Here is a 144,179-nt window from a genome sequence, read left to right as displayed (position 1 = left end):
TTTAATAAAAAAAGAGGAAGAGACAGCAATCTGTAAGTAAATTCTGTTCTTTTTTTTTATTTAAAACAAGTGAGTGGGTATTTCTTAGTAAAAATGTCCAGAGGCTATTTAGTAAGAGTTCAAACCAGAAATTGTGTTAGAATCCTTCTGTTTTGAAGAGGACACAACAAGAAAGTTAGGAAAGACAGGAAATAAAACTGGAGTTTGGCTGTCATCCTCTGATTTCAACTCTCTCCCCCTTCTACCCCCCCAAGTTTTCATCTTCCAAAACTACAGATTTAATTAGAAAAAGAGGGGGGGAAATTCTCGGCCTTTCAGCTCCACAAAACATGCAGACAAATAAATTAAAAAGTGGGAGAAGTGGAACTAACCCAATAATCCGTGAAAACCTAATTTCCCTCACAAGCGTTGCTGACGCAAGTGTGTCCCCTCTCCTTTCCCGTTCTCCAGTTCAGGGGCAGTGATTGGAGAAATTGGCTAACAAGATCAGAAAATTTAATTACCGTTCTGCCTCCCCTTCCCAAGAAATTGGATGTCACACTTCCTTGTAGCAGGCTTTAAGATGTGCTGTAGCTGATTTTCACGGGACTTGATCCCTACTCTCTCCCCCCAACCCCTCCCCCCAGCCAAAAAAAAATCCATCCAGTGCTGCTAAGCCTTCAGCACACAGACTGAGTCTTGGGGTGGAATCCACTGAAATCAGTGTCACAGCTCCCTTTGACTTCAGTGGGGCCAGGATTTCACTCCTGGTGCCTTTGGTTTGCCAGAGAGTGGAGATGAAAGATATAAGCCTTTCTACCGGGTCTCTTTGCTGCTTGATCCCTAGTTTGAACCGGGGTGAGCTGGAGCTGTCAAATTGGCTTTGCGGATCATTTTCATTAGTGTATTAAGGCTTCAAACAAGATCAGGTCCCAGTTGTGCTAGGCACTGTAAACACACTTGGTAAAAAGACAGTCTCTCGCCTGGAGATCTTACAGTCTAAGCAGAGAAGACAGACACCAGATGGGAGAAGAAACAGACACTTGCCCAAGGTCACACTGTAGGTTAGCGGCAGAGCCAAGAATGGGTCTCAGTTTAGTGCCCTAGCCACTAGATTATGCTGTCACTCCACAGGGAAAGACATTGGTCACAGAAATGGAAAGAGCCAACAATCCCTGGGGATATAGCCCAGCCCATTCCTGTAGGGTATGTCTACACTACAATTAGACACCCGTGGCTGGCCCATGCCAATTGACTCAGACTCAGGCTAAGTGGCTGTTTAATTGCAGTGTAGATGTTCAGGCTAGGGCTGGAGCCCAGGCTCTAGGACACTGCGCGGTGGGAGGGTCCCAGTGCTCAGGCTGTGGCCTGAGCCCCGACAACTACCCGCAATTAAACAGCTCCTTAATCTGAGCCCCATGAGCCCGAGTCAGCTGGCACAGGCCAGCTGGGAATGTCTAATTATAGTGTAGACACACCCTTATTCTTAGAAATCTTTAATGTACAGTACAGTTCCCAAAGGGCTGCCTGCTCTCACACTAAGGACTTGTCTGCGCTGCAGATTTGTCCCAGTACAACCAGCGGTGGCCACTCACTGGTGTAGCTAGACCAGGGCATAACCTTAGTACAGTCAGGGGAGTTGCTAGAAACAGAGGCTATGGCTACACTAGAGAGCTTAAAACGGTGCAGCTGCATCACTGTAAGATTTCTATTGTAGCCGCTCTAAGACGATGGGAGAGAGCAATCCCATCGATTTAATTAATCCCCCTCCCAACGAGCGGCGGCAGCTATGTTGGCAAGAGAAGCTCTCCCGTCAACATAGCGCTGTGCACACCGGCGCTTAGGTCAGTGTACTTACGTCACTCGGGGGGGGTGGCATCATCACACCCCTTTGCGACTTAATTTATACTGCCATATGTGGTACTGTAGACGTAGCCAGAGATTTTCATTGTCGTGGCTTATCCTGGGTTGTCTGCAGCACTTAGTTGTACTTGTCCAAATAGCACCTTTACCTTTCCAGGTTTATACAAGGGGTTTGCCCCAGTGTGGCTAGGCCACCAGCTGGAATCAGGGCAAATTCCAGCCCAGAGAGGCCAAAACTTTTGCCTCCCCATTTCGAGGCACAGATAGGTAGGCCCTGGCTGAGACCCAGTGGACGTGGAAGAGCACAGGGTGGTACTGCCTGTGGTAGCGATGCCCACAGTCAGATGCACATTATCAGGGCCGCCCTGGGGGGGGGCAAGTGGGGCAATTTGCCCCAGGCCCCGGGCCCAGCAAGGGCCCCCCAAGAATATAGTATTCTATAGTATTGCAACTTTTTTTTTATGGAAGGGGCCCCTGAAATTGCTTTGCCCCAGGCCCCCTGAATCCTCTGGGCGGCCCTGCACATTATGCATGGCGCATACAGTTGGCAGGGATGCAGCTCGGGTGTGGGGAGTCCAGGGCTGCCTAGGGTGTATGTGTGTGGAGAAAGGGGCAGTTTGCCCCTCCCTTTGAGAGGGCCCCAAGATGAGTGTTATTTGGGGGTTGCAGCACCACTCATTGACCTTTGAGTTTTTTAATTGTCCATTTTGCCGCTAAGTGTGAGATTAAAAACGTGTCCGTGTAGATGCCCTGCTAAGGTAAAGTGAGAGTGCTTCAGTGGTGCATCCCCTGTGAAAAATTTCTGGGGGCACCCTTGGTCTGTGGATTGGTGGGCATTTAGGGGGGAAGCCAGCGCAGGAGAGGCTGCATGATTTGTTTTGTAAAGTCTCATCATCTTAAGGATGATGTAATTAACAAAAGTAGAGGCTACATAACACTAGCCTGTTCTCTCCAGCGTAGGGGTCCCCCCAGTGATCTGAGCTTTGCTCCTGGTTTGTGATGTCATGAGAATCCCATGGCAGAACAGCAGTCTCGCTAGACACAGCTGCTCCATTTATTATTCCATTAGTATTCCCCTCCTGTACCATTCCCTGCTAACTGTAAGCTTCACTTAGAATGCAGAGCAAGCAGCATATCAGATAAAGAATAATGATTTATTGAACATATTGGTAAACAGCATAGATAAGATAGAAATGCACTTTGAAAACTCAGCAGCGTTTATAAGAACACATTCTGAACCATTGGCAATCCGCCTTTGGCATTCAGCTTTTTTATACAACAAATATGAATGCATCTTTTGCACTAGCACAAACACCCATCTTGGCAGATACCTATAAACAGGCACACACACCCCTGCACAAGAAGACACCTAAACATACATTCATTCAGGAGCGTGTTTATGTGTATATTTGGAGTTGCCTGCAGACAGATATACATGAGTTTGTGCTTATACAGCAGATTCATTCATATTAGATGTTTAAATGCTGCGTGTGTAGATTAAAAGTGGTTTGCAGTGCACACCCATAACAATGACTGCTGATGGGGATACTCACATACACTGAAACATGCATGTGATCACATGTGAACATCCACGCACATTTAAACTCCTACACACAAAAATCTGCATGTCACAAACCCATGCATTTAGAAACCTGTGGGTCAGATTCTCAGCTGCTGTAAATTAAATTAGCTCCATTGAAACTATTCTGATTTACACGAGCTGGGGAGTTGACTCATATGTGAGTTAACATATATATTATTCAATTAAATTGCTGTTGAGACCAAAATATGTTGTATAGCGAACCAGATTTGCACCATAGGATGTAGCATAAACTTTCCTAATTCCAGCACTAAACTCTCTCTTACTCTCAATAGGAGGAAGATGAAAAATCTGATGATTATGCAGAACTAGGAGAGGAAATGAAGATGCGAGACCACTGAATTCTGACTCAACTAATGGAGGGTCCTTGTTATAAACACTACCATTGCGCACGAATAGGAGGTCCTTCCTTTGAAACAGGTAATTGCATCTGTGCATTCCCTCTCAAAACCGGCCTCTTTCTTGTCAAATACAAACTCTAATGCTCATGTGCCAGGGACATGGTCACCTGTCCCATGTGTGCCATTGGCTGAGCATGCCACATGCCAGTTTGATTTACAGGCAATGTAGAAGTCGCTCTCACTGGAGATCAAGAATTTTGTCATTACATTAAGAAATGTCTTATTGTGTCACCCACCACCGATGCCTTGAACACCCACTTGTCTGCTCCCCCACAAATGTCGACATCCTCTTCCATGCTGCCCTTATGCATGGAACACCTTCCATGAATTGATCCATAAGTCTGCTATGCTTCTCCTTCAAATCCCTCCTCAAACCCAACTCCGCAATGATGCCTCCAAAAAAACCAGCCGGCCACGGATAAGTACATGGCATGTCAGGTAACACCGCTGTGTGCATTCACTAATCAATGGGACCACCTTTTCTTCTTCCTCCTCTTCCCCCTGTTATCCCACTCCCATGTTGCTCTTTGTTTCAAACAGTATCACAGATTCTGTGTCTACCTTTGCTGATGTTAAGGGCCCAGCACCTGATCCAGACTGTGGAATTGAAGCTCTATTGTGATGAAGATAATAATTTCCCTTCCTGCTTTTCCTTCTCTCTCTGGCCATGGTGCAAACTGCTGATCGTGCAACATAAATTGCATCCCCTCAAAGTTATGTCTGAATGATGGGACTTATTTCCTTCTGCTTTGCACCAATGCAATTCGTTCATTGATCTTCAGTCACTGAAGACAATGAGGTTGCTATAGTGTAAGATCATCCCTAATGAATCCAGGTACCCAACACTTGAACTATGCATTTATGGGTACTAAGAAGATCTAGGTGAGTATTTTAGTGCTTGCCTTGCAGCTCTGTCTATTTTGATACCAATTCACAGAGTTAGTGGGAAGTAGCTAGTGGGAGGTTTTTTTAGTTAACATGTAGGAGTCTTCAAACAAATCCAAGAATAACAGCGGCAACTGTGCTTAGACAGCGGAGATTGGTAGCGCTGAATATCCCAGACCCACTGTACATCTTTATTCCAGGCATCTAGGAGCTTCACAGCATTATTACTGATCTGGTGCAGCCAGGGTAATTGTGGGTGACCGTGTGTACCACCGTCAGTCCATGGCTGGGCAGTGGCCCTCCTCACCTCAGATTTGATCTTCAGAACTCAATATGCGGGGACTTTGTCTCCAAGGCAAACCACATAACCAACAAGGGCCAGCTGGCCCTTCATACAAGGGAATAAAGAGTGTCAAGTTTTTAGCTCCTTCTCCCTGGAGGCATTTTAGGGTTTTAGATTTAATCTAAGCAGATTCTTAGCATTTTGTGGGCCATACAGCATGGTCCTTTCAACTTAATCTCATAATACCTTACTTTGCCTCCTCCATCCATCTATAAATAAAACAATATTTATTTCACTTATTCCATATAACAAGTGGTTATTTTGGCATAATCTTTCTCCCAGGCTCTCTGAGAATATTGGAAAATCATCTCTACCCTGACCTCTTTGTGTGGAGCACCTCACAGCCCTCCTAGCCATTTGAGTCTCACCCATGACTGAATTCAGGCTGCCCTTATATCTCCCCCAGCAGGTCTGGTTCCTGCATGTGGGGTGCAGTGGAGGGGTAAGCAGTAAAGGACATTGTAAAGGGACATCTTTCCTATGGAACATTCACACTGGTGTGTGGGGAAATGAGTTAATGGACTTGGATGGCTGCCGAAGTTATTTATCATTCCATAGATAGATTGTTGCTGTGTTTTCCCAAGCTAATGCTATGTTCCCTTTTCCCCAAATACAGTTTTCCTTATTTCATACACAGACATGGTGCTTGAGAGTTGAGGAGTATTGTCTATTAAGGGATCCCAGAAAAAATGTTTCAGTGACCCCAGAAATTCTGGGTGGGAGTTTGTATTGGTGGGATTTGGTTAATTTTAAGAGGGGCCCCTTAGACATTTGAATCCGGCCCTTGTTACTGCTGACAACGCCTGGCAGAAGGGTTACACAGTCACAGGTCAGGCTGAACCCAGAATGCCCTTAAAGGGCTAGCTGCCCCCGGGACACTACAGAAGGTTGGAGAAGGTTGTCCCCAGATTTCCCTTCTTGTCTAGCTGCCCTGATAACTGATAATCTCAATGATTTTCCTTTGCTTCCTGGTGCAGAATGCATTGAGTTAAACTGCAAGAGCAGTGACTAGAACAGTGATCCTGACTGCCAGACTTATATCTGAAAGATTAAGGCACAATCTAATGAGCTCATTAATTTCATTTCATTAACCAAACAGCACTGTGGAGAACTGCAAATATTTAAAGAAGCCCAGCAGGTCAGAAATGCATTTAATTAGTATTGTCACGTGATGCTGAGATTGAAAAAAAATAATCCTTTGCTATCAACGAATGCCCATGGTGATGTCTCCTTTGTTGTTAATGTGTTTTCCTAGGAGCAATTTGAGTGAAACTCAGATCTATTTTAGGTACTTCTCTGGCCTGAACCAGCATAATATCTGAGACCCTCACAATCTTTAATAGATTTATCCTCATAACACATAGGGAAGTACTGCTTGCCCCAATCTCTAGGTGGGGAACCAAGGCGCAGAGAGGCTAATTGACTTGCCCAAGGCCCCCCAGGAAGTTTGTGGTGGAGCAAGGAACTGATCCTGGCTCTTTTGAGTTTGCCCTAACCAGTGGCCCATCCTTCTTCTCTTAGGATTCGGACTCCTGGACTGAGACTCTGATGGTGCTCTGTTAGTAAAGTGAGGCTGCACTGTCCAGTGCTGGAATGGGTAGATTGAAAAACATGCCTGAGTTTTAGTGACTGTTTTATTTTCTGTACAGAAATATTAATCATTTATATTGTGATAGTGCCTGCATGGCCCCAATCCGGAATCAGGGCCCCCTGTACACACACAAATAAAAGATGCCCCCCCAAGAGTTTATACTGTAATGATGGGGGGAGTGCATGGTCCCGGTGAGGTCTGAGTAGTGCTATAAGCCGTGATCACAGCCCACCAGCTGCCCGGCCATTCGGAAGGGTTGTGTGGGCATCATGGCAGAAGTAGGTTTTAAGGAGCAAGAGAAAATCCCCAACCATTTGAAGCAGAGAGGGACCCTCAGCTCAGCGGCCTGAATGCGCAAAAGGGGTTAGACATTGTGCGACTCAGCATCACTGCAATTCACTGAGTGAGGCGCCTAAGCTCCTGTACAATGGGGAGAGAGAGATGCCTTCAAATGCACTGCACACAGCCAGCACGCTAGGCAGGGGGCAGCCTAAGCTAGCCAGTGGGATAGGCACCTATCTCTGCTAGTGAATCTCAGCTGTGAACCCTCTCTTGGCCTTAGGCTGTCTAGAATTGCTGTGTGGCTGCTGCCCCAAGCAAAAAAAAAAAAAGCCGCTCGGACTGCCGCCCGAACTGCCGAAGCCACCCGAAGAATGGACAGAATGCCGCCCCTTAGCATGTGGCGCCCCAGGCACGTGCTTCCTCCGCTGGTGCCGGGAGCCAGCACTGGTGGGAAGCAGGCAATCTTTGAGGTTGCATGGAGCAGCCAATCAGGGCCCAGCCAGCTAGTATAAGAAGAGTTGCAGGGCCAGAGCAGAGTTCAGTTCCTTGCTAGAGTTGGAGGAATGTGGATGGTATGCCTGGCTTGTCAAAGGAACTACAGGACCTCGGACAGAGCAGTGCTGGCAGAGGCCCAGGGGAAGGTGAAGGTGCTCCAGACTGGGATTCAACCAGGCTCAGACCGTTGGGAAGTGGCCCAGGGAATTGTAGCAGTGCCATAGCTTAGTTAAAGGGACATGGTTGATGGCTGCTATCTATAGTGTCCCTGGGCATGGGCCCGGAGTAGAGGATGGGCCTGGGTACCCCCCAGCCATTGGGAAAGTGGTCTGGACTCTGGAACACCCCATAAGGAGCCTTGAACTCTTTTAGGGTATGTCTACACTACAGGATTAATCCGAATTTAGATAATTCGAATTTGGGAAACAGGTTGTATAAATTCGATTGTGCGCGGCCACACTAAGCACATTAATTCGGTTTTTAACCACATTAATTCGGTGGTGTGCGGCCACACTGCCCCATTACTTTAACCACAGTAATTCGGTCGTGTGCGGCCACATTAACCCTAATTCGAATTAACAAAATCGATTTAGGCGCTACTCCGCTCGTCGAGGTGGAGTACAGAAATCGATTTTAAGTGCCCTTTAATTCGAATTAACTGGCTCTGTAGTGTGGACGGGTGAAGGGTTAATTCGGATTAACGCAGCTAAATCCGAATTAAAGTCGTAGTGTAGACCAGGCCTTAGTGGCCCAACTGGAGAGTTGGGGGCCAGAAAGGCCCAGAGAGGCAAAGAGTCTCCAGGGAGGGAGCCCTGGGGGACATGGCCCCACACAAGGGCTGGGATTGCTTGAAGAGCAGGACAATTTGAGAGAGCCCATAAGGGGCTGAGAGAAAGGCCAACCGAGGGGTACTGGGATAGACCCCCCCGTTGGACTGTTTCCCTGGAAGGGTGTTTTTATTTCATGTACAGACTGTGTTTGACTTGGCCGGACGACTGAATCACCAAAGACCCACCACAGACTGAGAGAGAGAGTGTGCTGGCACATGCTTTGAGATGGGGGCACTCATGAGAGGTGAGTGGACCCCTTTACAAGTTGCTATGGATGAGGGGGATTTTTCTAGCACTGGGGTTTGGTGTGGCCCATTATAGAGGCAGGGGGTCAGCCACACAGTTCAGAACTGGATCCAGATCTGAATTTCCCCCAAGCCTAAGGGATTTGGGAGTTGAGGTTTTGGTTTGCGTTAGTGTCTAGTTGTGAATTTATTTTAATAAGACTGTATTTTCTGCAGTGGGTCATAGCCTCCTTTGTTGAGGGAATGTGATGATTCGGGAGGCAGTGATCATTCATAGCTGTGTAGTGATGTCTGCTTTGTGCTATCCTAGGAAAACTGTCTTTTGGTTTTCTTGTTGTCCCAGCAGACTACAGTTCATAGTGGAAATCAAGTACTATCGCTACCCAGAATACACTCAAATAGATGGTTTTCCTCACTGTCATTTCTGTGGCTTCAGGATCCAGAAGCATCCTGGGTAAACTCTTTAAGGGGCTGAGTTGGATTGTGTGTTCTGGAAATGCCCCTCTTGTGGTGTTTCCAAGCGTGTGCTAGGGTGCCTCCCTGCTGAGACATTCCTTGTCCTGCAGAAGGTTACCACTCATCCAGGGACCAGACTCAGAGTTAGGGTATGTCTACACTACGAGAGTAGTTCGATTTTAGTTAAATCGAATATGTGCAATCGATATTAGAAAGTCGAACGTGTGTGTCTACACTAAGGACAGTAATTCGACTTTGTCAGTCCACACTACCAGGGAAAGCGTCGACATTGGAAGCAGTGCACTGTGGGCAGCTATCCCACAGTTCCCGCAGTCCCCGCTGCCCAGTGGAATTCTGGGTCGAGCCCCCAATGGCTTCTGGGTAAAAAATTGTGGCGAGGGTGCTTTTGGGTAACTGTCGTCATCCGTCAGTCACTACCGCCCTGCCTCCCTCCCTGAAAGCGCCGGCGGGAAATCAGTTCGCGCACTTTTTGATCAGTGACAGCGCGGACGCCACAGCACTGCGATCATGGATCCCGCTGCGACCATCGCTGCAGTTGTGGCCGTTCTCAACGCCTCGCACCTTATCATACACCTTTCCCAGAGGCAGATGCAGAGAAATCAGGCGAGGAGGCTACGGCAGCGGAGTGAGGGCCTGAAGTCGGAGAGTAGCACAGAGCTGTCAGAAACCACGACACCCAGCGCCGAGGACATCACGTTTGCAATGGGGCATGTGGATTTTGTTGAACGGCGATTCTGGGCCCGGGAAACAAGCACGGACTGGTGGGACCGCATAGTGCTTCAGGTCTGGGATGAATCCCAGTGGCTGCGAAACTTTCGCATGCGGAAGGGGACTTTCCTGGAACTTTGTGAGTTGCTGTCCCCTGCCCTGAAGCGCAAGGACACCCGCATGCGAGCAGCCCTGACTGTCCAGAAGCGAGTGGCCATAGCCCTCTGGAAGCTTGCAACGCCGGACAGCTACCGGTCAGTCGCGAACCACTTTGGCGTGGGCAAATCTACCGTGGGGGTTGTTGTCATGCAAGTAGCCAAGGCAATCGTCAAGGTACTGCTGTCAAAGGTAGTGACCCTGGGAAACGCGCAGGCCATCATAGATGGCTTCGCTGCGATGGGATTCCCAAACTGCGGTGGGGCTATAGATGGGACTCACATCCCTATCCTGGGACCGGGCCACCAGGCCAGCCAGTACATCAATAGAAAGGGGTACTTTTCAATGGTGCTGCAAGCACTGGTGGACCATCGGGGACGGTTTACAAACATCTACGTCGGATGGCCGGGCAAGGTTCATGACGCTCGCGTGTTCAGGAACTCTGGTCTGTTTAGACGGCTGCAGGAAGGTATTTACTTCCCGGACCACAAGATAACTGTTGGGGATGTGGAGATGCCTACAGTGATCCTCGGGGACCCAGCCTACCCGCTAATGCCCTGGCTCATGAAGCCCTATACTGGCGCCCTGGACACAGAAAAAGAACTGTTCAACTACCGGCTGAGCAAGTGCAGAATGGTAGTGGAGTGTGCTTTTGGCCGTCTCAAGGGGAGATGGAGAAGCTTACTCACTCGCTGTGATCTCAGCGAAACCAATATCCCCATCGTTATTGCAGCTTGCTGTGTGCTCCACAATCTGTGTGAGAGCAAGGGGGAGACCTTTATGGCGGGGTGGGAGGTTGAGGCAAATAGCCTGGCTGCTGATTACGCCCAGCCAGACAGCCGGGCGATTAGAAGAGCCCAGCGGGACGCGCTGTGCATCCGGGAGGCTTTGAAAGCCAGTTTCAAGGCTGAGCAGGGTACCCATTGACTTTTAAGTTTGTGGACACAGAAGCTGAACTTGCCCCCGTTTCTTTACCCAGTTGCCGTCGACTATCCTCTCCAATTACATACCCCCTTCACCCCCTTCCCAAAAAATAAAATCTGTTCTGTTTTGTTCATGGACACCGTTGTCTTTATTACTGTTTTCACGGGAATGTTTTAAACCTGGGACGCAGACTGTGGCGGGGAGCGGGTTTAGGGTTGTGATGCAAATGATGCTTCTAAACTCCAGGAATGACAGGCTCCGCGATGGTGGACTGGTTGTTTCAACGGAGCCTGCCAGCCCTCCTGGCCGGGACTGCGTGTATGTGTCGGCTATGTGACTGTCTTGCAGGGGGAGGAGGGTTACAGATCCCCTGCTGCGCGGCTCTGTGATCCAGGGTAAGGACCGCTGCATAAGATCTGTAACTGCCCTCCCCCGCCACCAAGTCACAGAGCAACACCACCGCCCCCACCACACAGAACATGAAAACCACCTCCCAGACTGACCAGGATAACTAGTCACTGCACTGTATATGTGCCCTGCTGCTGCACCTGCCCCCTGCTAAAGGTGACTGTCCTGTCCAATGACCAAGGCCCTTCCCCCCCCTCCAGACAGACTCCCCTCCAAAAGAAGAGGATGGAAACAGAAATGAACAGAAACGTATTCTTTATTAACAACCGCACATGGAACGGGGGGGTGAAACTTGGACGGGGTCTTGTGTGAGGCGGGTAGGAAAGGACTTTTCAAATTTTGGGGAATGAGAGCCTTCTAGTGGTAGAGCAGTCCGCAGGGGTGGAGTGAAATTTTTCCCGGCCCCTTCCACCCCTCCGTGTTTGGACTTTGGGTGAGGGGGGTATGGGACTTGGTGGCGGGGCAGGGCAGTTACAGAGAGACTGCAGCGGGGCTCTCTCCTCCTGCCTCCGGTCCTGCAGAACATCCACAAGGCGGCGGAGCGTGTCCGTTTGCTCCCTCATTAGTCCAAGCAGCGTTTGAGTAGCCTGCCTGTCCTCCTGTCGCCACCTCTCCTCCCGTTCAATGTTTGCCCGGTGCATTTGGGACAAGTTCTCCCTCCACTGTGTCTGCTGGGCTGCCTGTGCTCGGGAGCATTCCATTAGTTCAGCAAACATGTCTTCCCGTGTCCTCTTCTTCCTCCTCCTAATGTGCGCTAGCCTCTGGGCAGATGTGGCTGTGGGAATTGGAAAAAGGGAGTGAATTCCTGAGACAGAGCAATGTATCTGTGAACAGAGAACATAGTCTTTCTCTGTGAACAAGACCATGCAGAGCACCTATCACACGCGCACTGAGGACAAGGTCGAATTTTCGGCCCTCGCCTACAGTGCCTGCGGTCTTGCTGTGGCGAGCTGAGGAGCAGGGCAGGACACCGGACTTTGTCTAGATGGCAAACATGGTAAGCCGTAGACTTGTGGCCGCTTAAAACTTTAAGAGTGGCACTGGCCTCCTTTCACATAGAAAGCAATGCGAGTCTCTGCTGGCAGCAATCCTGCAAGCATGAACTCTGGCCCTGTCCCAGCCCCTCGCGGCTGTAAACCGCGTGGCTGTAAACCGGCGGTTGCAGTTCTGTAAAGGGACGGGCAAGCAGTCCCAATACTAACTTTCCCCTACCTAATTCACAGCAGGGAGTCATGCCTGACATCACCCTCCTGAAGGTCTCCGAGAGCCAGAAGGAGAAGATGCTCCGGGACAGCCTGCAGAAACCGGGGCCATTTGCTGCACTGCTGTGCAAGGCCATGATCCCGGAGTACCTGCTGGCGTTGTGGCAGGGAAACGTGTCCTACCACGGGGGGCCTAATAAGCTGTCCCTGCCCAGGAACCTGCTGATGAGGCTTGAAAAACACCTGCAGGAGGTGTATGAGGAGTTCTCCCCGGAGGATGTCGCCTCGATCCCCGGTTACATTGACCAGTTCTTGGCTTAGGTGCCCTTGGAGGGACAAATGACTGCAGGGTTTTGGGCACTATAATCATGAAGCGGACATTGTGAGATTTTTTTAAAATGGTTCGGACTATATATTGAGGCGCCCAAAGACGGAGTAATCATGATACACTTTGCACTGATTCCCCTTTTGTTTGACTTTCCTGTTTACATGTTTTTAAGCACTTTACCCACTGTTAATATTTTCAATCTTCCTGTTTTGTTGCAAATAAATGTTTACATGTTTTAAAGCACTTTAGCTACTGTTAATATTTTAAATATGCCAGTTATGTTGTAAATAAATGTTTGGATATTTAAAACACTTACTGCTTGATCCTTCCCCTGAATCTGTGTCTGGGGTAACGGCTGGGGAGGGTTGGTAGGGGATCTCTGTCAGGGTGATGAAGAGCTCCTGGCTGTCGGGCAAATCAGCGTTGTAAGCGCTGTCTACTGCCTCGTCCTCCTCATCTCCTTCCTCCTCTTCCCCGTCCGCTGAGGAACCGGCCGCGGACAATATCCCATCCTCAGAGTCCACGGTCAGGGGTGGGGTAGTGGTGGCGGCCGCACCTAGGATGGAATGCAGTGCCTCGTAGAAACGGGATGTGTGAGGCTGGGATCCGGAGCGTCCGTTTGCCTCTTTGGTCTTCTGGTAGCCTTGTCTCAGCTCCTTGATTTTCACGCGGCACTGCGTTGCATCCCGGCTGTAGCCTCTCTCTGCCATGGCTTTAGAGATCTTCTCATAGATCTTTGCATTCCGTCTTTTGGAGCGCAGCTCGGAAAGCACGGACTCATCTCCCCACACAGCGATGAGATCCAAGACTTCCCGATCCGTCCATGCTGGGGCCCTCTTTCTATTGGATTGCACGGCCATCTCTGCTGGAGAGCTCTGCATCGTTGCCACTGCTGCCACTGCTGCTGAGCTCGCCACGGTGTCCAAACAGAAACTGCGCTTCAAACTGCCCAGACAGGAAAAGGAATTCAAATTTTCCCGGGGTGTGGCTGGTCAGAGCATCCGAGCTCGGACTGCTGTCCAGAGCGTCAACAGAGTGGTGCACTGTGGGATAGCTCCCGGAGCTATTACCGTCGATTTCCATCCACACCTAGCCTAATTCGATATGGCCATTTCGAATTTAGCGCTACTCCTCTCGTTGTGGAGGATTACAGAAATCGATTTAAGGAGGGCTCTATGTCGAACTAAATGGCTTCGTGGTGTGGACGGGTGCAGGGTTAATTCGATATAACGGCGCTAAATTCGACATAAAAGCCTAGTGTAGACCAGGCCTTAGAAAACAGCTGAGATTACTAGTGGAAACCAGGCCTTTCAACAGACACGCACATCTGAAACTATTGTGATCAAGGCATCCTAGGAAATATAAAACAAAGTCCACTGTTACGTTAGCGGGTAATTTGGCAGAGTGCTGGAAAGTTGTTCTGGCCTGACCTGAACTGCCAATATGGCTTTGTTTAAATCAGTGGGTCAGCTACTTCAAAGAGCGGAGCAGTCAGGTGTGAACAGCTATTAGCCAAGAGTCAGAGAGGGAGGGAGATGGATGGGAGATGAGGGTTGCTGAAAAAGTCCTTGAGAGGCCATGGGCACCTCAAGAAACTCCCTCTCTCCACAGTCTCCCTCTATAGTGCTTTAGGAAAACAAAACTTACATATAAGCTGGCCTGAAGCCCAGTCTCTGCAGCAGGGCAGGCGATTCAAGGATGTCTGTTCTTTAAGCACCTAATTTAATTGCAGATTTGCTTTACTTAGTGTAATAACCACTAAAGAGTACTGCGGACAGGAAAGCAGCACGGACCATTAATGCACTATTGATAAGGTGGTGAGTTCAAAGGGACCGAGGCCCTCTGTAATGACCAGGCAAATACCTGACAGCTGCGGGAGTGGGAGGGAGTGAATGCACTGCTATTAATTGCATTGGCCTTTGGAAGTGTCGTGGAAAAAGTCACCCATGCATTGATTTTAGTTCACAGACTCAAGCCTGAGGCCAGTTTATTGCAATACATACCAATGCGTTGGGGTAGCAGTCCGAAAACTACCACACCCAGCACAGCACAGCGCACAGGTTGCTTTTATTCTTACAAACCGCAAGCATAGTACAAATTATACGTCATTTGCGAGAAATAAGAGTTGGGGTCTGTCCCCTTTTACCGATACCTTCCTTATCAATTTACGAGAATTGGGTGCATATTGGGTGGACGGTTTCTTGGTGGTTTCCGATATGGGCAGTACTTGGCACCAGTTGGGGTGTTTTCTCGGCAGAGTGCATATTATTTTTCCGGGGGTTTACCGTTATAGGGCATGGGGGGTTATTACAGGACGCCCAAAGAAGATATATGATTGGCTAGCTTTGCAGTTAGCTGGAATTACAGGAGAAGTTGGCCTTTGCTAGAAGCAATTTCTTCATGTAAGCGGTTATTATGTTTCATAAACAAGCGGTTATTATGTTACTGCGGCCTTCCGCATTGCGCTCCCCCCCCTCCTCTGGTCATAACCCTTGACCGAATTTGGCAGGGAATTGTACAGCTTAGTCTTGTTCAGGCCTTGGCCTGTGCTGGCTTTTGTAAGGGTCAGTATATCGAGCCTCTGTCAGAAGGCCTGTGTTCAGGCCTTCTGCGTTACTTTGACTGACATAAGGGAGGCCACCCAGTCCTATTTCCCCACAGAAGGGACTAGCTGAAAGGCCAAGCATCCATTCTGAAAAGCTAGTGAATTAATATTTGGGTGACACCTTTCAGCAGAACTGTCTGGCCCTTCCATGTGGAGGCACAAGGGGGATAAGAGTGGACGAAAGGGAGAGAATGAGGGAAGAAACGTGGAAGAGGGTCCTACTTCAATTTGCCTTTCGTTGTCAGCTTTGTATCCAACAGCCCAGCCCTGGGTGTTGTCATCAACAGATTGTGCAATGAGGCTGTGTAGGATTCCTTGAGTTAGTCCTACACTGCTGACCGTTAAACATGCCGGATTGTGTGACTGAGGGCTGGGTTCTGTCCTGCTCAGTCAGGTGGAGCAGCGCATTACTCTGCACGGAAATCCATTGGTTTCAGTGAGACTTCTCTTGGCGAAGGGGTCTACGCTATGGGAGAAAAGGAGGGCTCAGTCTGGCTTTGAATTGGTTCAGCTGGAGCTGATGGATGCCAGCACAGCCCTGGAAGTGCTGAAAGGGTCATTAGAGGGAACACGCAAAGTTGTGGCATGCAATGTCAGGGTGTGGTGGCCCCAGCTGAATTCTAGCAGGCAGGGAGCTGGCTCCTTGCTTTGATATCCCCTAAATGAGGGAGGAGCAATAAAGAGAACGCAGGCAAATCAGGGAATGTATAACAGCCACTCTCTGGTAGCTGGGGCGGGGGGAGTGGAACTCCACGCCTCCTCCCCCACCCCTTGGCTGGAGGAGGAATGCATGTTAGTCTGTGCTTCTGTTGATGTAAATATCTGCTGTTTGTTTGGTTACAATGTGTGCCTGCATTTTGTTCACGTTTCTCAGACAGCGAGGAAGATTTTTTAAAGGGGATCATTAGGGTCAGGTCCTCACCTGGCGCCACCTTATTGTCAGTGGCATGCGGTGATTCACACGAGGATCTGGCCCGTAGAATCCGAAAGACTTTTTCAACAGATTGTAACAACTTCCTGGCTGGTCCTTTTAAAGTATCCCTCCTGCTGCTGACAGATGGGCAGGAGACACAAGCTGTGGGTGTCAAACACTTCCAGCTGGGATAATGTCTCTGCATGGCTGAGCCTGGCCTCTTGCTACCTACCCACGATTCATAACAATTGGGGTATTCACTTGGCCTGCTTCACAGAGCGCAAACCCCATTGCTCTACAGGTAGGAGACACTCCATAGTGGGAGCCTTGCTGAGATTTCCTGCCCCATTGGACCTGCCATGGAAGGTGTGGGATCCTGCCCCATGTAGTTTTAAAACTCTTTTCTGAGCCATAGCACAGGTTGGCCCCTGGGAGCGTTTCCTTTCGCTCACTCGCTGCCTTAGGATGAAAGGTCTTGGTTCAAGTCTGTGTTGTGGAAGAACCCAGCTGGGCTGTGCATTCATTGGTGGATTCTGCCAGCTGTGTGATGTGAACATCTGCCAGATGTTTAGGCAGGTCAGAGACATCCCTACATATGTCTTCTTCTGCCCAACCCTTGATCATATCCAAACAATCAGTTTTAACAGTCCCCTTGGTTGGGAGGCTCCCTCCTGTCCTCAGCAGAAGGGACTTGATGATATTGGTCTCTTACATCACTGGCTACCGTGATCCTGTATGTGCAGAGCAAACTGAGGGTGGTGAGGGAGTGCACTGGTTTCTCCACCCAGTCATTCAGAATGACCATGCTCAGATAGCCTGGGGAGATGTGTTCAGATGTCACATTGCTCCACCTGTGAAAATGAACCTGGTTGCATGTCTGTGGATGAAATCACAGGGACTTTAATTGAGGTGGTTAGGGAGAAAGCTGTGCTTTTAGCTGCTTCTTCAGAGTGACACTGCCTGGGGGATCACGGTCACTTTTCCAGGTTTCACAGATTAAAGTAGCACCTCCTCACAGCTTTCTGTCTCCCTAAAAAGCCAGTTCACACCAGGGATGTGAGATATTAATCAGTGACCTGGAAGTGCTTGTGATGGTACTTGTGGAAGGTGCAGGAGAGGGCTGGAGCCTGAAAAAAAAAACTTTCAAATTCCAGTGCAGCCCTTTATGATTTAGTTTCTTTGCTTCAAGAGAAAAGTACCAGTGCTAAAAGGCACATGAGGCCAGAGTGCCCCCCAAGCTGCAATTATCCCACCTAATCCCCATTAGCACACACCAGCTAGCTAGAGTGAGTGTTCCAGTAGACTCAAGGGGAAGCACTTTCCAGGTGATGGGTGACCTTGCTAATGACATTGTCTGTCTCACTCACTGAAATTCAGAACTGTTCCAACACCTCTGCCCCATCCCCCTTTGTTGCTACAGCTACTGGCATGTGGGTCTGCACAAATCGTTTTGCGCATGAAAGTGAAACAGATGGCTTTGACCTTTCCACCAGTGTTGGAGGGTGTGGCAAGGAGGGTGGTAAAAATGAAATCTTTGGGGGATAATTTGAAAGGAAGTTTTGCCAGCAAAAAAGTCTCACAACAGGATAGAAATGACAAAGACAAATTGGTGGATTTCAACAAAATTCAGAGTAACAAAATTACATTTTTCGTCTGGGGTGGATCTGTTCCACGTCTCGTGAACCAAAAAGCCAAGATTCTCTCACAGCTCCACTAGCAGCCCTTTCTGCTGTTGGAATTGATGGCTTGGGGTCTCAAGATACTTCAAGCCTCAGTAACTACGTTCCCTTAATTGAGGTATTACAGATACCATGGATTTTCTTAGTACGTCCTTTACTTTTCATTGTTTTCCATGGTTCAGTGGCTGCCTCCCTGGATGAACTTGGAGTTCTACCCAAAAGGTAAACAGAAATCCTTTCTTAAAAACTAAAGTGAGGCTAAATATAAATCTGTCAGAATCAGGGTCTCTCCAGCAGCAGTGAAGAAGAACAATTGATTGCTGGGCTGCTTGTCTGAAAAGCTGAGCAAAGGTGGAATATTCTCAACGTGTTTTTTAAGATTAGAACTGTCAGCAATGCAATCCCATGTCCATCTTATAACTGGAGCCATGTCCAAGTCCCATTGACCTCAGTGGGGTACAGGATTTCACCCCAGAAGAATAAGATGCACATACAAACCTACTAAAAGTATGGGCCAAGATTGTCAAAGAGTGACTAGTGAGTTTGGTTACTCATCTTAGACACTTTAAAAGCACCCGGTTTTCAGGAAGTGCTGAATACCCTCTTCTCCTCCCCTTTCAAAACTCTACTCTCAAGTTAGGCTCCCAAGCCTTGTGACACTCAAAATCACTTTAAAAAATCTTGACTTTGGCGAAATCCCAAAAATCTAACTCTCCACCTCAGATCTTTGTTCTGCACAACTCTTCTCACATCCAAACCATAGCATCGAATCCAGAAAAGACGGTGCTCATTTTTGCAGCATTTCCCACTCTAACTGCTGTAAATGCTTTGCCATGGTTCTCTCTCTTATTCTTCAGTGACCTCTGTCTACGGTGTTAATGACTAAGCTGCTATTCTTGGGTGTTAGATCTGCGCAGACCCATTTTGTATGGGGCTCTTTCACTGGGAGGAGTGCATTAAGTGGTCCCTTTTTGGAAACACTCCCACTCCCAGGGAAGAGTCTCTTGCCCTGACTCCAACTGGCATTGGATCGGGCCCTCTATAGTCAAGTGGCTGCAGCTCATTTGTGAGACCTAGATATCCTGGTTACATCTGAAACTTGTCTCTGCAATATGGACACTGATTCCCTTTTTAAGGCTTAGAATAGAGAACAGAGCTGGCCAGAATATGGAGAGCTTTTCCACAGAAAAGTTCACTTTTCGATGAAAAATGAAACTATTTTTTTGGTCAAACTTCAAAAAATTTCAACTAAATAAAAAAAGGTCAAGTTGGAAATGCTGCTGTCCTGCCTCATGAAGTTGTAGTGCAGCTGTCTCATGCCCCTTTCTTCTCTAGAGGTTGGGCTCCTTGTCCCTTGATGTACCATGCTCTCCCCTCTTGCTGAGTCGCTGCAGTTCATTGTGCGAGTCCCCAGCCACAGTGCATCATGGGAGATGCCTGGCTGGCAGATGAGGGCATAAGGCACCCAAACAATTCCCACAATGGAAATTTTTCATCCAGCACTGGTAGAGAACAAACAATTTGATTTGTTCTGTGAAGCTGAAAGAACCTGGTCTTGTTGAAGGGTGATTATTGTCACCAACTGAAGTAGTGTTCCGTTGATGGTTCCTGTGCCACCCAGACCTGACTTAATCCAGATGGTGCTGTCACCAATGAAAGATGTTGAATTTCTTGGCAACTGGAAGCTAAGCAGAATTGTTAGTTCCAGTCGCACTCCATGCCCTGATCTCTCCTGGGGTGGAGGGAGTGTCAGCTACCTCTGTGGCATGCTTCTGCTAGCCCATGGAGGCCCCTCTGGAGTCCAGGGGCTGTACTGAGGTTACGGGATGAGACATGGAGGGGCAGGGGGAATAGAGGGCAGGAGTGAGAGAGACAGGGGAAGACACACATAGTTCCTCCTCCAGCCCCCTGGTAGGGTTGGCAACTAATCACATAAACCCAAACACTCCTGCCTCGCCCCTTCTCTGAGACCCCACTCTGCTCACTCCATTCCCCCTTCCTCCGTTGCTCGCTCTTCCCCCACCCTCACTCACTTTCAGAAGGCGGGGGAAGGGGGTTGGGGTGCAGGAGGGAATGTGGGCTCAGAGAGGGCTCAGGGCTGGGCAGGGGGATGGGGTGCAGGAGAGGGTGTGGACTCTGGGAGGGGGCTCAGGGCTGGGGCAGGGGATTGGGGTGCAGGAGGGGGTGTGGACTCTGGGAGGGGGATCAGGGCTGGGGCAGGGGGTTGGGGTGCAGGAGGGAGTGCAGGGTGCAGGCTCTGGGAGGGAGTTTGGGTGCAGGAAGGGGCTTAGGGCTGGAGCACGGGGTTGGGGCCAATGGGAGCTGTGGAGTTAGTGCTGGGGGCGGAGGCAGCGCGCAGAGCCCCCCCTGCTCCCTCCCCTCAGGGGCCTCAGGGACATGCCGGCCGCTTCCGGGAGTGGCGCGGAGCCAGGGCAGCCACAGAGCCTGCCTTAGCCCTGCTGTGCTGCCAGACTTTTAGCGGCTTAAAATCTCCCGGTTTGGCTTCAGTAGCTTCCGGGAGATAAGAGTCCGATTCCAGGAGACTCCTGGCCAAACTAGGAGGGTTTCAACCCTACAAGATCCCCTGGATAAAATAATCCCCTTTGGCACTGGGGGGGTCTTTGGTAGGGCATTTCCAAGTATGAGAGGGACCAGCCAGGGGCCAGAGCAAGTGCTGAGGCACAAAGCTCCAAAGGTTGCTCGGTGGGCCCCACAGTCTCTTCTAGGGTGGGGTGGTAAGCCCTGTCTCTGTTGGATCAATAGAGGAGTTACACCATGACAATTCTTTCCGGTTTTAGTACAAAGTGGAGGGGTCGGGGATGGGGGGTGACCTTGTCCTTTGCTTTCACTCAGCAGAATAAGAGGGTACAATCTAGAGATGTCGGACATTCACCAACCCCATTTGAAGCAGACATACCACTCAAATGAATTTGCTGTTTTGTGATATGCATAGCAAAGCCAGTGCATTGCAGTAGAGATTTCAGTCCCCTGTGCCACAATGAGGGCTGTTCAAAAATTTTCCCTTGTAACTGTTGATGGAAGATTGGGAGGTTGACTAATAAAAAATTTACACAAAAAGAGATTCCCCCCCCCTCAAAAATAGAATCCCTGAAAACCAAAATATTTAATTTGAAAACCAAAGTATTTTGATTTGTATATCCTTCTGCAGTGCATTGTGGGAGCTAGAGTTCTGTTGCCTCATGTCCTTGTTCCCCTTTATGGAAGCCGGGTCTATAGGAGCATGAGGCACCCAACTACAACTCGCATGAGGCCCTGTGGCAGCATTTTAGAATCTAAATATTACAGGTTTCACCCACAATATTTTGTTGTTTGAATTTTCCCTGAAAACTGGAATTTCCCACGCAAAATTCAGACACAAGGATTCTCTCCCCTCCTCCCCTTCATTGGGGTGGGGGGGAGTCCTGTTTTCTGACCCACTCTAGTTACAGCTACCATAGCAAACTCTGTCTTTTAAGCCCTTTTAGGCAGTATGCTAACAAACAGTATCCACGCAAACTGAGAATGTGTCCTGTGTATAATAAAAAGTGTTAGGCCATCTTAATAGAGGTGTTGCTATTGCTTCATCTCTCCTTAATACTTTGCACTTAAACAAGGCCTCCAGGCAAAGTTTCCATATTCAGAAGGCAACAGCTTTATCGGGAATGGAGGCATTTTGGGGAAATGTCAACATGAATATTACAGCAGCTTTGCTCTTTGTATCGTCCCCTAAATTGTCAGAGAAATTGTTGGAGATAATGTGCAATTAATCTGTATCTAAAGTTTGTGAAATAATTTAGAGTTGTTTCCAGAGAGATCCTCCTAGGCACTACAGTTCCAAACTGTTTATTCTCTCCTTTCTCTGCTGCACTTTAAAATTGCATCTACATTTTATTTGACTGTTATTCTGGGGGAAAATACTGGCTGATGATTTAGAGGAGGTCATTCTCTCTGTTCCCTTTTGAAATGGCAGATAACACAGGGATGCATGAGACATGCTGTGTACTGGCAGTGGGCACACAGGAGGCTGGAGTTGCTACTCTGCAGTGGTACGGAGGTAGAAGCTATAGGCACCAAAGGGTAAGCCTGGGACCTTCAGATGCCTAAGGGGATTAGGCCCTCACTCCCATTGAATTAAGTGGCATCTGGGTGCCTAACTCCCTTGGGCTATGTTAAAAATCCCAGCCCCTGACTTGAAGAGAGCAGGTACTGTCACAGGAGCATAACATAATGCCTGCCCTGACCATTTCTCTTCACAAATAATATTGGGCCAATTCCCCAGCTGGTATAAATTGGCCCTGCTCTGCTGACTTCCACCAGTGGGAGTTGTGTGAATGCCTCATGCCCTCATCTGCCAGCTAGGCATCTCCTGGGCCACGCTGAGTGCAAACCCTGGGTCAGCTTCTCACCACGTCACAATATGTGTAAAATCAATGATTATAGAGTAAGGTGAGTGGGAAGAGCAAGGCCTGGAGGGAGTTATCTCCTGACACAACATGTGAATTGAGTCCATTGTCTCTCTGCCTCATCAAGTGTACAATTTTAGAGAGGCTTTTTCCAGCTATCTTAGGCCAGCACGGCATGTGTCAAGGTGACCCTCTTCACAGATCCCTGCTTATTAGAGAGCTCCTTTGGTCTCTGCTGGTACCTCCTTGGCAGAAGTCTCTGCTCTCCTCTTCCTGCACTGGATGGGGAGGCAAGGAGAGCAGTCTTTAAGGAGAGGATGTAGCTTGTATGAAACACTACTCAAAGAGCCTGCTGCCCTTTTTATAGGGACTGGCCTGTCCTCTTTTGCATTTGTGACTGACCCCACTTGGGTCCCCAGCAGGGTTTGAACCCATGAGACCTGTAGAGCTAAATCCATGAATTTCTAATGTTTGTGCTAAAGAGCTAAGTCCCTTAGCTGGCAGCTGTAGCAAACTCATGTCCCTTGTATGGGGAGCAGAAACTCAAGGGGAACAGAGACCCACATTCCTCCAGCATGGGTTACATCAGTGCCTATTGTGGTGTGGGCACTAATAATTAATAAATCATACCTAGTCCTTATCTAGCACTTTTCATCCATAGATCCCAAAGCACTTTACACAGAAGGTTGGTACCATTATCCCCATGTTACAGATGGGAAAACTGAGACATGGAGTGGTGATGTGACTTGCCCAAGGTCTCCCTACAGCAATACAAATAATAATGACTAATCTGTCCATCTCTCTAACCATCTCCATGCCAACCCCCCTGCCTCTTGTTGTGGGGGAGATGGAACTCCTTATTACAATATAAATAGGCTTGGAAGGATCAGATTTTTACTGATAAATGTCAATTTCACTGTGCACCGAAACCTACGAAATTTTTTTTCCATCACAGCTGATTGTGATGGATTGCCAGCAGATCGAGGAACATGATCGTTCCCCTTTATTCGACATTGGTGAGGCCTCATCTGGAATACTGTGTTCAGTTTTGGGCCCCACACTACAAGAAGGATGTGGAAAAATTGGAAAGAGTCCAGCGGAGGGCAACAAAAATGATTAGGGGGCTGGAGCACATGACTTATGAGGAGAGGCTGAGGGAACTGGGATTGTTTAGTCTCCAGAAGAGAAGAATGAGGGGGGATTTGATAGCTGCTTTCAACTACCTGAGGGGGGGTTCCAAAGAGGATGGAGCTCGGCTGTTCTCAGTGGTGGCAGATGACAGAACAAGGAGCAATGGTCTCAAGTTGCAGTGGGGGAGGTCTAGGTTGGATATTAGGAAAAACTTTTTCACTAGGAGGGTGGTGAAGCACTGTAATGCGTTACCTAGGGAGGTGGTGGAGTCTCCTTCTTTGGAGGTTTTTAAGGCCCGGCTTGACAAAGCCCTGGCTGGGATGATTTAGTTGGGAATTGGTCCTGCTTTGAGCAGGGGGTTGGACTATATGACCTCCTGAGGTCCCTTCCAACCCTGATATCTATGATTCTATGATTGAAATTTCCAGCTAGGCAAAAAATGCTGTTCGAGAACTTACTGGAGTTTGATTTAAGTTTTACTTTCTCAACATCACATCACAATACACACTTGGTTTTTTAACAGTTATCAAACGTTAACTTTTAAAATCTGAAAATCTACTGTTGTTAAATAATTATTGTCTGACCCACCCATAAATTCCTGCACATGTGAAAATGTAAATCAATATCATTTTTTAAGCATTTTATTTTGTCTGTCCAAATTGCTAATAATAATAATAAAACTCTAATTCTGCCAAGCCTAAATATAAATCACAAAGGGATGAGTGAAATGGGTCTGTTTGTGGCAGAGGGCAACAGAACTCCCAAGTCCCAGAGTAAATTGGGTCCTAGCCTGCAGCTGTCAGTGCATAGGGAACGCCAAAGGGAACTGCCATTGTGCTGTCCTAGGCAACAGATGTGAGAACATATACATTTTCTCTGTCAATGCATATCTCTTTTGGGCACTCGTTCTTTACAGCACAGAGACCTGGCTTCTCCTGCCACTTCTATTCTTGTAAGGGATGTCTTCATTTAGCAATACATAATATTTTTCATTCTATTTATTATTTATTCACTCTTTAATATTTAAACGTGTTAAATCTTTAAATCAAAAGGTTTGTAAGGATGGGCTCTAGTGTCCCAGAGTTAGCATCAATAAAACACAACATAGCCACAGGCTGTGAGGTGAGCGTGCACAAGAGTCAGTGGGTTAACCCCTTCATTGCTGCAGGGGCAGGCCTGGGCCCCGGCGTATTCTCGAATGAATGAAGCGTTAGGGCCCTGTTCTAGCAAGTCCCTACTGGCGAGGCAGCTGAAAGGGAAAGCACAAAGTGCTGAATACCTGGCAGGGAGATCAGGATGTGGTTAAGTGAAGTAAGTTTAAATGTGAGAGACGAGTTTATAGTGAATCTGGCTACTGTATATTAGGGTTTAGTTCAGTTTAGCAATAATATATCTGCCCGAGGTAGGGTTGCCAGGTGTTCAGCTTTGGACCGGAACGCCAGGTCAAAAAGGGACCCTGGTGGCTCTGTTCAGCACCGCTGACCAGGCCATTAAAAGTCCGGTCAGTGGCGCAGTGGGGCCAAGGCAGGGTCCCTGCCTGCTGTGGCTCTGCGTGGCTCCCAGAAGCAGTGACATGTCCCCCCTCCAGTTCCAACACATAGGGGCAGCTAGGGGGCTCCGCACGCTGCCTCTGTCCCAAGCACCGCCCCTGCAGCTCCCGTTGGCTGGGAAATGCAACCAATGGGAGCTGTGGGAGCGGCGCCTGCACATGGGGCCACCTGGCCATGCCTCCATGTAGGAGCTGGAGGGAGGGACATGCAGCTGTTTCCAGGAGTTGCTTCAGGTAAGTGCTGTTCAGAGCCTGCACCCCTCAGCCCCAGCCCAGAGCCCCCTTCTGCACCCCAAATCCCTCATCCCTGGCCCCAGCCCAGAACCCACAACCCCAGCCCAGAGCCCATACCTCCTCCCACACCCCAACCCCCTCCCTCAGCCCAGAGCCCTCTCCCATACTCCAAACCCCTCGGCTCCACCCCTGAGCCTGGAGCCCCCTCCCTCACCCTGAACGCCTCATTTCTGGCCTCACCCCTTAGCCCTCACCCCCTCCCGCACCCCAACCCCCTGAGCCAGCCCGGTGAAAATGAGTGAGTGAGGGTGGGGAGAGAGAGTGACGGGGGAGGGGGGGAAAGGGTGTTTGGTTTTGTGTGAGTAGAAAGTTGGCAACCCTAGCCCGAGGTCATACTGGTGGTGCAGTGCTAGGCAACCCCAAAGCAACCTAGAAGATGTATGCTTGGCTGTCGGGCCAGGTGCTCACCCTCCAGCATGTGAATGCATCCCACTCACTGGGCCCTTGTCTTCCTCAGCCAACCAGGAGAGCAGGCCTCACCTCTTCACCGGAGTAAGGCCTTCCTGACTCTGAGGTCCAGGGTAGAACACAGCCCCTGTTCTGCAGACACTGCCCCCTGCCAACAACTGGGAGGTGAAGCGAAGGGGATGGTGGACCCTTGGCTCTCCCCTCTGCAGCACTTGCTAGCAGGAGCAGCTGGCCAGGTGGTGTTGGGGAGAGAGCGAGGTGAGCATGGTTAAACTGTAAACTTTCAAAGGCTGTAGTAATTTAGTTCCCTCAGGGAAGGCATTGGGACTCAGAGGGGCGTCTCTGAGGCACAGGGGCTACCCAGGGTTACTCCTGGGTTGGTGCAGCTGCTCCGGGCTGCACCTAAGGGTGCAATCCAGCCCTTAAGCAGCAGCATGAGTGGTTGTAATAAACAGTCTCAAATGTGCTGGGGGAAATGAAGGCTTCTGGTCAGAGGATCCCTGGCCAGAAGAGCCCAGCATTGTCAACCTCCTGCAATTTTATTGCGAGTCTTGCAAACTTTGGTGTTTTCTTAGAGTCACGGGAATCAGCTGTCATTTCTTTTTTAAATGTACATTTCTAGCCCTCCTGGATGCATGGAAATGCTGGAAGACGTGACCCACGAAGATGCAAAAGACAGAAGGCTAATAAAAAGCTTCCCATATGCATTATTTTTAAAATATCATCATTTTAAAACCAATTTCTTGACTTTTTTGGGATGGTTCACTCATGATTTCCGACTGCCTGGGGTCAGCAATACAGAACATCTGTCCTCAGTTTTTCATGACTTGTGCAGGCTGCTTCTGTGTCCCCCAAAGGCCGGGACTGAATGTATTTCTCAATGGAGTTGATCTGAATCTTTGCTAGTGGTTTGTTTTAATTGTGCTCTTTTAGTTTTAATTGTGCTCTTTCTAGTATTTTAGGTATTCTCCATTTAAAATACACCCATGCTAACCCAGCACATATGAGGGGAGGGATTGTACAGTGGTTAGAGCACTAGTTGGCAGTCCAGGTTTAATTCACTGATCCATTACAGGGTTTCTGTGTGACCATGGACAATCATTTAGGGTGGAACTGAGGTATAATTTCCTGCTTGGGTAGATGTACATGCATTAGGTGTGATCAAGGCAGAATGTTAAAAATAGCTGTGTAGCTGGGGGCAGCAGGAGGGGCAGCTGCCCCAAGTGTGAACCTAGAGTTTCGGATGGGATTGTACGTGGGGCAGTCAGCCCATCCCACTGCTTGCATTGCTGTCACTACACGGCTATACTTAGTGCACCAGCTCAATCAGAGCTAGCGTGGGTATATCTACTTGATCTGGAGATTACATCTTCAGCTCCCCAGTGTAGTCTCTCTGTGCTTCAGTTTCCCATCTGTAAATTAGGGATAATAGGACTGCAATGTTTCATGGGGAGGAATTCGTAGATTCATCGATTTTGTGAGGCTCATTGCATTAAAGGCTATGAAGTGCTCTGATACTGCAGTGACTCATATATGTGTCGTCAGATGTTTGGCTGCGCGTGTGTGAGTGGTGTTCTCTCTGCGTGCTGTACTGACTCTGGCCAGATTGCCCCTACAGCAGGCGCTGATCAAACTGGCCAATAAATCCACAGACCTGGTTTTCAGTGAAGGAACTCAGTCAAGTTTATTTTTGACGAAGCCCAGTACTAACGCCCTGGCTCAATGGTTACAGGTACACTAATACATGTATGTTCATGACAATACATGACTGGCTCCATTACTAGTGGGACTTTCCACTATCCTCTCGGCCAGACCCTGACCCCTCCCTTAGAGATACCTCTTTATACCCCAATACAAACAAGTTACATATTATCCCTCTGACGTGGTTAGGTGCCACCCTCTGATATGGCTAGCTACCATGAGGGTTGCCAATTTTGATTGGATGTATTCTTGGAGATTTCATCACATGACATAATCTTTAATTAAAAATTAATCTTTTATTCCTGGAGACTCCAGGCCAATCCTGGCGGGTTGGCAACCCCAGTTACCACCCATCACCTTTTGCATGTTGGTTCGATCAAAATGTCTTTGCTTTATGTCAGCAAACTTTGACCACTACTTTAGCCCAGGCCTCAGACCTGGCCTCTGATACAAGGACTTATGTTTCAGGCCATCTTCCTACCATAATATGTCCTGTAGACAGTATGTCAGGCCATTCCAGTTTGGGAGACTGTGCATCCTGGATATGGAGGATCCATTTCTTTGGAGTGTGCGAGGGTGGGTGGGAGTTGGTGAGTCTGGAATTGCTGCTTGAACTCAGGAAAAGGCCTTCTACCAAAAATACAAAGGCTCTGCTTTTCCTGCTGCCTTTTTTCCCATTTAAAATAATTAAATTAGAGGTTATGGGGGGAAAAGAGCTAATGAGGGGGAATGTCAGACAGCCCTCCCTGGGCGGGCTCTTTGCTACCGTTCTCTCTGCACACAATGCATCTTGAAAAATCACCCTTTTTTGTTTTATTTATGAATAAATAATTGCCTTTGTGGAGAATCAATCAATTAGCTCTCACTGAGCTGACACTTTAAGTGAGCTTGTTACTTTCCCTTTATCCAGCTCTGATTGATGCTTGGCAGAGTTTGCAACTACAGTCTGCACTTCCCTCCCCACCCCACCATTCTTCTCCTTAGCTCCTGGCTATAGTCTTTATTTTCGTTTAATTCTCTCCCCTGAGCCAGGGTCCAGGCCTCACATGTAAAGGATGTTTGTAAGCATCAGCCAGGGGCTGGACAGTAATTCCGTGGGGTGGAGAGCAGATAAAATCCACTTTTAGGGCCATGAAAAATATTTGCAACATTATTTGGAACCCTTGCTATGTGAGATTGTCATATTTTATTTCACATGAATGAACACAATCCCATTTTGAGCAAAAAAAACCCATGGCATTTTGTTGGTTCTGGCTCAAAACCGGAACTGTTTGTAAGTGAGAAGGGGAACCCACTTCGTTCTGAAGTGAAAGTATACATTTTTTGCAAATTTCAGACTTCCAGATTTCATGTGGATGACGTTCCCATTTGAATTTTTAGGAGTGCTGATGCAAAACAGTTGGGCCACTTTGCCAAAAAGGTGACACAGCTTGACACAGCTGATCTGTAAAATGATCCAGAGGGGAACTGTAAATATGTGGGTTTGAACATTTTGTTATCACTGGAACACCACCACCTTCCTTCCTTCCTTCCTTCTTTATGAACTCAAAGGTTTGGTATATACTGGAAAAGATATCCTTTGCAACTATGCCAACTAAGGGGGTAATTTCTTACTAATGTTATATATATCGCAGTATACCTTATTTCATTTCCCAAACCAGAGGAAGCTGCCTCAAAGACCTTCCAGTGTACATTTGGGCATGTTAACACTAGAAAGTTTGGTTGCTTTAACTATACCAGTACAATTGTGTCTACACTATGGTTTTTTACTAGTTAAAGCAACCACATTTTCTAGTATTGACAATTCCAAAGGTAGACTGGTAGGTCTTTGAGGTAGAACGTTGAGGTCTTGGTATGTCTTGTGCCTAGTGTGATGGAGCCTTGGTCCTGAGTGGGACATTTAGATCCTGCTGTAAATATAATTAATTAATAATGTTCAGTGAGGTTTATCCAGCTCAACCCCAGTGGGAAGTTTGCGGAAACCAGTCTATTTAACATCCTGCTCTTCCAAAAAGTGTCAGTGGATTTTTAACAACAAGGGGTCAGAACCTCGGTTCTACATCTCAGCTGGAAGCTGGCACCCCCAGCAACATCATGTCTGCATGTGCCGTGAATCATAGCATTTAAGATCAGAAGAGACCACCAGATCATCTGGTCTGACCTCCTCTATCTCACAGGCCACTCATACCAGCATCTGCATACTAAACCCAACAACTGAAATGAAACCAAAATATTACAGCCCCTAGGGGACTAGACTGTTATGTGCCAAGACGGAGACTAGGCGGGACTGAGGCTAACAAGTGCCGAAGGCTCACATAATGGCAGGCAAATGATTAAATGAGAGAGACCTTGATAGTCCTGGCAAATGACCTGCACTTAGATGCTGCAGAGAAAGGCGCCCCACTCCCCAAGGTCCCTGCGAGTCTGACCTGGGGAAAAATTCCTTCCTGACCCCACATGTAACCATTAGTTAGACCCTGAGCATGTCAGCAAGAACCAGCCAGCAAAGCACCTCAGAGATAGAGAGAGAGAGAGAGAAAGAAACGCTCAGTGCCATGTCAGAGCCCTGCCTCATCCCATCCTATGTCCCGTCTTTAGCTGTGACCATCCCAGATGCTTTAGAAGAAGGAGATAAAAAACCCCACCCCAGAATACATTGTGTGGGGGGAATGCCTTCCTGATCCCTTGCAGGACCCACCCAGGAAAAAGAGAGAAGGTTAGCCAATAGTCTGGTGGTTAGGCCACTCCTCTGAGTCATAGGCAACCTGGGTTCAAGTCCTTATTCCAAATTATTACCCACTGGGTAATTGGCTTTTCTTGTTTTGACCATAAATTCTATCCTGACTTGAGAACCCTGGATTGACCTACAAGAAAACATAAAATCGTCACTGATAAAATTTGCAGATGACACAACAATTGAGATAAAAAGTAATGAGGAGGACAGCTCATTGATACAGAGCGATCTGGATTGCTTGGTAAGCTAGGCAAAAGCAAACAATATGTCTTCTAATATAGCTAAATTTAAATGTGTACATCTAGGAACAAAGAATGTAGGACATACTTATGAGTGGAGAACTTTATCCTGGGAAGCAGTGGCTCTTAAAAAGATTTGGAAGTCATAGTGGATAATCAGTCAAATATGAGCTCCCTGTGTGACGCTGTGGCCTAAAGGGCTAATGTGATCCTGGGATGCATAAATGGGAATCTCGAGTAGGAGTAGAGAGGCTATTTTACCTCTGTATTTGGCACTGGTGCGACCGCTGCTGGAATAGTGTGTCTAGTTCTGATGTCAACAATTGAAGAAGGATGTTGGTAAATTGGAGAGGGCTCAGAGAAGAGCCCTGAGAATGGTTAAAGGATTAGGAAACCTGCCTTATAGTGATAGACTCAAGGAGCTCAATCTATTTAGTGACACAAAGAGAAGGTTAAGGGATCCCAGTCTATAAGTACTGTGATAGACCCAGGCCAGTTGGGTACAGCAAAGTAGTCCTACTGGTTTCCAGGAGGGGAGGATCCACAGGTCCGGGATACCAAATAATCGCGGGGGACAACTAGTGAGATCACAGGGTTAAACGAAGGGAACCTGATGGGGACACTGAGCAGAGAACCCCGGACAGTGCTCACTGCTCCTCGAAGGTGTCAAGGGATCCAGTGGATGCTGCCCAGCGGACTGAGGAGTGGAAATAGGCCCCACAGTTGCAGGAAACTCCGTCAGCCAACATCCTCTCCCTGGTTTTGTAGATGGCCATTTTGGCCAGGGCTAGGAGGAGGGTGACAAGGAGGTCCCGTGACTTTGTGGGGCCACGGATGGGAAGTGCGTAGATGAACAGGTGAGGGGAAAAGTGCAACCAAAAACATAATATGTCCAAGAGGAGCCAGAATAGGGGCTGCAACCTGGTGCACTACAGGTATATATGCATCAGGCTCTCCCTCACGCTGCAAAAGGGGAGAGTGAACCAGGCCAAGTACACACCCGTGCTCACAGCTCCGTGAAGGATCCCCTAGTTGACATCCCCGGTGGGCCTTGGGACCAGGGTGGAATATAGGCTGGCCTACTGGGGATCCTCACCCTCCAGAGGTGGCAGAAGGTCCCGCCACTTTGTGTCAGGGTGGGATGTGAGGGTGAGGACATGAAGGGTGTGGAGCATGAACATGTACAAATGTTTTCGTGGCGCAGTCTGGAACCAGACCAGCTGCAATTCGTGCAGCCGGCTCACGGTAAAAGGGTGGGGTGGCCTGGTAGGTCCACGGGGCAGGGGCCCGATGAAAAGATCAGGAGGGCCTGGGGTGGAGGGTGGATGGGGTGTGTCCTCTCGCAGGACCCAGTTGAGGAAGACCCAAGCAGTGGGCGGTAAAGCGGCTCTCACCTCCTGAAGTACGCGCTGGGGAGTACAAGGGCTGGAGAGCCCCATGCGCAGAGCGAGTGTCAGGGGATACAGCCAGTCTCCCCGGTCGTAGTCCAGGAGGTCTCTGACTCTGGTGACTTCTGCCAGGACCAACCTCTGGTGCACCGAGGGGGACTCCGCCACCTGCACACGGAGCTGGGGGTTGTGTAGCAGGGGCTCCGCGAGGAGATCCGCCCCCTTGGTGGTCACCACAGACCTGGTGGCCGAAACCAGTTTCCAGGTCCGGAGGAGGTCCTGGTAGAAGACCGGCAGCCTGGAGAGGTCTCACAGAAGATGGAGATAAAGGAGCTGCCAGTCGTATCGGAGCCATTCCGAGGCAGCGGAGGAAGGTGTGCACCAGTACGCTCCATGCGGACTACCTGCACCATAAAGGAGCCTCTGCAGGGCCTGGAGGCGGAAGACTTGGACCTGAGTGCGCAGGCACTTCAGGCCCTGTCCTCCCTCCTCCAGGGGTAGGTAGAGGACCCCTGCAGAGACCCAGTGCAGTCCTGGCCAAAAGGACTCCAGAACCGACTTCCGGAGGTTGACCAGGAAATCCGGAGCTGGGACCAGGGTGTTGAGCCGGTGCCAGAGCATGGACAGGACTACCTGATTGAGCACCAGTGCCCTCCCTCAGAGGGAGAGGCACCGGAGTAGTCCTGTCCATCTCCGGAGCCGCTCTACCACCCTGTCCTCTAAACCTTGTCAGTTCTCCGGCGGAGACGGATGCGTGGCAGAAAGGTAAATGCCAAGATAGAGCAGCGGACCTGCGCTCCACTGGATGGCCTGAAGCGCGGGTGGGAGGGAGCTCGCCTGCCACCTGTCCCTGTCCACCAGGCCAGAGCTCTTGACCCAGTTGACCTGGGCGGAGGAGGCCGCCGAGTAGATGGCCTGGCAAGCCTCCACCCGCACCAAGTCGCCCAGGTCATGGACCATGAGGAGCACGTCGTCAGCATGCGCCGACAGGACCAGCCACAGCTCCGGTTCCTGCAGCACCAACCCCATCAGCCTGCGGTGGAGGAGACAGAGGAAGTGCTCAATCACCAGAGCGTACAGCTGGCCCGAGAGGGGGCACCCCAGCCTTATTCCCCACCTGAAGCTGACCGGCTCGGTTAGGGTCCAGTTGAGCCTGACCAGACACTCCATGGAGGCGTACAGCACCTGGAGAAAACCCACAAACTGGGGTCCGAAGCCGAACGCTCGCAGAGTGCCCAGGAGATACCCGTGGTCCATCCTGCCAAACGCCTTCTCCAGGTCCAGGGACAGAAGGGCGAATGACAGACCATCCCTACACCCGAGCTCCAAGAGATCCCGGATCAAATAGAGATTCTCAAAGATGGTACGGCCTGGGACGGTGTAGGTTTGGTCGGGGTGGACCACGTCCGCCAGCACGGACCCCAGCTGTAGCGAGATGGCCTTTGCTACAACTTTATAGTCCATGCTGAGGAGCAAGACGGGCCACCAATTCCGAAGGTCGTAGGGGTCTCCTTTCTTCAAAAGCAAGGCGAGCACTGCTCGCCTGCATGACAGAGGGAGGATCCTGCTCCCCAAGGACTCGGCCCAGATGGTGACCAGGTCCGGGTTGAGGATGTCCCAGAACACCCGGTAGAATGCCACGGTCAGCCTGACCATGCCCAGAAATTTATTGGTGGGCATGCGGTGGAGGGCTTCCGAAAACTCGGCCAGAGTGAGAGGCAGCTCTAGCCGGTCTCTGTCACCCTTGCTGACCCTCGGGAGTCCGTCCCAGAGCACTTTGCAAGCGTCAGGGTTGGTCGGATCTGGGGAGAAAAGGCCTGCTTAGAAGTCCCTGGCCCTCCCGCATATCTCCACCGGATCCGTGAGGGAGGTACCGTCCTCTGCCAGGACGAAGGTGACGTGCTTCTTGGCCCCCCTCTTTTTCTCCAGGGTGTAGAAGAAGCGGGAGCCATGATCCATCTCCCGAAGGAGGTGGATGCAGGATCGAACAAAGGCACCCCGGGCCCGATGGTCCTCGAGGACCCGGAGCTCCTCCTGCTTCTCCCGGCATGCTCCACAGAGGGATGGATCCTTGGTGCTGGCAGCCAGACGCCTCTCCAGCTCTAAGACCTCCCGTTCCAACTGCTCTATCGTTGCATCCCTCCGTCGGCTGGCGCCCCGGGTGTAGTCGCGGAAGAAGTGCCGGGCGCACTCCTTCCCCACGTCCCACCACCGCCACGCTGAGGGAAAGGCGCGCCTCTGTCCTCGCCAGGCCAGCCAGAACTCCTGGAAGGATGCAACGAAGCCCACATCCTCCAACAAGCTGTTATTAAAGTGCCAATAGGCCGGCCCTGGCCTCTCTGCACAGAGAAAGGCCATCACAGTTGCTAGGTGGTGGTCTGAGAAGGGGGCCGGCCAGATGCTGGAGGAGTGGGCCCATGAAAGATGACAGTGTGAGAAATAAATGCGGTCCAACCAGGAGTGGCACGACCGATGGGCCTCCACGTGGACAAAGGTGAACGTCGAGATGTCATCTGGGTGGTGGTCGCACCAGACGTCCACCAGGGAGTGATGGTTGACAATCTCCCGGAGGACGTCCACAGTGGCTGGGCACTGCTCGGTCCCCAAATGGTCCCGCTCCTCGAGGGTGGTATTAAAGTCCCCGCCCAGGACTAGGCACTCGCGAGGATCCAAGGAGCCGAGGAAAGCGGACGCCTGCTGATAGAAACACAGCTGCTTTGGGCCCGATGTTGGGGCATAAACATTGACAAGGTTGACCACTAGCCCCTATGCGGACCCGGAGGTGCAGCAGGCAGAGCTGGAGAGCGAGCTGCACCTTGTTCCGGGACCCATGGGCGTCCTGGAGAAACTCTCGCAGCTCCTCTCGCAGCCTATAGGGGGCGGACTCACAGGCCCCTGGCTGTCCTCTAGTGGGGCCCCTGTCAAAGCCCCGTGGCCTATCAAGACGGGCAGACAGGGGGCAGACCGCCGGCATGGCGCCTGATGTGCCGGCGCCATGCGGCCTGCCTTAGACCCTGGCTCAGTGGGGGTCGGCGGAGGGAAAATAGTAGCCCCTAGGGAGGCGGGACAGGGGAACATGAAGGCCACTCCCTGGGGGTCATCCTCCTGGAAGGGGAAAGAGACGGCCCCAGGGGCAGCAAGAGCAGCACGGGAGGTGGAGGGGAGGGGGCTGGGGTCGGCATCAGGGGAAGGGCAGGGGTCAGGAGCAGGGTTGGGGAGAGGGGTAGATTTGGGACTGGGGGATGGCACTTCTCGGTCAGGCTCAGGGCTCCGTGGAGTGGGAAGGGGGCCCTCGATGATACCGGGCTCACGCTCCAAGGCTGGTATTGTGGCTCGCCGCCCTGCCCCCGGGGCTCCGGCCGCCCTCCCCCCCGGCGCCCTGCCCCCGCCCTCCCCCCGGGGCTCCGGCCGCCCCCCCCCCACGAGGGGGGGGGGGCGGCCGGAGGCTTTTTTGCCTGGGGCGGCAAAAAAGCCAGAGCCGGCCCTGGGTGGCAAGGGGGCAGGAAGGGTTCCATCGGGGGGTCCCCCAGGGAGGGTCTCTGGAGGAAGGGCAGTGCTACCCTCCATTGCTGCCACGTCATCCCCAGCCGGCTCTAGCAGATAGGATACACCCAGGGGCAAGGCAGAAGGCTCGGTGTCAGTGGCCCCCTTCCTGGTCTTTCGGGGGGCCTCTGCATCAGATGGAAGGAGTAGTGCTCGAGCCTTCCGCTTGCCCCACTTCCCCTGTACTTGGACCCAGCCCTCCATGGCATCATCTGTGGGCTGGTAGACAGGGGTCGGGCTGGGGTGCAGGGGTGGTGGCACTGGAGCTCGGGGAGCTAGTGGTGGGGCAGCATGGGGGAGGGAAGATTCACCTGGGGAGGAGGAGGGGCGGCTCCAGGTGCCGGGAAGCCAGGGGCGCCAGTGATAATGGGGCCAGCACCCTGCCAGGGCTCGGGGGTCCCGGATGCTCCTCCGTGCCGGGCCAAGGGGCAGTCCCTCCGGACGTGCCCCATCGCCTGGCAGAGGTAGCACCGGGCTTCCCCTGTAGAGTAATGCACCCGGTAACGGGCCCCCTGGTAGGGGACTAGAAAGGATCCCTCGAGTGCCTCTCCGTCACATGCCGTGGGCAGCAGTTGAAGCTGCACCTACTGGCAGAATGAGAGGATGTGACGGAGGGCAGTGTCTTTGCAGCCCAGCGAGAGAGGGCTGACAACAGAGATTGGTTTCCCCAGGGCAGAGAGGGTGGGTAACAGGGCGGCATTAGGGAGGAACGGAGGTCAGGACCAACCGGACGCCCAGGTCCTCCAGCGGCTCCAGGGGGATGAACACCCCCCCCCCCACCACCGCCAGGCCCTTCTCCACCTCCTCCTGGGCGGCGGCCTCTGATGCCAGGAAGAAGACTACCTTCCTGAACATTTTGGAGGCTGCCACGATAGCCGTGGGCCCCACCACCCTCGCCAACGCCACACGTAGGTCTCCACGAGGGGCGAGGCGGGCACCAGGAGGCAATGGACACCGTGCTTCCTGGTCAAGGTGGGGAAGGGGCCCCGGCCGCCAGAAATGGTAGCAGAGGCGGTGGCTGGGAGAGATGACGTAGTATCCCCAGGGGGCGGCGGCTCCCCCACAGTGCTGGTGGAGGGGGCAACAGGGAGGGATGCCGCGGCCAGTGGCGGGGCCGCGACAGAGGGGGCAGCCTCTACCATGGAGGGCTTAGCCTTTTTGGTGGGGCCCTTACCCTTCTTTTTGCCTTGGCCTTTCCCGCGAGCTGGGGGGGGTCTTCCCAAGAATCGGAGGGGCGAAGGACGTGGCAGCAGTGGAGTTCACCCCATTGTCCACCACTGCCGGTGCCCCAGCGGGGGCGTTAGCAGGTGGATTGGCGACGGCGGTTGAGGTGGAAGCCACAGGGGATGGGGGGGCAAGTGGAGGAGAGGCAGTGGGGGCTGCCCGAGGGGTTCCACCGGCATTGTCCCCCGCCATAATGAGCAGGGAAGGAGGATAGACACCGGGGGGGAGGAGGGGAAATGGGGAACAGGTCGAACACTGCACCCTGCTAGGAGGGTTATCAAGGACTTGGGGAGGGGGTGTTCAGTCACTGACACAGGATGGGATTCCGGCTCCTCTAGCTGCACTACGGGAGGGGGATTATAATAGCATCGGGGGGGTGCAGTGAGGCAGGGGTTCAAACTGAATCAGGGGAGGGGCACAAGCGCATGGGAGGGGGCATGGGTGCACAGAGGAAAGGGCCAGTCAGGGCAGGGGGACCGCGGTGGGGGCAGGTGGGATGACGACCAGGCTGGAGGTAGGACAGGGAAACCAAGGGGCTAGCTTCAGAGGCTGGGGCAAACAAAACTGCAGAGGGAAAAGGGCGGGGCAGGAAAACAAACTGAAGCTGCTGAGGGACTGGGGCAAAGTGGCGGGGGGGGAGGAGAAGCAAAGGGCTGAAAGGGGAAAGGGGGGGTGCGGCGCAGAGGGGGGGGGGGGGTGTACGAGGGGGGGGGCATGTGTGCTCACATGCGCTTGCAAAAAGTCAATGTTTGCTGCCTGCTGCTTCAGGTCCAAATGGTGGAAACAGGGCATGGCAAGCCAAGCAAGCAGCCGAGTCCTTGAGGCAGGAGCTGAGGCAGTTGGTAAGTGTCCTCTGGGGGTGGTGGAGGGGGCAGCTATGGTGGTGGGGGGGGCTAAGAGGGTGGTGTTCACAGCAGCAGTAGCAATGGCTGGGGTCCCTCACTCCTCTCCTCTGGGGAGTGGGCCAGCAGCAGGAACAGCAACAACTGTCCAGCAGCCAGATAGCAGAGAAGGGGGGGAGGGTGTCTGGCCCAGCCAGGGGAGTAGCTGGAGGAGAAGCAGCAACAGCAGCAACAAAGGCCCAGGGCCTAGCAGCAGCCCCAGCAGGGACAGCAGCAGCAGCCTCCCATCTCCCTCCAGGCCAGAGCGCTATAGGAGAGGAGTCGAGGGCCAAGCTACTGGCCGCTGTTGAAGCAGCTGGGTTCTGGTCCCTGACTGACCAGAGCAGGAACTGCTCCAGGCTAGGGTGGACATTTGACTCCAATTAGTCTGCAAAGAGTCAGTTGAAGCCGTTAGGCTAATGAGAATACCTGACTCCAATTAACCTGCAAAGAGTCAGGTGAGGCCGTTAAGCTAATATGAACACCTGACTCTAATTAAGGCCCCTCTGATACTATAAAAGGGCTCACTCCGATCAGGCCAAAGAGAGCTAGGGAGCCAGAGGAAAGGAAGTGTGGCTGGGTAATGAAGACACTCTCCAGCCACTGGAAAGGGAGCCCTACGGTAAGGGTGAAGAAGGTGTTAAGAGAGAGAAGCAGGAGAGCTGTGGGTAGGTGGCCCAGGGAAGTGTAGCAGCTCTGGCAGTGAAAGGTTGGCTGCCAACAGCTGCTGCCATTAGGGTCCCTGGGCCGGAACCCGGAGTAGAGGGCGGGCCTGAGTTTCCCCCTGAACCCACCACTACAGAAACACCTCCTGGGAGGGGAAGACAGGCCCCTGTCAGGACAGGAGACTAAACTGTTCTTGAATGAGCCCGTAGGGACAACAGAAACTCTGGGAGCTCTCTCACCAACCTCCTTGCTGGCTTATGATGAAAAGGGCTCAGTAGACTGTACCCTGGCCCTAGAGAGAGAAGGGCTATGTGGAGAGTCGCAGTGAGCCTCTGAGGCTCGCATAAACTGCCTGGAAGTGCGGGACCCACAGGGACAAGGTCGGAGCTCTGCCACAACACCTATATGGGGAACAAATATTTAGTAATGGGCTCTTCAGCCTAGCAGAGAAAGGTAGAACATGAACCAATAGCTGGAAGTTGAAGCTAGACAAATTTAGACTGAGAATAAGGTATAATTTATTAACAGTGAGTGTAATTAACCATTGGAAAAAATTACCAAGGGTCATAGTGGAGTCTCCATCACTGACCATTTTAAAATCAGGATTGGATGTTTTTCTGAAATATTTTTGGCCTGCATTACACAGAGGTCAGACTAGATGATCACAGTGGTCCCTTCTGGCCTTGAAGTCTATGATGAATTGGCATTTTCTGATGAAAAAATATTTTGTCGAAAAATTCCCAACCAGTTCTACTCACAACCGAGGCAGTATGGTCCACACAGTGCAATGCGACCCAGGCAGCAGGGTGCTGATATACTGACTGGAGGCACACTCACCCCTCACAACAGCAGAGGGAGGAAGGTCTGCTCTGCTGGATTCACGACAGAATGACTTGTCGTGGCAGCTGTAAGTCAGGGCCTGGTGTACATAAAGTTGGGGTTCAGAAGCCATGGTGGACTTGACTTCAATGGGAGCTGCTGGTGGGTGAGCAGCTGGAAATTAGGCTGCTTATTATACACCCAAATATGGATTTAGGAATTTTTAAAATTGTGGCTGCTATTAAGAATAATAATTTTATATTTATACAATTAATAATAATAATAATAATAATCACACACCACAAACTAGAACTCCTAGCGGTCATTAGGAAAGTTGTAGATTTGATTCTGGCCAGGGCTACTTTGACAAAGGTTCTGCTTGCTCAGATTAGAGGAGAGCAAAATCCAAACCCTAACATCTAAGACCCTTGCACATTCCTTCGAGTGAGATGTTTGCTCCTGATCCCTGAACCTGCCCTTCAGTTTTGGATCCAGGTCCAAGTACATTCTGTAACCCTATCTTGAGAATATTGTAAGGCTTTTCATGGTGTTATGTTAAAAGTAGAAACATTCATTATGACTTTATTTTTTATGGACTCCTGGTGATTTAGGATTAAGTCCTGGGTTTTCCTTTCAGAGTATAACTACTATCTGATGTCATAAATGTACGTGTCACCATATGCCTGCAAAACCCATTCAAATTCCAGTTTTTGAATGGTCAGCGTATGTTTTCACACAAAACAGAAGGCAGCTCCATCTCTACTGAGGATGTGAGCTGAAACGACATACACAAATGAAGAAGATGTTATGGGCTGAGCTGGAATATTTGTGAGTGAACTCTGAACTAGGGGAGGAAGTTAGAGATAATAATAACTAAGTAACTGGCTTCATAGGTATCCAGGATGAGGATCCTAGAAAACTCCCTCTGAAACTGATCTGATATCCTAAATCATTGCTTTGAAAGATGGAAAGGCCTCTTGCCAGGACCCTGGGTTTGGGATCATGTGACTGAAGGGAGGATGCCCATTTTCAGGTAACTATGATCAAGCCCAAAAAGGAAGCAGCATCATTGTTAGAAAACAACAGTGGGATAATGATTTCACACTCAGGCGAGTCCTCTTAGAGAAAAATCTTCCATTGTAAAATATGATTATGCAGAAAAATAAGATTGATTTAGCTCAGTGGCTTGCTAAGAGTTAATCAATAAAATAACAGTTATCTCCTTATTACAAGGAAAAAGCTGATTAGAAACTTGATTAATGAGGTAATTTTTCATGGCCATAATTAAAACACTACATGGCTTCTCGTATAATTGATATTTAATGCTTTCATGGAAAGCTACTCGTCTATAGGAAATTGATTTTTTTTCAATTATTCACCTGTAGGTTGACTGAGTTTCAGATGCCAAGAGGTTCATCTTGCAATTAAAGAGAGAGGAGGCAGAGGGAATAGGTAAGAGAGAGATAGTGATCAAAGCATGGACTGCTTGTTACCAAGGAAGTCTCTTAAGAAGATCAATCTATTAGTTGTATCCAGGAGATAGTTAAGGAATGGCTTGAACATGGCTCATAAATAGGGAGAAGATTTCTGATAGGAGGGGGCTCTTTAATCTAGCACTATGGTTTTCCACTGGGGGCCCATGGACTATGTCTAAGTGGTCCGCAAAAGGTTGCCGCTACCATAGAACAGTGATTTTCACCCAGTGTTCCACAATATCTAAGATTTCCAGAGGTGTCTACACCTCCATTCGAAATTTTTTTAGGGGTTGCAAATGAAAAAAGGTTGAAAACCACTGATCTAGTAGATAAAGGCATGACAAAGATCCAATGGCTGGAAGGGGAAGTTAAGCAATTTCAAACTGGAAATAACGTGCATATCAGGGTGGCTGAAGCACATTTCCACTTGGTTGGGGATGCTGGATTTCTTCCCTGTATCCGTCTGTACGTCACCCTCATAAAGTGTGGTGGTGTGGGGTACATGGGGGTGAAATGAATGTCACGCTCCACAGCTCAGTGAATCTGATACCGATCAAAATTGTCACTTTTACATTATTAAAATATATTGCTCTTTGGCAAGCAAGAAGTGGTGCAGTCACAGAGGAGCAAAAGGTGTTACATTGTTTTTATGGAGTGTCTATTGAATGTACGTTTGCTCTGCCTCCCTGAAGAATTAGAAAAGCCTATGCACAATGTCCTAAAAACTCCCAAACACAAATACATCTGCATGCTAATAGCTGAAACACAAATAAAATTAGAAGCGATACCCACGGGTGCTGGAGAAAGGCTGCTGGGAACATAGGGCTGAGGCCATCCAGTTCCAAATAAACAACATCCGTGTGGTCTCACTAGTGTGCCAGTAGGACAGCAGCAGCATAAGACATATTTTTGAGCGGCGGCTGCTGCTAATGCTTCAGATGCATTTGTTAAATGTTTAGGAATCTGTATTAATCTGGGGGCAGCTGCATTGCCCCTTGCACAGTCATTACAACTGGGTCACATTTGTAGTGTGGCAAGTTTTCCTGCTAAAAAATACTTTAATCAAACCCCCAGATTTTGGTGGGAAAATGTCAATTCTGGTGAAGAATTTGTTTTTCCAGCAGGAAAAGTCAACATGAAATTGTGAAGGAGTGTACTAGCCCTTTAACGGACAGGCTGGTGCCCATGGCTGGGACAACTTGGGATGTGATCAAAGAGGCCCTGCCCTCCCCTAGGGCTGAGCTACATAAACAGGAAGAGGAATCTGAGCTAGAGAGGGGAGTAGAAGCTGTGCAGGCTGCAGTGGATGGTGGTGGTGGTCTCTTTCACTATATGTCTGCACTACAGTGGAAACCCAGGCTCAAACTCAGGCTTGCACCCAAACCCCTCTTCCATCTACACTCCCAAGTCCTGCTGGGACTTGGGCCCAAACTCCATCATTTTGCAATTTGGGCCTGGGCCCCCCAGACTTGGACAATGAAAGTCTGCCACTACTATCCCACAATCCCACAATGGGCTGGTATTCTTGGTCCTCTCTATCCCAAGAGTATCCAATCGATTCCCAGGAAATGGAAGCAAGCTCCTCCTTGTTCAAGTACAGCAGCTTGGCATTGGATCCTTCCATTTTATTCTGGGTGCTGAGCTGCAAACGCAGTGAACCTTCTCTTGCATTTCTCTGGATGGCCACTGGCCAGTGGTAGTCTGTTGCCATGAGTGCTGCTTCCTGGTCTCAGAAGCACAGCCAGATTTTGATAAATCTGTTTTTTGAGGTGAGCAAAAAGTTCAATTTCAGTAAGAGAACCAGGAATGACCACACATATCAGAAGATAGCAAAGAAACTGGCAGCACTGTGGATTCACCGGACTGGTGACCAGGGCAGGGAGTGGATTAAGTGGCTCAGGACTGACAACTGGGAAGCCAGAGATGAGAACCGCATCTCTGGGAACTTACTGTCATGCTGCCCTGGAACGAGGAGTTTAAATGGGTGCTGTGTACTGCACCAAGCGTGGAGCCACTAGCGCTTCACAGTGGCCTGCTCAGCTGGAATGGTGACCTCCTGACCCCTGAATCTGGTGTAGGACTGCAGGGGAGCCAGTAGATGCCAGGTCAAGCTAGTAAAATGACGGTGGTGCTGCAACTGCTCCCCTGGGAGGCTTTGCCACCGGAACAGGTGCAGCACATCCTGGGTCCTTGGTCAGGGAAGCTTTTTTGATGCCGTCTCCCTCTTCCCCCCCCGTCCCCCCGTCCCCCAAAGAGCAGCCTGCCACAGAACTGGCAGCAGAAACAAGAGACAGAACTTGCCCTGGATCCTAGTATGTTTCTGGCTTCATGTTTGTTTTAATTAATATAGGAACGGGAGGGATTATGAGCCAATACAAAAGTTATGAGCTGCGGGCAGCAGTGAGTACCCACTAATGGCAGATCACACACCAGCACCTCAGCGTCCCCCAGTCCTTTCCGCTCCAGCACACACACACCCCGTGGAATTCAAAATGGAGACCAGGAAGCACAAACAGTGAAACCAGCATTTGAAAATGAAGTTTTACTAGAATCCTTCACGTTCCTGCTAAGATGTGCCAGGGTGTTAAAAATAAGAACGTTGTATTTCCCTATTGGTATGCTGCTCCACACCAATCCAACAGAGCAACAAGCTGCCTGTAAGCGGTGAACTGTCCGGGGAGGAAGGTTGAAATGTAGTCCATTTACAAATGTAGTCCATGGATAACAAAATCATTTGTCCGAAATACAGCTTGGGGTTTGTATGCAGTCCAGAAATGTGCCGAGAGTGGTGGTGTGGCTGTGGAATACTTTGCGAATCTGTATCAGCATGTGTGTATTTGCATGCAGTTGTAAAAGGCTGGATCGGAATCTGTGGGGAGGCAGTAATCCATGCAGACACTAACTGAGCACTCTGTTGATTTTCCCCCCCCTCCCCCCCCCCGTGAATTTGGTCCCAATCCCATGTGCTGATAGCTACAAATTTTTCACATAGCACGAACCCTGGCTAGGTAGTCACACTCTTCCTCTTAATGTATTTTCCAGGGCCACCTTGGTAGCTGATTAACCCACTTCACTTGCAGATGTGCTGTTCAGTCACCATAACTTTGAATACTTCAGTGGCACACATGGCTGGCTTGCCACCAGAAGCTTGGAATTAAAATTGCTTTGCCATTCAGAAACTACAAGAATTTTTATGTCCTCCAAGATGTGGAGTGCCTGCAATGACAGAGAATGCATATGTAGTACACTGCAGCCACCTCCCTTCCCCCAAAGCCCAAGGTGGGCTGCAATTTTTAAACAAAATTGTGATTTTTAACTTACCACTCTCCCTGCACTCTTTTCACTGCAATTAATTGTGAATCTGCCATTGCCCAGCATTTCAGCAAGTAGCCTACTTGTAGGGCAACAGGGCATGGCTATTGCAAGTTTCAGTAGCAGTCCTTTCTGCCACACTGTATTGTATGCGCAACTAAGATTGATAAACGCTGTTGCTGTTTTAAGTTCAATGCAAAGACTAAGTTACAGCAGTTTCTGCCTAGTCTGAAGCCAGCTTGTTCTTTGGGGACCAGTTCCTCCAGCAATGGTTTCATTCTGCAAAGTAGAAGGCACTCCAATAGCTTATGGCAGCCTCTAGGAAGCACTGTAGGTTGATAGGTTTTCACGTTGGTTGCCTCTTTTCCTGGTTTGAGATTAGCTGTAGTTTTTGCTGCTTTCCGTTCTTTCGGTATTCTCCCTGAGGAAGTGATGTTGCTAAAAAAGCAGCTAGACATTTTCTTTGTCTTTGGCCCAAATGCTTTAGGAAATCAGGGACTACACCATCAAGACCTGCTGCTTTTCCAGGTTGTATTTGGGTGATGCCTGTGTCCATCTAATCCACTGAGTAGGTACAGAAAATTGGGGAAATGGTTGGCATAGTTTTAGGGCATTATAGAGTTCTTTATGGACTTTGCACCTGCTACTTTGTTGACTGGGAGTTTTGAGTTGGCAATTAGTTGCCTGGCTATGGCATCTGGGCACACCTGCAAATGCAGGCCGCAGGCGCTGCTCCACCAAGGGCACAGAGGAGACGTCAGGCCTTTCAGCTTGCTTTGTGAAATTAAGGGCCTCCACAGTGTCACATCATCTTTGCTTTTTTGCCAAGTCCACTGAATGGAGCAAGGCTTTTGCTGTATCCAGTTGTACATTTGCCTTATACTGCTGAAGGAGTTCTTCGCTCTCTAGTGTCCAGCAGGGGGTGAAAGCCTTTCAGTATCCCCTGGGAATATTGGTTTTGGCAGCTGTTGTTAGGAGGCTAATGAAGCGATGATATTTGGCAGGGGTCAGAGGGATCCACTTCATAGATTTCTCTGTCTGTGGTATATTTCGGCCATACTGTTTCCCAAAAGTTCCACTGAGGCTTTCGGGTAGAGTGGAATGGCGGGAAGATCATAGAATCATAGAATGTTAGGGTTGGTAGAGACCTCAGGAGGTCATCTAGTCCAACGCCCTGCTCAAAGCAGGACCAACCCCAACTAAATCATCCCAGCTAGGGCTTTGTCAATCCGGGCCTTAAAAACCTCTAAGGATGGAGATTCCACCACCTCCCTAGGTAACCCATTCAAGTGCTTCACCACCCTCCTAGTGAAATAGTGTTTCCTTATATCCAACCTAGATCTCCCCCGCTACAACTTGAGACCATTGCTCCTTGTTCTGTCATCTGCCACCACTGAGAACAGCCTAGCTCCATCCTCTTTGGAACCCCCCTTCAGGTAGTTGAAGGCTGCTATCAAATCCCCCCTCACTCTTCTCTTCTGCAGACTAAATAACCCGTTCCCTCAGCCTCTCCTCATAAGTCATATGCCCCAGCCCCCTAATCATTTTCATTGCCCTCCGCTGGACTCTCTCCAATTTGTCCACATCCCTTCTGTAGTGGGGGGGGGGATCAAAACTGGCCACAATACTCAAGGTGTGGCCTCACCAGTGTCGAATAGATGCCATATTCACTCCTCAGATGGAAAGTGGGGGAATCCCTGAACTGCTACTGTGGTGTGGTGCAAACTGTTGGACACATCACAGACGATCGCCCAATCTATGCTCATCCTAGGGGTGTTGCATCCTTTCACATGGCTACACCCTCTGCTCTGCACTGGATAAGAGACCTTCAGATCCAACTGTAGTCACACCATTGCTTTCACCATTTCCCTATTCTGCCATATGGAAGACAAATCCTGCAATTAACCTGGTTGTGTCCATGGAACTTCTGGGATCTGTAGCTTTTCTCACACAATATATGGAAGTTCAGTTTTACAAAGTATCATTTTTTTTGTCCTTGAGATTCCACTAGGATTTTTTTTGTGCTCACGCATTGAACCATTTATGAGTCACTGAGACAATCCCATTCTATTTTATGGCTGCTTGCAGGCACCTCTCCAGAGATGATCTGTGCCTGACAATAGTGGGGAGGCAGAGTGAGGGCAGCTGGCTTCAGCAGTCTTACTGAGCATGCTCAGTCCATGTGAGCATGCTCAGTACAAGCCAAGCAGCAAATCTGGGGGGGCATGTGACCCATATATGCCCCCCATGCATCGCCTCTGCCTCTAACTTTGCTGGCCGTTGTTGCTCACGCACACCCTAGCAGAAGTCTTCATAATTTTACAGACTGGTCCAAGAGGAAGGGTTTCCATGGTGAACTTTTGGCTGATGTTCTGGGTAGGTGCAACAAGCAGGTGCAATACCAAAGAGAGAAGGATTCATAACAAGTGCAGAAGCAAGCAGAAAGGCCCGGGTGGGCTGCAGTGCTTGAGGCCAGAATTGCAGCGTGGGAGCAGACACTTGCATTGCAGTTCCTGGAACAGGAATATCTAGTGAGGGAGGAGGAAAGAGCCTGGCAGAAGGACCTCCTTGAGTGGCTACTTTCGCTAATAGCCACAAGAGTGCAGGTTCCTGTTGTGCCTGCACCATTGCCCGAGTCCCCTCTATGGTACCATGTGCTGCAGACCAGGAACACTTTGGACGACTCCATATTTGGGTGGCTCATGGCACCGGGATTAACTGCAGCTGGACAAGGCAAATCTACCCCAGTGCACTTCCATCCCACCCTGACCCCTTCCCCTGGCATACTTCCCCACTTTGTTGATCCCTTCCCCACTGCATGCACCCATATCTCTGTGTAGACCCTTTCCCCTTTGCAGTCCATTTCCCCACTCCACACTCATGCAGTGGTGACAAGTGCATGCTAAATTCACACAAGAAAGAGAAAGGAGAATGTGCCGGGGAGACGCAAAATTAGGGGATTTTTATTTTATTTTATTGATAGCAGTGTTTGCACTGTTCAGTGTTTGGTTTATGCACTTAGTTTTATTACTGGTTGTGATGCTGATGTATTCTTGCTTCCATATTCTAATGGCAGCTGGCCTCCCTGACAATGCTTTAATATTATTATTTTTGCAATGCAAATAAAAGCTTTTGTTTTATTAAGAAAGTTTGTTGACATCCCTGCATCACATCTTATAATGTGTGTTTTGAATAATAAAGATAAACACAGGTTAAGGCACAAAATGCGAAGTGTGTCCAAACACAATTTCTCAAATACATCTGTGTACATCAGTCAATATTGTAAATGCAGTCTCCCCACCTCCCACCCATTACATTAACACTCATATCATCCATAATAAAATTCATGACGATTGATACCTGCCATTGTATATAGTGACAGTACCCCTGCCCCATTTCATTGCATGATGTGATAGTACCTCGTTTACTGTAAACCTCGTTTGCTGTACAAAAACACTCCAAGCAGTTTTGGGTTCAGTGTACTGATTCTGCAATCCTTTACCATCAGAAGTCCATTTGGGGCAAATGGCTCAGCTTTGTCTTCACAAAGACCACGAAGAGTACAGCAAGCCACCATAATCTGGACAACACTGATGACTTGGGAATCCAAACAGGTCTGTTGACAGCGCCAGAAGGATTTCAATCTGCCAAACGCACATTCAGCCACCATTCGACACCTGCTGAGAGTGTAATTAAACCTTCTTTTGCCATGCCCACTGAGATCAGGATACGGTTTCATAAGCCAAGGCAAAAGGCGTATGCAGGATCCCCCAGGATAACAGAGGGGAGAGTGACTCCAGTGTCATTTGGTGGGAATAGTGTTCCAGCCTGTCCATGAAGGTAGATTCCCAACTGGCCGAAAAACCTTGCATCATGAACCTTTCCAATGCAGCCCACGTTAGCATCCATAAATCAGCATCTGTGGTCCACAAGGGGCTGCATAATAATGGAGCAGTGCCCTTTGTGGTTTACATACTCATTTGCTCCCTGAGGAGGACAAACTAGGGGCACACGAGTCCCATCAATGGCCCTGGCACAATATGGAAACTCTATTCTCTCAAACCCAGCAATGACTTCAGGAATATCGTTTATTCCCACCACCTTTGGGTAAATCACACGCCTATCACCTGAGAAACCTCCGCCACCACTTTACCATAGTTGACTTTCCAACACCAAACTGGTTAGCAATGGACCTTTAGTAGTCTGGGGTAGCCAGTTTCAAAATAGTTATAGCAACCCAGTTCTGGATGGATACGGCTACCCTCATGCATGTATCATGACACTGGAGGGTCAGGCCAACTGCTCACAAAGCTCCAGAAATGTAGCTTTCTTCATGTGAAATTTCTGGACCCACTGCAGATATCCCAGGTCCCCATGATGATGTGATTCCACCAGTCTGTGCCTGTGTCTGTGCTCTAGAATTGCTGATCTATGTAGGCGGTATTGGCAGCTATACCAAGAGTCATAAGCAACATCACCCAGTTTGAGTCTTTTATATCTGTATCGTTGTCATCCTCCTCTTCCTACTCAGTCACTATTGAAAGCCCAAGCAAGAGAAGTTCTACAAATGGTGACTCCTCTATGTTGCTGATTCCTGTTGCTGGTGGTGTGCAGGCCCAAATGATGGCTCAGCAGGATTTGTTGGCAGGCTGGGACAACTCCCTGTGACGTGTAGAATGGAAGGCAAGTTTTCCCACACAAAGGGCTGGAAGGGAGCTAGGAAATCTGGGATATGGTTGGGTTGGACAGGTTTGCAAACTGTATTGTGGACACTGGGGCCCCAGTGTGGGGCCTGGGCTCAGACATTCTTAACCTAAGGTCACCAATGAGCATGGACGCTCAAGCCTTGGGCTTTCAAACTCGAGTCCCATTAAACTTGCACTTACACTGTAGTGTAGACATACCCTCCGGCTCCCGGAGAGCTCATCAGAGTAAGCAGCCTGGAATGTGTGCTGCTAGGAAGGAGCAGTTCTTAAGGGGAGAGCTACAATTGGCAGGCCTCCAGGAAGGCCTGGTCCCAGCACAGGATTCCCCAAACAGTGGCAGGAAGCCTGGCTGGCCAGGAACTATGTACTGCCCTGGAGAAGAATTGCCAGTGACAGATCTCTGAGGACTATTGGTGCTGGGGAAAACTTCTCTCCAGACTCCAAGGAAGGCACCCAAGTTAAAAGAACCCTATTGGTAAAGGATCTGGATGGAGGGGAGCAGTGGAAGCATGTGGGAACAGATGAACTAAGACTGACTCTGTCTCCCAGCTCAGACATTGGGGTAAGGGCTTGCTTTAGTCCCATTGGGTCTTTGATTAATAAACTAGACCCCTTAGAAGGAATGGTGGGTTCCCTACATAAAGCCTTGTTGAAATTGTTGATGGTAAATTAGGAAAATTGAGGGAAAGAGCCCCCTACAGTGCCACACCTGGACATAGGTGGTGCTACTGGACAAGCAAAGCCTGCTGCAGCAATTTTTCATTTTGAATTGACATTTAGAAATGTAATGACTGTTTTCATTTCGTTGTGACTTAAAACACAAAACAACATTTGATTTTGAAATGTTGATTCATTGCTCTGATTTTTCCTTCCAGCTGAAAAGGTTGGAATATTTCATTGCATCACTTCCAGTCTGAAACTCTTCAGATTTTTTATTCCATGAAATTTTTTTGATATTTTGACTTTTTATTTCAGTTCAGAATAGAAACTAATTGCAAAGTGCCAGAATTTCCCGAGGAACAAAAATTCACTTTTCCAAACAGGTTACTAGGCTGCTGTAAATGTACACAGATGGCACAGGGCATTCAGCACCAGGCGCCTAAGGTCAGAATCAGGTCAGAATTACAGTTTGGAGAGAATGCAAATATTGATAAATCAAGTTTTTACATGAATGTAACAAGGTACCGTGCATGAACTGTGCTTGGGCAACATAGTTGTGAAAGGCTGATTTTACTGGTGTTTTGTAGCCAAGAGTCCACTTTCATATTACAAGCTTGCGCCTTGACTAATCATATTAGTGTAGTTGACAGATATGTAGTAGTTTTTAATTACATTTGTGCCGTTTATTAGTGTTAGAGGAATTACAGTATTAGTAGCTGTGACATTCATATTTTGAAAGATTAGGGGGTTTACATAGTTCTATTAAAATGGGTCAGACACTCTCAGTGAGACTTCTGCAAAATTCAGCAAATGTTTTCTAAAGTAGTTTAGCAAGAATTCAAGAAAACAAAAGCCAGAAAGCTCACCACAGTTGTGTATAAAGGTGTAATTTATAAATACATCACACTCATGGGAATTTACATGCTACTGTTGCATTAGAACCTGCATTTGACTAGCATATAAACGCCTTTTCTCTGGTGCTAACTCTCAGAAAGTGTGTATCCCTATTTTGGATGCTATTGATTTGATCCATACCCTTTTGAAGTAAGTTAGAAAGACTCTGTCACATCCCGGGATAAGATTCAGACCAGTGAGAGGTTGTGTCGCCACTTGCCCCATAATCCTGGGTGCTTTACCATACTTTGCTGTTGTAGCGCCCAACCTGGGCTGCTCACAAACAGCCAAACAACATGCAGGTCCCACCCTGAGTGTCGGTGTATAGCTTCAGCCCTGATCTGGCAGCTCCAAAGTCAGCCGCTTGTCAGCAACACACCAGTCACACTCTGGCTTTCACTGGCCTTGGTTACTACACGTAGAGTGATCCCAGCACACTCCCAGTCCCAAATTTCCCCCAAAATGTGTGTCCTGCCCTGTCCAGCCCACTCCTGGGCAGTTCAGGTATTAGAGGTCTGTTGCCCCTGTAAGGGGTCAATATGCAACAGTTTGATACTTTAACTGGAGTTACCCAAACAGTTCAGTTTAAACACAACACTGGATTAGTTTTGATTAAAAAATAAAATAAGTTTATTTAACTACAAAGAGAGAGATTTTAAGTGAGTACAAGTATTAAAGTCAGAAATGGTTACAAGAGAAATAAAGATAACACGCTTTCTAGTAGCTAAAACGAAATAAGCTAGACTTGGTTCAAGGTAAAATCCTCATCACAGGTTCCCAGCAACATTGCTGACCAAACTCTCGGATCAGGGTCCTCCCCCCAAATCAATGGGTTGCTTCCTTTGTCTTCTTACGTGAAAGAGAGAGAGGGAGAGATAGCCTGGGATGTTTTTGCCCCTCACTTTTGCAGTCCAATCACTATTTAAAATGCATTTTTGAGGGTTATCCCTAGATAAAGTTCCTTCAAGCTGTGAGGACATCTCGTGTGAAAGAGGTTCCATGTTGTTGTTTGCTAAAGTGCAGTTCGATCTGTTCCTGCCCCCCTTTGGTGCCAAAGAATGGTCTCTTGCCAGGTGATTGCCCATCAACTTCGATGACACCTGGCTGGAGGCGTCCGCTTGTCCTTTGACTTTGAGAAATCAGTTGACCCATTCCTCAGACTTTTCTGGTAAACAGATTGTAGTCGTAATTTCAACTTATGTTCATAATGCTTAATACGCATTTCGTACATACATTACACAAGAACATTGATGATCAGCATGTTGTTGGTTTTTAAATGATACCTCATGAGGCATATTTTGCACAAAGATTATTACAATAACGTGCAGGGTGTGAATACAGGAGTGCTGTCAGTCACAGACTTCCATTGACTTCATTGGGTATTTTATTCTATATAGGTTCTTATACCACCTTCATCACCATAGCATCTAAACACCTTCTGGTCGTGCATTAAGCAACGTGACTAACCTCTGTCATGAGTCGCTCACGACTTATCCTAACATATTAGTCCATACTTTAGCTAAATTCCAGAGACAATAGTCAGTGCACTGAGGCACATGGAAGGTTTTGTTACCAACAAATACCCTGGTTATGTTGTTTGAGGTGCCAGAATGTTTGCATGTTACCCATCTTTACTCAAAATGATCTAGCACAGGATAGCCTCTCTCTCATTCTGGCAACAAGAGAAAAATTCACACTGATGGTAAGAAAGGGGGGGAGGGGAACCCAGCCAGTTTCATTTTCCAAAGTGCCCATTTCCTAAAACATTCCCAAATTATCATCTCATTATATTTATTCTCTTTCTTGATGTTGTTGTTCTGTTTACCCAACGTCACTCAATGAGCATCTCCAGTCTTTTTCCAGCCAGCCTGCACAATACATTACAATTATATAATTATGCCATTGTAATCAAATAATTAAGATGCACATTAAACATGCATTAGAGCTCACAAAGGAAAGAGAGCTTCAGACATGGGCACTGAATGGGAGGGAGGGAGGGAGGCAGTCCGTGCTGGCTCTAATTGCATCTCGCTTTTTAATGAGTCAAGGACTCCAGGTCTCTGGTCTCAGGTGGCAAAGTGTGGTTGAGTTCAGGCTTCTGTGTTTTAAATAAGCAAAGAGGGTTAGTACGAGGGGCCCCTGTGGACTGGTACAAGAGTGAGCAACCAAACACATAAGTAAAGAGAGAGCAATCACAAAGCACATGGTTTCCAGAATTTTTTGAAAAGTTCGTGAGGAGGGTGTGACGTTTCACTCCACATGTTTATGGAAATATGCTTATGAGCGTAAATATAATGTAACTGGAATATGCTTTATGCAAAAGGTCTCTTGTAAGGTATCATTACAAAGCTTATAAACTACTGAGTGTGTTCATCCTACTTGTATGAATGTATAATTCTTTTATCTGAAGCTAGAAATATGAAGTATTACTCTGAAGTCCTATTGTAACTATGCAAAGTGTGGGCCATTAATAGTGGCTTGGAATCTTGATGGCTCCCATTAACTAGGACAATTGGTTGTGAATGGCTCTATTTACTCGCAAACCTTCCTGGGTAAGTGCAGGCCAGCCCTGAAAGAATGGAGAATGAGGTCTTACAGTGACATGTGACCATGTCACCTGGTACTGGAATCCATCTTAAACCTGGTGCTTTTCCATTTAGAAGGAGGGGTGGGAACCCAGAGAGAAAAAAGATTCTCACCTTGAGCCAAAGCTATAAAAGGGGGTGGAACAGAACAAAGGGGGCTGCAGTCATGAGAAATCTCGTAGTTACCACCTGAGTTAGAACTAACAAGAATTGTACCAGGGGAAAGGATTGGGCCCAGATTAAGAAGGCACCTCGTCTGTGAAAGAAGCTTATTGGAACATCTCTGAGGGCAAGATTTACCTGTATTCAGTTTCTTAAATGCATTAGGCTTAGACTTGCATGTTTTGTTTTATTTTGCTTGGTAACTTACTTTGTTCTGTCTGTTATTACTCAAAACCACTTAAATCCTACTTTTTATTCTTAATAAAATCACTTTTGTTTAATAATTAACCCAGAGTAAGTGATTAATACCTGGGGAGAGGAAACAGCTGTGCATATCTATCAGTGTTATAGAGGGCGGACTATTTATGAGTTTACCCTGTATAAGCTTTATACAGAATAAAATGGATTTATTTGTGGTTTGGATCCCACTGGGAGCTGGGTGTCTGGGTGCTGGAGATAGGTGACTTGCTAAGCAGTTTTTGGTTAAAGTCTGCAGTTTTGGTGGCGTGGACCAGACCTGGCTCAACATTGCAGGGTTCTGGACTCCCAAGCTGGCAGTGGAAAACGGGCTCAGAGGTAGTTCCAGCATGTCAGGTGACAGCCTTAAGGGGGTCTCTGTGACCAAACCCCTCACAGTCTCCTCCGAATTTGTTCACTATAGAGAGCCACACAACTTGGCATGGCTGGCATAGATCCAGAACTGAGATAAATCCTGCACCCAGTGTTACCCGTCACAATTAATGCACTTTAGCTGAGGTCATGTGACCCAAAACAGCAGCAAACTCGGCTTGCTGGGACCAGAATCTGTGGCCAAGACTAATTTAAGGTGAAATTTTCAAAGGAGCCAATAGGAGTTGGGGGTCCAAATCCCATTCAATCCTGGATCCCCTAGGCAAACAAACGTGAAGGAAAAAACGAGGCCAAATGAATTACTTTGATCAGGATTCAGCAACTGTTTGGTTGTGGAACTGGTCTCTTGTAATCTGCCTTAAGTCACAGTCAGAGAGAGGAGAGGCCTGCATGGGAAACCTGGAAACTGCAAGAGAAAAAATTCTAAAAGCTACGTAGAAAAGCACAATTCTCCTTGCAAATGACTTCTGTGTATAAATCAGCCAATAGGATCAGAACTGAGGTGGAGGGCATCAAGCAGAGTTCTAGACTGGGGACAGTAAAGACTGAGGGCCAGATTCTCCATTGGTGTAATTGAGTGTAGCCTCATTCATTTCAGTGGAGGCACAGGAACCTACACCAGCTGAACATCGGGCCAGAGAATCTGCATCTCAAACTCAAATCAGTAAACCTCAAGAGGACATTGCTCAGAAACAGCATAAGTATAAATATATGGAGGACAGAGCAAGAATAAAGCTAAGTGCAAAGAAGTGATAATGCTTTCACACAGAAGTAGATCTTCACAATAGAGGACTTGAAACTTGATTCATAGCTCTCTCCCAAAACTTTTTGCTAATAAACCATCAAGGGCATTGATAATGAGATTCTAAAATTCCCAGACAAAGAAAAGGCCTTAATATTAGCCCGGGAAGTGGACTCAATAAGAAACAAAGTGAAAAGGAGAATGTTCTTCTCTGATGCATGTGTAGCCACTCAGAGAAGAAGAATGCTGTTTATAAAAGGGAAGATTTGAAGGAAAATATAATCTCCTGTAAGAGTCAAAGTCCTTTACAGGAGTCTAATTAAATTCTTCCATAATCTAGAGGAAGCAATGTCATTCCTGGATCTCTTGGAAAATCAACTGCTGTGTGCGCCCAGCAGATGTCTGTGGCAAAGGAAAAGCAGATGAGAGAATCAGAGCTGAACTCTTGAAAGCTGTCATATCTCTTTGCCGTTCCCTTGTGGTGGTTATTTAAAGGGCTGTAAAATGCAAATGTCGATGCCGATACAGATAGTTGCCATATTAAAATGTGTTTTACATGTTTTACTTACACAATAGCCCTGCTTTGCTGGGATGAGAATAAAGTTATGAGAGGGGAATGGGACCAATTAAAAGAAAAATGAGAGAAATAGAGAAAACTTGGATTAGGATGTAAATATACTCTATTTACAGATGTCCCCGCTTTATAGAGCCTTTTTATGCATTCCTCTTCTAGTGGCACCTGGAGGCCCCAGCTGAGATCAGGATCTGATTGTTCTAGATGCTGTACAAACTTATAGCAAGAGACAGTCCCTGCTCCAAATTTCTTGCAGTCTAAATGACCAAGACAGACAAGGTGGGGGAAGGAAGCAGCATCCCAATTTATAGATGATGTGAGTTGGCCATGGTCTCACAGCAGTTCTTTAGTAGAATTGGCAACTGAACCTGCTCCTCTGCAGTCTAACATAGTCCTTTAACCAGACGACCATCTTATTGTGGACTCCATCACTTACCCCCCTCCCATTTTTTTTTTACCTTTTATGAGGGCTCTACCTTCTTTTCCACTGTTGGGTTCACTTCTACTTAATATACCTCTTGTTTGACTTCCTCTCTAACTTCCCTTCCTCTTCTCCTTCTAGCTATAGTTAGTACCTCTATTTTCTCGTCTGCACTCCTCCTTTAATCCCTCCACTTGCCCTGGTGACCCCCATGGATCTCCTGATTTCCCTTGAACCCTTCCTTACTCTTCTCCTTAACCTCTCACTCCCCTCTAGCTCTTTCCCCTCACAATACAAACATGCTTCAGTCTCTCCCATCTGAAAAAAACCCCAAACACCTTCAATCTCACTCACCTGTCCAACTACCTCCCCATCTTCTCTTTCATCTCTAGGTTCTTTACAACTGCTGTCTGGAGTTCCTCTCCTCCAATTGCATCCTACATCCTGCACGTCAAACATAAACCAGTTATTGTCACTTTCAAGGCCCTTCATGGACTATCTCCACCCCACCTATCATCGCTCATTCACTATCAAGAGAACGACTCCCAATTGGTCCATTATGCCTGCCTCCATTGCTCACTTGTTACATTTTCAAACTAGCTCCTTTCTGCTTTCTCCCCTGCTGCCCCTCACACACAGGAAGCACTCCCCAGAAACATATGCAAAGCTACCTCGTTATCCTCTATCAAAACTCTGCTGTGCCATGATGCCTCCAAAAAAACTTGGCAATGGTGAAGATGCTGATGTGCTGAGAGAACAGCCTATCAGGCTGACAAATGTGTCATTGTTTCCTTGTACTCCCCCGTCTTGTCTGTATCCATCTGTTGTCACTTGTTTTATATTTAGATTGTAAATCTTCCTGGGCAGGGACTGTCCTTTTGTTCTATGTTTGCACAGTACCTAGCACAATGGGGTCCTGGTCCATCACTGGAACTCCTTGGCAATGCGGTATATTCTAATATACACTACTGTTTTCACAGGGCATCACCACTTCAAAATGGAAAACATGGTATCTTGAGATCAGGGGTAACTGTGGAGGACAGCACATATGCATGGGAAATGACGGTAAAGATCTGTAAAGAGGGCAACAAAACCCATAATATCCTGGCTTTTCTTCTTAGATTAGAAGGGAGCTCAGTCCCTTTTACTGTATGTGAAGTAAAACTGAAAGGGGCTATTAAGGGTAGAGTTGTTTGAGAAATGTTTGTAGTTCCTATTATAAATTTTGATGAAAACAAAAAAGTTTTCATTGTTTTCACTGAAAATTTTCTTCAAAAGTTGTTTTGGTTTTCATACTTTCCTTTCCCACTCTTCCCCCCCAAAACAACCAAAATCCAATGTTTTTTCAGGTTTTCATTTTTTTTACAGAAACCCCAAAATATTAGTAAAAAATTGTTTTCTCTCAGAAATCTCCATTTTGAGGAAAAAGTAAATTTTTTGTGGTAAAAGCATTTCAACCAAAACTTTCCAGCAGCTCTAGATCAGGGTTCCTACATCTATTCAATCTGATTTACATGGTTTATGTACCAGTGTATAGACATAACTCTGCAAATCCTCCAGAGTAGATACAATGCCTTTTAAATCAAGGAAAGGTGCTAATTCTGTCAGAGGAAGATGGAATTAGATTAGAGGATCCAGTGCTTTTCGTAGCGATTGAACGGGCTATGCACTATTTAAGGCCTGGGGAATGGGCAGCATGGGATGGCCATCCATGGATGATCATATGTGTAATGTCTCTTTAAATCCAGAGCAGCATGGTGGAGGAGGGGACCGGGGAAGGTGCTACAGTGATGCAGGGAGAGAGAGAGAGTACTTTACAAGAAGTGGAAGCCTGGAAGCTTACAAGAAGTGGAAGCTTGGACAAATGACCAGAGAGGAGTATAAAAATATTGCTTAGGCATGCAGGAGTGAAATCAGGAAGGCCAAATCACAAGTGGAGTTGTAGCTAGCAAGGGATGTTAAGAGTAACAAGAAGGGTTTCTACAGGTATGTTAGCAACAAGAGAAAGGTCAGGGAAAGTGTGGGTCCCTTACTGAATGGAGGAGGCAACCTAGTGACAGAAGATATGGAAAAAGCTAATGTACTCAATGCTTTTTTTTTGCCTCTGTCTTCATGAACAAGGTCAGCTCCCAGACTACTGCACTCGGCAGCACAGTATGGGGAGGAGGTGACCAGCCCTCTGTGGAGAAAGAAGTGGTTCAGGTCTATTTAGAAAAGCTGGACAAGCACAAGTCCATGGGGCCAGATGCACTGCATCCAAGGGTGCTAAAGGAGTTAGCGGATGTGATTGCAGAGCCATTGGCCATTATCTTTGAAAACTCATGGCAATTGGGGGAGGTCCCGGATGACTGGAAAAAGGCTAATGTAGTGCCCAACTTTAAAAAAGAGAAAAAGGAGGATCCGGGGAACTACAGGCCAGTCAGCCTCACCTCAGTCCCTGGAAAAATCATGGAGCAGATTCTCAAGGAAACAATTTTGAAGCACTTTGAGGAGAGGAAAGTGATCAGGAACAGTCAGCATGGATTCACCAAGGGCAAGTCATGCCTGACTAACCTAATTGCCGTCTATGATGAGATAACTGGCTCTGTGGATGAGGGGAAAGTAGTGGATGTGTTATTCCTTGATGTTAGCAAAACTTTTGATACGGTCTCCCACAATATACTTGCCAGCAAGTTAAAGAAGTATGGGCTAGATGAATGGACTATAAGGTGGATCGAAAGCTGGCTAGATCATCGGGCTCAACGGGTAGTGATCAATGGCTTCATGTCTAGTTGGCAGCCGGTATCAAGCGGAGTGCCACAAGGGTCGGTTCCAGTTTTGGGCCCCACACTACAAGAAGGGTGTGGAAAAATTCGAAAGAGTCCTGCAGAGGGCAACAAAAATGATTAGGGGGCTGGAGCACATGACTTATGAGGTGAGGCTGAGGGAACTGGGGTTATTTAGTCTGCAGAAGAGAAGAGTGAGGGGGGATTTGATAGCTGCTTTCAACTACCTGAAAGGGGGTTCCAAAGAGGATGGATCTAGACTGTTCTCAGTGGTGGCAGATGACAGAACAAGGAGTAATGGTCTCAAGTTGCAGTGCGGGAGGTTTAGGTTGGATATTAGGAAAAACTTTTTCACTAGGAGAGTGGTGAAGCACTGGACTGGGTTACCTAGGGAGGTGGTGGAATCTCCTTCCTTAGAGGTTTTTAAGGTCAGGCTTGACAAAGCCCTGGCTGGGATGATTTAGTTGGGGATTGGTCCTGCTTTGAGCAGAGGGTTGGACTAGATAACTTCCTGAGGTCCCTTCCAACCCTGATATTCTATGATTCTTTAAAGTAGCTCTGTCCATTTCCCCTTCTAAAGAAGTAGCTCTAAGACTGTTCTGGTCCTCCACTAGCTGCTGCTGCCATCTAATGGCCTGGAGGCCCCATTGCAGCTCCCTCAACAGCCAGGAAGGGCTATGTAGCTTCACACAGCCATGACATCATCACTTTGACTGCAAAGTGGTAAGGCCCATCTCCATTGCATCCATACAACATTAGCCTATTAGCCATGCAAAATATTAGAGCCACCCCCTGAGATATAACCATGATTTTCTGAGCTGGTGACATCTCTTCAAGCCTCTAATAATTTCTGCTGGATTTTTTCCCCCCCTGGACTTTGCTCTATTTCTATTTAGTCCATTTTAAGATTAACTGAACTCAGTACTCAAGGTGAGGTACCAGTAATATGGAGCACGGCACATTTTCAGTATGATTCTCTATACCCTTAATATGCTTTTGTTTGCTTTTCTTCATTAAATTGCTCACACTCATACTTAAGTCTTTTTTCCTGAATTGTTACAGATAGTTTGAGTTGACTGAGAACCTATCAAAGTGTATGAATATTTCAGATTGTTCCTTTTAACTTACAGTGTTGTCAACTCTCACTATTGTATTGCAAATTTTGTGATACTTGCTGTTTATCTTAACCCCACAGCTCCTGGAGTCATGTGATTATTTGAGACTCTTAGCTTCCATTACGATTCTCATGGTTGAGGAGAAGAGACTGAAAATGTGACCTGAGTGTGGCCTACAGACTGAGAAACCAGAAGACCAAAAAGAACCCAAAGTTGTGTATTATTATTATTTTATTTTAAAAATCTCATGAGTTTTTAAGCCTATCTCATGATTTTTTGAGGCCCAACTCATCCTTTTTGAGGGCTTTGGATTGGCAGTACTGAGCATATCATACATTTTTTTATATTGAATTTCATCTGCCATCATGATGCCCCTTCACCAAACTTTGTTAGGTCCTTCTGAAGCTCCAGGGCCAATCGGGAGCGGGGGGGGGGGGGGGGGGGAGAGGCGGAGGGCCATTTAGCCTGGGCCTCAAGCTCAAAGGGGGCCTCAAATTTAGACACTTGTTAATTTTTTAGCATTTGATAAGTTTCGCAAACTTTTTTGTTTTTATGCGCATCCCTGTCGGACCAAAATGTGACACACCCTCTCAGCTTAGAGCTTCAAATTTAAGCAAATAAGAGATGCAATTTGGTAAAAGACATATTTTTTTTGTTAACCGATATAGATTTTGTCATATTAAAGAGTGAAAAATGTTCATAAATATGAATAAAAATATGTCAGTTCTGATGGCACAAGATTAGACCGTGATAAACGTGTCCTCTCAGATCAGCTGATTATATAAACAAACCACTACTAGTAGCTGGTGCTGGATCAAGTGAGTGTTAAAGGTAGAGAATTATTACATTTTAGTGTCTTTATAGTTTTACGTCTAGTTGACTAAGGAATTATATATGTGTGAGAATTCCTCATTATTATCTTATTATATGGTAGCTAAAAGAGGTGACTGGTTGGTTGGTTGGTTGGTTGAGCCCTAGCTTGGTAGCTTGGGCATCATCATAGGCTTTTGTAGTCTATAGGCCCAGATTCAAGTGAAAATTTGTGAGGACAATCTTGTACAGTGAGTTTCATGAGGACACACGTTTGAAATTTTGGGACATTATCTCTCTGTCTGTATCCATGTCTGGGTTTACTATATATATGTCAACACCTTTGTCTTGGGACAAGAGCGTTTGAATGGACTCACCATGCTTAATATCAACTGACATTGCACAAAAGCTAGATTTTTCCTCAATAATTAGTGCATTTGCACAGGAAAAAGGCTAGAAAAGCATTTGTTAAATAAAAAAATATTCAAATTATGTCTCACTCTTTTTTTGGTGCCTTATTTTGTTTTCATGTGTCGTCATTGTTAATTTTTATTATGGCTAGGGGCCTCAAAAGCTGGAAGTGGCCTAGGCCTCTCTGGACCTCTGAGAGGGCCTGTGAAGTTCTAACTAGTCTTAACTAACTTAAATCCACAGATGTTGGGATCTTAATATTAACATTCTCTTCCAGAGAGAAAATGAACAAATATATTAAATAACTCCGGTTCTACTACAAATCCTAGTGCACTTTACTGAGAAAAGTAAGCATCTATTCCTGAAGGATGAAAGAGCAGATATGTGTCAGGAGTTAATCATGTTGCTTAATCCACAGGTGGAAAGTGCACAGGTACTGTGGACATGGAAACTGTATAAAAACCTTATGATGGGGTGTATAACGCACACTGGCACTAAATGGGATTGGGGCAGCTGGAGAGCTCAGTTAGGGCTCCTGGTGGCAACTACAGGGTGTGGTAGGCCTAATTCAAGATGAAACCCAGCTGGGAAGGAGCTGGGGGTTGCTATAAAGGAAAGAAGCATAGATAAGAGGGGAAAGAACAAGGAGTAAGGGGGACGGGGGGTGGGAGTGGGTACTTTGCAGTCCTTCTTTGGGTAGTTGAGAGGCCTGTAAGGAGCAGGAAGACTCTCGCCAGGCTAAGGAAAGATATAAGGGTAGTAGAGGGAAGTGGAAGCCCTCTAGTTGGCCTTTTGGATCCTCCCTTGAGTAGAGAGCTCTGACGAGAGTATTTTTGTATTGCAGAGGTGGCAACGTTAGCTTATTGGCCTATTACCACCATGATATCATGAGAAGATACGAGTCAGGGTCTTCTCTTTCAAGGGCCTGTATAGTGGAATTTTATGCCTCTTGACATTGGCAGATGCTACCAGTGCTTGGCACAAAACTGTGTTTTATTATTGGTTTTGGATGCTGTCTGTCTGTGTTTTGTAGCTCTGTATTATTTTGCTGTTTTTTTAAAATCCCAGACGTTGGTCCCGCTGTGGTACTTACTCTGGCATGTTGTCGCTTTATTGCATATTATTATGGCTTTAGTTTATTTTTTGTTAAAAAGCCCAGAAGCCTTTGGAAATGGGCACTGGCAAACAGAAGAATATTAAGGGCCAGATCTTGATCTGGTGTAAAACAACTTCTCTCTGTTGGCCTCAGTGGGGTGATGCTGATTTACACCAGCTGAAAATCTAACTCATTACTTTTATTCTCTGCTTTTTGTCCCTTTCCTCTGCCTCCATGTCCTTCTAGTTCACTCTTTTCTTATTAACACTTTCTCTCAAATCATCCTCTCTAGCTCCCAGCAGCTACCCAAAGCCAGCAACCTGCCCCCTGGCAGGCAGACATGCTCAGAGTACCAGATTAATGAAACTCTGACAAATATATGGGTAATATATATTTTGCTCTGTTTTAGGAAGTCTGGCCAGGGTCTATGGACAGCATTTTCATGAGAAAGAAGCACAGTTACAGTCTGGGGGGGGGGGGGGGGAGTGTATATCATATTAAAAGGAGCCTTGGAGCTTTACAATATAGAGGAATTACATTTTATGTTGTGCCTTTAATAGCCAACGTGCTGTATCTCAAAGTGCTTTACAAACAAAGCAATGAGTTAGATATTGGTAGCTTAGTGACTGTGTAGGAAAATGTGACAGCCATTGTATGCTTAGCCATATTTCACAGAGCCTTGGAATTAAGCATTTGTTTTTATCGAGGGGATATATTGGTCAGGATATCCGGAATAGCTCCTGGGTGGTTGCTGTGTTGCCATGGGATCTTTAACTTACTCCTTGTCAGTTACTAGAGGTGTGTGATAGGGATGTTGGTCAAATAACTGCACCTTGACGATCATGGGAATTGCCAAACTGCATTGGAACTGAGGTCCATCTAACCCAGTTTCTAGTCCAGGGGTTCTCAAACTGGGGGTCGGGACCCCTCGGGGTTGTGAGGCTCTTACATGGGGGGTTGCGAGCTGTCAGCCTCACTGACAAAGTGTCACCACACTTTGCCTCCAGCATTTATAATGGTGTTAAATATATTAAAAAGTGTTTTTAATTAATAAGGGGGGGGATCTCACTCAGAGGCTTGCTATATGAAAGGGGTCACCAGTACAAAAGTTTGAGAATCACTGATCTAGCTTCTGATGGTGACCAGTATTAGGTGCTACAGAGGAAGGTGCCTCTGCAGTAGCCAGTTATGGGATAAGCTGACCCAAGGAAAGTTTCCTTCTAACCTCCAATAGTTAGGTTGGCTTTTGCGTCCCCTTTCCTAGAGCTTCATTGCAATGATATTTCTGGGTTGGAGCTCAGGTGCTGCAACAGGACTTGAATTCATCAGATATGTCCCCAAGAAACAACTTGGGGAAAAATCAAATGAGTTGATATGGTCCCCAAAAGTGGCATGTCACATGTATCTCTCTTACCCTGCTATTGCATGCAATGAAGAACAGCTGGCTTCCTCTGTGTTCTAAACTTGTATCATGCATGTGCCGAATCATGTTTAGAAAGTTTCCCACAATTTTTAAAATTGTATTAATAATTTTTATTATTATTTTTGGAAAACTGCAGAGAATTTTTTGTAATGGTCCAAATAGCTATCTTAGAAACAGATAATTTATTACAAAAGATTGGCAACCTCACAAATGCTATTAAGTGCATTTTCCTTCATTTGTGTCAAGTTTTTCAGCGGGCATGTTGGTGTTGAGAAAACATTATCATACAAAAATCTTTCTTTGTTATCTAATTGGTGCATTATTCTGTTAAAGGAAAAACAGCTGTTATCTCCTTTATAAAGGTTAATATAATAATAGGCAGATACTGGCTTTTGTTGAGGCGAAAATCAAGATCTATTAACTGGAGATGTAAATGAAGCAAAAGCCAAGTTCAATATTTACCTCCAGGGGAAATAAATGTTAATATTCATTGAAATGAGAAGCCATTGGAAAGTGGTCTCCATTAAAAAATAAGCATTTACCAGCTGCTGTATCTGAGATGCTGGAGAGCATTCCTGTTCTAAACATAGGGAAATGCTACGAAGTCAGACACACCACATTGTGGTTATAGAGATGGTTAAAAAGTGCCAATTTTTTCACAGGATTTTTTTTGAAATATTTTTGTTTTTTTTAAGTTCATGTGAACATTTTTTTCATTCTTTTGAAGAGAAACCAATTTTTTTCATAATTTTTCTAAAAATGAATTGTTTTGGGGAGAAACATATTTTTTTTTGGTTTTCTGGGAATAATTATGAAAACGCAAAAAAAAATTACTGGAAAAAAGTCAGCTTCTGGTTTAAAAAACATTTTTCACTGAAAAAACAATTTAACAAAAAAAAATGTTGACCAGTTCTAGTGGTAACCACTGATAAACACAGGCTCCAAATGGTCACTGGATCAACCCCTGCAGCCAGACCAATGGGTGGGGGCTCTGGAAGAAGAGGTCCTTGTGAGGTGCACCACCCAGGTGTCCCAGGAACCATCCCATTGGGAGTGGGGTGGAATGGGCCCCCTGTGGAATAGGCTGTGGGGCACCTGATCAAGTATGAGTGAGGCTGAGGCTGTTCTCATGGAAGCCTTGGTCTTCATACCCATTCTGGCTCCTCATGTCCCCTCCTAGATCCACCACGACCAGGAGCTCCACTCCCCACAGGCTTCCCCCTGGGCTCCTGGGAGTGGGAGCTGTATAGAAAAGATCATAGAATCATAGAATATCAGGGTTGGAAGGGACCTCAGGAGGTCATCTAGTCCAAACCCCTGCTCAAAGCAGGACCAATTCCCAACTAAATCATACGGCGCCAGGGAATGTTTCCTTTAACTAGGGCTTCAGAGAAGTAATGGTGAGTGTCCGCATGGCTCACAACCTGTACTGCTCCACCCTAACCGCTCGACGGGTTCTGTACTCGGTGAGCGATCCATGAGCAAAGGCTTATCTATGTGAGCTGGTCTCAGGCGTGATAAAGACCATACTGATTGTAATCCATGCAAATATCCCCATTATTTATGTCCAGGAATTTTTTTTATAACAGTTTCCTTTCTATTTAAAGGAGAGAAAAAGGTGAGGGCCAGCAAAACTCTTGCATTCTTCTCTGATGACCCACTTAAGAAATTTACATTTGCATATGCTAATTGATTAGCTCCTCAGAGTTGCAATCTGATTGGCTGACACTGCTCTACCACTCTGTATAGTTGACCTCTCAGGAGATAAGCAATAGAAATGTTTTGACTTCAGAAAATTGTATTGTATGCACATTACTGCAATAGGAAACAACTGATCTCATTGTCTTTGATTGTTATGAGATACATTGCAACACCAAAAATATTGGTGACTTGTGTCGGTGCAAGGTGCGATGGGTGACATTACATCACAAGGTTAGAGGTTATCTCAGGTGTGCAAGAAGATGCACTTGTGCGCACATCCATTTTCTCATTGAGTGCTGGTTGGAAACCTTAAGATGAAAAATGTTATTTCATTGGAGTGATCAATACAAAGGTTATTGCAGCACTCAGCCCGCCCTTTAAAATATTTTACACATAGCTCACCAGTGATGTGGATGATAGAAACCATATTCTAAGTGGGGGGTGGAGTGAGAAAGGAATGGCACTATCTGTTACCTAACCTGAGCAAAGTGACATGAACAAGGATATTATTTTAGAGAGTTTATCTCACTTGTATCTGTGGTGACAAGATCCTTATCAAAACAAGACAGGTGTGCGGGCTGTCTGCTCCTTGTTATCTCAGTGTAGGATGACAGCAAGAGTATCACTGCTAGAAATGTTATCTATCCTTTATTATTTCACTGGTGAGAGACTAACAAGAGCGTTATCAGGGTGTTTGCAATCACGACACGTGTGGCTGAAGTGATAAACGGGAGAACAGCCATCTGATCTCCAAGGATCTGAAGACAATGCAGCCTTGAGCAGAAGGAGATGGATTTTTTTTTTTATTGAAAATGTTTTGGCGGGCTGGGAATGGTGAAACAAGCCCAGGCAATTGTTCAGATTGTAAGCTCAGGAGGAGCGAGAGAGACCAAATGAAAAGGCGATCAGATCAACAGCACTCTCAGCTGAAAAAGAAATTTGTTTCAATAAATCTTTTATGAATTTTTTTCCCTAGCACTCAAAGATGAGATGTAGCAACCTGTTAGTGACTGATGGGCAGGGAGGATTTCTGAGAGTGAGCAAGAACTTAAGGAAGCTGTGCACCACGATTTCTATTAGGGGAGCACAGATATGCACAGGGGTAATTTAGGAGGTGGGTAGGGTTTTATTATTGTCATTATTCCATGTATTACAATAGTGCCCAACGGCTGCAACCAGAAGCAGGGCCCCATTGGGCTAGATGTTTTTCAGACACAGACAGGCCAGGTTCCAACTCCCAAAATCTTAGTCTACGAAAGGTCTAAGGAGAGACTGATGCTAAATTTCAGGATGCAGACTCCCTGTCGCAGAGTACCTGTGTGGAAGAGGTATGGCAGCAGAGCAAGCGTCATTTCATCTAATCAGCATAGTCCCTTTGGAGCTGAGCTTCTTTACACCAGCTCAGCATCTGGACCCAGGGGGTTATTGCTTCTTTCTCCACTGCTTCGTCCCCAACCTCCCCCTCCCAGGGCATCAAACCATCTGCCTGCCACCAGGCCATTCAGCCCCTGAACCATGGTGCTCTGGTCCCAGAATCTGTGGAAAGCCAGATCCATGACACACATGTAGCCCACATCACAAACAGGACAGATTCTGCCATCCTGACTTACTCTGCAATAGCAACCTTGGTCTTCACAGGGCTAGAGGTGTAAGGAGGTGCTACCTTATGCCAGGAGTGATGTCAGGATCTTGCCCTGGGAAAGTAGGCAGCAGTCCCTTCCCTGCAAATCACTTGTGCTGCTCCATGGGCTTCGTCAGCACATGGGGGTTAGATTTCAGGTAGGTAAATGTTGTGTACGGGGCAGGGAATGTTAATGAATCTGGAGCCAGACTGCCTCTGAATGTGTGAGAAACCAGGCAGAGAAAGTGTTAATGAGCTATTCTTATTAGGGAGGGGTTTGGGAGGTGATGGATTTTGGAGGCTGCGTCCCTTACTTGCCCCGCAGAGCAAGCACAGAAAAAGGGGTGTCCCTGCACAGACAGCTGCTGGTCCACTGTTTCTCTTACATACTGGAAGTGCTGTCCACTGGCTGAGTCACTCTGCAGCTGCTCAGTAGCAGCCCTGATGGAGACCCAGGTGCAGGTAATGCACCTTAGAGCTGTACTACCTCCCACCAGAACCCCTGTAGTGGTTGAACCCAACAGTTGGCCATTTGCTAGTTGTAAACCAGCACTAGCTGTATTTTTTTCCCTCCCATAATTATTCCCTAACCACTGCCCATGCCTTTCATTTGCCAAAACTGTCATAAAAACCTCATAATTTCCTTATCCTTGCCCAATTGTACCTACCCTAATCTGCATGAGCTATTTATAAACCCTCCAACAATTTAGAATGGGATTTTCCAAAGTGTTCTGCATTGGCCTAATTCTGCTTACATTAAAGTCAGTGACAAAACTCCCATTAAAGCTCAAAATTCAACTATCTATCCAAAAGCAATCCAGCAGTTTATTGTATCCACTGCAATACAAAGGTATTGGCAAGCAAGCCCAAAGCCAAATCTGACTGATATTAACCACAGAGAACCTTGGCTGTGACACCCAAATTATTGGAGATGGGAGAAATGCAAAAGGCCAGAGTCCACCTATCCAGGGACTAGTTTTCCATGGCCCTACACTTTGTGTTGTCATTTAAAGCAGGTGCAAAGTGGGTGTCTGTAGGCTACCATTGTGATTTGCTATCACTACACATGGCATAGAGCAATGGGGAATCTGGCCCTCTCACTCTTGCTATTTGAGATGTTTTCAATTTTAAGCAAGGCCTGGAGGCAGTTTTCCCTTCCAGTGCTGAGATCTCCTCTTCAGAGGACAATCAAGTGGTCCGTTCACCTGTTTTCACATTGAGGTGTTCAGGGGTGATCAGGAGGTTGGCTCCCCCAACACACTATCCTGCCATCTTCTAGATCTTGCTGATCCGCCCTTTTAAAAGGTAACAGTCACTATGATGCTTATGGCCCCAAATGCAATGCAAGAAGCAATGATCTTCCATCCCAGTAAAGAGGGAGAACCTTCCAGAACAGTAAGCTGTCTGGGAGCAAAGGAATCCTCCCTCTCCCTGCTCACCTCCTGAAAAGGAAATTCTGATGCTGAAGAGGGTGTAGGAATCCACCAGACCTGTTCTCAGCAGACCTATCACAGCAGCCAAGGAATGCTGGGGGAGATAGTGGGAAGGACTAGGGGGCCATGTGGGACAAGAGAGATGGAGGGTCATTACTCACAGTTTGCTTCTGAAAAGGTTTGGGTTTAGTTTGGCTCTAGGACTGGGTGAAGCCTGTTGTGGGGGGAATCGAGGTGTGTGGAGTATCTAGATACTTCTTCACTCCTTACAGATTACTTGAAAATTAACTTTTGTTATCTTTTATGCAGCAATAACCACTTCCAACCTGCCCGATTGACTCCATATTCATCTTGCACAAGGTGTCACCCAACGCAAACTGGCTTCAACCTTCACAGAATTTCTCCTAAATCACTTTCTATTAGCTGTATCCCACTGGTAACCTTCTTCACCTGGGGGACCTAAGCAGCACACGCCTCTGTCCTTTTGATAAGAAGTAATTTATGGTTATAGTGCAAGATGCATCTTTTTTATTTGAACCTGTAGTCCTGGAGGGCCCGTTAGGATCTCCTGGACCATCACATATGACCCAGCACACATTTCTCATCATTCTCCTCTGCCCTTCATTTCTCTCTGTCTCTCACACCTTTAATTGCACTTGTGTTTCTGAAGCATATGGAATTCATTATTCAGCAAACAATGTCCTTTGCAATATCAGCCTTAATTAACTATCCGCTCTGTATTTTCTTTCTCTTATCCTTGCTGAATCTACACGCTCTGAGACAAGCTGACGGCCCCCCATGCACATCAGTGCCAGCCAGCCAGCCAGCCATGACCAGATAAGAAGAAATGGAATTCCTTATCGCTTATAAAAAAAAAAACTGCAAAAGGTCAAGGTTAGTGGGAAGGGAGAAGGCCCTCCAAAACAACAAAAAAAACCTCTTCCAAATCACCATAGCAACCCAATGGAGCATCATGGGATGCCAGGATGAGAGGCCTATTCTGTTCTTGCAGCAATATTTCCACTTCATTAGCCTCTTTATCAAGTATCTCTACACCAGGCTGAGTATATTTTTGTGTCAGAGAGCAGTGCAGATGATTCAAAAGCATGTTGACCTTTTCAGTGGGTCTCGGAGTTTCTTATGGGAGTTGTGGCATTTTCCCCTCTCTTCCCTTCCCCCTCATCTCCTGTTCACATGACCTCACCCGCTCTGGCCTTCTAATCAAGTCCCTGTAGCTGGTGAGCTATGAAGGGTTTTTCCCTTTTTTTAAGACTATGGAGAATCTCCTTCAGAGGCGCTGAGGGTGTCATGACCCCAGCTGTCAGAGCTATGTGTATGTGAGGAAGATTAATGACTCTGCTTATAGAAAATAAAAAAAAATTGAAAAAATAAATACAAATGGAGTGTGGGTGGAGGTTGAAAAGGGACACAGAGTAGCCTCTCTGACTGATTGACTTTGCTCCAACTCCTTTAGAACTGGCTCAGAGATTCTTACAGAAGAACAAGTTAGTCCAAAAAGGCTTTTAGGAGGCCTTATCAAGACAAAAAAATTTAGGATTTAGTCCTTTGATCTTGAGAGCTTGTGTGTGTGCAGGGGAAATAAGCTTTTAAAATTTGGTCCTCGCTCCATGGCTCAGTATCTGAATGTGGTTCTCTCAAACCATTTGGAAAAGTATCTGACATAGAAAAGAGTTTATTTCAATGCAGCATCTGTCATGCCCACGTGTCATGGATTGCTTTCCAAATCAAGGCACCAGCTTTTGGCAGTGAAAATGTAGGAAAATTCACCAGCTGGTACATGTTAAGGAATAGTTTACACATAACTTTGAGTCTTCATGCCAGTTCTTCAGTGGGTGTAAATTGGTGTAGCTCCATTGGAACTATGTTGAATCACACCAGCAGTGGAGCTGGTCTTTGGAGTCTGATTATGTGCAGGTGTATCAACCAGGTCCCTGAGTTTATCACCTACTCTTCTTCCATGAACCAAAGGGCCTTTATTTCCACCTGCACAGCCACTACAAAAGAGGGTTCAGTGCTTCATCTGAACACATATCACATTGTGAAAACCGAGCTGAACCACATACCACAAAAACAGAGGCATGAAACGTGATCATATATTTAAAAGAACTTGAATTAGACTAGGAAAAACGTGACAACCAGTATCCCAGCCCCATCAAAGGAAGCCCTAGATTTGGAATGTTGTGTTATGTTACTAACCACCTATATCTGCGTTCAGGCATGAAAGGAGAGAAAGCAACAGCCAGGTTTTATTCCTTCCTCCACATATGCTGACTTCTCTCAACAAGCACTTCCTGAAAGTCATCTTCTTTACGTTCCTAGACATAATCCTATACATAGCGGACTATCATACTATAAAGCTATACGATAATTAGGAAGCTATCTAGAATAGTGCTCTGTAAAACAAAAAGCCAAGCTGATCTTTTCCCCACCACTCTAGAGAAGAATATATGCTGTCCCTCAAATGGGGATCCTGAAAGCCTTTATCAGAAGGCAGTTCATTTTTCCACACTACTTTATCAAGGCAAAACCAAAAGCTGGCCGTAATCTGATAGAGCAAATCAAGCTTTTAGAACACACCCAACAAAGAAAAGGGAGAAGAGGTTGGATAAACTTTATTAAAACAAACCAAACAAACCGAAGAAAGCTGATGGCAAATTAGTGATGCTCCAAACCTCCAAGGTAGAAAACTCAATGAGATGCAGTACCTCAAAATACGATACCCAAGGGAATTAGGCCAGAAAAGCCCTAGCAGAGGCATTTTAAAATAGACAAACACATGTCCATATCCCAGGGGTGCAGTGTGATGTAGTGGATGTACCACTGAACTGACGCTCTGGAGACATGGGATTTTTTTCCTGGCTCTGCGACTGGCCTGGTGGGGTGACCTTGGGCAAGTCACAGCACTGCCCGTGCCTCAGTTTCCCCATCTATAACATGGGGATAATGATACTGCCTTCCTTCATAAAGCACTTTGAGATCTACAGATGAAAGGAGCTAGATAAGAGCTAGGTACTATTATATTATGCTGTTCTCTACAGCCTTTTTTATCACCATCATCCTTATGGTATCTGAGCTCCCTTCAGTCATGCATTAAGCGATATGACTAACATCTGTCGTGTGGTTTGTTCTTTCTCTCATCCTCTCCCTAATAGGAAAATTGTGTGGGCAGTGTGATAGTTTGTTTTGGTGAAGGTTTTTTTGGTTTTGTTCTTTAATACATTGTATGTACAGCTGTGTGTTTATATGAAGGCAGTGATACACAGACCTCATTAGTTCAGGAGCCAAATTAGCGATCAGCATTACCCAAAGGAGCCACAGTAGTGTGAATTCATTGTTTCATTTACTATATATATTATTCTCACAGCAAAGTGACTGACCAAGTATTCTACAATTGGTTAATAACATAATAAAAGCACCCTGATTGGTTAATAACTTAGATTGGTTAATAATTAAATCACACAGTGATTTAATACCATGTGCTGCAAAGAGCCGCAGGAGACACATTAAAGAGCCACTTGCGGCTCCCGAGTCTCAGTCTGAGTATCACAGCTTTAAGAAAAGCAAGGTTGAAGGAGTGCACCTTGCACTTCAAACTGAAGGTGATGAGGTTGTTAATGGTGGTTCTTAGTTCCTGTGGGAGTTCATTCCACAGTAGGGTAACCAGACAGCAAATGTGAAAAATCGGGACAGGGGATGGGGGTAATAGGAGCCTATACAAGAAAAAGACCCAAAAATCGGGACTGCCCTATAAAATCGAGACATCTGGTCACCCTATTCCACAGTTTTGGACCAGCCCTCAAGAAATCTGTGCCCTCAATCCGAGGAATCTACACAGATCATTTTATAATTAAACACATTTGTGGAGAGCTCTGCTGGTCACTCCTTCACTCAGACCTCAAGGTCACAGTTCTTGAGATGGTTATCCAAACTTCCCAAAGCTCAGCATGACAGGGGCCGACCCCTTTCAGGGAGAAGAGGTGAAGAAAGCAACCAGATCAGTGCAGGCAACAAAAGCCCCATGTATGGATGGTTTCCAGGCAGAGGTTTAGTCAAGATATTTCTATTCTGCTCCTGATGCTGGTGGAATGATTCGGTATACTTCTAGCTGCTAAATACCAAATTCAGCTCTCAGCTACATGTGAGTACCCCCAAAGGACTCTGTCCCCAAAGTGCATTCTAACTCCATGTCTGATGCTGAAATTTCAGTGGCCCTACTGGGAGCTAAGGACCCACGTCAATTAGTGGAGTTCAGGCTTATCAGCACTCAGCTGTGGTGAGTGTCATTCAGCCATAGCAGATGAGTGTTGTTCAGACACATCATTACTGAACTGTGATGAAAAGCTTTCCTCCAACAGAGGCTAAAACACCCAATCCCTCACTTGTGCTTACCCACCAACCTGTGTTTTTCAAAGGCGGAAATTCCTCCGAATTCCCATAGGGGCCAGAGTCTGATCTGAGTGTCACTGTATGAAACTGCAGGTGCTCCATTGTCTTAACACCGTTATCTCTAATTGATGTGGCGTAAGTGTATACAGAATCTGGCCCAAGATGTTTAGTGCATTGCATGATACAGTATACCACACATCCCAGGTACTACTTTGGGGTAGTTGATCTCTTGCCGTTTGCTATATTTTTGTTATATTTAATACCTAGCGTTTTGCTTTCAAAGGCATTTAGACATCTGTCTGTATCTTTGGCGTATTTACAGTGTTTACATCTCTGTGTTAAGGTAGAAATAATATTTGAGTTGAAGATTTGTAGTTTGGTTTTTAAGTTGTAAATTTTTGACAATCCAGTTTTGTGTAAGTTGGTAAATGCAGCTTCAACCATGCTAATTTGTGACATTATTTCCTTCTGGACAGCTCCATTCGTTTGCTCCACTACTGCCAAGGTAGGTGAATTCGTCTTGTATTCCGTTGCTGGAATTGCAAATTTCTGCATTTCATATTAGATTTATTTTTTTTCACAATTGATTAATTAACCTCATCTGTTATGTAATTCTGGACAGTCTTTGTTTGCATGTGGGTTGAACTCTCACTTAGATATTATTAAAAGGATCAGGCTAATTTTGTAATTCATACCTGGGCTGCAAATATGATGGAGCTTGCAATAAATCTTTAATGAAATATTACATTGTTTAGAAGAATTATGTCATCAGCAAATTCTAGATCTCCTAGTGTTCTGTTGTTGAGCCATGTGATGCCTGTGTTATATCTGTCAACACATTTTTTCTCCAACTGCATACTTGGGTACTATAATTCCTGAATTTTGCTGTCAGGAGAGGACATTTCACGTACTGTACATGTGCAGGACCATTTACAAAACAGATTGGAAGCATATGGAGAATACATCGCTGTTTGGTATTGGATATTTTACACCAATGTTATTTACTAGTTCTCCAATATCTTCAAGGCTGCTTTCTCCAGCTTCACATGGAATATCTGTGGGGAAAAGAAACAAAGGAAAGAAAATACTCCCAGGGGTGATAAAACAGGAGCCTGACTAATAGCTCATCTCTTTCTCTGCAGTGTTTTTTCACAGATCAGAAATCAATTAAGGGCAAATTTCACTGGGAACTCTTTAAACAATGTAATATTTCATTAAAGATTATTGCAAGCTCCATCACATTTGCAGCCCAGGTGTGAATTACAAAATTAGCCTGATCCTTTTAATAATTTCCTCCGAGGTAACATTATACCAGGCACTCTGTGTTTAATGTAAGATCCTAGCTGTGTGGTTGCTGTTTGGAAGGGTATATTTATTGTGTTCTCCAAGATATAGATGCAAGATTGTAAAACTGAAAAGGTGGGTTTCTTAGTTTGATGTTGGATGGGTCAGATATGGGGGTCATATGAAGCATAAGGTAGGGCAGAAAGGAGGTAATCATTGAAAGAGACAAGAGGAGACACATTTTATGTCTATTACACAGATCTAAATCCGGAGTAATACCAATGGCTATAGAGGGGTTGCTCTGGAGTTATAATCTAATCTATCTAATCTATCTATCTATGCTCGTCAAAAAAGTTTTGATGGAAACTTGGGTTGTCAACAAAATAATTTTCTGTCACGAGACATGTCCACTTTCTGCAGAAAATGTTGTTCCTTCATCAAAGTAGTTTAGCTGAAAACCAAAAGGTTTGGGCTGACAATGGGAGTTGTACTTTACGCCTCATGTCCCCATTTGCCTCTGTGGTTAGGGATTCCCCTGCTGGACTACATTTCCAATAATGATCCATGGCCAAGGACTCCACGTTGTTCAGTTTCCCCTCACCAAAGAGTGAGACTGTGAAGTACTGCTCCCATTTTCAGTCCAAAACTTTTCAGTCCAAAACTTTGATTTCAATTTTTAGCCAAAAACCACAAAATTTCCCATGGAAAATATCAATGAAAATTAAAGATTTACTGTTTTCAAAAAAAATTTCAATTAAAAAAAAATTCGGACCAGTCCTATCATCTGTCTGGCTAGCTCTTTGTTATGGTATCTCATAGTGCCTCTGAGACTGGAATCTGGTCTGATCTGGTGTTAGCCAGCTGATTAAATCTGGTATGAGTTCCACAGGATGCCACCTCCCAGCTGGACCCAATCAGGCCAAAGGCATCCCTTGTTATAACACTTTTGAAGCCAGTGCAATTCCATCAGAGCTGAGTTAGGTCTACTGAATCTGTTGGATCTACTCTGTGCTTCACATGATGGTTAGATCATGCCCCTTGATTTTGCAGGTCCCAGTTCTACCAGGAGAATGGAAGGAGTCTTTGGCTTATAGATGAGATGGGAGAATGTGCACCTTTTTTTTCATGTGGATGTTGTTCTTCCCTACATCATAAGATAAACTGTTAAAACTCATTCACAGCTTTTCTGCACTTTTGATTTCCTCCTTCCTTTTCCATGACACAGCTTGCTAGCCTTTCCTTCTTCTCACACCTTCAGAGTTGTAATCTCTTCCCCTTCAAAGTAATATGTCTGTGACTCATCAATGTTTCATTTTCTGCATGATGTGTGTAAGAGCTATTAGACACCTTGGGTTTGAACCCGTTCATATAACCTGCTATCTCTTTCTCCACCCTCAGGTGTCTGTATCTTCTGAGATTCTCCTAACCTTTCCCCCTCTCTTTCAATACCACAGTCCTGTCATATTAAACAGGAAGATTCTGATGATGCCACAGTATTTTCAGAGAGATGCTTTCCCCTTATTCCCACCAAACTCTTGTGACCATCACCTTCCTATAACTGATTGATGCTCTTTACGAGCTCCTTGTCTTGTTCACCTCAATTTCTGTCAACAACTGCTTTTCCTCCAAATCCTTTGACACGGTCTCTACTCTTTATACCTATTTGTTTATTCCTATGCTTGTATCCCTATGGCCCACTTATAAAACTACTAAACTGAGCTTCTTTCTAGACAGCATTTAAGAAATAAATAAGGTTTGGATGTTCAAAGATGCCTAAGGGAAGTAGGCACCCAAATTACCTTGCTTTCCAATGGGAGTTGAACACCTAACGCCTGTAGGCCCCTGTGGAAATCTCTGCCTAAAACTCTGTCTCTCATACAAATTCCCTTCCTCTAGATATGAAAATTCAGGCAGCCTGATTTCCATCCCTCTCTCAGTGAATTCCTCTTCCACTCATTTGTCCTCACTAAAACTTGCCCTTTTCAATGTCCATTTACTAAAAGATACATCTCTCCTTATTCACAGCCCAATTATTGATTCCTCTTTGGAGATCATCTGTCTTGCTGGAACATTGCATTCTCCTTCTGATACCTCCGTCTCACTCATCTGAAGTCACTGAGCCCTGGGACAGGTTTCACTGGTACACTCCTATGGATTTATGCCACTCTAGCAATGCAGAGTAGCTCTAAACCCGGTTTGACTGGCTGGCTAGACTGGGTTGACACAAATGCTCATACTGCATGGGCCTTAGGTGTGATGCTCCAATTAATGCAGGTCCTGAAAGATGCCTGTGTTGAAGCTTTCAGATGGAATTCTGGCTGCGTTAACTTTGGGGGAGGTATCTTCCATTTCATTCATAGCTGATAACTTTATTGTTGTCATTAATGGGAACTAAAAAGTGTCTTCTCTTTAGAATCAGTTGGGTTTCACTTTTAGAGAAATTAGGGATGCTGTAAAATGGCCAGATGGCAGTCTCTTTGCAATCAGAGAACTGAAAGCAGCCAGGCTTTGTTTGGAGGAAGTTTCCCAATTTCGATGGCCAACTCCCAACACGCATTCCCGTGAGCCTGTGGCAGCTCCCAGTTGGAGCTGCCACTTTTCCATGAGAGCGTTTCAGCCTGAAATGCCCTCTGTGCACACAAAAAGTTTCCTGGTAAACCCTACAGAGACTTTTGGTATAATGAACATCAGAAACATCATGAATTCACAACTCCTGGCCTTAGGGAGGAGAAAGTTTGTGTTGAATCCATAATACCCCCTAGCTGCCAATCAAGAAATAATATATTTAATATCTCGGTGGCTTGAAGCTCACGCTCTCTTTCAATTTGTAGAGCATCAAGATCTAAAATTAGAGCTGAGAGAATAATTCCTATCATTTAATAGATTGTAGAAATTTAGCTTCTATTTCTCTTAATGAATTGTGCTCAAACAGTTTATAGTTTTCTATAATGTATTTGTTATTTGAAGATTTGATGTTTCTCTAAAAGAGCTGTTCTAGGAATTATTTTGGGGAAATTCTATGTCCTGTGTTACACAGGAAGTCAGACTAGATGATCACAATGGTCCCTTCTGGCCTTGGAAACTAGGAATCTATGAAAATTATTTTATAAATGATTTTTGCAAACAATTCATGGCCTGTAGATGAACAGTGAGTAATTCATTACAAGAGCTTGGTATCTGACAGTTGAGCAGTATTATTAAGTTTTGATTGTTCAAAATGTCATTTGTTCTGTTCTCTGGTTGGATGAGTTTAACGAAGAAGTGGTACAAATATTTATCATAATTTGCTTTCTGAGAATATTCTCTCACATTCACTTCATATTTGCTGTTTCAACAAACCTTCCTACCAGTAAACTTGTCTGGCAGAATATTCAAACAAAGGATGCAATAAAGTCACATTTTTATTCAAGTAAATATTTTTGATATTTTGGGGGGATATTCATCCAGATCTAATAAAAATAAATTGTTACAAGTTGTTTTAACAATTTCTTACAGTCTGGATTTTTAAGAATTCTTTTGAGGGTATTTACTACATAATGAAAGCAAAAGAGAACCTTGTCCTAAACCAAAATAAAACATTCAAAGTGAGTATGCAGTATCGTTGGAGCTGAGTTGGTGCCAGGATATTAGAAAGACAAGGTGAGTGAGGTAATATCTTTTATTGGTCCAACCTCTGGCGGTGAGAGAGACAAATGATAGTTGTGTCACGGTTTCTTCTAAAAAATGAGAGAGGAACATTTCCCCTCTTCGAAATTAAGTATAGTATCATATTAAATTTGGCCAACAAACAAACTCAGCTAAAAATGATCCCTCAAAACAAAATCCCACCAAAAAAAACCCATTACACTGCACACACAATTCTCCTCTTGGCAAGAGGATGAGAGAGAGAATGAACCACACATGACAGATGTTAGTCACGTTGCTTAATGCCCGACTGGAAGGTGCTCAGATACTACAGTGATGAGAATGGGATAAGAACCTATATAGAATAGAACTTTAAAAAATGGACCATAATTGAGCTTGCTCATCTACTGTATCCAATTTTAACTGCTTATCCCGTGTAAGTACTTAGGTCTTTTTCTCTCCACTTGTATCTTTAGAGAGAGAAATAAATTGGGTGTTTTTCACTTCTGGGAAATGTTCCTATCTTGGTTTATGGCTTATAATATCTCTAAAACTGCTTGCCTGGCAACTCCAAAAGCATTTTAATCTGTTGGTAATTGTGTTGACTGGTACCTATGCCTAGTTTTGGAGAATTTATTTAGGTTGAGTCACAGTTTCTAAAGTAGTTATACTTTAGAGTTCTAAACTTCAGGTTTAAAATATATAATCTCCCTGGGCCCATAGGTTCAAATCCAGAAATGGCTGGCTCAGCACTTCATCCTTCCCATATCAATAAACTGAATTGTATGAAGTGTACTATTTGGATTAATGATGGAGCATTCACTCCAACCGGCCTCCAATCCAGGCTAGGAGACTGGCCTCTGAGTGAGTATAGTGTTCCATCAACCGGATCCACTTGGGAGAAATCCTCAGAGATCTCAGGGAAGACACATAGAAAGATGACTCATTCGCCTCATAAAGAGTCTGCTTTGAGCCTCAGTCTCCTCAAAGTAAGACTCCTTTGGAGACCTCACATCCTGTTCTGGTACCACTGAGGTTCCAGGCTCCATTAGAGTTGACCCAGCACCTAGGGCTCCAGGCTCCTCTAAGACTAAAGGCACCAAACATGCCTTAGTGCTGAGACCTTCTGTACCGAAGAAGCAGGACACTGCAGGAAAGGAGTCTAAGCACTCCACTTCTCAAAAGGTGGTACCCTCAACTCTTTTGGTACCCTCCATACTTGAGCCCGCCACCAAGACATCCTGGGTACTGGGGGGATGCCACGCTTCTCATATCGTTTCAGTTCATCCCAAGTCATCTTTGTCTGTACTGTTGACTTCTGTCAGACAAGATTTACCTGAGCATTCTACACCCATGGCAGCAATGATGGAACCTTGCCCTGTGCCATCTCAAACCCACCCAGTACTACAAGAATTCAGATACTCCAGGGACTTATTCATTTCAGATGAGCCAGAGTCTCCCCTGCTAGTGGGTACTGAATGGCTGTCAGTACCGAGAGTGACACAGTCGCTGAGATTGAACCTTTCCCTGGTACCATTCGATTCTCCAGCACACTCTGAGAGTGGCAGAGCTCCTCCTTTAGACGAGGAGAGGTTCTCTTCTGACTCCCAACTTCCCAAGTCCCAGTGCAGGATTCCCCTATTTACTAACCAAGGGACTTCCCTCCTGATGCTTTTGGGAGGAGGGAGGAGTTACATCCGAGATGAACCTGTACCACTCTGCTCTGGTTCAAACACCACTGGATGCCACATCCCACACCTTATGGGCCCCTCGGTGACCATTCTGGGATCCTTGGGCTGCAAATCAACAGCAAATCTCATGAGACCCTAGTTTTTCTCAGGGGGACCACAAAAGGAGACATTCTCCTGCTCCATGTATTCCTCCTCCATTACTTCAAGTGCAGGAATCTTTTGAAGAATAGGAGGCCAAAGCAGATGAGGAGGCTACTCTACAAACAATTATCTCCTCATCTTCTCTGGCTGAGGTGGTTATGCCCCCTCTACTTTCTCTGGCTGATGATTTCAGTCAATTCAAATCTTAATGAAATGCATTGCAAACTCCTTACAGATCCCTTAGAAGAGGTCAGAGAGTTGCAGCATAAGCTCCTGGATATTCTTCAAAGATACCCTCTGCTTGAGTTGCCCTGCCAATCATGAGGCCCTGTTGCACCAAGACCAGCGGGCAGACACCAGAAAAGATACCACTGACGTGAATGTGCCCATAAAAATTTTATTAAAGCTAATGTTAAAAAAAGTATATAATACATAGGTTGAGAAAAGAGTGTCTGTACATCTGGGTATAGTGCTTAGATTATCCACAAATACAAAGTTTGTTTTTAAAAGTCATATGACACATAGGGTACATAATCAGCAATAATCCAAATTTAGGTAAATAGATTTAACAATACAGTTTAGATATTAGAATCCGAATACTCGGGTACATCACTCATGAAAAGTTGTACAGAGATTTAGTTGTGGAAAGAAAAATATATCAATGAGTGGAGATTGTCCCTCAGTAATTGAGAATTAGGTTGGTTGTCCATTTCGAAAATACAATCCATGAGGAAAGTATTTCAGTTACTTTCCTGACTGTGCTTCTCATCAGCACAACAGCTCATCCCTCCTGGTATTGCCGATATCCAGTGATGTGTTCTATGTAGATGTCCCTCGACCACCTGATGGCGTCCAACACCACGAGTTGCTGCATCAGCCGAGTGTAGCGCTGACCGATTCCGCCTTCTCTCAACACTCGCTCGTTACCAGGTTCCCATGCGCCCAAGGCTCCGATGATCAGTTACGTCTTTGATGTTTCCAGGGCTGACTCAGGATGGTCTATATACTAAAGAAACACAAGCTGGACAAACTGGTGTTAGTTCCTTGTCAAGTACGAGACTCTCCCAATTGGTGGAGAGACCCCAACAGCATCTGTGAAGGTGTTCCATTCATCCAGCCCTCCCCAACCATCACCATAATCACAGATGCATCTCTGGTGGTTTGGAGGGGGCACATTTAGGGATTCACACCATTCAGGTCAAATGGTCTGTCATACATTGTTATACATCAATCTCCTGGAGCTGAGGGCAGTCAGGAATGCCTATACCCACTTCCTGCCATAATAATCATGATAGACAAGATAGCCTGCATGTTCTACATCAACCAGCAGAGGAAGGAGGGGGCCAGGTTCCCTTCTCTTTGTGCCAAAGCAAGGAGGCTATAGATCTGGTGCAGAGCCAACTGCATCCTAAGTTTGGCAACCTACCTCCCGGTCGTGCGAAACACTATGGCTGACAACCTCAGCAGACACTTCTCCCAGGACTATGAATGGGAGTTGTACTCTCAAAATCTCAATCACATTCTTCTGTCTTGAGGATTTCCAGAAGTGGATCTCTTTGCCACATTAACCAACAGTAAGTGCAAACGATGTGCTTGAAAGGCCCTCACTCATTGTGAGATGCTTTCCTCATTCCAGGGATGAGGGGCTTTCTGTATGCATTTCCTCCAGTGCCCCAGATTATGAGGATGGTAAACAAAATTAAGCAAGACAAGTCCAAGATCATATTAAAAGTTCCAACATGGCCCAGAAAGATCTTGTACCTTTACCTGATTTGCCTTGCTGTTTGTCCAATGCAGGGTCTTCCATCCATTTACAGCCTTCTTTTTCAAGATGCCAATCGGATTCTTCATCCTAACCTGGGAATTCTTTGCCTGAAGGCTAGGTTACTTGATGGTTCATGGGAATAGAGCCTTCCTATTCTGCAGATGTACAACAGGTGTTATTAAATAGTAAGGAAAGTTCTACATAAAATACTTACGTGCAGAAATGGGAAAAAAATCACCCCTGGTGTGACCAGTGATGTCTTTCATCCATTCATTCTTCACTCTCTGCTGTCCTTAATTATCTGCTGGAATTAAAAAAGTCAGGATTATATATGAGTTCCATCAGAGTTCACTTGGCAACCATAACAGCCTTTCATTCATTCCCTGGTTGAGGGATTCTCAGTGTTTGCTCATTCCACCATTGCAAGATTCATTAAGGGGTTGAGGAACCTTTTCCTTCAGATTAGAGAACCCACCCCTGTATGGGATTTCAATTTTGTATTCAAGTGTCTTATGAAACTCCCTTTCAAACACATGGCCATGTGTTTCCTTCTTTACCAGCCCATGGAAACAGCCATTTTGGTAGCCATCACTTCTGCTCAGAGTCGGGGAATTGGCAGCTTCAATGGCAGACCCTCCCTTTATAAGATGTTTCAAGGACAAAGTCTCATCATAGCATCATAGAAATGTAAGGCTGGCAGGGATCTTGAGAAGTCATCCAGTCCAGCCCCATAGACCATCCTTAACAGGTGTTTGCCCAACCTGATATTAAAAATCTCCATTGATAGGGATTCCACAACCTCCATTGGAAGTCTATTCCAGAGCTTAACTACCCTTATAGGTAGAACATTTTTCATAATGTCTACCCTAAATCTCCCTTGCTGCAGATTAAGACTATTACTTCTTGTCCTACCTTCAGAGGACATGGAGAAAAACTGATCATCGTCCTCTTTATAACAGTCCTTTACATATTTGAAGGCTGTTATCTGGTTACTCCAACTGCATCCAAGTCATCCATCTCCTAATTTTCTTCTCAAAACACACATCAGATCAGCGAAGATGCTGCCTTCCATACCCTAGATTCAGGAAAGTGCAAGCCTCTTATTTGGATAGAACCAGATCTTTCAAAAAATTTCCAAGACTGTTAGTGTCAGTTGTTGACAGGTCAAAAGGGTCCATAATCTCCACCTGGAGAGCCTTTGGGTGGGTTCCTAAATATATTATTTCTTGCTATGAATCTGCTGATTTACAACCTCCTCCTAGGGTATCAGCCCGTTCCACAAGGTCTCTTTCTACCTCTATGGCATTATTCAAAAACGTCCCCATTGTTGAGATCTGCAAGACGGCAACTTGGTCTTCAGTACATAAATTCTCCAAGCACTACATGGTTGTTCATTCTTCTAGATCAGATGCTGCCCTTGGGAATGCAGTCTTGTCTTCAGTATTGGACCTCACTCCAAAGCTCCCTCCTCCTGTTAAAGAAACTGCTTGGAAGTCATCTGAAGTGGAGCACCCATAGGGCCACTACTTGAAGGAGAGGTTGCTCACCTAGCGCAGTAACTGGAATTCTTCAAGGTGTGTGTCCCTGTGGGTGCTCCACTACCTGTCCTCTGTCCCCTCTGCTTCAGTTTCCTTGCGGGACTTTGCAGTGGAGAAGAAACTGAGGCCAGTTTGCCCATGCAGACCTATATATCCTCAGTGTTGTGTACAAGGAGTAAGGGTGCATTTGTGGGCCAAATGGGCACTACTACCAAAAATCTCCAATCAAAGGTGCCTGGGGTGTAAGCACACCTGAAGCGGAGCATGCCTGGGGGGACACATTGCAAAAAATTCAGTGACCGAGCAAGGTGAGTAACCTCTCCTATTCTCTATGTAGCGCAGACATTAAAGATCCAGTGATGCTATTTTACAAAATCCGCTTTCTTTCCTAGGTTGCATGAAGGTACGTAATATGCAGGAGTTGGTGGGTGACTGGGGACAGGAAGGCAGAGATAAGGAAACTCTGACTTACCATTCCATCTAATGTTTTGTTTGCTTATTTATTTTAAGTGTAACCTTCACTTCGACTCATTTGGCTTCCACATGTGTTTTAAAGGAAACTGTTCCACTGGGGGTATTGACAGGTATCTACAGCCTTAACTCTATTCAAACAAAGCTTTAATTTGGGAATATGCACGTTGGCCAGAATAATTTTCCTTTCCTTTTCTCCCAGACTGGCTGGCCAATGGTTAAAGCCTCCACAGGTGCAGCCTTGTGTGATTAACATTCACTGAAACCTGGAGTTGGTGGAGATAATTAAAAAGATTTAATTAGATAATGCATTTGGCTGCCTCCCCCTAGTCCTGACATCCTACCACAACAGCAAGACAACTATCTCTTTGTTCCTTGCCTTAGTCCTGGATGAAAGCTACAAGGGCAATGGAAGATGAGAGGGAGTGATGAACACCCACCGTGTTTGTGGAGGAGAGGATAGGGCTTGATTATGTTTCCAGGCAGGGGAGCAAGATGGGCTCCTTGTGACATTTTCATATTGCATCAGTTCTTTGATGGGCTGTGGACACTGAAAAGTCATCACTGGAGTGGCCTGGGTTTGCTAATTTTGGAGGCATCCTTGAAAAGGGCAGGGTAATCACATGTCCTTTCCATTTGTAAAGGTTCCCCACCCCCGAATTCCCACTGCAGAGGGTGGCTGAAGGAAAAGCAAACACTCAGTGAGAGGAAGCCCGTGTATCACTAATTAGAAAGAGGTGTTAACGGACTGAGTGAAGAGGGCAAAGTGTGAAAATCACACAATGGAGGCTGTGCAGACTCACACAACACAGATATGGTGGTAGTGATGAGGAAGAGCCAGAAAGCCCTGCTTAGCCAAAGGGGTGCAGTGCATTTCTCCATTCGGGCATTCCTGGCATTTTACTTGTTTAAACTTTCATCATCTCCTTAGTGCAATGGATATTTATTGCTGCGGAGCTACAACGGAGCTTAGTGTGAAGGAGGAAACAACTGGTAAGAGGTTACATTTATTGCGTTAATTACCCCCTCTGTCTCACTCACTTCCCTCACTCCTTTCTTCTGTGCTTCTGTTTGTTTCTCTCTTTCTCTTCTTTTTTGTCCCTGTCCCAGAGTAGGTGCCCACTGTCCAGTTTCTGCCGTTTGGATTCATCTTGGTCTTACAGCGATGCTACTTGAGACTCCCAGATAAAGGCTGGTAAAATACTTGGATTAGCTCAGAGAAAGAACTTGTAATGTGGCATGTAGGTACCACTGCCCTTTGAGGGCCAGTGTTAGACCTGCTCAAGTGTTGTTATGTCGCTCTCTGCTGGCTGACCTGCAAAGAGGAGTACAGGCCTTGAGGTGTCTACAGCAGAGGAGCAATGCAGGAGTTAGGAGCTGTGTTTTGGAATTCTCTCCCCTTGAACTGCATGAAGTGCAATGCAGCTACAGAGCATGGAGAAATGGATGACTGTGGAGTGTGACACACCCAGGACAGACACCCCTAGCAGAATGAAGTTCAGCATTATATTTTAGGATCTGCACTAGTCAAGCTGGCTGCAGAAATCCACTTCTGCTTCTTCTCTTCCTTTGTTCCAAAGGAATGGACGAGACTCTGGGGGGTAGCCCCTTGCCTGCCGGGCATTAGTGCAAGCTTTAAGGGAAATGTTTCACCTGTAGCAGTCACTGAAGGTGCAAAGGCACATTACAAAAATTCAACTCAGCCCACTGAGCTGTTCAAGTAAATCCTGCCTTGGATGAAGTCTGTTGCAGATACTTTGCTATTCAAAGCCAGGTGCCTTTGTACTCTCTCTGAGCAGGACCACCTGCAAACCACCAAAGAAAACAAGAGAAGGGAAGCAGGAGCCTGCTGGGATCCAGGAAGTCCGTGATGACTCAAGCCAAGATGCCTGTCACTTTCCCTTTTCTAATCATGTGACAAGGTTAAATATGGCCCCAGGCTGCTAGCCAAACCCTTCAACCACAGCAACCTTTTGCCAGCCATGTAGGAGAATTAAATACTCCTTCCTCTGTCTCCAGCTGTCCATAGAGACAAGATCCCTGCTGGCTGGATAGCCAGCCACGCACTAATTGGGGATGTCAAAAGAAACAAGTTTCCAGGCGAGACAGAATCAGGCAGGACTGTGTCTCAAGTGCACACCTGCCAGCTCCTTTCCTCTTTGTTTTCTTTTCCCTTCTGTCCTTTCTTTGCATGCCCTCCACTCAGCCTCTGTTTTGCTCTCTTTTAAATTCTTTTCTGCTAATGACTGGAAATTTGTTCTCCAGAAGAGGAGACTCGAAGTTCAGTATCTGAGTAACTTTGCAGAACTGTTCAAACCAGCCCATTTTGCAGGCAATGTAACCAAATGCGGTGCTTTGCTCCTGAGGCTATCTGCAGTGCCAGGTCGCTCACTCAGGATATTCAAGTTGGCTTCCAGCAGCCTTGCTGCAAGGTGACGTAGGTGCTATTCCTAACTCACCACTTACTGGTGTGTTGACCTTGAGCAAGTTGTTTTGTACCTCTCTTTCCCCTCCTGTCGTCTCTCTTGTCTATTTAGATTGTAAGCTTCTCTGGGCAATTACTGCCTCTTACTATATATATGTGCAGTGCCTAGCATAATAGGACCCTGGCCTTGGGTGGGGCCTCTAGGCAGAGATGAATGGTGCCTGCCAATAGTGGGGGGGAGGACAGTGAAGGCAGGCGGCTTCAGCAGTGTTACTGAGCATGCCCAGTCCAGGTGAGCATGCTCAGTAGTACAAGCCAAGCAGCAAAACTGGGGGCGGGTGGGGCACGTTACCTGGCATGTCTCTCCACACATTGCCTCTGCCTCTGCAGTTTAAAACCCCATGCCAGCTGACTTGGGCCCATGGCGCTTCGGGGTAATGGGCTATTTAATTGCAGTGTAGACATTTGGGCTCGGGATGAAGCCTGGGCTCTAGAACCCTGCAAGGTAGGCAAGTCACTCAGGGTACATCTACACCAGGGGTGGGCAAACTTTTTGGCCCCGGGGCCATATCTGGGAATAGATATTATATGGCGGGCCATGAATGCTCATAAAATTGGGGTTGGGGTGCGGGAGGGGGTGAGGGCTCTGGTTGGGGGTGTGGACTCCGAGGTGGGGTCAAAAATGAGGAATTCAGGGTACGGGAGGGGGCTTCAGGCTGGGGCAGGGTAGTGGGGTGCAGGGGGGGTGAGGGCTCCAGCTGGGGGTGCAGGCTCTGTGGTGGGGCTGGGGATGAGGGGCTTGGGGTGCAGGAGGGTATTCCGGGTTGGGATTGAGGGGTTTGGAGGGTGGGAGGGGGATCAGGGCTGGAGCAGAGGGTTGGGGCATGGGGAGAGGCTCAGGGGTGCAGGATCCTGGCGGCGCTTACTTCAGGCAGCTCCTGGAGGCAGCAGCATGTCCCCACTCTGGCTCCTATGTGGCGGTGTGGCCAGGCGGCTCTGCACACTGCCCCGTCCGCAGGTTCCCGGCCAATGGGAACTGCGGGGGCGGCGCTTGGGGCAAAGGCAGTGTGCAAAGCGGAGCCTCCTGGCTGCTTCATGCGTAGAAGCTGGAGTGGGACCATGCCGCTGCTTCTGGGAGCCACGTGGAGTAGCTCCTGACCCTGCTCCCCAGCTGGAGCACCGGAGTGGGGCCATGCCACTGCTTCCAGGAGCCGCGTACAGTGGCCCCCGACCCTGCTCCCTGGCTGGAGCGCCGGAGCGCTGGAGGGGGTAAGCCCCAGACCCCGCTCCCCAGCAGGAGCTCGAGGGCCGGATTAAAATGCCTGGCAGGCCAGATCTGGCCCGCGGGCCCTAGTTTGCCCACTCCTGATCTACACAGCAAAAAAACCCAAAACCCGGGGCAGCAAGTCTCAAAGCCTGGGTCAACTGACTTGTGCTCGCGGGGCTAAAAACTAGAGTGTAGACGTTTAGGCTGGAGCATGGACTCTGGGCTGTACTGTGTACCCTGCTATTTTTAGCCCCATGATCCTGAGTTGGTTGACCAGGCTCTGAGACTTGCTTTTTGCTGTGTAGATGAACCCTGAGCCTCTCTGGGCCTGAGTTCACCATTGATGACGTGGGGCTAACAGTGATGCCCTACATCTGATAAAAGAACAGGAGTACTTGTGGCACCTTAGAGACTAACAAATTTATTAGAGCATAAGCTTTCGTGGGCTACAACCCACTTCTTCGGATGCATATAGAGTGAAACATTGAGGAGATATATATACACACATACAGAGAGCATGAACAGGTGGGAGTTGTCTTACCAACTCTGAGAGGCCAATTAAGTAAGAGAAAAAAAACTTTTGAAGTGATAATCAAGATAGCCCAGTACAGACAGTTTGATAAGAAGCAAGTGTGAGAGTACTTACAAGAGGAGATAGATTCAATGTTTGTAATGGCTCAGCCATTCCCAATCCCTGTTTAACCCTGAGTTGATTGTGTCTAGTTTGCATATCAATTCCAGCTCAGCAGTCTCTCGTTGGAGTCTGTTTTTGAAGTTTTTCTGTTTTAAGATAGCCACCCACAGGTCTGTCATAGAATGGCCATACAGGTTAAAGTGTTCTCCCACTGGTTTTTGAGTATTATGATTCCTGATGTCAGATTTGTGTCCATTAATTCTTTTGCGTAGAGACTGTCCGGTTTGGCCAATGTACATGGCAGAGGGGCATTGCTGGCACATGATGGCATATATCACATTGGTAGATGTGCAGGTGAACGAGCCCCTGATGGTATGGCTGATGTGATTAGGCCCTATGATGGTGTCACTTGAATAGATATGTGGACAGAGTTGGCATCGGGCTTTGTTACAAGGATAGGTTCCTGGGTCAGTGTTTTTGTTCAGTGATGTGTGGTTGCTGGTGAGTATTTGCTTTAGGTTGGGGGGTTGTCTGTAAGCGAGGACAGGTCGGTCTCCCAAGATCTGTGAGAGTAAAGGATCATCTTTCAGGATAGGTTGTAGATCTCTGATGATGCGCTGGAGAGGTTTTATTTGGGGCTGAAGGTGACAGCTAATGGCGTTCTGTTATTTTCTTTGTTGGCCCTGTCTTGTAGGAGGTGACTTCTGGGTACTCGTCTGGCTCTGTCAATCTGTTTTTTCACTTCAGCAGGTGGGTATTGTAGTTTTAAGAATGCTTGATAGAGATCTTGTAGGTGCTTGTCTCTATCTGAGGGATTGGAGCAAATGCGGTTATATCTTAGAGCTTGGCTGTAGACAATGGATCGTGTGGTGTGTCCTGGATGGAAGTTGGAGGCATGTAGGTAAGTGTAGCGGTCAGTAGGTTTCCGGTACAGGGTGGTATTTATGTGACCATCGCTTATTAACACAGTAGTGTCCAGGAAATGGACCGCTTGTGTGGATTGATCTAGGCTGAGGTTGATGGTGGGATGGAAATTATTGAAATCATGGTGGAATTCCTCAAGGGCTTCTTTTCCATGGGTCCAGGTGATGAAGATGTCATCAATGTAGCGCAAGTAGAGTAGGGGCGTTAGGGGACGAGAGCTAAGGAAGCGTTGTTCTAAGTCAGCCATAAAAATGTTGGCATACTGTGGGGCCATGCGGGTACCCATAGCAGTGCCGCTGACTTGAAGGTATATATTGTCCCCAAATGTGAAATAGTTGTGGGTGAGGACAAAGTCACAGAGTTCAGCCACCAGGTTAGCTGTGACATTATCGGGGATACTGTTCCTGATAGCTTGTAGTCCATCTGTGTGTGGAATATTGGTGTAGAGGGCTTCTACGTCCATAGTGGCCAGGATGGTGTTTTCTGGAAGATCACCGATGGATTGTAGTTTCCTCAGGAAGTCAGTAGTATCTCGAAGATAGCTAGGAGTGCTGGTAGCGTAGGGTCTGAGGAGAGAGTCCACATAACCAGACAAGCCTGATGTTAGGGTGCCAATGCCTGAGATGATGGGACGTCCAGGATTTCCAGGTTTATGGATCTTGGGTAGCAAATAGAATGTCCCTGGTCGGGGTTCTAGGCATGTGTCTGTACAGATTTGTTCCTGCGCTTTGTCAGGGAGTTTTTTTAGCAGATGGTGTAGTTTCTTTAGGTAATCCTCAGTGGGATCAGAGGATAATGGCCTGTAGAATGTGGTGTTAGAGAGCTGTCTAGCAGCTTCTTGGTCATATTCCAATTTATTCATGATGACAACAGCACCTCCTTTGTCAGCCTTTTTGATAATGATGTCAGGGTTGTTTCTGAGGCTGTAGATGGCGTTGTGTTCGGCATGGCTGAGGTTATGGGGCAAGTGATGTTGCTTTTCCACAATTTCAGCCTTTGCACGTTGACGGAAGCAATCTATGTAGAAATCCAGTCTGTTGTTTTGACCATCCGGAGGAGTCCACGCAGAATCCTTTTGTTTGTAGTGCTGGTAGGGGGGATTCTGTGGGTTAGTATGCTGTTCAGAGGTATGTTGGAAATATTCTTTGAGTTGGAGACGTCGAAAGTAGGATTCTAGGTCACCGCAGAAGTGTATCATGTTCGTGGGTCTGGAGGGACAAAAGGAGAGGCCCTGAGATAGGACAGACTCTTCTGCTGGACTAAGAGTATAGCTGGAAAGATTAACAATATTGCTGGGTGGGTTAAGGGAACTGATGCGTGTTGTGAGGATGAATACCTTAAAGCAGCAGTTCCCCAACTGTGGGTCACAACCCCACCTCGGTTCATGGTATCAGCTCGGTTGCGGTGATCACTAATGGGTGGGGGATGCCACTTTGCTCCACATAGCATGACCTCGCATGCACTATACGTACTGGTCATGCTGTGTGGAGGATGTCATTTTGTAGAGCAAAATGGCATCCCCCATGTGGTGTGACCTCACACAAGCCATGCGTGTAAAGTCAGACTGTGTGCAGGATGCCATTTTGCTCTTCAGAATGGTGTCCTACATGCTGTCTGGAGTCCCAGGAGGAAATAATTCATTAAAATGAGGCTGGGCCAAAAAAAAAAGTTTGGGGACCACTTCCTTAAAGCTTGTGAGGTGGTCACAGACTACGCTGATGGGAACCGTGTAAGTACCACAAGCAGATTGATTTGCTGTGTCAGTCTTAAGACAGTTTTTCTTCCCAAGTTACTTCCATTAAACTGGCATAGTTGGAGCATCTAATTGCCCTTCCCAAGGCTAGAGTTCATGGTCTCGTTGCCATGGACAATCCTATCATGGAATGAGGTAGAGTTGACACTGCACGGAAGAGCTCCGTTACGGCCCTGTGCCTAAAGCATCATGTAACAGTGACAGCTCCAGGTGCAGCATTGGCAGAATGCATTGTGTATGGTCACAGTGTAGAGGGCTGTTAACATTATACACTTATTAAATGGATAGAATGCACAAATTACACTTGAGCGGAGTTGGGAAATTATTTCTTCCCATCTGCCACTCGATATTCAGGCCTAGAAATGCCCCCCATGGACTCAATGGAAGATTACCTCCAATAATATGCCAGGGACATGTTACACAAACTGTCTGCCCGGAATGCATTTTGATTTATTCTCTTTCTCAGGATACAAGAGGTAGCAGACCTGGGCACTGACCTTCTACACTAGCGAGGTCAAACATCAGTCCTTCCCTCTCTGGTGCACAAAATGTTGGCTACAGCTGTAATGGAGCAGGACTCAGCCTGAAGATGAGAAGCTGTAGAAATGCATTCCAGATATTGCTACAAATCCAGGATCTGCCAACACTCCCATTTTATCATTGGAACTTCAAGTGTTAGGCTTCAAATCTAATAGCCCTCTGAGATGAATAGGGGCAGTTCACATCTATATTAGAACCCCAAACTAATTGTTTGTGGAGGCCTGTTTACAGCATGGTTGTATAGAGTCCTCAGTACAGTCCAAACACAGTTTTGGCTCATGGTGTAGATGGCATTTAATCATCTTTTAACCATGATCTCATCCCTCGCTTGGGCTGTCCTGGGCTGTAGCTGAGTTAAAATATGGCTAGGTCTTTGCTGTCATGATCATGACAGTAAAATCCCCAATCAGACATACTCCATCTCCAGGCTGTCAAACCTTCAAGCCACCTCCTCTCCAAATGCCTGGGTTTTGCAGTGTCCCTGGGAAGTGTCACAAATCCAGGCTCCAGTGGATCACAAGGAATTTGGGTGGAGAAGTGAATTCCAAAGCTGAAGACCTCTCATGGAGAATGTTGTGCCAGAAGCCCTCTGCCACTTACACTGATGGACCCCTTCTCAGGTACCTCTGCCCACTGCATCTGTGGAGGTGTCACATGGGGTCTTTCGTTCTGACCTTGATCCAAAGCCCATTGAAGTTGATCAGAGTCTTTCCAGTGACTTAGCAGGTTTTGAGTCAGGCTAGGGTGACCAGGTGTCCGGTTTTCAACCAGAACACCCGGTCAAAAAGGGATCCTAGTGGCTCCGGTCAGCACCGCTGACTGGGCCGTTGACCGTCCAGTTGGCAGCTCTGCGTAGAGGGGCTGGCAGGCTCCCTGCTAGCCTCCACGCCCCGCGGCTCCCAGGGAGCAGCCAGCATGTTCAGCTCCTAGACATAGGGGTGGCCGGGGGGGTGTCTGCATGCTGCTCTGCCCCACACCTGCAGGCACAGCTCCCATTGGCTGGGTCAGGGCAGGGGACGAACTAGCATGACTCGTGAGCGCTCAGCAGGTGGCTGTTGAAAGGTCATGACGCGCACCTCTCCCGCTGCTGCTGGCCCTCTTTTCCTCCTCGCACTCTTCCTGTGGCTGGGCTGGAGCTGCGGCATGTGCCCTTCGGCGAACTGCAGTCTCTCATCCCATCGTCGGCACCCAGGAGTTCGAGGTGTGTTTCCCTGTCTCCAAGTGCTGGGAATGGGGCTGCTGGAGGGGAGGGGAGGAGAACAAGATGAACCCAGCGCCCAGCCCGGCCTGGCCACTTTGGGGAGTCAGGGGCGGGCCCATCCCAGCAGCACCATCCCAGCACCACCTCCACCCTGGCAGCACTGCTCCCCCCTGGCCCGGGACAGTCCTCCTGAGTCTGCCGCTGGCCCCAGCAGCCCCAGACTCTGGGCAACTCCTCCCACCCAGCCCTGCACCCCCATCACTGCATCCCTCCCCATCCCAATCCCCCCACATCCCCATCCCCCTCACTTCATTGCTCCCCATCCCAACCCCATAGGGGCTGAGAGTAGTGTGAATGCCCCATGCAGTCTTCCTCCCCCTCTGTTTGAAACCCTTCTCTTTTCAGTGGTGGGGAGGGGGAGGTGTCCCTCTCTGCAGGGCATCAAGAGGGGACACTGACCCTCTCTCTTATGCTATTGTGCAAAAAGGCATACGAGTGAATGTTAAAGGGAGAGCATTAATCTAATTACAATTTCCTTCCTAAGGGTCTACTCCCTACCTCCATTCACTTCAGTAGAAACGGTGTATGATCGGCCCCTCTCAGAATCAAACCAGTAAATCTTGATCCTGCCATGAGCGCTGTGCAGAAAGATCTTTGTGCCCACCAAGAGCTCTTTGCAAGATCAGGGCCTCAGTTTGTATCACACTATAAATGAATAGTTACCAGCTGAGCAGCAATCTGTCTCTAAATAGAGTAAACTACTTAACCTTATTCTATAGGTTGTGTGACTAGGTTTGCCAGGCGTCCGGTTTTTGATGCACCCAAATATCAAACACCCTCCAGCACCCCAACCCCCTACCCCAGCCCTGAGTCCCCTCCTGCACCCAAAACCCCTAATCCCTGGCCCCACCCCAGAGCCCACACCCCCAGTCAGAGCCCACACCCTCTCCGACACCCCAACTCCCTGCCCATAGGTGCCGACTTCCCCTCTTTCATGTGGGTGCTCGCCCCCCGCTCTGCCCTCGCCCCCACTCCACCCCTTCCAGGAGGCCCTGCCCCTGCCCCATCTCTTCCCACCCTTGCCCCATTCCAACCCCTTCCCCAAAATTCCTGCCCCAACTCCGCCCCCTCCCTGCCAATATTCCAATTCCTTCCCCAAATCCCTGCCCTGGCCCCGCCTCTTCTCCACCTCCTCCCCTGAGTGTACCACGTTCCCGCTCCTCCCCGTCCCTTCTGGAGCGTGCTAACGTTGTCAAACAGCTCTTTGACGGCTGCCAGGCAGGAAACGCTGGGAGGTAGGCAGAGGAGCGGGGACATGGTGTGCTCAGGGGAGGAGGAGGAGGAGGAGGTGGGGTGGGGGGTAAGGGGAGCTTTTCCCCCATGGGTGCTCCAGCCCCGGAGCACCCACAGAGTCAGTGCCTATGCCCCTGCCCCAGCCTGGCGAAAGTGAGTGAGAGGGTGGGGGATAGCAAGCGACGGAGGGAGGGGGGATGGAATGAGTGGGGGCCGGGGCCTCAGAGAAGGGGTGGGGCAGAGGTGTGGCCTCGGAGAAGGGGCAGGCTGGGGACAGGGCAAGGGTGTTTGGTTTTGTGCGATTAGAAAGTTGGCAACCCTAAGTCAGGCCCATAGTACATTGGCATTGAGCAGTGGACTAATAATGCCTGACTCCTCCTACCACCATGCACTGTGTCCATAAACCTAGTAACATCCCCTGGCTTCTGCTGAAATCCCTCTCCCAGGAGCTTCTGTTGTTGCTGTGATTCCCTCTGGCTTCTAGTCAGCACACCAGCCTGTGATTGAGGGGAGAGGGGCAGGTAGAAGAGATAGAGATGACAGATTGGGAGGCTACCTTGCACTGCAAGAGACTGAGGAATTATTTATCAATCAGTGCAGGGGTGATGCAGTCTCTTTGGCCCCGGGGGCTTGGCTCAGAGTGAAAGGGTACTTTTGGGAGGTAGGCATGTCGAGGGCAGGGACAGTATGACAAAGGTTAAACCACACCTTGGCCTTTGCTGACTTGAAGAAAATCTGATGAGTTTCCTTTAGTCATTGTGCTGACAGCTATATTATTAATTGAGTGAAAGGCAGCTAGGCCAGGCCCGAAGTCTCTTCCTCTCCACTGCATCAGCGTAAAGGCCAAGTGATTGAAAATGAAGGACGACACTGGCACCATACAGCTCTTCACTTTATTTTTATCTTTTTTTATTATTCTTTTAATGTTTACACCACATGCCAGTAAGATTTATAGTGTGTGCATTGAGCAAACCAGGGCACCATGACTTGCTCTTGGAAACCCTACACTGCATTTTCTCTTTCAGAAAGTGTTATACCTGAAACACAGTAATATTGCCCCTCCCCCTGCAATCTCCACTGTATGTTTAAGCCTGCAAACGTCATGCCTCGGGAGGTCACAAAGTCAAATGCTAACGCTGGATTCTATAAAGGATAGGATGATTTTATGACATGTGTAGTTATACATGCTACTGTAAGCTAAAGCTAATCAATTCTCATGCTTCAGGTCAGAAGCTGCCGGCTGAAGGAGTCAGGATGGAATCATTGCCGCCTGATTTACAGCATTTAATTGGCCAGATGCATTAAGACGTTTCATTATTTTTTACTGTCCTTTGAAGCGTATGGCATTGTGCACTTCCAGAGGCAGCATTCCAGGCTTGAGAGGAGACCAACGGTCTTCTCTGGCATGGTGAACCCTGCTTCCTGTGTTAATGAACCAGCACACTGCTTGGATTTTTGTTGAATGCTTGCAGGGTGTTTCACACCTCTGAAAGGCTCTTTATCAGAGTGGACTCAGGGTAAAGGAAGCAGATGTAGACTTTTTATGATGTGCAGTTTGGAATGTGTGAACGGGGTCTTTTGTCAGTTGAGTTCTGGAGCTGCTTGGAATTTGCCATCAAACTCTTTTTTTTTTTTTTTGACAGAAAATGCAGTTACTTCAGTTTCTGATTGACTGACATTGTTTTGATTGTCCATCAAGAAAGTCAAAATTACATGTCTCATTTTGGGTCACATCTAAATGTCCTGGTTTGTTGAACTGAACAAAATGTTTCATTTTGAGTTTGTTCGAATTAAACTACATCTGACTTGTGGTCGTTCTAGTTTGGGTGCTTTGTGCTCTCATTCACCTCTATGAGCTGGACTCCTTAGCGAGGGTACATTTTTTATGATATGCCATGGTCTCCCTCTGACCATGCCACATGGGGCTTCATGGGAGTCACATGATTGCAGGTGCACCATGGGAAATGTAGTATGGCCAGGGAGCCTGCCCTAGGGCATGGGACACTGTGGCAACACAGGCGGGTGCAGTATAATGTCAAACGTTAATATTTCAACTTTTCGTCCCCATATGAAATGATCAAACACAATGTTACAGCTGCCCCGATCCCATTCCGCCCCCCTCCCCCCCCACACACACCTTTTTGGTTTGTGAAAATCTTTGACATTTTGACATTTTGTCTCAATTTGGGAAGGGATTTTTTTAAAATCTCAACTATTCATGTGGGATGGAAAAACTCTTTCCCACCCAGCTGTGCTTCAGACATCTGATAAGCCTTTGTTTAGGGGATATGGTCAGGTATCTCCTATTACTGTAGCTCAGGGCACATCTGTCATTCTCATGGATTTAAGGGTCTGTATCAAATAATTTGGCCCAGATCTTCAGCTGCTCTCAGGTATCATCTCCAGCCTCTTGTGGATTCTCTCTGCAGAGCAGAATTGCTAGGACACATAGAATCACTGTAATCATGGCAAAGATCTGCAAGTGACCACATCATGCTCTGTACTATGAGTGTTGGATTGTTCTCTGCCTATCGTACATTCCGGAGCAGAGCTGAGGTATCAAGTGGTGGTGAATAAATTAGCCAGTGATTTTGGCCTCTTTTTCTGTTGGTAAAATGCCCACAAGTAGTTTAGGGTTTTCTCAAATTCACTCCTCCTGGACAATGATTTTCTGAATATTTCATGCAAATAATTCTTGGACTGAAGATCATACATGAAAGCTCACGAGGAGTATTCAGTGTCTGAGTTTCCAGCTATATCAGCTAGTTTTGACTGTACCTATATGCTTTTCTTCCCTGAGTGGATGAATTTAATACCAGGGGACTAGACTTCTGTTGCATGTTCTTGCAGCTGTGAACTTCCTAAGATATCCTCTAGAACATGCCCAGAATAGGTTGCCAAACATTCCTACCTGTATGATTCAAGTAAGTCAATCAATTATAGGATTCTAGCCATTTCCCTTGAGAGAGACCATTCCATAGACTAATAGATATCACCATGCGGAATTCTTAGATATTCAGTCTAAATTTTCCTTAGCTTAATTTCATACCATTAATCCTAATTACACCTCCTTCCGCCGATCCCTGCCTTAGCCAATTCCTCCCTCTGCTTGGCACTAAATCCTTTCAGCATTATAAATAATGATCAAATCTCCCTTAGCCTTTACTTAGCCAAGCTATGCATATTTCAGTTGGGAATTTCAGGGAGTCAGGCATAGCCCTAAATTCCCCTAGGCTCCACTGAAAATGCCATTTTTAGCTCCTTGATGCTTTCCTCATAAATAACTCTTTCAGGCCCACGATACAAGAACCAGAGGGACAAGTGATGTAATGTAATTAAATGGCCGCAAATTCAACACAGTACTTTCTTCTATAATTCACCCGTGGGATTCACTGCCACAAGATTTTAGTTAGGCCAAGAGTTTAGGAGGATTCAAAAGGGGTAACACCCAATAGGAACATTACATCAGGTAGGCTGCACTACAAGGGTACTCAGGCCTCATGTGTAAAGGTAAAACATAATCAGCTGCTGCAGTCTGGAAGCAACAACTGGGCAGTGCATTAGAGGAAGGATGTTGTTGCCTTCTTACTTTGGTACTATCTGGACTTTATGACCCTAGTATCGGGTCATCTCACAGTCTTCAATGTATTTATCCTCACAACACTCCTGCGAAGTAGGGAAGTGCTGTTATCCCCATTGTACAGATGGGGAGCTGAGACACAGAGAGCTTAAATGACCTATCCAGGGGCACACAGGAAATCTGTGGCAGAGCAAGGACCTGACCCTGGCTGTTCCTAAATCCCTCACTGGTACCCTAATCATTGAACTGCTGTTTCTTTTTCTGCCAGCTATTGGCACAGACTGGATGGTGGAGGAGATGGACCATATTGTAATCTGGTATGTTGCTCCTATGTCTATTATTGCCCATAAAGGGCTGGTAATAAACTGAATGGAAATGATTGATTAGATTAATTGTAAATAGTACACAAATAACCACCTTCTTTGCACATCTATAATCATTTCAGGCCTGCAATCAATTATACACCGCCAGTCAATACCTGAGCCTCATTCAATACCTAACCCGCAACAAAACTGTACATGCATTGGCACTTTGTAGTTTCAACCAGGAAATCACTATCATTGTTGCTTTAACAGAAATTAAGTGTTTACACCTGTTGTAATACTTTTATGAAAAAATACAGTGAAAACGTATGGAATATTACCGGTTGTCTCTTGCTGGTAACTGCCAGGAATATGGAGTTCGGGAGAGGATCAGTGTGTTTGCAAATTGGGCAAAAAGGCCTGTACGTCCCCAGATTCATGGTAGGAAGGCTTTTTTGCTCTGCTTTAGCTACCAATAACCATGGTCCTGGACAGGTATAGAATGCATCAGTCACTGGAGCATTACATCCAAGCTTGCAGGAAATAGTTATTTAGTAAAGGACTGGCTTGGATTCATTTTTTTGTTTCATTTTGGTTTGGTTTGTTTTTAACTTGTGCTTGCGAAAATCAATGACTATTAGTGACTAAAGCAGATGTAAAATCTTGGAAAAGTCAAGTTCTTGCTTTTACATTTTTAAATCGCATTGTATCCCGAATGGTTGCTATAAAAAAATATGCTAGTATTTGCAGACTAATTCTGTGTTTCCTATAAATGTGCCCATAACTAGATAAATATTGGCTTTGAATGGATCAGCGGGTGCTTTACTTATTCATCCTATCCTCTCGTCACTCTTTGTCCATCCTGAGTGATAGCGCTCATTCGGCTTTGCTTGTCATTCAGTACAGGCAGACAAGTCTCATACAGTGGTTTGTAACAATGTCCTGTTTATAAAAAGCCAAGAAGGGAAAGGGTTAACATCAGTTTAAAATTCTGCACACTATTTAAATTGAAGAACCAGGGATGCCTGAAAACTGGAGATAGCACCCTAATAATGTCTTTCAAAAAACACCTATGGGCTTTTTCCTAGGGCTGATTGAAAATGTTCTGCCAACACTCTTTTTTGACAGAAAATTGGATTTTCAATTAAATGAAGGTTTTTTTGCAAAAGAGTCTTTCTACAAAAAAAAAAAAAAAAAAAAAGATTTTTCATTGAAGAAAAATATATGCTCCACAATGGAAATATTTCAATTCTGAAATATCATTTGGGTGCCTCATGCCTCTGTTCTCCTCTATGGGTTGGGCTCCCCAGCCAGACTTATCTCCCATGATGCACCTTGGCCATGCAACTCCCGTCATACACAACACCCTCATACTGAGAGAGGGGAAACATGGTGCATCATGGGAGATGTAGTCCAACCAGGGAACCCAGTCAATAGAGGAGAATAGAACCATGAGGAACCTGAACATCCCATGAGGGACCATGTTGGTATTTCAGAATGCAAATATTTGGATTTCAATGTTGTGATGAAAACTCAAAATTTTCCACACAAAAAACAACCTGATTGGCTCTGGTTTTCCCCTCTCACTAGAACTGCAGCTGGAACTGCCAGAAGCGGAACAAAAACTGAATTGTGTGACTCAGGGTAACAGTCGGGTGCCTGCTTCTGCCTGCTCCATGCCTTGTTTGAGGAGCTGTGCTGGGAAATTTGTGAGGGCATTCAGTACGCACTGCTGGCTGTCGAGTTGCACAGGCTAAGGTTCATGTTCTCAGAGGTGCACCCCTACCTGTTCTGGCACAGCTTCCTTCCTCCTTGCTGGTTGGCACAAAAGGGGTGGCACCTGGGATTTACCTGCTCAGTGTCCCTATCTGCCCACTCCCCATCCACCCCCACAGAGGAGCAAGGGGCCCCCATGCTCCTGTGTTCCCCTGCATGGGCCTGTAGGCCTGGGGTGCCATTTCAGATTTGGGAGGGTGGGGGGCAACTTTAACTGTGATTCCAAGGGCTACTTAGCCACCTGAAAACTCTGGGGTTGTTGTTGTTTTTTTGTTTCTTTTTTTTTGCAGATAACTTAGAAATTAGCTGATAGGAGCACTGTATCTAATTCCAATATAAAAAAAGATGATTTAATAAATATTAGACCCACTCAGCTCGAATATTAACATGTTCTCATATCTTGTGTCAAGTCACTTAAGTAACACTGGTTAGGTTTAAGATTTTAACGTATATTCTTTGTTACTACTCTTGAATACAACAATTGAAAAAATTGTAGAAAAATCTAGATTACTTTCTATCACTTTTTTGCAGTTCACCAAGCTTGGAATCATAGAATCAGAGAAGATTAGGGTTCAAAGAGACCTCAGGAGGCCATCTAGTCCAACCCCCTGCTCAAAGCAGCACCAATAGCAACAAAATCATCCCAGCCAGGGCTTTGTCAAGCTGGGACTTAAAAACCTCTAAGGAAGGAGATTCCACCATCTCCCTATGTAACCCATTCCAGTGCTTCACCACCCTCCTCGTGAAATAGTGTTTCCTAATATCCAACCTAGACCTCCCCCACTGCAACTTGAGACCATTGCTCCTTGTTCTGTCATCTGCCACCACTGAGAACAGCCGAGCTCCATCCTCTTTGGAACACCCCTTCAGGTAGTTGAAGGCTGCTATCAAATCCCTCCTCACTCTTCTCTTCTGCAGACTAAATAACCCCAGTTCCCTCAGCCTCTCCTCGTAAGTCATGTGCCCCAGCCCCCTGATCATTTTCGTTGCCCCCTGCAGGACTCTCTCCAATTTGTCCATATCCTTTCTGTAGTGGGATGCCCAAAACTGGACACAGTACTCCAGATGTGGCCTCACCAGTGCCAAATAGAGGGGAATAATCACTTCCCTCAATCTGCTGGCAATGCTTCTACTAATGTAGCCCAATTTGCCGTTAGCCTTCTTGTCAAAAAGAGCACATTGCTGACTCATATTCAGCTTCTCATCCACTGTAATCCCCAGGTCCTTTTCTGCAGAACTGCTGCTTAGCCAGTCAGTCCCCAGCCTGTAGCGGTGCAGGTAATTCTTCTGTCCTAAGTGCAGGACTCTGCACTTGTCCTTGTTGAACCTCGTCAGATTTCTTTTGGCCCAATCCTCCAATTTGTCTAGGTCACTCTGGACCCTATCCCTACCCTCCAGCATATCTATCTCTCCCCCCAGCTTAGTGTCATCTGTGAACTTGCTGAGGGTGCAATCCATCCCACCATCCAGATCATTAATAAAGATGTTGAACAAAACCGGCCCCCGGACCTGGGGTACTCTGCTTGATACCGGCTGCCAACTAGACATCGAGCCGTTGATCACTACCCATTGATCAGTACCCAACAATCTAGCCAGCTTTCTATCCACCTTATAGTCCATTCATCCAATCCATACTTTTTTAACTTGCTGGCAAGAATACTGTGGGAGACTATATCAAAAGCTTTGCTAAAGTCAAGATATATCACGTCCACTGCTTTCCCCATATCCACAGAGCCAGTCATCTCATAATAGAAGGCAATCAGGTTGGTCAGGCATGACTTGCCCTTGGTGAATCCATGTTGACTGTTCCTGATCACCTTCCTCTCCTCCAAGTGCTTCAAAATGATTTCCTTGAGGACCTGTCCATGATTTTTCCATGGACTGAGGTGAGGCTGACCGGTCTGTAATTCCCCGGGTTCTCCTTCTTCCCTTTTTTAAAGATGGGCACTATATTTGCTTTTTTCCAATCATCCAGGACCTCCCCCAGTCACCATGAGTTTTCAAAGATAATCGCCAATGGCTCTGCAATCACATCAGCCAATTCCCTCAGCACCCTCCGATGCATTAGATCTGGACCCATGGACTTGTGCATGTCCAGCTTTTCTAAATAGTCCTTAATCTGTTCTTTCACCACTGAGGGCTGCTCACCTCCTCCCCATACTGTGTTGCCCAGGACAGCAGTGTGGGAGCTGATCTTGTCTGTGAATACTGAGGTGAAAAAAGCATTGAGTACTTCTGCTTTTTCCACATCATCTGTCACTAGGTTGCCTCCCCCATTCATTAAGGGTCCCACACTTTCCCTGACCTTTTTCTTGTTGCTAACATACCTGTAGAAACCCTTCTTGTTACCCTTCACATCTGTTACTAGCTGCAACTCCAGTTGTGTTTGGCCTTCCTGATTATACCCCTGCATGCTCGAGCGATATTTTTATACTTCTCCCTAGTCATCTGTCCAATAGATCATTTAACTTTGGAAACATCATACTATGGCAAGGCCCCATGAGTTTATACTGCACCTGCCTGGGGCTAGAGGTGTTACCTCCCAACAAATAATAGACTAGAAACTAACCTTAAACAGGAGTGAAATTGACACTTTCAAGTCACTTTCACAGTATTGCCAATCCCAAATGTTCAAAAATCATGGATCAGGCTCACCAAAAATAATGAGATTGGCTTTAAAATCATGACATTATGTAAAAATACCAGATTTGGGGTTCTTTTTATTTGCCTTCTGCTTTTTGAGCCTTTAGGGTGCACTGGGATCACATTTTGAAGCTTTCTCCACAGTCACGAGGACTAGAAACTTCATTTTTCTTTAAGAATGAAGGCTGAAATCATCACATATCCACTTGGCTCCAGGAGCTGGGGCTTTAAGGAAAACAATTACCATGAGATTCATGACAAAATCATGAGAGTTGGAAACACTGCTTTCACATCTGTGGGGGGAGGGATAGCTCAGTGGTTTGAGCATTGGCCTCCTAAACCCAGGGTTGTGAGTTCAATCCTTGAGGGGGCCACTTAGGGATCTGGGGCAAAATCAGTACTTGGTCCTGCTAGTGAAGGCAGGGGGCTGGACTTAATGCCCTTTCAAGGTCCCTTCCAGTTCTAGGAGATAGGATATCTTCATTATATTTTTTTTTTTATTTAAAGGCTAGTTACTTTCCAGAAGGCTCTTAAACACAACACTACAGCGATTGAGTTGCAGTTCTCACAGGAGAATATTTAAAACCAAACACCAAGAAAATTCTATAGTTTAAAGTTGAGAAAAAAACTGAGACTTCTGTGGTATATCAGGGCTACTGCAGGCAGGAAAGGAAATAAACAGGCACAGGAGCTCGGGACAGCTCTTCCTTTAGGAAGAAAGTTGGAGGGTCAAATCTTCTAGTCCTTACTCAACTAAAACTTTTATTGCCATCAGTGCTTCCACCCATAGATATAAACATCATAGTGAACATGTGTGGTCAATAACTTTACACTTCATACTTAAATATCTGAGCCATCTTATCCAGAGTTACACATCGTATATGCATTGGCTCAGGGACTGGATTTTCTGGCATATTATGAACAGTTCTGAGCACACCTGGTGCACAGTGAATAATGCAAATCATAACAATAATCGTCAACATTATGAACTCTGTGGATGCAGTTTCTGGTCTCTGTTTTGGAATTGGCCTGACTACAGCTGAAACCCTAAGAATTTGAGGCATAAACACATCTGATACTCGTACAACACTTTCTCATTCCTTCCTTTTCTCAAACTCAGAACAAAAAATGACTGAAGAAAATGGTTTTCAGTTAAAATGTAAACTTGCACAGCAGCCATTGCTATACAACCCAGTACAGGGCAGAACCTGCCACCCCTTGGGAGTTAAGTGATTGCCTCTCATCTGACTCTCATTCTCCATCCATCCTAACCTCTGTATGGCTTTTACGCTATCAGCCAGGATATCCATCCTGGGACCATTTGTTGGAGTCTCAGAGAACTGGCTGCCTTGGTTTTGCTCCTATCTATCAGCATGCAGCAGAGAGAGAATGACTGGTCTGCTGGATAGGGCGCTAGCTCTGAAAGACCTGGGTTCTAATCCCTTCATGGACTTCCTGTCTGACTCCTGGCCAGTGCTTTAAGGACAGAATTTCAAAGATTTTTAGGCACCCAAAAATGCAGCTAGATATCTAGTGGGGTTTACAAAGCACCAAACCTTCTAAGTGCATTTGAAAATGTCACTAGGTGCCTAAATACCTTTGAAAATCTGGCCCTTAGTCTGTGTGTGCTTCAGTGCCCCATCTGAACAATGGGGATAACTGCACTGCTTTACCTCACTGAGGGGCTGGGAGGAGAAATAGGTTAAACGTTGTAAGGCCACATAAGTACCACAGGTAGAGTGGGAACTTCTCTATACACTGCTAGCCGTTCCCTGGGTTTGAGCCCTTCTTTTCACCTATACCCCCAAATCTCCCCCTTTTCTGAATGTAACCTAGGCTCAATGCTTTGCTGTATTTTTTCTGAGTCCCCCTCTGTGTTCTCTCTAAAACAATCCCTTCTCCCTCTCCCGCCTCCATAGAGGGATTCCTCTTTTACAGGCTAAACTTCCATATCCTTAATTTAATCACCAGCCCTTTCTTATCTTAATCACCCTGCCTCTGTTTGTAAACAAAATACTGACTCCCTGCCCCAGGGGCACCTCTCCTCTGCAGAACTTACATTTCACACTAGGGGCTCGTCTACACTGGAAAAGTTACAGTGCTGGCAGATACAGCGCTGCTCAGATAGTGCTGAAGGAAAACCACTGTTGTGTGTTCACACTGACAGCTGCCTGTGCAATACCGTGTTCACTTGCAGCACTTGCGGCGCAATTCAGAGCGATGCACTCTGGGCAGCTATCCCACAGAGCACCTCTTTCTCTTTTGCCGCTAAGACTTGTGGGAAGATGGAAGGGGTCGCGGAGCATCCTGGGTCCTGTCCCAATTCCCCATGATGCATTGCTTCGCATCCCAGCAATCCCTGTGCTTCCGTCTGCATTTGGCGGCATCTTTCAATGGTTTGTGTACTGCGTGTCCTGCCTTGCCTCTTTCTGGCTGCAGGAATGGATCCCAAACTCTTGACCAGTATGCTGTTTGCTCTGACCAACACGTCATGAGTGGCACTGGAGTTATTCCTTAAACTACAAAGGCAAGAGGAGTGCAACATTGAGCTCGCCACACGTAGAAGCTATGACACGAGAATGCTTGTGGCATTCACGGAGGTGCTTTCCACAGTGGAACACCGATTTTGGGCTCGGGAAACAAGCACTGAGTGGTGGGATCACATCATGATGCATGTCTGGGATGACGAGCAGTGGCTGCAGAACTTTCGCTTGAGGAAAGCCACATTCACGGGACTGTATGATGAGCTCGCACCAGCCCTGCGGTACAAGGACATGAGAATGAGAGCTGCCCTGCCATTGGAGAAGCGCGTGGTGATTGCACTGTGGAAGCTGGCTACTCCAGACTGCTACTGGTTGCTAACCAGTTCAGAGTTGGAAAGTTGACCATTGGAGTTGTGTTGATGCAAGTGTGCAGGGCCATTAATCGCATCCTGCTCTGAAAGACCGTGACTCTGGGCAACGTGTATGAGATTGTGGATGGCTTTGCACAAATGGGTTTCCCTAACTGTGGAGGGGAGATTGATGGCACACACATTACAATTCTGGCACCAGACCACCTAGCCACCGAGTACATTAATTGCAAGGGGTATTTCTCAATGGTTCTCCAGGCGCTTGTGGATCACCAGGGGCGTTTCACAGATATTAACGCAGGCTGGTCTGGAAAGGTGAATGATGCATTCACGTTCTAGAACACTGGCCTGTTCAAGAAGCTGCAAGCAGGGACTTTCTTCCCAGACCAGAAGATTACCGTAGGGGAAGTCAAAATGCCCATTGTGCTCCTGGGAGACCCCGCCTATCCCTAATGCCGTGGCTCATGAAGCCATATATGGGGCAACTTGACAGCAGCAAGGAGTGGTTCAACAACAGGCTGAGCCGGTGCAGAATGACTGTGGAGTGTGCATTTGACCGTTTAAAAGCCCACTGGCGATGCCTGTATGGGAAGCTGAACATGACCGATTACAATATTCCTATGCTTATAGCCACGTGCTGTGCGGTCCATAATATTTGTGAAGGGAAGGGTGAAAGCTTCACTCAGGGCTGGATCGTAGAGGCTCAGTGCCTGGAGGCTGAGTTTGAACAGCCGGAGACCAGGGCTATGAGAGGGGCACAACGCGGGGCCATAAGGATCAGGGATGCTTTGAGGCAGCAGTTTGAAGCTGAAAGCCAGTAATATTTGTTGCTATGCTCAGGATTGCAGTGCTTGTAATGCTAGGAGGCGATTGGTGCACATGATGCAAGAAGGGGCCTTAACATAATTGTATGTTGCTTTGCAGTGCTCCTTTTGCTTTCACATCATAGAATAAAGATTGCTTTCAAACAAACACAATTCTTTTACTGAAAGACAACAACCAGAGGAGAGAGTCAAATGACAAAATTCATCAGCAGGGAGTGGGAGGGGGGAATGGAAGGAATAGGGGAATAGAAGGTCTCAAGAGGAGGAGGGGTCCCGGGACGGCTACAGATTTGTGTATGTCCAGGTATCATACCCAACCTTCTCCTTTGGAGTATGATGCAGTGGGTACTGTACTTCAGCAGGGCCAAACTGCAGAGGGATGGGTGTTGAGTGCAGTGGGTATTGGGAGTCCACACTGCTGGACTGTGAGGAGGAAGGAGAGGAATGTTGCGAGTAGATAGTGAAGCCAGGAGATTGATAACAGTGTGTTGGCAGTGGGGGAGGGGAGGGCGCATGGGAAAGAGTTTTGTGACAGTGGCTGCAGGGGAGGGCGGGCGCGGAGCTGCTCAGTTTGAAGAGCTAGTATCGCCTGGAGCATGTCCACTTGGTGCTCCATAACTGTTAAGAGCCGCTCCATGGCTTCTTTCTGGTGTGCCATGTTCTCCTTTCATTCCCTCTTCTCGCTGTCCCGCCACTCCTTCAATTCCTTTTTCTCGGCAGCGGACTGCATCATAACCTCACGCATAAAGTCCTCCTTAGTTCTTCTTGGACGCTTTCTAATTCTTCGCAACCGTTCTGCCACCGATAAGGGAGGCTGGGCTCCCAAGGTCATCTCTGTGAAGTTTAAATGCAACATTTTACAGAAGCAGTAATGTTTGCAACACAGACAACACTGTTTCAGTGCTTTAAAACACAGCCAGTACTCACACACCTGTCACTAACTGGCTGACCCCAGGCAAGCACACATAAGCCACAAGCCCCCCAAAATGGTGAGTAGCCACAAGGGCAGGGTAAATCACTGTTCCTGGACCCTGCTTTACACTGGGCACGTGGCTCTTGGGCACTTGGGGAGAGCAGCACTGTAGGTGGGGCCTCATAATCATTCCTGTTCCAACACTTTCCACAGGAGGTGATCATTATGGAAGATATTTCGCTGCTGAGGGTGAGCAGGGAATCAAGGGAGGGTCTTCTCCAAGCCTGCGACTTCCGCCCTGGCCCCTGTGCAGCTAGCCTGTGTGCAGCAATGGTCTCTTCCCCCCCCCCCCCGGTGATGGCACAATGGCGTGGGAAAATTACCGTTATTGGGTCAAGAAACAAAGCAGCTCTGCCAAGGAACCTGCAGGAGTGGATTGCCCAGTATAGCCACAAGAGTTTCCTGGAGATCTCTGAGGGAGATACATGTGAAGTGAGGGAGTGTATTAACAGCCTGTTCCGCCACTCGAACTAGGCAGGAGGTGGGAGACAAGCCTGCTTTCTCCAACCCTCCTGCCCCCAGCAACTCGCTTCAGCAATTCCCAAAATCAGATCCACTTACCAGGGGCCGCCTCTCCTGTTTGCGCTTCACCAAGATCCGACTGCTGTGACTGGCTAGGCTCCTCCGGGGTAGAAAAGAGCTCTGACTGCATAGATCTCTGGCCTCCGAGCCATCCTCTGCCTCGGGGTCCCCCTCCCCCTCTTCATCCAAGATTGCCTCCTCCTGGCTCAGTTCACTCTCAACTGGCAATGAAGCCAACAAAGTATCCACAGGGGCCTTTGCAGTGGAGGTGGGGTCACCACCGAGTATCACGTCCAGCTCTTTGTAGAACCGGCAGCTCTTGGGTGCAGCACCGGAGCAGCGGTTTGCCTCCTGTGCCTAGTGGCAGGTGTTCCGCAGCTCCTTCACTTTGACCCTGCACTGCAATGTGTCCCGGTCATGGCCCTTTTCTATCATGCATCTAGAAATCTGTCCATAGGTATCATAATTCCTATGGCTGGAGCGCAGCTGTAACTGCTCTGCCTCCTCTCCCCAAATGCCCATGAGGTCCAGCAGCTTGGCATTGCTACAAGCAGGGGAAATTGCCTGGTGCGTGGATCAGTCATGGCCACCTGGAAAGATGTGCTGAGACCACTGCACGCATCACCGAGCAAACAGAAAGGGGACTTTCAATTTTGCAAAGGAATGTATGGGGTGGGGCTGATGGTTGGTCACCTGAGGGCAGGGCAGTAGAGTTCAAACTGATGGCCAGAGAGGTGAGAACAGGCATTGTGGGACACCTCCCAGAGGCCAATCACAGCTCTGTAATCACCATGGTGTCTACACTGGCACCGCAGCACTGTAGCCCTGGCACAGAAAGCTCTACGCCTCTCATCGAGGTGGTTTTTTTAGAGCGCTGCATCTGCTCAGTTTCCGCGCACTAAGTGGCTTGGTAGTGTGTACACCTCGGGAGTTACAGCGCTCAAAACTGCTTTACTGCACACAGACTTGCCAGTGTAGACAAGGCCTAATGCTGTGCTGTAGTTAAGAGCTCCACCTGGGAGCTTGCACACCTCCTGTAGGAAACTCGGGGGGGGGGGGGGGGCTTCTGCCCTTCCTCGCGCCCCCATTTGGTGCCCTTGCTGTAAGTCAGCTCACTACTGCACCCTAAACAGAGTGTGCAGGATGATATTTCCATTCCAGTCCTACTAGTGCAGAGATTGTGCAAGTTCCAGAGGCCAGCTGATATATTAATGCAAAGGGACGTGCCGGGGGGCACATGCACGCATGCGCTTGAGCCCCAGTCTGGTGGATTCCCAAGCAAGGATGCTCACAAGGGAAGCTTGCTTCATTTTACCCTTGATTCCTTTTCCACATGCTCCTCCTCCTCTTCAGCAGCAGCTCCTCTTGTAGGCCATCTGCCTCACCCTTAGGAGAGCCATGAGGAGAGACCTCCAAACAGAGAATCCAGAGGCTGTCTTTCACCTCCCTTAACTTTACAGGCATGCTGAGTACAGACCCATCAGTCACTCTCAGTGGGAGATGTGACATGGTTCAGCTGTCACTTCCTTCCCGTAATTGGCCAATAACCGTTGCTTTGTAAACTACAAGAAACACTGCTGGTTTCTTTCCTTTCAGCATCCCGTCGACTCAGCCAGCTGTTAGCTCCTTGCTCAGCTTTGCAGCTGGCTTCTCCTTCCAATGTTTGTTTCCTCCCTCCCTTGGGCAGCATTCATTTCTCCCACGAAGCTGTTAGATGTCTGTGCACAGTGGCAGGGAAATCCCTATGCACAGCTTGTGTCTATAACTACTGGCCTGCTTCCCTCCTTAGTATTCTCATTGAGAGGCTGTCCACTGCAGCTGTCTTTACTTCCTTCCCTCCAACAGTGCCACCTGGCTCCTTGCCTTTCTGCTCCTTGGACACCACTCCTGCTTAAGCCTCAAGTGACCTCTTCCCAGCTAAATCTCAAGGCCTGTTCTCAATCTTAGTTCTTCCTGTCACTGTGTTGGTAACATCCTATCTTCCTTTGGTGTCTCTGCCTTAGGGTGGAATCATGCCCTTTCTGAAGTTAATGGGAGTTTTACCAGTGACTTCCATGGGGCTAGGATTTCACACTTAGCCGCATTCCTTTGACATTGTTAGGCTTTAATCAGGCCTACCTCTAAGAACATATTAGATTCTGAGTCAAACTAAAGCTTCATCTAGCCCTACAGTGGCCAATTCCAGGTGCCCCAGAGAGAATGAAAAGAACAGGTAATCATCAAGTGATCCATCTCGTCGCCCATTCCCAGCTTCTGGCAAAACCGAGGCTAGGGACACTATCCCTGCTCATCCTGGCTAATAGCCATTGATGGACCTATCCTCCATAGAATCATAGAATATCAGGGTTGGAAGGGACCTCAGGAGGTCATCTAGTCCAACCCCCTGCTCAAATCAGGACCAATCCCCAACTAAATCATCCCAGCCAGGGCTTCATCAAGCCTGATCTTAAAAACCTCTAAGGAAGGAGATTCCACCACCTCCCTAGATAACCCAGTCCAGTGCTTCACCACCCTCCTAGTGAAAAAGTTTTTCCTAATATCCAACCTAAACCTCCCCCACTGCAACTTGAGACCATTACTCCTTGTTCTGTCATCTGCTACCACTGAGAACAGTCTAGATCCATCCTCTTTGGAACCCCCCTTCAGGTAGTTTAAAGCAGCTATCAAATCCCAGCTCATTCTTCTCTTCTGCAGACTAAACAATCCCAGTTCCCTCAGCCTCTCCTCATAAGTCATGTGCTCCAGCCCCCTAATCATTTTTGTTGCCCTCTGCTGGATTCTTTCAAATTTTTCCACATCCTTCTTGTAGTGTGTGGCCCAAAACTGGACACAGTACTCCAGATGAGGCCTCACCAATGCTGAATAGAGGGGAATGATCATGTCCTTCGATCTGCTGGCAATGCCCCTATATAGCCCCAAACGCCGTTAGCCTTCTTGTCAACAAGGGCACACTGCTGACTCATATTCAACTTCTTATCCACTGTAGTCCCCAGGTCCTTTTCTTCAGAACTGCTGCCTAGCCATTTGGTCCCTAGTCTGTAGCAGTGCATGGGATTCTTCCATCCTAAGTGCAGGACTCTGCACTTGTCCTTGTTGAACCTCATCAGATTTCTTTTGGCCCAATCCTCTAATTTGTCTAGGTCCCTCTGTATCCTATCCCTACCATCTAGCGTATCTACCACTCCTTCCAGTTTAGTGTCATCTGCAAACTTGCTGAGGGTGCAGTCCACGCCATCCTCCAGATCATTAATGAAGATATTGAACAAAACCGGTCCCAGGACCGACCCTTGGGGCACTCTGCTTGATATCGGCTGCCAACTAGACATGGAACCATTGATCACAACCTGTTGAGCCCGATGATCTAGCCAGCTTTCTACCCACCTTATAGTCCATGTATTTATCTAGTTCTTTTTTGAACCCTGTTATAGTCTTGGCCTTCACAGCATCCTCTGGCAAGTAGTTCCACAGACTTACTGTGCGTTGTGTGAAGAAGTACTTCCTTTCATTTGTTTTAAACCTGCTGCCTATTAATTTCATTTGGTGACCTCTAGTTCTTGTGTTATGAGAAGGAGTAAATAACACTTCCTTATTTACTTTCTCCATACCAGTCATGATTTTATAGACCTCTATCATATCCCCCCTTAGTTGTCTCTTTTCAAAAGCTAAAATGTCCCACTCTCTTTAATCTTTCCTCATATGGAAGCTGTTCCATACCCCTAATCATTTTTGTTGCCCTTTTCTGAACCTTTTCCAATTCCAATATATCTTTTTTGAGATGGGTCGACCACATCTGTACGCAGTATTCAAGATGTGGGCATACCATGGATTCTCTGACTGCTTCTTTAGTATTTCTTTTGGTGGCTCTTCCTCCTTCCTGTCTCTGCTGGAGGCTCACAGGACTTTGTTTTCAGCCCTCTCCTCTTCTTTTGCTTTGTCAAAAATGTGAGAACATTTCACAGACAGTTTTGAAACAAGCATTTTTATTTTTACATTTTGTTTGAAAATTTTCACAAATTTTTCTTTTAACAAAAAAAATTGTTAAATTTCAGTGGGAGGAAAAATACTCTCCTGTTTTTAGACTTTTTTCTAACAGAAAAACTGAGCATGTATGTGGGGGAAGAGTGAAAAAGTGAGACAAATGAGATTTTTCACACCACAAACCACACAAACATTTTTGAAAAACTTTGAAAATTTTGGTTTAGAAATGTTGACAAAACCAAAAAATATACTTATTTTTGTCAAAAGCCATGTTTTTGGTGAAAAAGGTTTATTTTGTTCAAAAAACTATTAAGCAGTTTTAGTCCCTGTGTATACATGTAGCAATAAATATCTTACTGGTACAGTGTACTGGACCGCACCTCCCTACTTGCACCACTGCTGGTAGGCCAAGCTGTTCTCACTAGAGCTGGACCAATTCTTTTTAGCAATAGTTAATTCCTTGAAAAATGCATTTTTCATGGCACCAAAACTATTTCAAATTTGGTGAATAGTTTTGTGTCTCCCCCTCCACCAAATCAAAAATTGGAAATATCAAACTATTATTTTTCAAAAATTGAAATGAACTATTTTAAAAATGTCATTTAACAACATTTTGAAACAAAATGTTGAATTGCAATGTCCTTTACAACGTGAAAAAATGCTGAAAAATTTGTTTCAAATGAGCATTTCATTCCAAAAACATTGTTTCGCGTCAACATTTCATTTCAAAATGTCAGTTTGAATCAATATTCAAAACATTACATTTCAACCGGAATGCAGTTTACCATGTTTTTCATTTTGGTGAGAAAAAGCAAAAAGTAAAAAGAAAAAAATTAGCTTTGGTTCTAAGCAAACCTATTTTAAAAAAAATTAAATTTTGATTGTTTGTTATAGCCACCAAATCAAAAGGTTAATTATTTGCTCCGCTCTACTTCTCACTTTATTTTTTCCAGCACAGAGCATCCACTGGTGAATGTTGCTGAGTGGGGGCTGTTGAGGTCATTGGAGAATGGGGTCAAGGGGATATATTTGTGTCAGTTGAACCTGGCCGAGTTGCTGTCTGGGACATCTGGCGTACAGATCCATACTCTGCTGACATTCCCATCCTCTCCTTTCCCTTTCATAACAGCACTTGATATGTGTTTAGAGTCTGTCACCTCCGAGCCCTTGATGCTCTGTGTTCAGAGAGGAAACTGAAAGACAGTGACCAGCTGGCTCATGGCAACTGGGAAGAGGACACACCATTTTTACAAACAGACCAGTGCAAATCACTGCTCTGACCAAGCGTGTCATCGAATAGCAGGGTGGGGGTTATGAAATGTGCTCAGCATTGGCCTATCTCTGCTCCCATTACAGTTCGGGGTAGAACTCCGCTTGACTTCACTGAGGGCAGAGATAGGCCAAGGTTGAGGGTATTTGAAACACCACTGTGCAGGGGGCAGTCCTTGTTGGTAGTCAATTGCAAACTGTCACCCTCCACGCCTTGAGGTCGAGACCCCCCACATGTTTGGGGAGGCAGAGATTCCCCCACAAAGCACTCCAGTGCTGCTGTTAGTAAGAAATAGCTATATCAGCAACACTTCCCTTAATCAGCAAACACACAGTACCAGTGCCGCCCCAGCATCAGTCCTGCAGTCACCAGTTGGGGCCTCTGTGCCCTTTGGTCTCTGGCTGATCCTTGCCTGCCACATAGGGCAGGCTCATAGGGGCCATATATTCAGCCTGCTCCCTGGGTGTGGGCCCCAGCCCAAAGCTCAGACTCTCAGCCTGCTGTGTCCCTGCAGCAGCTACCACACATGCTCTCTGGCAGCCATGCAACTCCTTCTTCAGTCTCAGGACAGTTCTCTAGCCAGGCAGTAAGGGTAGAGAGGCTGGCCTCTCCTGTTTGTTCAGTCTCTCTTTGGGAGCAGGGCCATCCTTCACAGCACCACTGCCGGTCTGTGACGTGGGGGCTCCACTTCCCCCTTCATTCCAAAACAGAACAGGAGTGCAGACAAGATGTTCAGAAATGACTAGGGGTTTTGGACACCTCCACTGTTTGGATGCTCAATGTGAGATATGTCAAAGAGGCCTGATTTTTGGAGGATGGAGGCTCAGCACGTTATGAAAATCAGACCCCTTTTGAGTTGTCTCAGGCTGCGACTCAAGAAAAGAGGTGCCCCACATCACCAAGTATTGGCCTCCATTCTCCAGGTTTTGCTCAGTAAGCATAAATTTCTCAGAGGGATGAGTGATATAGATGAGTTGTCCCTTATGGCATGTGAAGGTGCGGTGATGGGGATCATATATGAAAGTAGTCAGACAGACCATGTGCTTCCATGAAGTCTAGATCTTCTGAACCTGAAGTTTAGGCATCAAATTTATTCCTTCCTGACCCAGCTTTGCTTCATTGACTGTTAGTTCCATGGCTCCGACTGGCAAAGGGACAGAAAGAGAGAAAGACACAGCATAAAAGGAAGGGCCATAAGAAATGGTTGAGGATGGCAGGAGAAAAAGCATGATTGCCCTATAATCAATTGTAATTTAAAGAGTGAGATTCATTATTTCTCTGCCTGATTACTCCCGTAGTGTGCCGTTCATGGGTCTCATCACAAAAAACAATTGCTATTTCGTTGGGAGTCTTGGATGCCAAGGTCCCAGGGAGCAGCCTAATTTGGCAAGCAGTAATCCCGTAACGTGGGCCGATTGCTTCGGTATCATGGTGAAGATAACTTTCCTTGGCAGAAATACACAGTTCTCAAACATGGCTTCTCACTTTGCGTCCTTTCTATAAGGATTTTGCTCAGGGATTTTCACTAGGAAGAATCAGTCAGAAGGCTGGTCACAGCGCTTCAGGTGCCCAAGGATGGATGAGATAGAGGGGGTCATCCATGAGAGTTATTAGCAAAGATTTTCACTAAATATTGGCTCTCGAATTTCATTGCAGATAAAATATGCCAATTGAAGTATATCTTTTCCTTTCAGAGTAGCAGCCGTGTTAGTCTGTATCCGCAAAAAGAACAGGAGTACTTGTGGCACCTTAGAGACTAACAAATTTATTAGAGCATAAGCTTTCGTGGGCTACAGCCCACTTCTTCGGATGCATATAGAATGGAACATATATTGAGGAGATATATATACACACATTCAGAGAGCATGAACAGGTGGGAGTTGTCTTACCAACTCTGAGAGGCCAATTAAGTAAGAGAAAAAAAACTTTTGAAGTTATAATCAAGATAGCCCAGTACAGACAGTTTGATAAGAAGTGTGAAAATACTTACAAGGGGAGATAGATTGAATGTTTGTAATGGCTGAGCCATTACAAACCCAGGTTTACAATGCACTGTGGACACTTAAGCATGAGCTTGGAAACACTGAGTCCATAAGCCTGAGTTGCACAGATGTGGGATAACAATGCAGTGTAGATACACCCTGTGGGTCCTGGTCCCACCCTTGTTCTCAGGGGGAAGTAAGCTGTGCCAGCCCTATACTTAGTGCCAATTGGGGTTGCAAGTGCTTTGGAGGATAGGATTAAAATTCAAAATGATCTGGATAAACTGGAGAAATGGTCTGAAGTAAATAGGATGAAATTCCATAAGGACAAATGCAAAGTACTCCACTTAGGAAGGAACAATCAGTTGCATACATACAAAATGGGAAATGACTGCCTAGGAAGGAGTACGGGAAAGGGATCTGGGGGACATAGTGGACCACAAGCTAAATATGAGTCAACAGTGTAACGCTGTTGCATAAAAAGCGAACATCCTTCTGGGATGTATTAGCAGGAGTGTTGTAAGCAAGACACGAGAAGTAATTCTTCCACTCTACTTGGCGCTGATTAGGCTTCAACTGGAGTATCGTGTCCAGTTCTGGGTGCCACATTTCAGGAAGGCTGTGGACAAATTGGAGAAAGTACAGAGAAGAGCAACAAAAATGATTAAAGGTCTAGAAAACATGACCTATGAGGGAAGATTGAAAAAATTGGGTTTGTTTAGTCTGGAAAAGAGAAGACTAAGGGGGGACATGATAACAGTTTTCAAGTACATAAAAGTTTGTTACAAGGAGGGAGAAAAATTGTTTTTTCTTAACATCTGAGGACAGGACAAGAAGCAATGGGCTTAAACTGCAGCAAGGGAGGCTTAGGCTGGATATTAGGAAAAAGTTCATCACTGTCAGGGTGGTTAAATTCTGGAATAAATTGCCTAGGGAGGTTGTGGAATATCCATCATTGAAGATTTTTAAGAGCAGGTTAGACAAACACCTCTCAGGGATGGTCAAGATAATACTTAGTTCTGCCATGAGTGCAGGGGACTGGACTAGATGACCTCTCAAGGTCCCTTCCAGTCCTATGATTCGATGATTCTAATTACTTCACTGGGCAGGGCATTGAGGAAGGAGGTGTGGCCCTATAGGGGCTGCTCTCCCCCTACATGGCTATTTGTGCTGCTTGTAGCCTGTGCAAGAAAGTAAAGGGTGCATTGCCCATGCACCCACAGTGGCTGATGGCTGACCCCTTGTTGCTTAGGGCATATCTCTGTACGGGCCAAACCAGATGCCTTAAGCAGAACATCCTCAAACTTTGTGAGTGGCCAAGGGATTCATGACCTTCAACTGAAAGGTAAAATTTTGCAGCTCAGACCCATCTTACTTCTGACATGATCAATGTATGGGACTCGCTGCAACAAAAGCTTTCCAGTTGTAGCCTGTTTAATTTGAGGCTTATAATAAATAGACTACACAAGGCTTTTGGATACAAAGCTTAACATTGATTCATAGATTCAAGGATTTTAAGCTAAGTAGAGTAAAGGGCATCGGGAGAATGATTTCGTTAATGATATCGATCTTATTAAGAATAGCAGCAAAAGCCACATGGCAATACTCTGCTCTCTCAGAATGTGCGGCTGCTTCTTTTTGGCATACATTAGTATTAACTAGCCTTCACTGGAGACGTTCACTTGTGTAACTGCTGTCCTACATAGCACAGGATAAGAAGATTGTATTGCTGTTATAAGGGCTTTGGCAAAGCTCTGTATGTTAGGCTATCCCTTCTGGAGTCATCAAGCCTTCCATAAACCTGCTAATTAGTGATCTCCATGTGCAGAGTCCAATGTTTTTGCCAATGGGTCTAAAAGTTACAGGCCATGTTTATTCAAGCAGCTGTGTTTCATATTTAAAGAGACAGAAGCAGGGGGCAGGGACCTAGCATTTCTGTGCACTTCCAGACAAACTGATGGCACACTTGTGTCCATGAGAGTCACTGGCTGTTTCAAGCTCTTTGTTTAAAGTGACCTTAAAGACTTGGCTGTGTTCTAATGTATTCATACCTTGAACCATTGTAGATTAAGGGCAACTGATTCTGGGCAGCATTGCAGCCTCCTTACACCACCCTTGTAATGTAAAGGGGCCAGAAAGCAGTTAGAGCTTCCCTCCCTAGTGCACACTCCTCTGAAAATTTCCTGGACAGTGTAGTAATAACATGAAAGCCTGAGGCAGTCTACATCCTCGCAGCCGTGGGCATTGAAAAATGCCAGAGGAGTGGCTAGGGTGAGAGTGCATGTGGCTGGAATCCACTACCAGACTGCCCTTTTAAGATCATTGCAACTCAGGCATATGGTAGAGCAACCTCTGGGCTGCTCTAGCTTACACTAGAGGCCAAACTGGCCCTTGGCAGCCCCAAAATCCTAGAGGTGCAAAGGTGGCATAATGTCACTTTTTCCCTACCTCCAGTCTCTGCCCTGAGCTGTCTCTCCTGAGAGATGCAGTGGCCCAGGAGCATGCTAATATTATGTCCAAAGACAATGCAGGTGCTCTGCATCTCAGAAAATCAGGCCAATTTTATTTATGTGCCTAAATGTGGCTTTAGAAACCTAACTTTAGACTTAAGGCACATTAAAACCTTAAGCATTTTGAAAACTTGCAGGAGCGTGATGGTACGGTAGATTTTCACCTCTACAGCCTTGGGCTTGAGGCTGGCAGAAATTACATTTCCTTGAATTTGGTGAGTCAAGCTTAGTCCTGAGTGGACGTTTGCCAGAATCTCAGTCGAGCACTGTGTTTGGCTGGCAGTGACCCCCTGGCAGCCTTCACTCTGGAGAAATTTAGGACTAGAAGAGCGGAAGGGGTGTTGCAATGCAGGGAGGGTCCCGGATGCGGTTTGGAACTGCAATAACAGAGGCAGCGCAGGTCAAAATGTCCACACGGAGTCTCATCAAAACACTGGAAAGACTCCACCTTTCTTCTCGCCCTGGTAGATCTTTAAAGGAAACTGTACTCTCCTGTACGCAAGCATAAATCCAAAGTGTCTTCACTGATTTACACTAGTGCAACTGAGGGCAGAATTCAGCCCCTAAAGCTGAAGTTGTGACAGCACAATAGTTTCCACTGGAACAGACTGATGTCTCCAGCACAGTGTTTTTGACTTCACGGTAATAGCGACTGGACAGAGAAGACCGATGGTGGGGGACTATCCCATTACCACTGCAAGAAGCAGAAGCAGTAAATGCCAGTGCCATTGGTCTGGACGGAGGCCCAGCCATGAGCAGCGAGTTCTATGGTCCCGTGGTGCCTGGGCACCAGGAATATTCCTGGTGCCCAGGCACCATGGGTCCGGCTCCAGCACTGTCTGAGGTTGGGTCTCTCCCTCGGCCCCACCTTCCACCCTGGGCACTCCCGCCCCGCGTGTCCCCTGAGCCATTTAAAATGGCCCGGGGCCCCCACTCACCACCCGCAGCGCAGTGGAGCTGAGCGGCTTCCTGCCTGCTTGCTCCATGTGGCTGCCAGCCCCTCCCTGCAGCCTCTGGACAGGGTGGGTCTGTGTCCCTCCCCAAGTGCTCCTGCGGCCAATGGGAAGCTATGGGGGCAGTGCCTGGGGGTAGCAGCACATGGAGAGTCCCGGCCCGCTCTGCCTAGGAGCCCCAGGTAAGTGCCACACCCCCCACCCCCTCCCAGAGCCTGCACCCCCCCCTTCGGCCCCCAAACTCCTTCCCAGAGCCTGCACCCCCTCCCTCCACCCCCCTCTGGCCTCCAAACTCCTTCCCAGAGCCTGCATCCCCTCCCTCCTCACCCCCTCCCATCCCCAAACTCCCTCCCAGAGCCTGCACCCCCCCCTTCGGCCCCCAAACTCCCTCCCAGAGCCTGCACCCCTCCCTCTGTACCCCCTCCCGCCCTCACCCCCCCCCAGAGCCTGCACCCCTCATCCCCTCCTGCACCCCCAGCCCCTGTCCCAGTCCGGAGCCTGCACACAGCACCCAAACTCTGTCCCAGAGCCTGCACCCCCACCCCCTTCCCACACACCCCCTCCTGCTCCCCCAGAGCCTGCACCCAGCACCCAAACTCCATCCCAGAGCCTGCACCCCAGACCCCCTCCCCCACCCAAACTCCCTCCCAGAGCCCAACCTCTCACCTGTCCTGCACTCCAATCCCCTGCCCCAGCCCAGGGCCTGCACCCCAGATCTCGCCCCCAACTCCCTCCCAGAGCCTTAGGCAGGTGGGGGGCAGAGTTTGGGGGAGGGGCGGGTTCTGGGCACCACCAAAATTTCTACAAACTTCTGTGCCCAGCCAGACAAAGTCCAAGCTCCCACGGGTAAGTTTGTAACAGAGGTAGGAATTGAATGCAGCTCTGCTGAGTTCCAAGTACCAGACAAGCCTAAGCCAAGTTCAGTGCTGCACTCACTAGGCCAAGCCTGGCCAGTCACTTTTTTAGTCTTTTGATAAAGCATTGTAAAGACTGTCTGAGCAGCACACTGGTGTATTTGCATCTTTACAGAACTGCTGACTCAGTGGATGTAGGACAAAACTCTCTTAACATTGTGACAGATTTATGTTACCAATCTGCCTGGGGCTTCAGGTGATCAGGCTGAAGCCGCAGGATCTTTAGGGAAGGAGATGAAGGAGCACACCAAGTAACTAAGTTTAAGGCTTTATTAATCAAATAACAGCGGTGAGTGCTGGGTGATCCCCACATCACTCAAAGGAAGGAAGAAAGTGTTAGTGCCCAAGCCCTAACTCACTTTCATACTCACACACGCACAACCCAAGGCTGGCCAAGCCTGGGTGTAACGTAAGAAGAAGAGGGGGGAAGGGTAGACAGGAGTTATGTCCTGTGCACAGGCCGTCTAGGGTCCGCTGTTGATCTCTGACTTGCTTCAGCTTTTGGGAGGGCTTTAAGCCCTGGGTTCTTCCGGGGGCATTTTTGTCCAAGGATCCTCATCTCCCGTGCTCTCTGTACCAGTTCGAACCGGCCTTCTGTGACTCCCTTAGGTTCCCCAAAACACACTGGCTTCAGGGTCACAAGACTGTTGTTTTTCAGCTCACTGGCCTTTGCAATCTTTCGCGTTTGCAACCCCCTTCAGATCCGTCTGGTTCAGTTCTCCTTTCCCACAGGCTTTTGGCTGTTTGGCAGCAGGGAGCTTGTTTGTGTGTGTTGGCCTTGAGTGGCAGTTTCATTCCTTATCTTTGAGCCTTGCTGAATCGTTGAGTTAACCCGTTCCTTTTTCCCTTCCTCCCCCTTCGGCCTCTCGCAACCCGCAAAGGAATCTTTCACTCCACACTCACACCTGCAACCCTTCCCAAGATCCTTTCCCCTGCATATATAAGCGTTAGCAATATACAACACTGGTGCTTACCCAGGGGATCCCATGGTGTGGGGGGGGCAAGTTTTATTGTGACAACATTACTTAGCCCGTAGACATGAGAAAAGCCCTTTGCACACAAAGTCCCCTCCTGTGACCATGGCGAGGCATCTGAACAACATGATGACCCATGAATGTGTGATGACATTTTGTCATTGCAAACAGCTGCAGTGCTGTTAAATTCACCATAGACCAGTGGTGGGCAACCTGCGGCCTGTGGGCCGCATGCGGCCCTTCAGGGTAATCCGTTGGTGGGCTGTCAGACAGTTTGTTTACATTTGCACGGCCGCCCGCAGCTCCCAGGGGCTGCGATTCACTGTTCCTAGCCAATGGGAGCTGCGGGCAGTGGCGCGAGCCACAGGGATAGACACAGCATAATGACTCCACTGCCATAGACGCACCATAATGACTCGATGCAACATTGTCATATCTTGCCACAACCAGTCACAATAGGGTGATGCCTGAAATAAAGTGGTGAAATAGATGCTTCCCACAAGTACCTCCCACAGCCTCCCTCAATTATACACCCCATACCAGCCACCATTCTGCACCCCTGTACTAGCACCACCATCCGACCAGGATGCACCCCAATACTTCCCAACGTTATACAGTCCCAAACACCAATGCCCATCCACCATTGTACACCACAGTACCACCCACCAGCATACACCCTCTATTACCCACCATCATACATCCCCAGTACCACCCATTCCTTCCACCATTAGGCACCCTGTATTACCCACACTTCCCTTCATTATACCTCCCACATACCACCAATGCTCTCCCATTATACAGCCCAGTAACACCTACACACTGCCACCATTATACTCCCCAGCACTAGCAACCCCCTCCCACCATTAGAAACCCCAACCCACCTGCACTCTCCCCCCCATTGTACACCCCACAGCCTCTGAAAGTAGGACAAAATGTAATAGTCTTAATTTTCAGCAAGGGAGATTTAGGTTAGGAAAAAACGTTCTAATAAGAAGGGTAGTTAACTCTGGGACATGCTTCCAATGGAGGTTGTAGAATCCCCATCACTGGAGGCTTTTAAGAACAGATTGGACAAACACCTGTCAGGGATGGTCTAAGTTTACTTGGTACTGCACAAGGAGCTGGACTTTATGACTTCTCAAGGTCCCTTCCAGCCCTAGCTAGCTAAATAGATGCACAGGTAGTGAAACAGACAAATATTCAGTATCTCAGTACACTTCCTACTCTTAATCACAGTGATGAAATGATTAGCTAAAGGAACAGCTTCACCAGCACAATTCCTCTGCCCAGGGTGAAATTCACCACCTATTTTGAGGATGTAGGTGAAGCAAGGCTCTGCTAATACACCTTGAAAGAGGGGCTATTATATCTAAGTTAGTGTTTCTTCTGCAGGTTCTAGAAAAGGGATTTCCTTGGTGTCACCTGTCTATTACAATACACTGATACTTTGCAGGTGTCTGTCACTCCCTGTATCTGATCGTCCTCATTTCGTTGCATTTGCTGCAGGCAGCTACTGAAACATGACTTTCGAATCTAGCTGGAGTTTGAGCACTCCGAGCTAATCCCATGTGCGTCACACACCAATTAGCGCCACCTCTCCAAAAAAAATGCAGCCACACAGTGCAGGAAAGAAAGGGTTAAATTCAACAGCTTGCAGCCACGCTGGAGAGTTACATCATGTTGCTGTGGAAACTAACTTCCTGAAGCCACAGTGATGTATAGTAAAGCTCTGGGTCAGCGGGTAATAAATTCTCTTTTAAAAGTGCTTTTTCCACCCATCTGCTGATGTAAACATCATTAAAAGAAATGACGGTAGAGAGATGGATTTCTTTTTATATCAATTTTCAGACAAAAGAAATATTTTATTTTTTTAAAGAAAAGTTGTTGAAAATCAGAGCGCGCTATAAATAAAAAAGCGGGTGATGGAAAGGAAAATTTCCACTGGTGACTGGTTTACAGCCTACAGTGATTTAATGGTAAATTACAGTTCCCTCTGGGAAGCTGTGACAGAGCCGGGGACTTGCTCAGTGAGAGAAGATAATGGCTTACCCTTCAGGATTAGAAAAGCTCCTGCTCCTGGAGGGTGAAGGCCTTCTAGCTGGCAATAGGCAGATACTATTTGTTCCATCTGCTGCCTCCCCGTCCCTTCCTTTGTTCTGTAACTGGGTCTGGCTGCACCAAAACAGTGCCAGAACTCCACACATTCCCTTCAATAGCCTGTCTGTTCCTCTGCCTGGTTTTCCTAGTCTTCCTCCCAAACTCCTCCAACAGAACTTCCACTCAAACTCCCCTGTTTACAGCTCTGTTTGCTGGCTCCTGTGCCGCTGCAGCTGTCTGTGCCACTGGCTGGCTGGCTACCTTTATAGGACCCCTAGTCAGAGAAGCCCTACCCCCTAATCAGGGCTCAGCTTCTCTCCCAGCACACTGCCTCTACCAGTCTCTACACATACAAATACATGCTGGATGTGGTAGGGCATATGGGCCCATTCTATGCGCAGGATTCCTCTGCAATGCTGCATACTTGCCAGTCTGTAAGGGGAGAAAGTGGAAACCAACAGAGAAGGGGAATCAGGGCAGCATGCAAACATCTCCCCCTGCTGAGGACCCCAAGATTATTTTGTTTTACAGAATCTTATCCTTGAATTCTTTGAGCAGCTTTGTGGTTTTTAATAACTAAGTCACCTTGGTGATTTGGATACCTCATTCCCATTCAGTTTTAATGGGGACTGGGGCTCAGACCCATTCTGAGGTTCTGGGTCTGGGTATCCAAGTTCATTAGTCAGCTTTGAAAAGCTCAGCCTAAATCTCAGACTTCCTGCGCTTCAGGCCATCGCAAGTAGGGTGGTGAAATGTAAAGGTCCTGGGAATAGCATCTCCTGCTGCCTTGGCCAGCAGGGTGACACAGGCATCGTAAAGGTTAGTTCCCTACGTGGCTGTGATGGGACAATGCCTGCATACGACCAGCATGACGCTCCGTGATAAGAACGTGGGAGCTGCGTGCAGGCGGGTCAGCCGATGTAGAGTGCTGGGGTGGGACTTCGGTTTCAGTGTCTGATGTTGGGGGGTCTGTCCATACCAGAATCTCTTCCCCGCCTCTCAGTGATCCATCTGTCACCCTCACCCCCGCCCTTGTCCTGTAGGGTCTGGAAAAAGGGAGCAGGGATCTATTTATTCTGTAAGCAAAGCACTGAGCTACTCCCAGCCAGGCGCAAGTGAGCTATCGGGAGTGCACAAAAGGTGTCATTGTGATTTATGGAGTAATTAATAAACAATTAAGGTGCTTTGGAGCATGGTTATACATTTTATTTTGGCCATCCACTCCATACAGCTCCAACATCCCCATAAACCAGAGTCCAGAGTAGGCCACGCTGGGAAAGATGAAGGCTTCAGACCACAGAGCGACGGCAGCCTCATGGCTTTAATTTTGTGGAGTCTCCATAATGTCATCCAGAGTGTCTCTGTGTAGCTTTGCACTGATGCTGCAAGTTTCCTATTATGGCAGCGCACTTGGGGAGTGCTAGGAGCAGGGCGCTGTTGGTCAGAATGGAAGGGCTGAGGAGTGTGTACTCTTATTATGTGATTAACTAATGGCGTTCAATGTGTGGAGTGAATGCTCTTGAACCAGAGTGACTAAGCCCTAGCTTGCATTGGGTATTGTGTTGACAGGCGCTATGAAATTCCTCCTTCATGCTTCTTACCAATGCTCAGCTCCACGACCCGTGGAATTCAGTCCTGAGCTGCAGCACCAGGTCTTTACAAATGTGTTTTAACCGTGACATATAACAGTTCTCTCAGCTCAGTCCGCTACCCTGATCCAGCTCTCACAGTTCACCCCATGATCCCACATGGCCTGGAACAGCCTATAGTAGTCTAATTATTCGTCTCTTTTGAGCCTCCAATAGACCAGTCATATGCCTCTTTTGAGTAAAGACTCTCAATCATCATCAACACTAAGTGGGTTTTATACTAATGCCTAGAGGTTGGGAGGGAACCAGACATTCTATTTCATGGGGAAGTCCATGCGTTTGAATTTTTGTTCCAAATTGGAATGGAGTGAAAACAAAAATTTCAAAACTTCCCACAAAAGGAAATTGAAAAAAAAATCAAGTCAATCGAAATGTTGCATTTCAATTAAATGAAAATGTTTTGTTCCAATTTCATCCTTTACAAGGTTTCAAAACTAAAATTGAAATGTTCCATTCTGAAAAAGTCAAAACGTGTTTCAACAGAATTGAAACTCTTCCTGTCATTTTTTTTTAATGGAAATTCATCCAAATTGACACACTTCAGCAAAATGAAGGAGGGAGGTATAGCTCAGTGGTTTGAGCATTGGCCTAAGCATTGGCCTACTAAACCCAGAGTTGTAAGTTCAATCCTTGAAGGGGCCACTTAGGGATCTGGAACAAAAATCAGTACTTGGTCCTGCTAGTGAAGGCAACGGGCTAGACTTGATGACCCTTTGGGGTCCCTTCCAGTTCTATGAGATAGGTATATCTCCATAATTTAAAATGTTCACTTGAAAAATTCCCAACTAGCTGTGCTAATGGCCACTGAGACATTCGTATTAATGTCTACTAACATTATTTCATTTGTGTCTTAAACTATTGAGGCCACCTCTCTGGCTGCTAGTGCATTAACGCCTCATTCGGGGTGAAACTCCCATTGACTGCAATGGTGCAAGATGAGACCCCAGTTCATGAACTGACTGCCATCCCTGTCTTCTCCATTTTCCTTTCTTCCCTTCTCCCCTCAGTGACTGCAGGTTGGTGAGCAGGGCCAGGTTGAAGGCAAACGTGTAGCTGTATGGGAAACTACTTGGCAAATGCTTCTGAAGAAGAAAGACACTTGCAAGGTGTCATAACTATAAAGGGAAGGGTAACAGCCCTCCTGTGTACAATACTATAAAATCCCTCCTGGCCAGAGACACCAAAATCCTTTTACCTGTAAAGGTTAAGAAGCTCAGGTAACCTGGCTGACACCTGACCAATAAGGGGATAAGATACTTTCAAATCTTGGTGGGGGGAAGGCTTTTGTTTGTGCTCTTTGTTTTGGGGGTTGTTCGCTCTTGGGACTAAGAGGGACCGGACATCAATCCAAGCTCTCCAAATCATTCTGAACAAGTCTCTCGTATTTCAAACCTGTAAGTAACAGCCAGGCAAGGCGTCTTAGTTTTAACTTTGTTTTCTCAACTTGTAAATGTTCCTTTTGCTAGAGGCTTTACCTCTGTTTGCTGTAACTTTGAACCTAAGGCTAGAGGGGGTTCCTTTGGGCTCTTTGAATCTGATTACCCTGTAAAGTTATTTTCCATCCTGATTTTACAGAGATGATTTTTACCTTTCTTTCTTTAATTAAAAGCCTTCTTTTAAAGAACCTGATTGATTTTTCCTTGTTTTAAGATCCAAGGGGGTTGGATCTGGACTCACCAGGAATTGGTGGGGGAAAGGAGGGGGAATGGTTAATTTCTCCTTGTTTTAAGATCCAAGGGTTTGGATCGGTGCTCACCAGGAAATTGGTGGAGAAGTCTCTCAAGGCTACCCAGGGAAGGGTTTATAGTACTTGGGAGGGAGATATTCTGAGGGGGAGGTAGACAGAGTTTCCCAAATAACTCATAAATAATTTGGGTGGTGGCAGCAAAACCAGATCTAAGCTGGTAGTTAAGCTTAGAGGTTCTCATGCAGGTCCCCACATCTGTACCCTAGAGTTCAGAGTGTGGAAGGAACCTTGACACAAGGAATCTGGGTAAGTCTGTGAATGATTTGTTAACTGGGAAAGGAACTAAAATCCTAACAAATATGATCCAAAACTGAACTAGCTCCAGTCCTGGGTGTGGCCGCAGAAGCACCATGACCTACTGTCTAGGTGGGCAGCAAGCATCTGAAGGAATGGAGCTCTGAAGCTAGGCACCATCCCTCTCTGTCACTGACCCATCTGGCTGCTTGGATTTCACCATTGCTTTTTCCCCTTGTTTGAGCTCCTCTGTCATTATATAACTGCTAAAGCCTGGAGTAAATCAAGAAGAAAAAGCCATCAGATTTCACAACGCCAGAATGGCAAAGATGGGAAATTTCACATTTTGTCGTAGATTAATAGAAACAATAGAAAGTTTGAGGCTCACTGGCCAGGCTTAAGAATAAAAACAATAGGCTGCAGTGCACAATGGAAAGAATCATCCTCCTCACAAAGGCCAGCATGGAAACTAGGGTTCACCCCAAATACCTGCAGTTAACCTCAAAATATTGGCATCTACTCAGGCTATGTGCATACATAAAACGCTAGGGCGGCACAGCGGTAGCACTTCAGTGTAGCCACTCACTACAGCAATGGGAGGGGTTCTCCCATTTGTCATAGTTAATTCACCTCCCTGAGACGTGGAAGCTACGTTGATGAAAGAATTCTTCCATCGCCCTAGTGCTGTCCAGGGGTTAGGCTAGCTAAACTATGTTGCTTAGGGGGTGTGGATTTTTCACCCTTCCCCCCTCCCCCCGCCCGAGCAACATAGCTGGGTCGACCTAACTTTTCAGTGTAGACCTGGCTCCAGGGATCCCAAAATGCCTCCATTCCTGATAGTCTGGCCTCTTTACAAGAGCCACCTTCACACTGTTTTCAACACTGTGTCACGCATCAATGTAGACATAGGCCCTGGCCAACTTTCTCATGTCTAAAAACCAGACCCTCCCAGTCCATCTCTTCCTCCAAAGCCTCGCCTCTGCCCTGCCTCTTCCCTTGAGGCCCTGCCCCCCTACTTACTCCTCTCCCCTTTCCACTCCCCGTTGCTCGCTGCTCTCCCCCATCAACTCCAGCGTGAGCAGCCCCAAGGGACTTGCAAACCCCAGCTCCAGCAGGCTACCTGGGAGTGCAGATCAGAAGAGCACTGTGGCCACATGGTAGCAGCCAGGCCACCCCCGCTGGTGAGCTAAGACGCGGCCCTCCTACACGGCAGTCCCCCGCTTCCCTCTGCACGGCCAGGCCAGCAGCCTCCATCCCCATCTGCTCGAGACCTCCCCACTCCGGAGCTGCCTGAGAGCATGGCCGGGGGAAGTACCGGCTGGAGGGGCAGCTCGCGTCCCTTCCCTCTCAGGGAACGTTCCATGCCCTCTAGGAGCTTCTTACCCCGCTCACCATGGGCCCCCGCATTCTGTCCTCTGCTGTAGCCCTGCAAACCATGCTCCAAAAAGGGGCTGCCCACAGCCCAAGCCGGTGCAGGCATGCTGCTATGGGAGCTGCTGCTTCAGGGCCAGGCAACAGGCTGCCACTCCCCACAATCCTCGGTAAGCAGACTTTTAGTGTCCAGTCAGTACATCTGACTGGACACTGCCAGATTCCCTTTTTGACTGGACTTTCCGGTTGAAGACCGGACACCTGGGAACCCTAGACCTAATTCCGGAAAGCACTTAAACACATGCTCAGTTGACTTCAAAGAGACTCAAGCACGCGCTTAAGTACTCTCCTGGACAGGGATTCTTTCCTGAATTGAGGATTTAGGGGAGATTAATTTCCTTTACAGCCAGAATTATTGGGTGAGGGTCTCTGGTCTGGATTACACGGGAAATCAGACTAGATGATCATAATGGCTCCAGGTGCACTTTAACCTTCTCTTCAATAACTAAATAGATCAAGCTCATTATATTTTAGAGCAGAAATACTCAGACCTCAGTGATTCAGGAGCAAATTAGCAATCAACATTACCCAAAAGAGCCCCAGAAGTGTGAATTCATTGGTTTATTTATTATATTTTTTCTTGGTTATTCTGACCAAGTATTATTATTTTTCAACTACAGTTGGTTAATAACAGAGAAAAACATCCTGGTTGGTTAATAACTTAGACTGGGAGTGGCTGGCTCATTACAAAAGCAGCTTTGCCTCTCCTGGAATTGACACCTCCTCATCTATTATTGGGATTGGACTCATCCACTCTGATTGAATTGGCCTTGTCAACACTGGTTCTCCACTTGTGAGGTAACCCCCTTCTCTTCATGTGTCATTATATAATGCCTGCATCTGTAATTTTCACTCCATGCATCTGAAGAAGTGTTTTTTTTACCCACGAAAACTTATGCCCAAATAAATCTGTTAGTCTTTAAGGTGCCACCGGACTCCTTGTTGTTTTTGTGGATATAGACTAACACGGCTACCCCCTGATACTTAACTTAGATTGGTTAATAATTAAATTACACAATGTTTTAATATCATGTGTTGCAAAGAGCCACAGGAGACCCATTTAAGAGCCAACTGCGGCTCCCGAGCCTCAGTCCTGAGTATCACTGGTTAGGGTATGTCTGCACTGCAATCAGAGGTGTAACTGCAGCATGTGTAGACACTAGGGATGTAAATAGGGTTTAAAAATAGTAACTGTTTAACCTATTAAAATTCTATCAGTTAACCGGTTAACCGTTAAGGAGTTCACATAGGTGGGGAACTAGAGGTGCAGGAGATGCTGCAGCATCCAGGACTTTGCTGCTGCCCTGTGCGCGGCATCCCAGCTGCTGGCCCTTTGCCCGAGGTCCCAGCTGCAGGCCCCGCACCCAGAACTCCGCTGCCACCCGTGCTCGGCATCCTGGCTGGCGGCCCTGTGCCCGGGGTCTCGGCTGCTAGCCACATGTCCGAGACTCCACTGCCGGCCCCATGCCCAGGCCGGCCGGCAGTGGAGTCCTGGGGGCAGGGCCGGCAGTCGGGATCCTGGGCGCAGGGTGGCAGCAGAGCTGGCAGTGGAGTTATGGGCGTGGGGCTGGCAGCTGGGACCCCGGGTATATCTACATGTGCTGCAGTCAGCCTCATAGCTCTTATTGCAATGTAGACATTCCCTTAGAATTGAGCAGGTTTTCTAGCCCTCAGATCAGTCTCATTGCTCTTCTCTGAACCCTCTCCAATTTTTCAACAACCTTTTTAAAGTGTGGCCACTAAAATGGGACACGATATTCCAGTAATGGCCTCACCAGTACTGTACAGCCCCTCTTTACTCCTACTACATATTCCCCTGTTTATACATTCAAGGATCACATCAGCCCTTAGCCACAGTATCACACTAGGATCTGATGTTCAACTGGTTACCTATCATGACTCCAGAATTCTTGTTGGAATCACAGCTTTCTAGGATGTAGTCATCCATCCTCCAAGAATGGCCTGTATTCTTTGTTCCCAGAGGTATAACTTTACCTTTGGCTGTTCTAAAATGTATGCTGTTTGAATGAGACCAGCTCACCAAGACATCCGGATCACTCTGTATAAGTGACTTGTCTACATGATCATTTACCACTCCACTGATATTTGTGTCATCTGTGATCTTTACTGGCAATGACTTTATAGTTTCTTCCAGATCGCTGATAAAAATATCAGATAGCATCTACTGAGAACAGATTTTTTTGTGAACTGTGTGACAGACATTTGTTCTGTCTCCTGTGTTGCTTTTGGAACCAGTAATTTAGGGCCTGTCAGACTTCAGTGGAATTTTCACTTGAGTAAGGATTTCAGGTCTAGGCTCTTGCATGACCTTTGTTTATTTCTTTCTTTGCTCACTAGGCACCATCAAAGAATGTGCATGGGGAAACTGTTTTTGCTGAGATCTTACCTAAACAATAATTACAAAGAGTGGAATGATCTTCCTGTCAAAGTGGATATTAAGGGCCATATCACACCACTGATTTTTAAGCAGAACTCCCCATTGAAATCAGCGCACAATTCTATTTAAATATTGATAGCGCCCAAAAAGGATATTGAGAAACTGAGGGATGTTCCTCATCGGATTATTTTGTGGTAGGTTAAATGTTGTACTTAAATTCACAGCTGTGCCCCTTTAATTTAAAAGCAACTTTACGTTTATTGCTAGGGCTGGAAGCACCTACCAACACAGATTTAACATCAGCCTCCAGGCTTAAGATACAGCTGTTATCGTTTTCTTTTTTCCTTTAATTTTTTCTCCTTTACACTAATGCAATGCTTATTTAGGAGCCACAGCCATCTGTGTCTGCTGTGGCTGGCACTGCTGAATTTGCTGTTGCTTTCTTCTCCTCGTCTGATGAGACTCGTGGCGCATAGAGAATTTCCCAGGACAGCAGAGACTTTCTTTGATTGCCTTTTTGATTCTCTCCTAAAGAGATTGTTCACAGTCTTCTTTCTGCCCCCCCCCCCAAATGGGTCTCAGCAGAAGAAGCTTGGGTGTCGTTCTGCCCATGGCTCCTTAGGCAGTTCTATGATAAGCCTTGGATAAGCCAGACAGATTCTCCTTCTGCAGGATTCAGAGGCCTTTTTTACCCTTTCCCCATGTTCCCCTTTGTGATTGTCCTGTAGTGTTTTGTCTCTAGACTGGATCTGTATCCTTTCCCCATAAACTCTCCTCCTTATGAGTCATAGCTCCTTTCACCATAGCACCCTATACTCTCCACCCTGTTGACCTGCAGCTTCATGGCAAGAACTGTATCTCTTTCCCCAGAGGAAGGTTGGCTCCAGCTGCCTTTCCATCTTATTCTCTTACACTGAATTCTAGGGCCAGGTCGTCAGCTGGTGTATGTGCTGTATTATGGTTTATACCAACTCAGGATTTGGCACAGAATTTTTGATCCTGGAACCTTTCCTTTCCAAGGCATGAGCAAATCACCCAGAGTATGAGTATCAAATTCACCAGGAGCCAGGGAACATTCTTGACTCCCAGTATCATATCTACTGACTTCACTCTACCCTCCAAATTCGAAGAGAGCCAAGACAATCCATCTGCCTCCTACTGCATATCCAGTACCTCCTGCCACTGACAGAAAACACAATCACCTTTGAGAAAATCTATAGTGCTGGGTTTAAGAAACCATGTAAAGGTCCTGGCTATGAATTAGCACTTGGTCTGATGAAGGCACATATGAGCTTTGCAATATAGTTTTGCAGCTGTCAGCATGATTAATGAACATTGTATTTTATTTCCTGCTTTATCAAATACTAATTATGTGTATGATAACTCTAAAAATCATGGTTGCTCTTGGTTCATTTGTTTTTTTTTCTCCCTGGAGACATAACGGGATTGTATCTCCCTCATTCCTGAAATTCTGTTTTAATTGCTTCTCTTCCACTTTCACGTGTGGTTTCATACTCTGTGTGGGTCAATGTATCGATCCCTCGCTTTGATAAGGTCAGCAGAGACCAGGTGTGACATTTAGAAGAGATTGCTCCTCCCCAAACAGGCTTACTCATCAAGAGCCATCCAGAGGATGGAGTGGGAGAGAGGGGGAATTTAAAACTATTACATATGCTTATTTAGGCCCCCCTTAAGACGATTTGGCTAGCGAACTCACTTGAGATTCATATGTACTTGATGAACATATTAAGGGATCTGCACAGCAAGTCGAGCATAATAGCAACAACTTGATTGAATCTAAAAACTTGTGAACAGTGCAACAGCCACTGTTATTCTCATCTACCACTAGATGGCGATCTTTATATATACTAGGTCAGTGGTTCCCAAACTGGGGTTCGGGAACCCCTGGGGGTTCGCAAAATGTTACAGGGGGTTCTCAGGAAAAAATTCCCTAATGGCGGACAGAGTTGCCCCAGCAGCCCGGAGCCCCTGGACTTCCAAGAGCTAAGCAGATCAAAGCAAGCATATCTATCACACTGAGGAGATTTAAACTTCAAGACTCCTTATAAGAAATGGAAAGGATGGTGGATATTTTTTGCTGGTTTTAAAATTAAATAGGCAGCTTGTATTGTTTTTAAAATTATTATGAAGAATAAGTTTAAGCTTTGTTCTAACGTGCGTTGTTTGCCTGGCTCAAGACCTGTATGCTTGTGTAGGAGGAACTCTTTGAGTTGGCGTCTTAAATACCTTCATGCTGTTTCACATCTGATACTCCTTGATGAAACATAGGAGCCTTGTCTTATAACAGGCTTATTCAAAGTGATACACGCTATGAAAGTGAGATCTTGGAAGAGTGTTGCCATTTTCATAATGTAATAAAAATACTGTAATGATAAATAATAATTAATAATAAAGAGTGTGTAATAAGCATGTCATAAAAACAAATTTTATATTTCCAAGATCACTGCTCTTATAATTTATACTCAGGTAAAGGAGAAAATCCCTGGAAATATTCATTTTTAGGAGGGGGTTCGCGAGACTTGACATTTTAGTGAAAGGGGTTCACAGGTTGTTAAAGTTTGGGAACCACTGTACTAGGTGTATACACACAGGGAGAGATACTAGATTTTACATCTCACTCATCAGAGTGCACACACAATGGCAATGTGAAAGGGGTCGGAGCGGATCCTCAGCTGTGCTCTGACCCCTTTGCACTGCTCAGGTGAAGCAAAGGGGCTGTTAAACCACTGGAAATGTCCACCTGGGGATTCGTTGGTTTGTGCAGAGTGAGCACAGCCAATTCCTTCCAGCCCCTGGTGTCGGGAACAATATTAGGGGGCTGATTGTGAGAAAAGGGGTGTGCCCAGAGTGTTGTGTTCTGACGCTCCTGGAGCATAGCCAGTCTGGACCTGCTCTAAGCTATGCTGGTATGTTTGCCCCCTCACCAGTTTTCCCCAGGATCATCTGTTTTATTTATTTATTTTTTCTCTGTGGGAGCTGTCCTGGGAAGTCTGTCAGGGTGCTCAGTGCATGCTGCCAGCTGTCTGGCTTGATGGGCTCAGGATTATCCTGATGTCCCATTTTTTTGTACCTCAGCGGTGGCAACCCTAAGAGCTGGGGCCAAGGCAGAACCAGTCCCATGGTCAACAGGCCCCCAACGGCTCTTTTTTTGGCTCCCCACACTGTGCTGATAGTTCACAGCTGAGGGGTGAGCCCATAAAATTCTTGGGACATTCCAGGCAATGGCAGAGCCATTAAATTAGACTCTCTGATTTGAGTCTCTTTCAAAGCTCTTATCAGTGGCCAAACTCTGCTACTATGGAAGTGACTGATAAAACTCCCATGGGATTTGATGGGAGCAGTGAAGCCAATGCTGGATGCTTTTCAAAATACCACTCTAACAAGAGTTTTGCCCGGTCTAGTTTTAAAGCTCTCAAGTGTTGGAACAGCTGTCCTTGGGAGACTTTGCTACAGTCCAAGGGCTGGATTCTGACCTCAGCTACACCAGGGCAAATGCAGAGTAACTGCAATGGAGTTATTCCAGAATTACCCCTGTGTGTCTGGAGATCAGAATCCGGTGCAAAGTCCCCATCTGAGCTGGGCTAGAATCACACTCAGCAAACCAGTTTGAAATAAGATTTTAAACTGGATCTGGTGAACTGAATATAATGATGATTTGCCTGACCAAAGGGGACAGGCCAAAACAATATTTAAACAGGTTTGGCAGCGTGGAGGCTAGAGTCTCAGGCCAAGCGGATAACAGTGGATGCAAAAGTGCTTTAAGACATGTTTAGACACTCCCAATTGTGTGGCCATCTGGGTTTGGTCCTTGTTGTAAGTTAGAGCAGTCTCAGGGCTGCTCCAATTTACAGTGCATCTGGCTGCCCACAGACCCATGGGGCTGTTCTGACATTTAGGGATGGCAAGGGTGCATGGATGCTCTGGAGAAAATCCTTCTACCCTGGCCATGGCCCCTGCACCAGGAACTGGAATGTGGGGTAGCATAGGAACTATTGTGTGTATATACCTAACAATTCCCCCCAAGCAGGAGATCCTCAAGGAGCTGCATTTGCCAGGTTTCCAGCCACTTTCCATTGCCAGCTAGAGTCTCCTAATATAAGAACAGCCACACTGGGTCAGACCAATGGTCCATCTAGCCCAGTATCCTGTCCCTGATAGTGGCCAGTGCCAGATGCTTCGGAGGGATTGAATAGAACAGGGCAATTATTGAGTGATCCATCCCCTGTTTCCCAGTCCAAGCTTCTGGCAAGCAGATGTTTAGGGATATCTAGAGCATGTGGCTGTGTCTCTGACCACTTAGCTAATAGCCATTGATGGACCTATCCTCCATTAACTTGGCTAACTCTTTTTTGAACCCAGTTATACTTTTGGCCTTCACAACATCCCCTGGCAATGAGTTCCTCTGGTTGATTGTGCATTGTGTGAAGAAGTACTTCCTGGTACTTGTGTTAAGTGAATGGGTAAATAATACTTCCCTATTTACTTTCTCCACACCATTCATGATTTTATAGACCTTTATCACATCCTTCCCCCATAGTCATCTCTTTTCCAAGATGAACAGTGCAGGTGTAACCCCTTTGGGGTTTAGAGAGCATGGCCCCTTTAAATCTTTTTCCTAGGGGGGAGGGGGAGAGTAAGAAAAAAGGTGGGAAACTCCGGGAGGCAGCGCTGGAGCTCCAGGGAGAGAGAGAGGCAGCCAGAGGCCTGGAAAAGTGAAGGAGAGAGAAACCTGCCTGAAGCCTGGGAAGGCCAGGGCAGCCGATCGGGGACAGCCCAGGACAGGAGCCAGGAGGAGCACTGGGCCAGGGAGGAATTGCCCGAGAAGGACAGGCCGGAGCTGGACCCAGTATCACTGCTGCCCAGAGCTGCATGGGGCTGTGAGTACTGGGGCTTGGGACTCTGCATTGGGAACAAGGAGGGAGGCTGTAGCTAGTTAAGTGAGGAGGTGGTCGCTTTTTGTGGCTTTGCAGAGAGCGGCAGAAGAGGGCACCGGAGGGGTTTGTTGGGGGAAAGTTCATTGGCGTTGAAGACGACCAGGAGCACCCAAGACTCACCACTGGACTGGAACTTTGCTCAGGACTCCTGAACTCGGTGTGCAGACACATTGCTCAGTGTCTGCCCTTCCAGACTGTGCTACCACTGGACCTGTGGGGCCTTGGCTTGGATGCAACCCTGTTCTACTGCTCCCCCTATATTTCCCCTTGTTGTTTTTCTCCTCTCATCCCTCTGTAAATAAATATCTCCCTTTGTTATATCCATTGTACTTTTCCTGTGGGTGTGTGTGTTCACTCTGGGGGGGTTGGAACAGGTGCCCCTGGGGTGGAAGGGATTTCTCCTGCTGCAGTCCTGCACGCGTCCTCTCTTGGCCAGAGCTGCCTGCAGAGCAGACTCCATCTTGGCCATGAGGGCGTTAAAGTTACACTTGGTGGCCCGTACGGGGATTTTGCAGTACACAAACGCACACACCTATGTTGCGCACCCTGGGCTCTTCTTCACAGAGCAAAGAAACTCCTACGTGACTTTCATCTCAGTTAAAAAAAAAAAAAAATGGAGAGAGGATTATTAGAAGACCTGTGCCAAGGGGCACGAATCCCAGTAACCAAAGCTGTGCTGGTGGCGGGGTTCCCAGAAGAGATGGAACCAAATGAAATTGAGGAGAGCCTAGATGCAGCTGAAATACTGGGGAGGGTAAAGGTCCACACCCGTATTTACAACCACAAAGTGAAGGGCATGGTAGCACTATGTACTCACTCCAAGGAAGTAGATCCCAAAGATTTAAAGTGCCCAAAGAGGTGCAAGTAGAAGGTATCCCCTGGACAATTCTGGGGGAAGAGCAGTCCCCTCCTAGTGTGCCTGTGTCACTTGAGGTGGATTCTTTAGCGCAGAAATTGCAAGCTCTGATGGTGGATGAGAAGCGGACAAGAGAAGAATTAATTTTGGCATTAGGAGGGGCTCCAACACCTGCAGCACCCAGCCTAGTGGGATGGGCCAAAGAGCTGGGAAACGCTCTCAAAGATGCATTGAGGCCGATATATGAAAGTGCTCCATACAAGTGGTTACATTCATTCTCGGGGGTGTTACTTGTACCCTCAGGGGAGGATGATTACGAGACCTGGAGGGATTTTACGGTGCCACTTGTCCAAGAGTGGGAATGCTCTGATGCTGAGAAGCGGAAATGTGTGCTTGAGAGTCTGAGGGGACCTGCCATGCGAATTATCCGAGCCCTGAAATGCTCACAACCAGCTGCCACAGTGCAAGACTATTTAACCGCTCTTGAGAGTGTCTACGGTACTACTGATAGCAGTGAAGACCTGTATTATCGTTTCTGCCATACCTATCAGGAGCCCCACGAATGATTGTCGGATTTCATCAGGAGACTAGAGGAGTTGCTACAGCAGGTAGTGCGGAAGGAGGGCATCCCCACCAAGCACATTGATTCCGCTAGGTTGGACCAAATCCTTCAGGGCATCCGAAAAGATGGGTTGATATTGTGGCGACTGCAGCTGAGGGAGCGGGCCCAAAACCCACCCCCATTCCACAAGCTCATTCGAGAGATACGTGAAGAGGCGGAGCGATTGTTGCAAGTGGATACAGTGGCGCAGCCGAAGATGGCAGGGAGTCACACCACCACAGTGCTTGGAGAGATGGAAGACGCACCATCAGTGGCAGCAGCACTGAGAGATTTGACCCGAGAAGTGGCCATGATGAAGGCTCAGGGACATACTGTGCCATCCTCAAGAGGGGAGAGTAGCAGGAGGGGTGATAGCCAGCGAGAAGGTTTCTGTTATAACTGTGGAAGAGATGGTCACTATGCCTTGGACTGCCAAAACAAGACAGATCATGCAAGGGTATCTCAGAGATTGCAGCAGACCACTAGGAAGCTTCAGGGAAACACCAACAGGGCTTGGGGAAGGAGCAACCCAAGACCCTGAAATTCCAAGGCTCCCCAGAAAAAACTACAAATGGGTTACCCAGATGGGCTGATAGGCCCCACAGGCTATAGTACCCGTTCGTATAGAAGGACGATTGTGGAGGCATTGCTGGACAGTGGATCACAGGTCACCATACTTTATGAATCTTACTACAGAAAACACCTGCGGCGTTTACCCTTGTGTCCCCTGTCTGGCCTGACAGTCTGGGGAATCGGCTGTGACTCCTGCCCCTATCGGGGATATATCCTGTTAAATGTTCAGTTTCCAAAGAATGTTGCAGGGGTAAACCAGGAAATAGAAAAATTGGCACTGGTCTGCCCAGATCCAAAGGGAAGAAAGTATGCACCTTTAATCCTAGGGACAAATGCAAACCTGTTCCAGAGATTGGCGTGGAAATGCCGTGAGATGGCAGGGAACAACTATCTGCAGGAGCTGTCAATGCACGCTTTATGTAAAGCTGCATACCAGCGAGCGAGGGGGGCCCCATCCCAAGAGAAGACCAAGGCTAGACCTTTTGGGAGGGATAGTTTCCAGTTTGGGGATTCCCCCATTCCTGCTGAGTGGAAGGACCGCCTGTGTGAGAAGTTAGTCAAGAGGAAGGCTGTTTTCTCTATGCACGAATGGGATGTTGGGTGTGCACATGATGTGGAGCACCATATCCAAATGCAGGATGGTCGGCCTTTTCGAGAGAGGTCAAGACGATTAGCCTCCACTGATATTGAAGATGTGAGGCAGCACCTACAGGAACTGGTTCAAGCAGGTATCATTGCAGAATCCAGAAGCCCCTGTGCATCGCCGATCATTGTAGCACGAAAGGGAAAAGTGGAAAGGTGCGCATGTGCGTCGACTATCGCACTCTGAATCGGAGGACGATCCCTGACCAATACACAATGCCCTGGGTGGATGACGCCTTGGATAGCCTGAAAGGTAGCTGCTGGTTCTCTGTCCTTGATCTCCGCAGTGGATACTATCAGGTGCCCATGGCACCAGAGGACCAGGAGAAGACAGCATTTATCTGCCCTTTAGGGTTTTACCAATTTAATCGCATGCCTCAGGGAGTACCTGGAGCTCCAGCCATGTTTCAGCGACTCATGGAGCAGGTGGTAGGGGACATGCACCTGTTGGAATGTCTGGTGTACATGGATGACATTATAGTGTTTGGGCGCACTTTAGAAGAACACGAGACTCGGCTGTGCAAAGTCCTGGATCGTTTGGAACAGGCTGGCCTCAAGTTATCCTTAGACAAGTGCATCTTCTGCCAGACATCCATGCGGTATGTGGGACACATAGTGTCTGCAGACGGTATAGCTTCAGACCCAGAGAAGGTGAAGGTGGTAACCACCTGGCCGAGGCCCACAACACTCAAGGAATTACGGTCGTTTCTGGGCTTCTGTGGCTATTACTGCAAATTTATCAAGCATTTTTTGCACATCGTACATGCACTCACAGAGCTCACCAAGGGATACCCGCCACAAATAAGAAGAAGGGGAACTCACCAATACGTTAATGTGGGTGCGCCTTTTGGAAAGCGGTGGACTGCTGAGTGTGAAGCAGCTTTCCGTAAAATCATTCAACCGCTCACGCAAGCCCCTGTTTTGGTGAACGCTGATCCCGCCCAGCCATATGAACGTCATGTCGACGCACGCTACACCGGTTTAGGCGCTGTCCTTTATCAAGAGCGTGAGGGCAAACTCCGACCGGTAGCGTTTGCAAGTCGAGGTCTCACACCGCCTGAGAGAAACTACCCTGCTCATCAAGTGGAGTTCCTGGCATTGAAATGGGCCATCGCAGAGAGGTTCCATGACTACCTTTATGGGGCCAAGTTCACTGTAAAAACCGATAATAACCCTTTGACATACAACAAGACAACAGCAAAATTATCCGTAGCAGGGCACCGGTGGTTAGCGGCACTCTCTGCCTATGATTTCACTCTGCAGTATCGACCTGGTCGAACAAACACGGATGCAGATGCCTTGTCTCGGCAGCCTCACTCTAAGGATTTATTACCCAATGATCAAATGAATGTGGGGACCCCTGAATTGAGAGCTTTATGCCAACGGGTATCCATTGTGGAGGAAAAATCCACTGCCAATGGAGAACGAGCAATTGACTGTCTGGGTGCACCACCCGAAGCCATACCCATAGTCTACTCAAGTTTTACTAGAGTACAGGACCCTCAGCTGCCCAAACTAAAGGATCAAGAGGTGGACCATGCCCAGCGAGCTGATCCATGGATGAAGGACATCCTTTATGCATTAGAAAGGGGAAAGGATCCCAGGGCTATTCGACCGAGTCACCCAGAGGAGGCCCTTTTGCTGAAAGAATGGGATCGCCTATTGGTTCGGGATGGATGACTTTATTGAGGGCAGAAGCATCCCCAGAGACTTCACCATAAGCAATTGGTGCTACTGCAAAAGTACCGGTGAGGCGTGTTAGAGGCCTGCCACGATCGAATGGGGCATCTGGGAGTTGAGCGATTGGAGGCCCTAGTTAAGGCAAGATTCTGTTGGCCCCGGATGGAGCCTGACATCGCCCACCACATTCGCACCTGCACCAGATGTATCCAACGAAAGACTCTGCCTAAGCAGGTGGCTCCTCTTGTCAACATCACGAGTTCTGCACCCATGGAGCTTGTCTTTATGGACTTTCTGTCATTAGAGCCTGACCGCCGGGGTACTGCAAATATCTTGGTGGTCACTGACCATTTTACTCGTTATGCCCAGGCTTATCCCACCAAAGATCAAAAAGCTTCCATAGTTGCCAAGATCCTGTGGGAAAAGTTCTTCGTCCACTATGGGTTGCCTGCCAGACTACACTCAGATCAGGGACGGGATTTTGAAAGTTGGTTAATAAAAGAACTTTGTAAGTTCACGGGGATCAAAAAATCACGCACCACCCCTTATCATCCTCAAGGGGATCCACTACCAGAACGATTCAACCGCACACTACTGAACATGCTGGGAACTCTGGAACCTCAGCAGAAAAAATACTGGAGCCAGCACGTGAAGCATTTGGTACATGCGTATAACTGCACTCGACACGATGCAACTGGGTTCACACCATACATGTTAATGTTCGGTCGAGAGGCCCAGTTGCCGGTCGATCTCTGTTTTGGCATGTCTTCAGATGGGGCACTCCCAGAAACATACTTGGGGTATGTGACTCGCTTAAGAGATCAACTGAAGGAGGCATATTGGATAGCGACGCAAGCAGCTGGTCACCAGAATCAAAAGAATAAAACCCGATATGATCAGCGAGTGAGGCAACAGGAGATTCAGGTTGGTGACCGAGTTTTGGCCTGAAATCTCGGACTACAGGGAAAACACAAAATTGCAGATCGTTGGGAGTCACACCCATACATTATAGAGAAGAAACTTGGGGATCTACCAGTGTATCGCATACGTCCTGAGGGCAGTCACGGCCCCACCAAAACTCTCCACCGGAATCATCTGTTACCTATAGGATAAGTATTGTTTCCCTATGAGGATGTTTCCTCAGATTCTGAGACTCCCGGCCCTGCGAGTCGGACACGGTCCCAACGACGGAAATATACCTGTCCTTTGCAAACTCCAGCTTCTCGGAGAGTGAGGATGAAATGGGGTTTGGCAAACATCCAGTTTGGAATGCCCTGACCCTAATGGATCCTCTTGTTGTCACACAACGAGATGGTGAAGGGGAAGAACCCACATTGAGCACTCCCGAAGCTCCACTGTCCCAAGCTGTGGAGACCCCCCAAGAACATGATGAGGAAGTTTCAGTGCAGGCAGAGAATCCTGTACCCCAAACAGCCACTTTAAACCCAGATGCACTCGAATTCGTGCCGCAAGGACCCATCATCTTGCCTCCATGTTCAGTGGTGTTACCTCAGCCAATACCTGACAGCCAGCCTAGACGTTCCTCTAGGGAAGGGAAGCCCAGGTGTGTGCTAACGTATGATCATTTAGGGGAACCCAGTGACCTACAGATCCCTGGGGTGCCACAGGGGGTGAGCTGCCTCATGGGAAACCTGTTCCACCCCTCTGGATCCTGTGGGATGGATGATGGGAATGCTTCTGATGAATGGGGGCCCTGGGTCTCCTGCTGGGGATCCATGGTTTAGAGTTGCCTACCTTGATGGGGGACATCAAGGATTATTTCTTTTGGAGGGGGGAGAGTGTAACCCCTTTGGGGTTTAGAGAGCATGGCCCTTTTAAATCTTTTTCCTGGGGGGAGGGGGAGAGTAAGAAAAAAGGAGGGAAACTCCAGGGGGCAGCGCTGGAGCTCCGGGGAAAGAGAGATGCAGCCGGAGGCCTGGAAAAGTGAAGGAGAGAGAACCTGCCTGAAGCCTGAGAAGGACAGGGCCGATCGGGGACAGCCCAGGACAGGAGCCAGGAGAAGACCTGTGCCAGGGAGGAATCACCCGAGAAGGACAGGCTGGAGCTGGACCCAGTATCACGGCTGCCCAGAGCTGCATGGGGCTGTGAGTACTGGGGCTTGGGACTCTGCATTGGGAACAAGGACGGAGGCTGTAGCTAGTTAAGTGGGGAGGTGGTCGCTCTGTGTGGCTTTGCAGAGAGCAGCAGAAGAGGGCACCGGAGGGGTTTGTTGGGGGAAAGTTCACTGGCGCCGAAGACGACCAGGAGCACCCAAGACTCACCACTGGACTGGAACTTTGCTCAGGACTCCTGAACTCGGTGTGCAGACACATTGCTCAGTGTCTGCCCTTCCAGACTGTGCTACCACTGGGCCCATGGGGCCTTGGCTTGGATGCAACCCTGTTCTACTGCTCCCCCTCTATTTCCCCTTGTTGTTTTCTCGTCTCATCCCTCTGTAAATAAATATCTCCCTTTGTTATATCCATTGTACTTTTCCTGTGGGGGGGTGTGTTCACTCTGGGGGGGTTGGAACAGGTGCCCCTGGGGTGGAAGGGATTTCTCCTGCTGCATTCCTGCACGCACCCTCTCTTGGCCAGAGCTGCCTGCAGAGCAGACTCCATCTTGGCCACGAGGGCGCTAAAGTTACACAGGTCTTTTTAATCTCTCCTCAGATGGAAACTGTTCCTTACCCCTAATCATTTTTATTGTCCTCTGTACTTTTACCAATTCTACTATATCCTTTTTGAGATGGGGTGACCACAACTGCACGCAGTATTCAAGGTCTAAATCCAGTCTGAATTCCTCTCTTTTGTAAGCTGCTTTCACTGACCTCACCCTAAATAGTTTCTCTCTCTAGGTGTTTGCATCCTTCCAACTCTTCCCGTCAAACACTTAGTCATCACTTAGCTAAGCAACTAGATACAAATTTAGCTCTTTTGATCTTTTTCCATAAATCAATACCTCCTGCCCTTTAATCTTTTCAGTTGTTCTTCTCTGAACTCCCTCCAGTTTTGTACCATCTTTCCGGTAACGTGCTGTGCTGTCTAGTGGAAAACACACTGAGCCTGATTCTCCACTGCCATATACCTGGTGTGGTATTCCACACCTGTACAAGGTGGGTGTATAACACTACTGTCTTCATACCCCCTTTGCATACATAAGGTGTGAGGCAAAGGAGATTTACACCCAATATTTCAGTTGGTGTTGCCAACTGTACAAACAAACTATTGGTTCCCTGCTCTGTGGTATGTCTACATTGCAATTAAACACCTATGGCTGGCCCATGCCAGTTGACTCGGTCTCATGGGGTTTGGGCTAGGGGCTGTTTAACTACAGTGTAGACATTCAGGCATGGGCTGGCTCCCAGACTTTATTACCCTGTGAGGTGGGAGGGTCTCAGAGCTCAGGCTGCAGCCCAAATATCTACACTGCAATTAAACAGCCCTTTAGCGCAAACCCGAGTCAGCTGGGGCCAGCGATGGGCTTTTAATTGCAGCATAGACATACCCTGTGAGGGCTTTGCACATGCAGTTCAGTAATAGCTTGGCCTTTGTTGGAGCTGTATTGCATTGCAAACTCTTGTCAACCTGCAGTCCTCTGTCAATCACCCCTAAATGTCTCCCTGCGTTAGTGCTTCCCAGGTTTCTCCTGCTGACTATGGGTGTTTTTAATTATTTCCCACAAATCCCATTTTTCCAAGGCGAGGCTCTTGTGGCAGTTTTGTGACCGTGATCCTAGCCAGTCTGAGTTCATCTTTTCGCACTGTTGGTTTACACCTGCACCCCTAGTGTCCTTTGAGAAGTGTGTCTAGTGCACTGGTTGTTGTACACACAAATCCCAGCCTTCCTGCCCAGGTACAGTAGCTATTTGATTTAGACACAGGAGAGTTTAGGACAAGTCAAGAGAACTCAGATATAGCCCACAAAGCTCAATAATACGTATTAACATCAGCAGCACCAAAAGGACATGCCTACAATGGGGCTTGTGTTCATTATCCCTTAAATTTGATCTCTGCTGCAGAGGCCTTGCTGTGTTTCAGGCCAGCGCCTCTGGGCCCAGCCACCACACAGTATCCAAGAACTACTCCTTCCATGCTCTTAACACAGCTTCCACCCTTAAAGGGACAGAAGCATCTTTTCCCTGCAAGAGCAACTAATCCAGCTGGGCCTTTTCTAAGCAGCTCAACTAATCCAGCTGGGGAGAAGGCCACAATGGCCTCAGTATGGCTTAGACAGAGCACTCAGTTGCTAGTGTGACAAAACAATGCAAGTGGGAGGAGGGGATGGGAGCCAAACCCCTGGTCCAGAGAAGTTCTTTCCTCCCTTCTTCCCTGCCGTCTGGGTAGGTACCTATGAGCTGTCTTAGAAGCAGGAGAAGGCTTGTGAAAAGGCCATCTCTAGTGTAACTGATGAGGGCTCAGTTCCCCCAAGCAGTGGCCTATATTTGTGCAGTAGTATCTAGGCAATTTCTGTTAAGGGGGAGCTTTCCTTCTATTTTGCATGGGAGGGTGGTCCAGGAGGCAGCTGATGCATTTTGTATAACTCATGGAATGTTAACTAAAGCAAGGATAGAACCTGACTGTTTCACATCTTAGCTGAGAAGCCTAACCACTGGGCTACAGAATCAGTCAGATTCTCTTTGGCCCACTGAAGAGTTAATGATTTATACAAAGCGGAACAGCTCTGGCAAGAGATTGAGGAAGAGATTGACTCTAGCCCAATGGGTTTTTGACCAGAATTTCCATCCTGGATCTGACACACCCTTTCTCAACTAAAGGTTTGTTGAACCTCACACATTCCCACGGAATTTTCAGTTTCAGGAAATCTACATTTTCTGATGAAAACCTGTCTTGTCAAAAACTTTCTGCCCATACTTGTAAGCTTCTTGGCTGTAGATGTTTGAAACCATGAGAACTCCAGGGACATCCTGCCTTTGACTAGTGGAAGATGACCTTGTTTCTTGTTAAAATGGAGATCTCGGACAGTGGGTCCACCACACACTTAAGCCCAAATGCTTTTCCTTGTAGGTTAGTTTACATTTACTAAATAAAACCATCAGGGAAGTGTCCCAGAGTGGCTTCAGGGTAGGAATCATTGCTCTTACCAGGCTGCTAAAACAGAATTAGCCCTTCCACCTCTAGGCATCCCCTAGAAACATTCCACACTTAGCCAGGGAACACAGGCAGACAGTCACTTAAAGCCATTACACTAATAGCAATAAATCCCTTATTTTAGTATCTTATTATGGGTCAAATGAAAGCTGGCTGGATGTGGGGCTGAGACGACACCCCATTGCCTGGCCTTTGTGGATGGATCTAGCAGCACTGTGATGGGCAGCGTACCTTTATTATTCACCATCCCTTGAAGAAAAACTTTGCAGACATTAGTCAGGCTGCTCAGTGTCACATCTCCTGTTCTCAGAAAGGAGTTAATGAATTCATTAATCTGTTAATGGCAAGGAAGGTCTTTCGGGACCAGCGTCGCAATTTACAGCTCCCACAGGGGAGACCCTCTCTCTGTCAGTGATCTAAAGTTTCAGCTTCACTAATTCAAGCTGGCAGAGTTGCTGAGATTCACGCTGCAATGCCTGGGAGCTCACTGAGATTTCGTAGCCGTAGTAGCATTATTACTATTAGTAATAATATCAAACTCTTCCCTCCTCCCTCCAACTTCCATGTGGGTTGCTACAGCACCTGTGGATGGGGAAGGTTTGTAAGAGGGAGCCCAGGGAGGGGTGGCAGAGAGTGTGAATGGATGTTCAGAGAGGGGGCAGTAAGCATATGTGATGGGGCTTGCCCATGATGACAAAGGTGGTGGTTCAGGCTAGTACCGATGAAGTGCGACTGTACATGGGGGCGGCGAGCCCAAGTGGCAGCCCATGCTGCCACAGATGCACTGCTAGTTTGAGGCCAGGGGGCCGGCTCCAGGCACCAGCGAAGGAAGCAGGTGCCTGGGGTGGGCAATAGAAAGGGGTGGCACTCCGTCCGTTAGCGGGGCGGCACGTCTGTGTCTGCGGCGGCAATTCAGTGGTGAATCTTTCAGTCCCTCTCATCCTCTTCGGCGGCAACTCAATCGATGCGCTTCAGTCGGCGGCAGCACTTCGACAGCAGGTCCTTCAAACCCTCTCTTCCGCTTCGGCAGCAGCTCAATCGGGTTTGTCTTTTTTTTTTTTTTTTTTTTTTGCTGCTTGGGGTGGCAAAAAGGCTGGAGCTGGCCCTGTTTGAGGCGCTAGTTCGAGCAGACCTAGCCGGGATACATCTATGCAAGCTGGGACTCACGCCTGCCAGCTCAAATGCAGATGTCCCTTATGAAGAAAGTTCCCCCTTCTTCCACTCCACAACTGTTAAATTCAGGTTTCTGGAACCTGCTGTGTCATGGCATAATGAGGGGTGGATTCTGAGCTGGGTTTCTATGTGCACCTGATCTGGCATCTGGTTACCACCTCTGAGACGGAAGAATCTGAGCTCTGCTTGTTGAATTGAATGTAATGTCATCTATTGCAACTAGCAGCCAGCAGTGCACCTGTTGTGCTAGCAGATGGGCCCTGAATAAAGGATATAAGCCTAGGTCCTTCAGAAAGATGAATGCCCTCCATCTCTGCCTTTAATAATTCTGTTGGGATATCAGCTTTGGAAATGTTGGTCTCATCCTTACCATTCAGTGGAGAGGCCTGGACCCGGGGCAGACTCTGGCAGCGTCAGCTGGCACTTTAGGAAGAACCTCCGGTGCTCTGAGCTCGCCATGAACCTTGCTGACCTGGGGGAGATGGCTTTGTTAAATGAGGGACCGACGCGTGCCACCTTTATCCAAACAATGCAATCAGAAGAGCTCTTGTGCACCGCAGACAGAGATCCAGTTAATGACAGACACAATTTTT

Source organism: Terrapene carolina, unplaced genomic scaffold (genome assembly GCF_002925995.2).
Source record: "Terrapene carolina triunguis isolate 2854851 unplaced genomic scaffold, T_m_triunguis-2.0 Scaffold837, whole genome shotgun sequence".
Taxonomy (NCBI): Eukaryota; Metazoa; Chordata; order Testudines; family Emydidae; genus Terrapene; species Terrapene triunguis.
This window is presented reverse-complemented; position numbering follows the sequence as displayed.